General features: G+C 38.6%; 1 protein-coding gene across 1 annotated transcript; it reads left to right on the plus strand.

Annotated features, from left to right (window-relative positions):
- The first annotated feature begins 30,240 nt into the window (after window positions 1–30,240).
- Window positions 30,241–118,907, plus strand: MDFIC (MyoD family inhibitor domain containing). The gene is made up of 4 exons (XM_021699310.2): window positions 30,241–30,483; window positions 48,642–48,764; window positions 83,749–84,024; window positions 116,162–118,907. The coding sequence occupies exons 1-4, from the start codon at window positions 30,399–30,401 to the stop codon at window positions 116,407–116,409; spliced, it is 732 nt and encodes a 243-aa protein (XP_021554985.1). The 5' UTR covers window positions 30,241–30,398; the 3' UTR covers window positions 116,410–118,907.
- Window positions 118,908–144,179: the final 25,272 nt, after the last annotated feature.

The following is a 144,179-nucleotide window of genomic DNA, read 5'->3' on the forward strand; positions in this document are numbered from 1 at the left end:
GAAGTTTAATAAATCATCAGAGGGGCACCTGGGTGGCTCAGCCGTTTAGCGTCTGCCTTCAGCTCAGGTCACGATCCCGGGGTCCTGGGATCGAGCCCCGCATCGGGCTCCTTGCTCAGCGGGGAGCCTGCTTCTCCCTCTCCCACTCCCCCTGCTTGTGTTCCCTCTCTCACTGTCTCTCGCTCTCTGTCAAAAAATAAATAAAAATCTATTAAAAAAAAAACTTAAAAAAAAAAATCACCAGAAAACCAGATTTTATCCTCAGTAGTAAAATGAAGTTATACTTGCAGAGATTACTGGTAAAGATGAAAAGTCAAAAGATTGTTTCTCTGTTTTCAATCTCTTGACTTCTTTTTTTTGATTACCTCAGCTTTACAGTAAGATATGTAACATCTCTGGTGATTATTATATTAACCATGGTGTTTGTCACAAGTGACAAAAACAAAAAACAAAAAACTCAAACTTGATTTTGCAAAAAGAGAATATATTGGCTCATGGAACTAGGAAGAAGAGGGATGTGTCAATTCTTAGTTTAAGCTGAATCCATAAACTAATAGACATCTTGTCATCTCCCCATCTCTCCTGTCAGCTTCTTTCTGTGTATCAGGCTTTTTCTCTCTTAGTAGAAAGGGATGCTCTCCATTTGGCAAAGAATATAGGTACTCACAGCTCGAGTCCTATACTTAAATTTGTGAATCATGGGGAAAGAGAATTTCTCCTTTCCAGTAACTATAAATCCCTGGAAAGGACTCTCTTTGGGCTCAGCTTTGGCACACCATGACTGCCCAGGCCATGGCTCATGTCCATCCCTGTGACCACAGGCAGTGTATAGTGATGGAAGTCCCAACAGAACCATGTGGAGTTGGGGAGGGGGGCTATTACTTCCCTAAGGATTTAGGGGAAAGAAGAAGAGGAGTGTCTAAGGAAACATTTCATTGTTCCTAGTGGCCCTTTGATATTGCTGATTTCCCCCCCTCCAACTACTATGTTGGCTTTTCATCCTCTATCTCTCATTTAGACATTGTCTAATAGTCTATTCTTTTAGAACTCTATATTCTGTCCCACAAATAACTCCTCTTAACACACATTTTCAACTAGTGTGTCTATGCAGAAGCATTGAGTTTATATCTTCATTTTTATTCTTTATTTTTCTTTATTTTTTATACCATTTCTTTTTCTTTTTTTATTTCAGACAGAAGAGTGTGAGTGAGCACGAGTGGGGGGGAGGGGCAGAGAAAGAAGGAGAAGCAGACTCCCTGCTGAGCAGGCAGCCCTACGTGGGACTCGATCCCAAGACCCCGGGATCATGACCTGAGCTGAAAGCAGATGCTTAACCAACTGAGCCACCCAGATGCCCCATGAGTTTATATCTTTATACACCAGTACCATCACTTTCAATTTGTCCTACAAGAGCATAGGTGTGAGTTACAGATTTATCCATCACCAAAAAGTTTAGCTGCTATAGAAGAAATAAAAACATGCAACATGCATGATACGGCTAATTTTTACAGATTTTTTAAATCTTAACAGAAAATTGTTACAAATCATATTTCACTCTTCCCCACCCCTGAGACTTAAATAAGGAATTGGCATTCTTACTATAAAGTTAGCTAAGAACTATAATTAATAGGTGAAAAAATAGTTCTATCAGAAACATTGAAGGTATAGACCTAACCCAGAAACAACTGGGGAAACCTTCAAATCTTTTGGGAAAAAAAAAAAAATTGCAATATATGTTATGAGGAAATTGTATGAACAGTATCATTCCAGCAGTCTACTGAATCCAGTGACTTGAATCCTTTGCACTGTCTACATTGGTCCCTTCTTCAGTTCCTTCATATAATAGAAGCAGACCGAATGTCCCTTGTAACTTATCACAGCAAAACAACTTTGAGAAGCCAGCCTAACTGTATTCTGCTACAAGGATCGCTTACCCCCATGTCTGCTCAACAATGGCCCACCATGGGGGGAGGAAAATTGCATTCACTTGACTCAAGGTGGTCAACTCTACATTGGTCTGTGTCACCCATTACGGGACAACTAGAGGCATAATGTGGCAGTGTCAAAAGCAAGGAAGCGGGGTGCCTGGGTGGCTCAGTCGTTAAGTATCTGCCTTCGGCTCAGGTCATGATCCCAGGGTCCTGGGATCGAGCCCCGCATCGGGCTCCCTGCTCAGTGGGAAGCCTGCTTCTCTCTCTTCCACTTATCCTGCTTGTGTTCTCTCTCTGGCTGTCTCTCTCTGTCAAATAAATAAATAAAATCTTAAAAAAAAAAAAAAAACAAGGAAGCAAAAGTTATGGGAACAGAGAGGAAGGAGAGATCATTTTATGAAAGGGCAGAGTAAACAGATAAATTAGGGAGAAAGGTAAGTTTAATTTTAAGTTTGAAAAACATCTATCCAGAAATTGAAAATTAGAATCTATGGTTAAGGACAGAGATTTCTGCTAGAGGTTGAAATATGGGAGCCATCCAGTTAACCAAATTCTACAAGTGCATGAGCAAATAACCTAATTTCTGAATATTCTGGTTTTCCTACCTTCAAAATAAGGAAAATAAACATAACCATTAAGGTTTTTTTGTGAGGATTATGAACTTATATAGGAAAATTTTTTGCCCAGTTTTATTAATCAGTCATTGTTACCAGTATGTAAATTGACATTACAATGTGCTTGGCTCTGTGGCATGCTGATGGGCCTAATGAAGCTGTCAAGAAAGAGTCTAATGGAAAGAACCATGATATTGGAGTCTCCTGATGACTGCATTACTCTGTCCTGACCCTCTTTTCACCTCTCAGGATGTTTCTTCTTCGTGATTCATTTTTTTACTTTATACCCTGAATCATTTTATTCAGGATGCTACTGAAGTATCCCATCACTGGTAATAGTTTTGCTGCATTACTAGTAGTAGTGTGTATAGCTTACACGTACAAAATGCTGACTAAGGAATCCTTGTCACCATCCTGTGAGGAGAAAACAGAACCAGATTCCGATCAAGTGACTGGCTCATGATGCAGAGGGTAAGTGACAGAGACAGAATTTGAAAGAAGGCATTTTGAATTAGGACCCTTTGGTTTTACCACCTCCCCAGCTGCCTCTGTAAGAGAAGGAGTTACACCCATGCCTTCTTGTTCAAATTCTGCCCATTTTATGATACTTCCAGTCTCAAATTTTTAGGAAAGCATTTCCTGAACACAGTGGCCACTGACGGTCTTCTCAGTGTTCAGACACAGCATCTTTCTCAGGACTCTGATTCAGAAAATTAAAAGTTCTAGGTGAGATACTGTGGTGGGGGATAATAGTAGGGTAGTCAGAGTTTGGGAAGTGGAGGGAAGGAAAAGCATCTGTTAGGCAAGAGGTACGAGCCTGGGTACCACTCAGGAGAGAGAATGGAATGCCAGAGGAATGGTGAGGACCCTTCTGGGGTACAGAAAAGCAAGATACAGGTAAACATGGAGAGCGAGGTCAGAGACTTGAATGATAGATTGGGGATTTTGAACTTTATCTTTTAAATGAAGTGGTTAAACAGAAAATTTTAGAAAAGAGACGAATAATTCAGGGTTTCAGGAGGATTAAATCCATGTTAGGTGTTTATGGTGGACTGGAATAGAGACAAACAGGACCAGGAAAAGTAGCCGAGAGCTGTTGCAGCAAGCTAAGTATGGAGTATGAGTTCTTACAAGGTGGTGGAAGTGGGGAGGATGAAAAGGAAGGCGTGTTGATTCACACAGCAGTTGGAAGGAGACACTAAGGAGCTTGAGGAGTCACAATTTAAAGTCAAGATGATTGGAAAATAGACTAAATCACATCCACTTAGGCTGGTCCAATCTATGTGCAGCTTGGAATTATTACATTTTTTTTAGGGGGAAATCAACCACTAATGGGCGCTGTGTTACTATGTTCCTTTGGACTTTACTTCTTACTCTGACATGTGGTTTTACTCTAGTAAGAATTGTTACTTTGTCATTTCTTGAAATGTCCCCATCCTTGTCCAGCATAGTTTTTCCAGCTGACTTACTATTAGAAGACCATGGAATTACTTTATTCTGAATTTTTCTAGCTCTCACTATTCCTTCCTGGTGGGGGGGTTGCAGGGTAAAGAGAATTATGAAGTTACATAAATATGTGATTTCATTTGTTTTCAACTGTTTAGCTGGTAAGGCATACACACACAGTGTTCAAGATTCCTTCTCTAACGTGGGAGAACATGGGGTCTACTTTGACTCGGGCCACCTCCCATGCCTCCATGCTTTGCGAATTAAATGTTACATGATAAACATACATAAAATTTACGTCCTATCCAAAATTTTGTCTTTTTAAATTTTCATTGTTTTTGATCAACACGTACTAACAGAGCACACTTGCCCAATGCTGAGATAAGTTCTAGGAAATTTTTTTTTAAAGAAAAAAATACAAGAAAACATGGTTCCTACTCTTAGGGAACTAACTCCTGTTAATATAACGTCAACTCAATCTCAATTTTTATTTGCCTAGTGAGTTTCTACTTTCAAAGATCATTTGTCTATATCTAGTTTTTCAGAATTTTATCATTTTCTATAAAGAGTAGAACCCTGTTTTTGTAAGAATTGAAATATTTGCCCCATCCTTCATTTGTACTTTTATCCTTTACTTCTTTGCCTTTCTATTTAAAAGAAAGATGAAATTGAATGATATCTTAAATATTAAGATGACAAGTAAAATGATGGAAATTCCGAAGAAGCAGTCCATAGTACCTAGCTAAAGTGGGGATGTCTAAGAATATTTGTTTTATGAGTCTACATTGCCTCCATACCTCAAAATTGTATAATGGCTTGAAAGAATAATTTAGGGTATCCACTTTGTCATCAATTAAGAAATACTCCATAACATTTGAGATTATACTAGTCTATGAATTTTACTGCTGAGAAGAAAAGAAGAGCTAACCGTTTCTGGTCAGGTAGTGTTACAGATGAGGTACCACTGATAAAGGTCCCAATGAAAAACTTGCTGGGTAAAGGTGAAACTTCGAATGACCCCCCAGCCCATGACTTTCGTCTAATCTGGGGATCTTTGTTTTACACTGTTTCTGGAAAATACCATATACTATTTTACTATTTGATTTCATATGCCACATATATCTTTATGAGCCCAACAATTCTAAGAATTGGATATATAAGGCTTTGTCTACATGACACTAGAGGAGGTTACCAAAGGGAAGGACACTTTAAGGTAACCATTTCATTCATTCATGAATATTCAGCATGTGGACACAGGCCAGGCACCTTGCAGGGTCTAGGAAATACCCTGAGCTGTAGGATAGACACAGCTGGTGACCTCTAAGAGCTGAGTGGCTCTTGTACTGTTTCTCAGACTGCTGCTTTAAACCCTCCAGCAAAGGGACGCCTGAGTGGCTCAGTTGGGTAAGCATCTGCCTTCGGCTCAGATCATGATCTCAGGGTCCTGGGATTCAGTCCCATTTCAGGCTCCTTGCTCAGTGGGGAGTCTGCTTCTCCCACTGCCCCTCCCCCTGTGCCCCTCCCCCATGCGCATGCGCCTGTGCTCTCTTGCGTGCATGCTCTCTGACAAACAAATGAAATCTTTAAAAAAATAAACTTCTGGGCACCTGGGTGGTTCAGTTGGTTAAGCGACTGCCTTCGGCTCAGGTCATGATCCTGGAGTCCCGGGATCGAGTCCCACATCGGGCTCCCTGCTCAGCGAGGAGCCTGCTTCTCCCTCTAACCCTCCCCCACCTCTCATGTACTCTCTCTCTCATTCTCGCTCTCTCAAATAAATAAATCTTTAAAAAATAAATAAATAAATAAACTTCTGACAACCTCTAACAAATAAATAAAATCTTAAAAAAATAAACTACACATGAAATATTACACCAAAAATGGAAGAAGTTTACATGAACCAATGAAAAATTTTAAAGCAAGCTACTCAATGATACATACTTTGCCCATTATGTTGGGGAAGATTTTTTTGAACAAAGAATTTTAAATCTAGTCCAGAAGGAATCAATGAACTTAAAGAAAACAGACTAAACTATTTAAGATAAAAGAAAAATGTCCCGGGACGCCTGGGTGCTCAGTCGTTAAGCGTCTGCCTTCGGCTCGGGTCATGATCCCAGGGTCCTGGAATCGAGTCCCGCATCGGGCTCCCTGCTCCTTGGGAGCCTGCTTCTCCCTCTGCCTCTCTCTCTCTCTCTGTCTCTCATGAATAAATAAATAAAATCTTTAAAAAAAAAAAAGAATGTCCCTTATGTATTCATAATTGATACTGTTTTCTTTAAAATACAAATATATTATAAACACCTTTGTGTCCCTATTTTTATTGAAGTATAATTGACATAGAACATATTAGTTTCAGATGTACAACATGATGATTCGATATTTGTATATATTGTAAGTCTATTTAATGTCTGTTACATAGTTATAAAATCTTTTTCTTGTGATGAGAGCTTTATAACATCTCTCTTAGCAACTTTCAAATATGCAATACAGTATTAACTACGATCAACATGCTGTATATTTCATCCCCCTTTTTATTTTATAATTGGAAGTTTGTACCTTTTGACCCTTTGGCCCATTTTGCCCACTCCCCACCCACCACCTCTAGCAACCACCAATCTGCTTTCTGTATCTATGAGTTTGATTTTTGTTTGGTTTTGATTTACAGATTCCATGTGTGAGGTCATATGGTATTTATCTTTTTCTGTCTGACTTCTTTCACTTAGCATAATGCTCTGAAGGTCCATCCATATTGTCACAAATGGCAGGATTTCCTCCCTTTATTTATGGTTGAAAAATATTCCATTGTACATATATATCATATTTTCTTTATACATTTATCTATTAATGGACACTTGCATTGTGTCTACATCTTGACTATTGTTATTTAAATGCTGCAGTGAATAGGAGGGTACAGATTTGTTTTTAAGTAGGTGGGGTTTTTTTCCTTTGGGTAAATACCAAAAGTGGAACCGCTGGATCATATGGTAGTTGTATTTTAAAAATTTTTGAGGAATTTTGAAACTTTTTTATAGTGGCTGAACCAGTTTACATTCCTGTCAGTAGTGCTCAGGGGTTTCCTTTACCCCACAAGCTCATCAACACTTGTTATTTGTTTTTTTGATAATCGCTATTCTAACAGGTATGAGGTGATACTGTGATTTTGAGTTTGCATTTCCTTGTAGAGTAGTGATGATCATCTTTTTATGCAGGCCTTACCTTGAAGTCTTTAATCCATTTTGTGTTAATGTTATGTATGGTATATAACAATAGTCCAGTTTTATTCTTCTGCATGTGATTGTCTGGTTTTTCCAACACCATTTATTAGAGTCTGTCTTTTCCCTGTTGTATATTCTTGGCTTCTTTGCCATAGGTTAATTGATCAAATGTGCCTGGGTTTATTTCTGAGTTCTCTATTCCTTTCCATGATCAATGTATCTGTTTTTATGCCAATACCATCCTGTTTTGATTACTATAACTTTGTAATATAACTTGAGATCACAGAGCATGACACTTCTAGCTTTGTTCTTAAAGTTTTCTCTGGCTATTTGAGGTCTTTCATGGTTCCATATAAATTTTAGGATTGGTTGTTCTTTTTCTATGAAATATGCTATTGGCTTTTTGAGATGAATTTTATTGAATGTGTAGATGGCTTTAGGTAATAGGGACATTTTAACAATATTTTTTCTTCCAATTTAAGAGCATGGAATATCTTTCTGTTTATTTGGATCCTCTTCATTTTCTTTCATCAATATGTTATAGTTATCACTGTATAGGTCTTTCATCTCCTTGGTGAAATCTATTCCTAGGTGTTTTTTTTTTTGATGCAATTATAAATGGTATTGTTACCTTAATTTTTCTTTCTGCTACTTCACTATTAGTGTATAGAAACACAACTGATTTTTTATATATGGATTTTGTATCCTGCAACTTTACTGAATTCATGTTTTGCTGGAGTCTTTAGAGTTTTCTATATATAAAATTATGTTATCTGCAAATAGTGACAGTTTTACTTCTTCCTTTCCAATTTGGATGCCCTTTATTTCTTTTTCTCATCTAATTGCTGTGGCTAGGACTTCTAATACTATGTTGAATAAAAGTGGAGAGAGTAGGCTTCCTTGTTTGTTCTTTTCCCTCTTTTCAATACTCATTCCCACAGATATTTTTGATACTTTTAATAATTTTAATAGTAATCTGGTCATGTTTAATAAAAAGCTACTTCCCTCTGAGTGGAAATTTTTGCATTTAAGAGAGTGCTTTCTTTCAAATGATGTGACAGTTTTATTTTATAGTTAATACGGTATTAAATTTACTTACAAAATGAAACATATGCTACTAGGCATTTTGTATTAATCACGTGAGTACCTATTACTGAACACAGTGACTACTGACTAAAGCAACATTATCTAGATTATGAAGTAACTTTGGTACACTGTACACAATTGGAGTCTCCTGGCTAGATGTCTTCAATTTCATGCTCATGTTAACACACTTCCTGAATGCAGAGGACTGTTTCTGTTGTTTTGTGCTATTGTGAAATTTGATTTCATTGTGTTAATGCAGCATAAAACACTCTACATTTCTAGAGAGCTCTTGGCATTTCTCAGCTACAAAAAGTCATTCAGTTTATGGCCTTGTAACACTACCCAAGGTATTGAAAATCACACAACTCACAGATCTTACTGCCTTTATTTATTTGGTGACCAGCTGACCTTCAAAGATTCATCAGGAAAGAACGGACATGTGGCGTTCACATTATGAGTTTAGGTCAGTTCTGTTTTTTTTTTTTCTTAAGATTTCATTTATTTATTTGAGAGAGACAGATAGTGACAGAGATAGCGAGAAAGAGCACAAACAGGGAGGAGAGGGAGAAGCAGGCTTCCCAACAAGCAGGGAGCCTGACAGGGGGCTCGATCCCAGGACTCTGGGATCATGACCTGAGCCGAAGGCAGATGCTTAACCAACTGAGCCACGCAGGTGCCCCAGTTCTGGTTTCTTGTAGTTGATGAAAAACTAGCCAGCTGTGATACTGTATGATTTGTTAAATGGCCATAGATGTAATTTAATTTACATTTTGCAGATTTGGGGGACTTGAGAATTTTATCCACACTTCTAAGTCTATTACAGAAACTTTAAAAATAACAACTAGGGGCGCCTGGGTGGTGCAGTCAAACATCCAACTCAGGGTTTCGGCTCAGGTTATGATCTCATGGGGGGTGAGATCCAGCCCCGTGTTGGGCTCTTCACTCAGCACGGAGTCTGCTTGAGAGTCCCTCTCCCTCTGCCCCTCCTCCTTCTCTCTCTGTCTCTCTCTCTCTGTCTCTCTGAATAAATAAATCTTTAAAAAAATAAATAACAGCTATGCGATGAGCACAATGAAAATATGTTCACTACAGCTAAAGTTGCTAATTCTTTTACCTATATTGACTGTATTCTGTTGAGGGTATCAGCAGGAAGGATCTAGTTTTTAAAAAATTACTTTTTTATTTGATCATGTAACCTCCTGAAAACCTGGGTTTTCTATTAATTTCTACTACAAAATTTAGAAGTAGCATTTCATGAATGTAGAAAAGTAATATGTTTAAGTAAATAGCTTTTGAATATTATAACTATATTTTTATAAAGATTTTGCTATGCATTCAATATGATGAACTCCTATTATGCAAATGTATTCTACTGTTAATATGCATTCACAGCATACCTGGATAATCGTTCCAAAGGAACTGTTATAAGATACACTCTGAATATATATGAAGAATAATAGACACATGTTATGGGTTCAATGTATAGTAAGGGTCCAAAAGGCAGAATACATGGTTTTATTAATACGTATTCACTGAAATACTTATGAAACAAAAAGAGACATATTATGGTATAAGTCTGAATACATATTAAATATATACCACAAATTTAGCAAGCCTTTATGAGGCCTTTGATACTACACAGTAATGTGATGAGTGGTATTTTGTTACAGAACATTAGCTGATCTATAAACATAGAGAATGATTTAGATTGGATAATATCACTTACACTTGAATAAAATGAACCACTTAGAAATTCGCATCTATGATCTATTGATCAAAGTATAGGTTTGGTGGGTCTGCTTCCCATAAGGGGGAATAAGCTTCTAATTGACTGGTCCTTATATTACAATGATCAATTTTGGAGAAAATACTACAAAAAACAAACAAAAAACCCTACCTGAAGACTATGGATAAAGATAATGGACAAAGGCTGAGGTATTTTGGAAGGAAGTTAATACTTGAATGAATGAAGGAAATGGGATGGTTTGATTTCCTGGTTTATGCAAGCTTTGGACTAAAGGCAAAAAGTTGAAGTTCCAATAGAAAAACCATGATTTTTCTGGTCTAAGGAATCAGATGACAGCTCAAGATGGCCATTGTCATACAAAAATGATAATTAAAGAGCTAGGGAAGAGGAAGCCCAGGTTCTGTGTATAAACTCTGCCCAAGTGTCTGAATTATGCTTAAGAACTGAAAAATTGAACTGAGATTTGAGATACCATAGTTGAGGCAGATTTTTCAATTTGAAAATCAAATCAAGTTAATTACCTTCCAAGACAAAACAAAACAAAAACCTAACACTCTTCAAAGGAATGTAAAGAAATCCAGAGTCTCTGCAATATAACACTCAATATTTAGGATATAATCTGCAATTACTTGACATACAAAGAACCAGGAAAATGTGACATATTTTCAAGAAAAAGAATCCATAGAGGTTGTAATCATTTTCATTGCTGCATAGCAAATTATCACAAATTTAGCAGGATAAAAAATATGTACACTTATTATTTCACAGGTCCCATGGGTCAGGAGTCCAAGCTCAGCTTAGTTGAATCCTGTGCTCAGAGTTACAGGTGTCTGCTGGGCTGAGCTCTCATCTAGAAGTTCTACTGGAAGAATCTGCTTCCCAGCTCATTCAGGCTGTTGGCAGAATTCATTTCTTTGTATGGCTGAGGATCCCAACTTTTTTGCTGATGGTTGATAGGAGGCCACCTTTAGATAACAGAGGCTCCTGATAGTTCCTGGAGGCAATCTGTAGTTACTTGAGTTGTGGGATTTTCCTTAATGGCTTTTTAATTAAGAATTGATCAAATTAAAAGGAGGAAGAATATTAGATCTGGGATTTGAATTCTATCAATAATCTCATGAGTGAGCTGGGAAGCAAATCCTTCCTAATGGAGCCGTGAGATGCCTGCATCCTTTTAAGAGACCTGGAGCCAGAGGAGCCAATTAAACTCTGCCCAATTTTCAAACTTACAGAAACTATTAAATAATAAATGTAACTGTTTTTGATCCACTAAATTTGGAGGTAGCTTGCAGCAATGGAGAAGTAATACACATAAATATATACCTACTGTTTACTAGAAATGGGAGGATAAAAGTAGAAAGGGACATAGATTTTTCAATTCTGAATATTCATGAGCAGAAGGGATAGACTTGGGAAATCTGAGAGCTAGTGGTCTTAAAAATCACCTGCTGAACCCACTTTGTTTTTTTACTCCCGTGCATAGTAAAGTTATGTAACTTGTCCAAAGACATAACATCATGGTTTAATTTGGAATTCACTACCAAAGTGTTTTTATTGCCTAGTGATTTTCTTGTGGCTCCTTCTACATATGTGTGTTTCTTAGCCATTTCTCACTAGCAAAGTCTCCTAACTGACCCTAGCAATGTTGAATGCCGATGAGGAAAAAGAATGAAGATGAACAGTGAATAAAGATAATAGCAAACAGATGCTGTTCATCTACTGTACTAAGCAATGATCAATGTTCTCCATTGCAGGTCAGGTGAATAAACAGTAAACAAAAACAATAAAAAGTGATGCTCAGTCAGATTTTAACAAAGTGGGGTGGACAGTTGAGAAATACACTCATGAATTAAGTTTACGTAGCCAGTCAGGATTACTTCCATGAGCTGATGCTGATAAAGTGCTAAGCACAGTACCTGCTCTAGGTAAAAGTTCCTTAAATATTAGATATCATTATTTTAGAAATAACTAGTTTGTCTATCTATTTTTATTAACATATACAACACACAGATATAAATTTATGTATAGGTGACAAAAAATTATACATCTTAGCAGTGTATGTGTACACGTTTTTTTTCCTTTCATCTCCTCTCAATAAGATGACTTTCTGTATCCTCCCCATGCCCAGAATAACCCATGTTACCAACCTAAAATTCATGCTTCTATATTTTTATGTATATACTATCATATTTAAATTTATATTATACCTACATCTACATTTGTATCTGCTTCATATCCCTATGCATATTATATCCATATTGGTATCTATGTCAATAACCAAATACACAAAAATACACGGTGAAAAATATTACACATCTTCACGTACATGAATGGTAACCCTGGAGTTGTTTAACAACAGAAGCTAGGTTATATGCTACATTTGCATGTAAGTGTATATTCATGTCTTTACTTGAGGGATTTTTTTTTTTCTTTTTTGGTTTGTGTTTTATATAATAGTATATCAAACATATTTGTTTGCATTTTGTTTTTGTAGTCCAACATTCTGGGAACTGTTTCAGCTGAGTTTAATTCTTTCTCTGTAACGATCTTATACTAGTCTGCGATATGTATCATGGCATAATATATTCAATGACTCTTTTAATGATGATATTCACATTATTTCCAGTTCTTTTCCCTGAGCACAGTGTTGTCATAAAGTAACATTGTACATGTATCCTTACCTACTGGAAATTATATTTCTATGGGATAGGTTCCTAGGAGTTGCCATGGTAGAGTGGTATAAGTAATTTTTCATTTTAATTAAAGTTGCAGATTACTTTTTAAAGCAATCTTTTCTCCTGTTACCACCAGCATTCTAATTTGTAGTGTTGCCTAAAACAATGGATATTGTTGTTTCCCGTCACCATATCCTATATACATACTCTAGTTATTCTGTCTTGGTATGAAGTTTCCTCTGTGGATATAGTTTCGCCTATGTATTATATATGTAACTGCTTAGTTTCCTGCTAAGATTTATATTACTTTATTTTTTATATTTAAATCCATCTGAAGTTGTTTGCCTTTGGTTTAAAATAAAATTATAACTTAATTTTCCAGAAAGATAAATTGTTACATCAGCATCATTTGTTAAATTTCATTAAACTAAAAAATAGTAACACTGTTTGTCACATATACAAGTTATTTCTGTATCTGTTCCACTAATATCTTGGTTTATTTCCTTCAATACCATCTTGATTTGATTACTCTATGTAGAAATTTCTGATAACTGGTAAGGCAAGTCCCCCGCTCTGTGTTCTTATTTATCATATATTAGGAGAGGCATATAGTTATTCTCATGTATTTTTCCATATTAATTCTAAGATTATTTTACCCCAAAATAAAGAAAAAACAACAAAAAAAATGCAACTGAAGTGAATTCTAACTGGAATAACATTAAATGTATAAATTACATTTAAGAGGAATGTCATTTTATAATATTAAAACTTCTCATCTAAGAACCACTCTTCTTGTTTGTTCAGATTTTAAGCCTGTTGGTAGGATTTTACACTTTTCTTCATATAAGTCAGGTCTTTCTTAAATTTATTTTAGTGGTTTCATGATTTTTATCACTATTGGGCAAGAAATAACAATCTCATTTCCACTTCTATGTTGTCATTGCCTAAGGAAAAGTTACTGGACTTGAAAAAATATACTTACTTCAGGAGCACCTGGGTGGCTCAAACCGTTAAATATGCAACTCTTGGTTTCAACTCAGGTCATGATCTGAGGGTTGTGACGTCCAGCCCTGTATGGGGCTCAGTGCCCGGTGCAGAGTCTGCTTGAGATCCTCTCCCTCTCCATCTGCCCCTCCCCCTGCTCATGTGTTCTCTAAAATAAATAAAATCTTTATTTTATATCTATCCATCCATTTTGATAGTTCCTATTTTTGCTGATCTCATAATTCTAGGTATACAATTCAACTTAAGGAAAAAGAAAATTTTACCACCACTCCCCATCATGTTTATACTGATTGTTTAATTTTCTTTTGTGTTAAATTTGCTAGACTCTGAGGACAATATTAAATAATAACAGTATTTAATACCTTTTATTAAACTGGGTTTAGTGTTAGCTATCTAGAGTAATATTTGCTCTTGATTTTATTAAAGAGACTATTGTATTTAATTTTCTCAATTCTTTCTACTTGATGTTTTTACAGGGAATGACTGAATTTTATCAATTTTTTGGCATTATTCTCTTTAAATTATTTGACACATTTTGTTAACAGATTTCTCAATACAGAGTCATCCTTGCATTATTGGAAGAAATATTGTTTTATCATGCATTATTCTTCTTTTGCAATATCGTAGATTCTATTTGGTATGCCTTCATTTTAAATTTTAATGTATTATAAGTAAGATTTACCTGTACTATTATTTGTTATTTACAAGGCTTGGGAGTTAATGTTATTTTAGCCTTACACAAGGGATAAAAAACTTCTATACCTTCTTCAGTTTATAATCATGTATTTGGCATTTAATTTGTCTATTCTTTGAAGGTTAAATGAAAGTCAGTGATGAACCTATGTAATTCTGGTGCTTTTTTCAATAGTAGCTCTTTAATCACTTCCCCAGTTTCTTCAGTGGTAACTGGTTTAATACATTTTTTCACTTGTGTTAATTTTGGTAGTTCATATTTTTCTACAAAAATCATCATTTCTTAACTTAAATGAATTGCATGCACGGAATTGTATATCCCAGTGTCTTTTAATTCTCATTTGGTGGGGGAGCTAACAATGGTCTTTTTAAATTTTTTTAAATTTAAGCTTTGTTGAGATATAATTGACATGTAAATTTTAAGATATTTGAAGTGTACACCATGGTGATTTGATATGTGTATATGTCTTTACTCCCCCATCTAGTTAATTAACACCTTTCACCTTGAGTGTGTGGGTATGTGTGTGTATTTGGTAGGAACATTTAAGTTTTACTCTTCTAGCAAATTTCAATTATACAGGACAGTATTACCTGTAGTTCTCATATTTTACATTGGATCCTCACACTTCATTTTTATACCTGGATGTTTGTATCCTTTCACCAACCTCTACCTATTGCCCCCACTCCCCAGCCCCTTGCAACCACTTTTCTATTGTTTCCGTGAGTTCAACTTTTTTTTTTTAATATTCCATTTATAAGTGATGCCATGCAGTATTTGTCTTTCTCTGGTTTATTTCACTTAACATAATGTCCTCAAGGTCCATCCAAGTTGTCACAAACGTCAGGATTTTCTTCTTTTTAATGACCAAATAATACTCCATTGTATGTGGTATGTACATATATGTGTGTATATCTATATCACCTTTTCTTCATTCATCCATTAATGGACAGAGGTTGCTTCCATGTTTTCGGTGATGGTTATATAGATATATATAATTGTCAAAACTCTTATTTTATGACATATTACATCTTACATCTCAATTTTTTAAAAAAAATCAGAATACCTGATGCTTTAGGGAGATAAAGGAATGCATGCACTTATCTATAAGTGTGATGGGAAAAATTCAGACACTAAGAGTAAGCACACATTTACCCTTTGGCTGAAGGATAACTCTGGTGTTTATTTGGATTGAGAAGCAAAGGAACAATGATCTTTTTTTCCTGGAACATCAGCCTAAGTGCTGGGCATTAAGGTAACTGCCAAGGCTTAAGCTCTCTATAATTCTGAATGGTCTTCTTTTGTGCTTTGTGGATTGAGAAAGAATAATTTAGCAAGTTTTTTTCTATCAGTTATCTATAGATGCATTACAAATGACCCCCAAACTTCATGGCTTAAAACAACACCCATTCATTAACTTATGGGTTCTGTGGGTAATGTATCTAGGAAGGCTTAGCTGGCTTCTCTGCTTTGGGGATCTGACAGGCTGAAATCAAGGTGTCTGCTAGGGATATGGTTTCACCTGAAGGCACCACGGGGGTGGGGGGGGTGGGGGAGGAACTTCTTGTAAGGTCCTCATGGTTTTTGGTAAGGTTCAATTTCCTGAGGGCTATTGGCTGAAGGCTACCCTCAGTTCCTTATCATACGGCAGTGAGAAAGAGTGAGTGCCAGCAAGAGACAGAGAAGGTGCTCCCCAGGATGGAATTCTCAAGATCTTGTAACTTCATTGTGGAAGATACATACCAACACTTTCATCTTATTCAGCTCATTGCAAGCAAGTCACTAGGTCAGCCCATGTACAAGGAAAGGGACCACACAGGAAGTGAGGATCATTGAAGTTGGTCAATTTAGAATGCTGCCTTCCCAGATCCTTAATAATGTGGTTAGCATAGGAAATACTGAGTGTATGTTTTCTGGCCTTCAGTGTGCATGAATTATTTTATTTAATAATATTGAAGAATTTACATGATGCTAAAGAGAAAATATAACAGTCCTTATATATATATCTTCATAGTATATAGTTATAAGTGCATAATATAAACATTGACAGGGGAATGAAGTCATTTTTCCATGTTATAGATGATTAAATTTGCATTAGAATTCATAAAGTTAAATACTAAAGGAAACATGACTTAAGTAACTATTTTAATTTAGTTTTCTTAGTCAACTGGATCATTTTCAGAAATACAAATTTGTGCATAGTACATTATAATAGTTTTTATAGTATAGTAGTTATAATTCATTGTATGAACAATTGATTACTTACTGGCTTGATATTTCAGTAACAGAACTCATCCTAAACAATGAAAATAATTATTTACCTTTAAAATTGGCTTCCTAAGAGAAAGGACCCAAATAGATAAAATCACGAATGATAGAGGAGAGATCACAACCAACACCACAGAAATACAATTATAAGAGAATGCTATGAAAACCTATGTGCCAACAAACTGGACAACCTGGAAGAAATGGACAAATTCCATAAAATTTACAAACTACCAAAACTGAAACAGGAAGAAGTAGAAAATTTGAATCACCAATAACCAGCAAAGAAATTGAATCTGTAATCAAGAATCTCTGGACAAACAAAAGCCCTGGGCTGGATGGCTTTCTAGGGGAATTCTACCGGATATTTAAAGAAGAGCTAATACCTATTGTCTCAAACTGTTCTGAAAAATAAAAATAGAAGGAAAACTTCCAAACTCATTCTATGAAGCCATCATTACCTTCATATCATAAAACAAAGGCCCCACTAAAAAGGAGAATTACAGGCCAATATCCCTGATGAACATGAATGCAAAAATTCCCAATAAAATACTAGCAAATTGAATTCAACAGTCTATTAAAAGAATTATTCACCACAGTTAAGTGGGATTTATTCTTGGGCTACAAGTTTGGTTCAATATTCACGAATCAATCAATGTGATAAACCACATTAATAAAGGATAAGAACCATATAATTCTGTCAATAGATGCAGAAAAAGCATTTGACAAAACACAGCATCCTTTCCTGATAAAAACCCTCCACAAAGTAGAGATAGATGGAACATGCCTCAACATTATAAAGGCCAAATATGAAAGAACTACAGTTAATATCATCCTCAATGGGGAAAAACTGAGAGCCTTTCCCCTCTGATCAGGAACAAGACAAGGATGTCCACTCTCACCATTACTATTTAACATAGTAGTGGAAGTCCTAGCCTCAGCAATTAGACAACAAAAATCAATGTATCTGAATTGGCAAGGGAGAAGTCAAACTATTTGCAGATGACACGATACTCTACACAGAAAACCTGAAAGACTCCACCAAAACATTGCTAGAACTCATACATGAATTCAGCAAAGTCACAGGATATAAAATCAGTGTGTAGAAATCTGTTGCATTTCTATACACCAATAACGAAGCAGCAGAAAAAGAAATCAAGGGATCAATCTCATTTGCACCAAAAACAATAAGATACCTAGGAATAAACATAACTAGAGAAGTAAAAGATCTATATCTGAAAACTATAGAACACTTATGAAAGAAATTGAAGAGGACACAAAAAAATGGAAAGCATTCCATGCTCATGGATTGGAAGAATAACATTGTTAAAATGTCTGTACTACTCAAAGCAATCTATACATTTAATGCAAGCCCCATCAAAATACCACCAGCATTTTTCACAGAGCTGGAACAAACAATCCTAAAATTTGTGTAGAACCACAAAAGACCCCAAAAGCCAAGCAGTTCTGAAAAAGAAAAAAATCATGATTCCGGATTTCAAGCTATATAATAAAGCTGTAATCGTCAAGACAGTATGGTACTGGCACAAAAACAGACACATAGATCACTGGAACAGAATAGAGAACCCAGAAATGGACCCAGAACTACACAGTCAACTAATCTTCGACAATACAGGAAAATATCCAATGGAAAAAAGACAGTCTCTTCAACAAATGGTGATGGGAAAACTGGATGGCTACATGCAGAACGAAACTGGACCACTTTCTTACACCATACACAAAAATAAATTCAAAATGGATGAAAGACCTAAATGTGAGACAGGAAACCCATCAAAATCCTAGAGGAGAATATAGGCGGAAACCTCTTTGACCTCAGCCATAGCAACTTCTTATTTGACACATCACTACAAGCAAGGGAAACAAAAGCAAAAATGAAGTATTGGGACTTCATCAAGATAAAAAGCTTCTGCACAGCAAAGGAAACAATCAGCAAAACTAAAAGGCAGCCTACGGAATGGGAGAAGATATTTGCAAATGACATATCTGCTGATAAAGAGTTAGTATCCAAAAATTTATAAAGAACTTAAACTCAACACCCAAAAAAACAAATAATTCATTTAAGAAATGGATAGAACACATGAATAGACACTTTTTCAAAAAAGATATCCAGATGGCTAACAGACACATGAAAAGATGCTCAACATCACTCATCAGGGAAATATAAACCAAAACCATGATGAGATACCATCACACATTTGACAGGATAGCTAAAATTAACAAAAGAAACAACAGGTGTTGGTGAGGATGTGGAGAAAGGGGAACCCTCTTGCATTGTTGGTGGGAATGCAAACTGGTGCAGGTACTCTGAAGAACAGTATGGAGGTTCCTCAAAATGTTAAAAATAGAGCTACCTTACAATCCAGCAATTGCCCTGCTAGGTATTTACCCAAAGGATACAAAAATACAGATTCGAAGGGGTACATGCACCCCGATGTTTATAGCAGCATTAACAACAATAGCCAAACTTTGGAGAGAAACCAAATGTCCATCGACTGTTGAAGAAGATGTGGTGTGTGTGTGTGTGTGTGTGTGTGTGTGTGTGTGTATGTGTGTATAATGGAGTATTAGTTATCATTTGCAACAACGTAGATGGAGCTAGAGTGTATTATGCTAAGTGAAATAAGTCAAAGAAAGACAAATACCATATGATCTCATTTATATGTGATATTTAAGAAAGAAAACAGATTAACATATAGGAAGAGGGAAAAGAAAAAAAAGGAGAGAGGGTAGTGAGCTGTAAGTGACTCTTAACGATAGAGAACCAACTGAGGGTTGTTGGAGGGAAGTGGGTGGGGTTTGGGCTAGATGGGTGATGGGTATTAAGGAGGGCACTTGTTATGATGAGCACTGCGCGTTGTATTTAAGTGATGAATCACTGAATTCTGCTCCAGAAACCAATATTGCACTGTATGTTAACTACCTAAAATTTAAATAAAAAAACCAGGACATTAAAAACATCATTCACTCTGAAAAAGATAGTTGGATTTCTAAAATATTGATATTTTAAAATTTATCAAGTACAGTACTGTTATTATTATACACTTAAAATAGCTAGGGAAACAACATGGTTTGAAAATACTTCTGATGTAAAAAGAAACTATCTTTTATTGAATATTTTGAAATTACCATTGGGCTTCTACTGAATACACTACATGCACATAGACAGGTAAAAATTTTTATTAATTATAGTTAGCATCATCCATAATCCTAGAAGAAAGATTCTTACAAGTAGAGGTTATTACTTTTTGGAGGAATTTTAACAAACAAAAAGAATGATGTTAAGCTTATTAGAAAATAAAAAAATGGTTTTCTTTCATTTCATCTCACTTAAAATGTACAATTTTTAATGTATCTGTTGCCCTGGGTCAAAGGCCACTAGGGAAATATTTCAAACTGCTGATTGTTTTACGACAGTTTTATCTTTCTCTTGGATTAAAGTTTCAAATTCTCAGAAGCCTTCTTTCCCCCTTGGCCCATTGTCTACTCTGATTGGCTTGAGAGGCTAGGGGACAGATGTGGCCCCTCAAGAGCCATTGAGTGTTGGAAAGCATGACTTTAGCAGAGCCAGAGAAAGGAGTGATTTGTGTTTGTTATGCTAAACTAAAAATTAGAATCATATTTTAAGAATCTTAAATAGCCTTGCTTTTAAAGTAGTTATGCTTACTTCGTGAGTTACATTCACTTTTAGAAATGATTTTTTAGAAAGAATGCTAAGAAAATTCTAGACCTTCTCCAAATCTGATTTATTAGAAAAAAAAAAATCTAGGTCTTCCGAAGAAGTTACTTCCTTCTGGTTTTGAAGGTATTCACATCCTATATGAAACGTGTAGTGTCTGTAATGCTGAATGATCACAGACAATGTCTGTCAGCTAGTATCTGAAAAGAGAGTGCCCTGGGTCTCAGTATAGACCAAATAGAATATTCCGAAGGTATTCTAGCAATTTTAAATGTCATGGTTTCATTTTGTAATGGTTTGTTTCAACTTTATCTTTCTTATCATTTTTGGAATTGATGGTTTTATGTGATTTAGAGATTTCCTTTTATTTTGAAATAACTTCATAATCTACCTTTATAAGCACCATTCCTTCTTTCTTGTTTAAAACATTACCTTGGGGCGCCTGGGTGGCTCAGTCGTTAAGCGTCTGCCTTCCGCTCTGGTCATGATCCCACGGTCCTCGGATCGAGCCCCACATCAGGCTCCCTGCTCGGCCGGAAGCCTGCTTCTCCCTCTCCCACTCCCCCTGCTTGTGTTCCTTCTCTCGCTGTCTCTCTCTATCAAATAAATAAATAAAATCTTCAAAAAAATAAAAAAAATAAAACATTACCTTTACTTGTTAGTGGACTTTTCCAAATACCCACTTCATTACAGAGAGACCCAGGAGAGATTCTCTGTTCTTTAGAGTTTAAAAAGCAAAGACTACGATAAAGAGAGAAATGACCCCAAGGAACTCTAACCAATGTCCTACTCTTGCAACATCATGGGGCAACACAATTCTCTGGGTGGTACTGGTGGTGCAGTTTATGGTATAAATACAAATAAGCCTTCCAAGCCATTTTTTTTTTCCCCCTACCGCTATCAGATAGATTTTTGCCAGCACCATCAAGCCAATAGCATTTTGGTCATACTTCAGATGGATTGATGTCTGATCACCTGGGAAAAGTTGAACATTCTCATTATTAGAGAGTTAAAAAACTTAGTCTAAAACTAACCTAAAACTATTAACTATACTGGAATTAAAATTTAAAAACTTAATAAAATTAAAAAAAAAACAGCTTAGAAATCCCTCCAATAGAATTCTGAGACAAATTAAAAGTTTCTGGAATGTATAAATGAAGTCCTGTTTTGGATTAGGCATACACGTCATAAGAAATAGAGAGAACAGGTGCAGGGTTTGGAGTTCTCTGAATGCTCTCCCTTTACCTTCCTCCCCCTATTCCTGTGGTTGAATCCTTCTCATCCAGGCTCTTCTCCAAACCCCTATCATTCTGGAAATTCTTCTCTCCACACAGGGTTTGGTGCCACCTTCTATGACCCATCACAGGACCCAGTTCCTACTTCTTAATATGATGTAATCCAGGATGATATCTTCATTTCAAGTACTTATTTATGTCTGCAAAGACCCTTTAACCAAATGATGTAACATTCACAGGTTCTGGGGATTCAGATGTAGACCTATCTTTTTAGAGGCCACCACTCTGCCGACAACAACAGTCTCTATGAGAGTGAGAAAAGAAAACATGCCTTTGTATAGGTTGGCCGTTGTAACCAAGGTATTCTGGTGTTGCTGACCTTTAACACAGATAAGTTAGGGAATCATATCTGTAGTGATTTTAGATACCCTTCCCCCAATATATATGCCACAGCATCTTCATTTCTTCTGTTTTTTTTTTTTTTAAGATTATTTATTTATTTATTTATTTATTTATTTATTTATTTATTTATCTGAGAGAGAGAGACATTGAGAGAACACAAGCAGGGAGGAGAGGTAAAAGCAGACTCCCCGCTGAGCAGGGACCCTGACATGGGCTTGATCCCAGGACCCTGGGATCATGACCTGAGCTGAAGGCAAACGCTTACCCGACTGAGCCACCCAGGTGTCCCTCCTCTGGTCTTTTTATTGCACGGCCTGATAATCTACCAAATACAAATTCAGGCGAGTCTATTACTGTTATTACTATTACTATTATTATTATTATTATTGGCAGTAGTAGTTGTCACTGTTTTGAACCTCTGAAAGAAGTGAGTTAATGGGTACCTTGGTACAGGGCACAATATCATCACTGGTCTGTGCAAGTCCCCTTTCTTGTACATACGCTTGTTTGCATCCGTATGCTCTCTTTGATTCCTATACACTCTTCCTTCCCTCCATAGATTACCATTGTAAGGTGCTTATGTAAGTCCTTTGCTTGTGTGTGTTCTTATACATTGTGTTGTTTTTTGTTCACATATTTTTTTTGTTAAGATTTTTTATTTATTGATTTGAGAGAGAGAGGGAGAGAGTACAAGCAGGGGGAGTGGCAGGCAGAGGGAGAAGCGGATTCCCTGCTGAGCAAGGAGCCTGATGTGGGACTCGATCCCAGGACCCTGGATCATAACCTGAGCCAAAGGCAGCCACTTAACCAACTGAGCCACCCAGGCGTCCCTTGTTCACATATTTTTAATCACTAATCGGTGCTGTGCTGAAATCACACTGTTTCTTACTCTTTTCACTAAATACAGTGTTTTAGAGATTTTTTTTTTTTTTGCTATCATGTGCATATAATCTTTTTTCTAATAGTTACACAATACCCCCTGCTCTGCATCTACCCCTTAACTTCCTGCTCTCCCAGAGATGGCTATGCAGGTTGATTCCAACTCCTGCCACCAAAACAATGTGGCAATAAATAATCTGTATCCCCTTATGGGCCTGGATACATTTTTGGGGTACTATGATCATAGGAACAGGACTGCTGCTCCTAGAATGAGGAAGACTATGAGTTATTTATATCTTTGTGTTTAATACATTAAATCTAATTCATTCCTTTAAACTTCGGGGCATTATTTGCTCAGAGACTAATGTTGGGAGCCTGGGGTAGCAGGAGAATAGTGTGGGACTCCAAGTACCTGGGGGAGCAGAGACTGCTTAAGAAGGAAAGAGGAAAACAATGGAAGATGGGAGGATAGTTAAGAAAATCTTGGTTCTTCCCCACAGTTGATTAGAGGTCTCTGGATTGAGTAGCTTTTAAATGTCTTCATCATGATCATCATGCAGTTGCAGGTTTAGCAGATCAGTGATCATGTTCAGGGGCCTCTTGTATTCATTACTTTTCCACAATGCCTGGTAGATCTGGGTTTGCTTTCTGTCTACCAAGAAAATGTCTCCTTATTGTCTATTGCATACGATATGCCCGTTTTCATTTCGGTCTTCACTCATGCTGTCCTTACCTGACATGTGCTACTGTGTGACTGAATGTCTCCCTCCTGTCCTTCAGAACACAAGCAGAAAAGTACAGTGACAGCAAGAAAATACCCAGAAGGCCAGAGCCCCAGGCCAGAGCAGTCAGCCAACTGAAAGGACAGTCACAGAGGGCTTGGCGGCGGGAGAGGGCAAGTCAAACTAATCCGGCAATGGGAGATCCTGTGCCCAGTTCTCGGGCCATGTATTTACAACAGCAGATCTCAGGAATTCCTAAATATTAGATCAGGTATGCCCTTTCTTCGCCATCACTTAGAAAGGATGAACTCATTGACGTGACTCAGCTGGATAACTGGAACAGGAAGCCTGGATGTCTAGAAACTTAGGCTCTGGGGCTAGCTCTGTAGTGAACCCACTCAACGACCTTTGCCAAGTCATTTAACTTCTGTGGGGCTTTCCCACTCCTGTGCCTTTGCATGCGTTACCCCTTCTATCTGGAATTCCCTGAGCTCCTTGACAGGCAAACTTTTACTCATCAGCGATACTCAGCTTGGTATCATCTTCTCTCTGAAACATCCCCTGACTGTCCCCACCTACGCCTGAGAGGTGAGGAGCTGCTTTCTTCTTGCTCCTGTCCTGTGGTTGTTGTGTATGTGAGTGTCCCTGTCCCTGTCCCACCCTCCTGCCTGCCCCTAATCCTAGCATTCTACACTAGGAGCTCCTATTGCCTCTGTTTTTGCATAGAGGAAGTATGCAGCGTATGGTTTGACGTACAGTAAATACTCAGTATATGTTTGTTGAGCTTAATGAACTTTGTCTTTATAACCCTTTGTGTGTTAAATGAAGGAGTTGGGCAAGATGGTAGTTTTCAAATGTTTAAAAAGTAGACGGACGGGTTTTCTCACTTAAAAAATTTTAAGGGAAGGATTGATACGTTATGGAGAAAAAGAGGAAAACGCTCTATTTGAAATAAGAATGGGATTCCAGAAACCTGTCCACTTGAATTCTCCTCTTCGAGAAAGCACTAGGAGGTGGAGAAATACAGTTAAAACAAATTGGCCTAGAATCACGGTTGCTCATTTCCCTTGCAGCTATAAAAATGTAATTCTGTGAAAGATATTCTTCCAAGCAGCAACAATTTTTTATGTGAACATTTTTTGGTGAAATTTTTCCTGAAATGTAAAAATACTGACCTGCTTCCCCAAGAAACAGAACGCAGTACTAATGTAACGGAATCTTCCTTAATGACTAGACCCTCGTTAGGAACGTTCACCGTTTCACTGGACTGAATTCACAAAGGCACTGTTATGACGTGTTTATTTTCCTGTATCTTCCCTATCTGTCATCTGCCATTTCTTCTGCTGTCATTTTTTCTGACCTAATAGCTCCCTTAGCTAATGTCTTTTTCTCAAAGCCCCTGCGCCCTAAATTTTTTGTGAGCTAAGACATAGAAAATCAAGTTTGCTTAGAGGTGTGTGTTCACAAAAAAAAAAAAAAAAGAATTTGAGAAAGTTGATGGCCATTGTGTTGGCATGATGTGAAGGTCATGAAGATTATTTTTGGTATTTAGAGTCTTAGGGTTATTTCCTAGTTTCTATGTCCCTGGGTTTTGGGTTTGCTAAAGTCACACTTCCACATAAATGAGGTAGGTATATATGTTTTCAAGAAAAACTAACCTTGATACAATCTGGGATTGACTGAATGGATGAACCTTAAATGATTTGAAGCATTTAAACCATTATTTTTTTTTTACAAAGCAAATGATAGAATATTTTTTAGTATGAACCCCTAATGTATACTTATAAATGATATACAAGTGCTTTTGTACTAATGTGTTATATACATTATAAAAACATACTCAAAGATAGAAATTACAAATAATAAAATAAAAACAAATACAAATGTTCATATTAAAAATTTTTCTCATTATTCTTTCACATTGCAGAGAATTCTCTTGTGCACCCCCTGGGAGGCATGCACAGTGAGACAGTGGGCTTCTAGAACTCTGGTTAAGATTACTATGTGAGGATAGTTACTTTGACTTGAGCTATGCTAATCAGCCTCTGCCCAAGTGAAAACTAACTTAGCTGCTTTTCAAGACCTCAAATCAAAATTTTTAGCTCCTGAGCCTTAAATGTGGCCTAGTATATAGTAGGTGCCCAATAAATGTTTGATGAATGTTGAATGAGGGGTGAAGATTAAGTAGTCCATAGGGATGCTTTATAAACTCATTTAATTAGTTCATTTTACCTGCTTAGCTCATGTCAGACTTCTTTGACAACATGTTCACATATTCTATCATCACTAGTGTGTATATCACTAGGCAGAAATGGCTGCAATACACATTGAGATTTCAGTGGTAGAGGGCTTTGAATCAGGGCTCGAGCATTCAATTGTAATGGAAGGCTGGCGCCAGGGACAGTTTCCACCCATCCAGATCATTATAGTATGAGGCGTGGCAAAACCTGGTTGAACGAAGACCATCATATGATACCCATGGGCATCTGGGAGGCTGGGTGGGTACTGGCGGTCGTAGTAACTAGATAATGGTTCTCAAGCCAGGGAGAAAACAGGAGTATGACCTTGGGAAGGCTGTGGAGAAAGGGAGAGGGGCCAGTGAGGACACACTTGTATTGAGTTTCAGGGCATAGCTGGGTCTTCGGCCTTCTTCCCTTACACTACATGTTCATCTTGGACGCTCATAACTTCTAGCCAGTGAAGTACCATCTATGGGCTTATGTTCCCAACACCTATCCAGCAACCTTCTGGATGCTTCCAATTAGCTGTCTCGGAGGTACTTCAGACACTACATGATCTACATGATTAATTCAGCTTTTCCCGAACCTGCTTCTCCTAAATGTTTCCATCTCCATGGGTAGTATTACCACCCTCCACCTAGGTGCAGAAAGCTGAAAGTCACCTTTCATTCCTCTGGCTCCCCACCTTTTGTCTCTATTTGGTTTCATTCCCACCATCAGCATCATCCCTTCCCTCCTTATTGGACTCCTGAGCTCTAGTCTCAGTGCCTCCAAGCTGTTTTACACATTATGCTGTTATAAAGGGAAATTTGGGCAATAAATTCTCCTTGTTCAAGGTTAGTACGATCCCTGTTTTTCTCCCCAGCTCCATCCCCGTCACCGTCCCCCCTTCCATTGGTTATCCTCTGACATTGAACGTCTTCAGTTCTTCAGAGATGCTTGGCTGCCCTCCACCCTCTGGGCTGCCACCCACATGGCTCCTTCTACCTGGAACAGTCTGTTTCTCCTCTTTGCACTTTCTCCTTCTGGTCTTAGCAGAGACATAATTTTTTCCAGGAACTTTCCCTCGGTTCCTAGACCAGACTGCATCTCCCAGCTAGGTTACGATCCTAGCATCCCAGAACTTCCCTTGCCATGCCCCTCAGCAGCTCTGTTGTTAAGTGGTTGTGTAACCATACTTCCTTCTAGACCGTGAACTCCACGGGCAGTGGTCCCATTTATCATCTTCATTGCTGTGTCCCCAGCACCTACCACAGTGCCTTCCACCTCCATACATATTTGTTGAATCGAAGAATGAGAGAATGAGGGCATGGAGTGCTGCTCATGAGGAACCAAGCTAAGCGATTAGTCAGAATGAACAAATACAGCAAGGGATGGAGTAAATGGGCAGCTTGGGGAACACCTAGGAGCCTGCACTTAATTTCTGGTCTGTCAGATGCTGCCTTTATACCTTCCAGAGGGAAGACCTGAGTTTGCCTAAACAAGTGAGATAGTCTGCCTTATAGTCAGATAGGTCTGAGTTCTAAATTCTAGCAATGCAATCCTGGGAAGTTAGTGGTGGAGCTGATGTAAAAATTCATTGAGAAAGTTTGTGTAAAGCACATTCATGGTTACCTGGTATGTTGATGTGGCCGTAGTGATCTCGTCATCATGCCATGCTCAGTGTAACCCCTCGAAATGCTTCTGCTGTCTAATAACAGTTAACACTTTTGAGCATCTATCCTCATATCTGACATGCTATAGGAGAATTATCTTTTTATATTTTTAATTTCTATTTTAATTATTTTATAATTATTTTTATAATTATCTTACTAGCCCTCCTGAGGCTCTGTGAAGAGTTTCTCTTATCATCCTTACCTTATGAGGCAACCAAGGCAGAGTTTGACTAAGTTGCCCAAAGTCACACAGCTGAACAAGATACAGCGTTTGACCATCATGGTGATTTTACAACTCAGCCTCACATTTATTCCTATTTTTATTTAAATTTTACTTCTTCCCCATAAAAAAGTAAGATGTTTAAAGTCAAGAAGTATTGATTGAATCACCTACTATGTGTGCAACATTAAGTACTCTGTGAAATTACCAAATACTTATCACCGACTATAACTTTCTAAAACAGTGGTATAACTTCTTGATATTCATGGACTTTACCATCTTTGTGAGGGGATCAAAAAAAAAAAAAGGAGTCAAGGAAATAGTAAGAAAGGGATAAAACAGAATCTTTCAGAGTGGTTACTTCCTATCCTGTTCCTTTGATTGCAGATAACACTGCAGTATGCAGTGATGCTTTGTAAATGTTCATACTTTAATGGTAATGCAGTGATATTCAGAGCTGATCTGCTCCCATCAAGTAGATTCCAGGGCGCCTGGGTGGCTCAGTTGGTTAAGCGACTACCTTTGGCTCAGGTCATGATCCTGGAGTCCCTGGATGGAGTCCCGCATTGGGCTCCCTGCTCGGCAGGGAGCCTGCTTCTCCCTCTGACCCTACCCCCTCTCATGTGCTCTCTCTCTCTCTCTCATTCTCTCTGGCTCAAATAAATAAATAAAATCTTTAAAAAAAAAAAAAAAGTAGATTCCAGAGTCCAGGCCCCTGTACAAGTTTTCAGGAAAGTTAAGGCACTTTTATGCATACCATATCTGAAACCTCTACACTAACAATAAACAGAAGGAAAAAAAATGTGTTAGTCATAGGTCATTAGGGAAAATGTCATTTGGTTTTTGGTGAGTATGGTCTGAATAACTGTCATCAGAAACTTGAAAGGCTGTGTTTTTCAGGTTTAACTGAAAGTAAGTTTGGTTGCACTCACTCTAAAGTTAAGAAACAGATCTTGTCACTCAATTCCAATTGGTTTTTTGAAGAAATGAGATTCCAGGGATATTAATTAATGATAAACCTAGAAAGATATATCCAGTGCACATTTTCTTTGATTTTGTAACATGGTTGTGATTCCTCTCTTGTTTTAGAGATTCAAAGAATGAGTTTGTTCTACCTTTTTTACAAATGAATTCTGCATTTCACTTACAATGAATGAAAAAAAAGAGCACAAGTTATTTGAATGTATTATTAAAGTACTTTCTATCTGCAAATTACTTTGTACTTGTTATTCTAGACTCATCAGATTAAGCTACAATCAGAACGTCTGAGAGTCCCTCGGCTTTTTACTTCCGACCACAAGTTTATCTCGCCACAGAAGCCATTCAGTGTGTATGTAGTAGGCCTGGCTTGGGGCCCTGGGCCTCGGCGTCCTCCTTAGCGTCAACCGCGTCAGCCTGGATGCCTCCAGTTGATCCAAGCAAGTGCAACTGGTTTTACAGATCTAGGATCCTGTTTGACCAGAATAAAGGCTTGAAAAAGAGCATAAAGGTAACTTAAGAGGCACAGAGTAAGAATTTAAACACTCTGCTAAGGGTCACGGTTTCAAAACCACACCTTTGCTATCCACCAGTAAAGTTCGAGAAAGACTTGTACTTTTTTTGGTTTTGCGTTGTCCACCCTAAAGGTTTCTCCTTCACTCACATAGTTCCCAGAGCTTCCAGTAGGTCTGGGACAGGATTGGGAAGAAAGGCTGGGAGAGAGGGGTTGGGGTGAGTCTGGGCAGGAAGATGCCCGGGCAGCCAGAGGACCAGCCAACTCCCTCCTTTCTCCCAGCCCCTAGAAGAACCCCTTGCTCAGAGCCAGCCCATTCGAGCTTGGCCTCCTGACCCAGACAGCTTGGGCGCAGAGGGAGCCCACGTTGCACCGCCCCCAGCCTTGGGCCACCTGCCAAGAGTTCGAGGCCGCCCGATCCGGATATGATGAAAAAGAGCAACAGAGGGAGAAGTGTTTCAGGAGTGAAGGGGCGGAGGGCGGGGTGGGGGGAAAGAGAGGCAGAGGGGGCACAGTCCCCCTCGGAGGGGAACGGGCCGGACTGAGCTGGTTGGAAAGAGGGGGCGGAGAGCGCGGAGTGAGAGGAGCGGCCCCTGGCGCAGTTGCCGCCGCTGCAGTGTCTGGGCTGAGCCCGAGGGAGGCGGGGAGGGACGCGCACGGGCGGCCGCCACTGCTGCCGGGCCACTGGGGCGAGATGCGGCTGCTGCCGGAGCTTCGCTAACTTTCCGGGCGGAAGAGGAGGAGGAGGAGGAGGAAGAAGGGGCTTTGAGAGAGTTTGGGGCGGGGGGGGGGGGGGGGCGGGGGGGGGGGGGGGCTGCCGGGTCAGGAGGAGGAGGGGTTTGGTCCCCTTCCCCAAGCTTCCAGATCTAGTCTCCCTTCCCTACCCCCCCTTCACTGCCTCCCGCCCACAGCCGCCTCTCCCCCCGCCCCCCACTGTCAACGTGCGGGGTAGCAGTTTTCCTCCTGGGTTTCAAATCAAAACTTCTCCGGGGTGGGGTTTGGGGGAGGGAAACGGAGGGGGAGGGAACGTCCTGCAGGGGTGGTGTGCTGGTCTCTAAAAACACTTTTTTTTTTGTCCGCCAGAAGCAGTTCGTTCTCCGCACACAACACCTAAGAGCCCTTCGTGGTCCTCCCGGGGGCGGAGAGCTAGGCGGCAGCGCGGCGCGGGCTCGGTGGAGCGGCCCATGTCCGGCGCGGGTGAAGCCCTCGCTCCCGGGCCCCAGCGCGGGGCCGAGGCGGGCGGCGGCCGGCTGGGCGCCCCAGCCCAGGGTGAGTGCCTGCTTGCAAGTTGCAAGCCGCTTTGTCATTGTTGCATTTTTAAAATTTGTTCACACATTTACTGATTGGGGGAGGGGGGTGGAGGTTGGTGCGGTGAGGACGGATTCTCACCTCGTTACTTGGGAACTTTTGCACACTTGGTGTTACTCAAACAAGTTCTCCAGGACTCCTGCCCTACCTAGATCAACAACCGGATAAGAGGGCGGGGTCCGCTGGTCCTTCCACTCCCCCTTCCTTTGGCTGCGGGGAAACTGGATGACAGGATTGCTTCTTTCTTAAGCATATGCATTTTGGGGCCTAAGACTCAAATGTGTGGGATCCCTCCCTCCCCTGCTTCACTTCAGTTCTCGAGTCTTCATCAGATCCCGGTCTTCTGAACAAGCATGCACTGTCCGTTCCTCTTTCTGATTCTTGTGGGCCACTCTGCGACTCAGTTGATGATCCAGGTTTCTGTGACAAATTGCTTTGGAATGGCTCACGCATATGTTTCAATAACTGTTTTGTTTTGAAATAAACATGCTTTAAAAGAAACACTTTCCAAGAATGAATTAGCTCCTTTGTGTTCTTCCAAAGTGTAAACACAGGGAACCTGTAAAGAAACTAATCTTGTTTGTGGGAAACATCCCTAACAAGCTTATAAACAAGACAGGCAGTATCTTTTTTCTCTTGAAGGTGACATACTTCAGGTTTTCAATGGCGACAGTGAACAAGGGCCTTACTCTCCAGATGCATTTTCCTCTAAGGGTGGCTCCGATTTAAAAAGTTCTGGGACTGATATAAGCTAAATAATTTTCTAGGTCTCAGAAACCTACTTCATACTCTTGATTTTAAGCATATCTGATAGCTTTTCTTTTTCTTTGACAATAATGTAGTGAGCTTCTTGGGGTTGTTCTTTTGTTTGTTTTGTTTTTGTTTTTGTTTTAAGGCAGCAGAAATGGAAAAGAAGAAGTTAATGTTGAATTCAGAAGAGGTGAAAGCAGAAAACATCCATGGCTAAATTAGAATGTTCTGGTATTCAGGGCTGTTAAATTGAATTATGTTTATCATTGCTTTTTGTTTCTAAACAGTGACTCATTTTTTTTTCTAAAGAGAAAATAGAGCAAATCAGAGAGCTTGAATGATCAACATATTTTCCCAGAAGCAGCCCACGTTCTGCACATGCTATTGCCAACATAGTCATTTTCCGGTTAGGCATGCCCTTCATAGTCTTATCGACTCATTGATGTTTATGTTCACACTTGAGCTGTTAATCACTATTGTTAAACAATGCTTATGTCAAAATCCACATCAAATATACTACAGAAACAATTGATTTAATATAGTGATACCTACAGTGTCTAACTTTAATGCATCTTTAGAGTCAGAACTTGCAGTGGTACTGAATATACATGTGCAGATGCAGTGCTGTAGAATACCACATGATCTGACACTAAGAAGTGGGCATCTAGAATGGTCTGAGCTGCAGTTGACTGCATATAACACGTTATCAGTGTGGAAACTCTTGGGTTATATTGTACCTGAAAATTGACTTACCATCAGCAACATAGTTACATACTGCTTTGTTATTAGTTGATCTTTGACTCACAACATCCTTTAAATAGGCATTAAGTGTAATATAAAGTTAATTTTTTAAAAAGAAAATCCTCAGAATCTTGTTATAATATCATGTCTCAAACAAGCAGATTTCATAAGGTGTATTGAAAGAAAAAAAAAAAATTGGAGCCATTGGGTAGAATAAAAGCTTCAAGATCCTGCCTTCCGTTTTTAAGTTGGTTTTATTGATAAAGACATTAGTGAAGAGAGCAGCTTTGCTCACAGAGCACCCTACTCTCAAGCTCTTGCTTGAGTTTTTATCCTCTTCCTTCTGTCCTTGGATTCTTTTACCATACTTTCAGAAGAATAGTTTAATCATTCTCTGGTAAGTTGTGGCTGCTTAGTTAATGGAAACTTAATTTAAAATTTTTATATATTAAAATCAGAAAAATGGAGTGTTTTATGAAAATTAGCAGAAAATACCTTTTCATGAGGGGAACGTATAAGGTCAAGTCTTCCTTTGTAAGCAAAGATACATAGATGACAAGATAAAACCTATATGTATATTATTGGATTATGGTGAGATATCCATACTGCTAACTAAGGACCTACAATGTTAAAGTTAAAAGACATTTTAGGGGGTCTCTAGTGAACTCACCATCAACTCTAGAATCCCTTTCTCCATTCTTTCAGATGGTTAGTTAGACCCCAAAGTGTAGCTCGTTCTACTCATCAGCATTCAGAGTTAGGAAGGTTTTTCGTATTAAAAGTATAGTTCTCTCTCTTCAAAATTTCTACTCTTTTCCTGTGATTCTGCAAGGAGAATTCTATTGCTTTGACAGCATTAAAAATATTTTCTGTGTATTTTGAAAATTGTTACAGAGTAAGGACATAAGCTCATATGCTCCAGGCTATAAGAGGGAACCAGGACCCAGGACAGGTGTCAGAAGATAGGGAGCAGCAGGGATTGCGGGCGGTGGGATGGTGCATGGGTCAGGAGGCAGTACGGCTCCACTCCAGCGCATTGTTGCCATTGGGGCTAGTATTTTCCAGTATTTCAAGAGACACTGGAAATACAGATTTTTTATGTATTGTCTCTCCCTTTTGAAAAGTTGGCAATTGATTAAATACAATTTTTGTCCAGGCCAACAAAGCAACTACACTTTCAGGCTGGAAATGGCCTCTAGGCAGCTGATCTGTTATCTCTGTTACAGAAAATAAAACGTAAACATGTATTTATAACTCTTTCCCTATTTATGCAGAGTACTTGCATAAATGTCTTAGTAGGTGAAGGATGATTTGATCCAAACTTAATTTTGTTTTAAGAGAGCATGGATCCTAATACATTGTATGTTAATTCACTGAATTTAAATTTAAAAAGAGTGGCTCTTGTGTCTGTGGTTCATCAAATTGTCATTTATTTTTCTTTTTTGGATGAGACATCTTAAAATTCATTGTGTTATCAACATGGAATATGTAGGTACTTACCTTTTGGTGCAGTAGTTACTAGAATCCATGCAGTGGAAAGAGCTTTTTAATTAAGTGCTTCATTCATACATTTGTGACTTGTAACTAGAAGGATTTTTAGAAATAAAATGGCTCACTTTTTAGAAAGGATGCCCAAAGAATTTAAGTGACTTGGCCAAGGTCTCATGCAGTCAGTAGAAATCAGGGTAGAACCACAAATTGCAGAATATATGTCATTGTGATAAATGTGGTTGAAGTAGAGAATCAATATAACTTTCCTACGGATGGATGAATTGGAGATAATAGGCTTTGGATACTGTGAATCACTTGAGCCTGTGCCAGTCGCTGCGTCACCCCCCCCGCCCCCCACACACCCCATTGCATTTGCCAAGACTTAGACTGTTGGACTGTGAGTGCTGGAATATATTTTAATGTGATAATGTGTGATTTAATGCACTCTTCTCTCTTGGGAGAGTCCTCTGAGACTATTAGGCAGACTTTTCATAGCAGGATGCAAAATGCCAGTGAAGTTAATTAAAAATAATTTAAAATAGAAGCTAGGGAGAAAATCTTCAAGTTGAAATTACATAAGAAGAGCTTTGACTTAGAAGCTTAGCTGAGTTGTCAGGAGTTTATAGTGGCTAATCAGATTTCCTTTATGGGAAGCCTGTTTATTTCATTTTATACAATGTATGCTTGTAATACCCATATTCTTCTTGTATCATATTGTTTTATCCTTCTGATTAAGGATGGCATTTCTCAAAGTGTGTCATCTTTGGATAGCTTCTATCTCTGGTTCCAGTCGGGGGTGATTCTGCTTCCAAGGGACATTTGGCAACATCTGGAGACATGTTTAGTAGATAGATGGGGAGTGGAGTGGGTCCTCCCAGGATCTAGTGGGTAGAAGCCAGGGATAATGCTAAATATCTTACAGTGCACAGGACAGAACAGCCCCTTACAACAAAGAATTATCTGGCCTTAGAATGTCAGTAGTGTTGAGATGCTATCCTGATCTCTCAAGGCAACTGGCATTTTGGGCCTCACTCTAGACTTAAAGAATCCATCTCTGGGTGGAAGGCTCAAGAATCTGCATATTTAACAGGCTCCAGGTGCTCTTTATCTCTGGTTGAGAATCATTGTTTTAGAGTCTTTTATCTGTAGAAAGACAAGTTATCATAGATTTCTAAGAAGTCTCTTTTTTAGTAGAAAGGCTTCAGAAATCTTTAAAAAAGTCTCTCTTTTTTCAAGTTCCAAATTTTCAATCCTATCACTATATTACTGTTCTTCAGCATTTTTATTACATACCCCAATTAATAAAAATAATGGTGAGTATTCATCTTCAAAGAATTTTCTAAAATTCTGTGTACCATCATACAACCGTATTGTGAACATTAGAAAAATACATAAATAAGAGTTGTAAGCGGATAAAGCTAAGTGAAATAGATAATAAGGAAAAGAGTGCATAATTTGCACATTAGTTGTGTTTCTTTGTAAGTTGGAGTTTTAGAATCTCAATGATCCTTTCTCATAAAAACAGTGATCGATTGAACCTTGTTATGTGACAAGTACAGCGAGAAATAGATGGAATGAAATTAGGGCCTCACAGAATGCTAGGGAATCGCATACATTCACCCATAACTATAATGCAAGGTAGACTGATTGGTACTATAACAGATGTACAAAGAAAGTATGATGGCAGAACATGGGAGAGAGAAAGTATCTCTAGCTGGGGCATTTGGAAAAACGTCAAGGAAAACTTTTGATTTGAGCTGGATGAAGAAGCGTGATGGTAGGACTCAGCTCTGTGGAGATGGATGGTGGAAAACAGCTTGGAGGGGATTACTACAGAATGCTAAGTACTTCACTAAGCCCACTGTATGGGTTGTATGAAGAAACAAAGAGTGAGATAAGGTTGAGAAGATAAACTAAAGTGATTTTGAGGACGGCCCTAATTCTCGCCTGGGTGTTTGTATATCCTTTCTGGAGGCAGTGGTGAAACATTGAAAGTTCTTGAGAAGGGGAAAGACAGGACCAAATTGGTGTTTTTAGAAAAATAAATCTAGTGGCAGTGCAAAGGATGATGTTGGGCGGGGGGTGCAAGAGTGAAGGTAGTGATTATACAGGAGGCTATGCCAGTCATCTGACAAAAGAGGACATAGGGCAGCACCAGTAGGAATGGAATTGAGAAAATGAGTTTAAGAACAATAGCAAAAGTAGGATAGAGTTCTACCTAGCTGTGAGAGCCCCTTGAGGGCTTTGATTTTTACTTATCATCTGTGAATCTCCTAAAGCACAGTGTCCAAATTTTATTGAATTCAACTGATAGTTGGGCAACATATTTAATATGGGAGATGCTGGAAAGGTAAAAATTTAAGGTAGTCCACGGGTTCGCCTTTTTAGCTTCAGTGGTAACATAGGAGGAGCTGTTGAGTCCTCTTTTGATCATGTTGGTTCCTGGAACTTACCGCTTGCCATGATAGCCAGTAAATCACCGAAAAGTAGGACTTACCCCTGGGAGAGTGGTGAGTGGTAAGAGTTCACCACCAGGTAGCTGATGGATGGGTACAAGAGTCAGAGAGAGGACTGAGGAGCAGATTTGGAGGCATGGCCACACTTAGGGAGGAGAAGGAAAAGAATGCAGGAAGAGAGTCCATAAGGATTGGTCACTGAAGCATTAGAGGTTTAGTGGTTGTGGAAGATGAAAGAAGTGGTTTGGTAAGAGAGAAGCAAGGTGTATAGAGAGCTTCTGCTGGACGGGTAGATTTTGAGCATGCTTACCACATGCTAATGGAAAGAAATCTAGGGGATAGAGAGACTGAAGATGTAAGGGTATGGAGTACAGTGGTGGTGTGGGTGTGTAATTGCAAGAGTAAAATTCTGGGACCGAATGGGACAGAGACCAGTCTTAGGAAAGTAGAGAATGTTCCCTTTTCAGATGGGCATGGGAGAAAATGATGAGTGATAATTTAGAGAAAGTTTGATACGAAAAAGAGATCATGGGAGGCCTCGATCTTCTCAGCAAAGTAGATGGTAACATTTGCTGAGAGCAAGGCTGGGGGGCGGTTAGGATGAGTCGAGAAATTTGAGATGAGTGGAAAAGATTTCAAAGAATGAAGTATTCAAGAGGGATTCAATCTGGGGCAAACAAAAGGGCTGCTCAGTAACACTGAGGGCTTAACTAAGAATGAATGGCATGAATTTTTAGTGGACAAGGTCAGCATGGTTGATTGCCTTTCTCAGCAAGGAGCAGGAGGGAGCTTGAGAATAGAAGCTGATAGAATGAATTTTTGGAATTAGCATAGGGTTGGAGGGTGGCAGGGTAGAAGCAGTGGGGGACAAGGGAGGAGGATTACACATGTGTGGGAAGAATATGTTTGTTCTAACTAAGCTTGTGTTCTAGGGTATATGGGGAGCCGGAGAGACCAGAAGTGCAGTTGGCAGGAGAAGGTTTCTGGCCAGCAAGAACCGTGCCTGTTGGCCTTGCTTGGTCACTTAACATATAAGGATTTTTTATTAAAACAAACAAATGAAAACACACACACGCGTGCGTGTGTGTGGATATATATGTATGTATGTATATATGTTTATATGTATGTATGTATAAATTGAATGATCTTTATAGGGCTAGTGGGGAAATTGGAATTTTTGGGTGTGTAAGAGCCTTTCCTGTTTTTTGAACCTTATTTCCTGGATCTTGTTGAGGTGATTTCATGGAAAGTTCTAATAGCTGTGTGCAATTATTTTACTAGCATTATATATATATGTATTTTTAATATTTTTATTTATTTGACAGAGACAGCGAGAGAGGGAACGCAAGTAGGGGGAGTGGGAGAGGGAGAAGCAGGCTCCCCACTGAGCAGGGAGCCCAGTGCGGGGCTCGATCCCAGGACCCTGGAATCATGACCTGAGCTGAAGGCAGCTGCTTAACGATTGAGCCACCCAGGCGCCCCTACTGGCATTATATTTTTTATAATAATAAAAGACTTGGGGAAAATAAGGAAGCATAAATCGACACAATCTAAAGCCATTTGCAAATGGAAAATTAGAATGATACAATAAATAACAATAGAGGAGAACAATTCAACCAAGTTGTCTTTCTGAGATAATGTAATTATTCTACTATATGTAAAGGCAAGGGATGTGATTTTTATGTCTCTGTTTCTAAAGGTCTTTATCATCAGTTTTTATTAAAGGAAGACAGATTCTGCCCTGGCTAGATTCTAGATATTTGGATAGTTGAATGTTGGTGAGTCACTGGAGCAGATGAAGGACGCTTCAGTCCTTCCTGCTGACTTAACCTTACATGTGTTTGTGCACCAGTGTTTTGGATGCTTCTCTCTTTTCTTTATCTTTGTGTCTCTGTCCCTTTTTCCCTTCCTGAAGTTACTTAAACTTTTCGTTTCTTCTTTTCACATCAGCACACATATTCTGAAGAAGGAAAGCTTTTAACTTTGTTTTTGAAATCGAGTTGTATTTTAAAGATTCTAATTTAATCAGTTAGGGTTCACTAAGTAGGAGCTATGAACAGAGTTATTTTAACATTAATTTCGTTTGTGGTTTCTACTTGCAGTCCACTTCTGTTTTCAGATTCACACCCACATGATCTGAAGTACGATGATTCATAGCATGTGCTTTTATGCCTGAATTTTTTAGTAGTTTCAGGAGTCCAGTCTGAAGTTAATTGTCACGCCAGCACATAGATTTCATTATTGACACGTTTGAAGAGAAACCTTGTTAACAAATATTTTTGTGTGTGCCTGCTACGTACAAAGTCCTGTGAAGATTAAAAATGTGTCATGCATGCATCTTTTGCCCACAAGGAATTTATAAAGTAGGTGAGAGAGAGAGGATGAGATATAAATGTGCCAAATTAAATTTTAATTCCTTGCATAAGTATCAATTGAAGAGTCCAGTAAGAACCATGTGACAGATCAGTTGATGGCCAGTTGCCAGCTGATGGGTGCAGTTCTCAAGCACACAAATTCAGAGGTTGAATGAGAAACTCAGAATGGCAAGAAGTCAGTTTTGTCTGGGTTGGATTGTTAGTGACCCCATCTGAAGAACACACAGTTTGTAGGTCTTTTTGGTTTGCCTTATGCAGAGTTGAGCACTAAAAATAAAGCAATTTGTGGTTGAGTAGGTGACAGGCCCTCGGCAGGCAGCTGGCCGAGTACAAAGGAACCGGCTTCCCCTCCAAGATACAGTCCTCCTACTCTTTTCCATGATGGATCAGCCCTTGGTCTTTGGGGCTCTATGAATGTGGACCTACTCTGTTCTTAGTTTTTCCATCACTTAAGTAACATGCATTTTCTGAGGGGTATTACTCTTTATTTCTCACCGAAATGCAAGATGAAATTATGGAGCGTGGGAAAGGTGTAGGAGCTTACATTAAGATGTATACAACGTGAAAATAACTATTCCAACTTTTCATCAATATGCAAAATGAATTTAATTTTTCTTGAGCTAAGGAGTAACATACCCAGTCTTTGTGTTGAAAGTATTTCTGGTTGGAGGAGATAAAGATTGATGGCACTGGTAGTGGGCACTGGAAGAGTCTACATCTGAGAGAAATTGGGACGTTGTAACTAGCTGGGTCTCATAATGATTATGTTGGGGCAGGGAAAAGAGAATTGAAAGATGATTCTGTGAATACCACTGACCAAGATACAGACTACAGTTGGAGAAACAGGGACAGAAGAGAAGCGGTGATGAATTTTAAGAAATGCCGAGTTGGAGTCGCTAAAGATCTATTGATGTAGAGTTGAAACTTAAAATTTGTAGGTCAGGGCATGGGAACAGGCCTAGAATAATGGATCTAAAAGTTCTTCTCTTGGAGGTGGTCATTTTAATGAGGTGGTCAAGTTAATGAGATGACGAAGATTGTGGAGCCAGAATGAGTTGGTTGTCTTAAAGGAGAATCCAAAAAAGGCAGTGTCTCAAAGAAAAGCCAGGTTAGTGAATTCTATGAGAGGCTTCTAGTTTGGGCCTTTAGGAGAATTACCAGAGAGGATACATCCCCTGACCTATAATCTGTGTCTATCATTCTGAAGTCCAAAAAATAAATTCCAATACAGTTCTGATTCTCTTATTTGTGGTTTCACTGCTAAATGAAATGCTCTTCTCCATCCTCTCGCACTTACTTATATCCCCACCTGATAGAACTGAGAGGTAACAGAGAAGATTTTCTTGTGTGTGTGTGTGTTCTAATAAAACTTTATTTATAAAGACAGGGAGTAAGCAGGGTTTGTCCCATGAGCCATAGTTTTTAATCCCTATTTAGATAAGTGCTAGATAGCAGAAATGTTCTATAGCTTGCTCAGAAAAGTTTTAGAATTGTGGTCTTACAACAGTGATCATGAAAAGAGACTAAAGATGGGTGTGTGACTTCATTTGGAAAAAAGGGGAAGATGTCAGAGTCCTCAATTCCTTTTTTGTAATAGGCTTAGTCGATTGCTAAGTAAGAGAACTGCTGTAGTTACGGCCTCTCTGGATTCTCGCAGTCAGACAAAACTCTTTCATAATAGCTTTCTAGACAAGATGAAGAAGACTATCCTGTCCATAAGGGTGGATGTAAAAAAAAAAAAAAAAAAGGCCCTGAAAAGACACTGAAGGAATTGAGGGTGTTTAGCACAGAGAAGGTAAAGACACAAGAGCATGAGATATTAGTTCTAAGACAGGACTGTTACATGGAAGGAAGATTAGACTTGACTTCGATTGCAAAGAGCAAAATATGATGAATCATTGAAAAATACAGGGAAGTAGATTTTAGCCACTTGTGAGGAAAATCTTTGAATTGTCAAAGCAGTCCCAAACCTGGGGTAAGCGGTGTGCTGAGGCTGTGTCCCCGTCCTGGGAGTATTCATGCCTACGCTCCTCAGCTTGTTCTTGGGAATATTGGATGGTGAAGGTATTCATCTGAATTCAGGTTATCAGGTTGGCCCGAGACCTCTAAAAGGCCAGCTAACTCCAAACTCCGTGAGCCTGTGAGTGTTTGGTGTTAGCCTGAGTATACTTGGTTGAAAGAACACAATTGAACATCTATTTGAAGAGGCGGGAGTTTACTATGCCTCAGGGTAAGTCATCCTGAAACTCTGTCTTTAGGACAAGGAACTGTAGGTTTAGATGTCGAAGGGAAGAGATAAAGGTGGCTGAAGCAATGTGTCCTGGTCGCGCGTATCAGCTTGCTGTCACCTCACCTCTCCCTGCTCCTTCTGCCATTTATTTTATTTTATTTATTTATTTATTTATTTTTTTAAAAGATTATTTATTTATTTATTTGACAGAGAGACACAGCGAGAGAGGGAACACAAGCAGGGGGAGTGGGAGAGGAAGAAGCAGGCTTCCCGCAGAGCAGGGGAGCCTGATGCGGGGCTCAATCCCAGGACCCGGGGATCATGACCTGAGCCGAAGGCAGATGCCTTACGACTGAGCCACCCAGGCGCCCCTCTGCCATTTATTTTAGAGCCCTGATTTATTGAGATATTACCGGAACTGTAGCTGCATTTTGTACCTGTGCATTTGCATAGTCGTAGTCAATTGTATATCGATCTGATTTCGGAGTTGTTTTCCACTGTGCTGTGTATAACCCGCTCTGCCTACCCCCAGCCTGTGAACTAGTTGAGTCTGTCATTTGTATCACTCTTGAATGTAAATGCACCATAAGCTTCTGAATGCATAAAAAGCCCTTTGAAGGAATGCATTTTAGATTTTGCTCAGAAGTCTTACTTTTCAAAATATCGGTAACAGTGAATCGATTCAATTGATTTAGGTGTTTATTTCTATAAACTTCATAATGATCTGTGCTTATATAATAACTTTATTGTCTTTACAGAATTATGAAATTTTGTGCACATGCTCATTTATCTGTTAAAAATGCTTTGGTTATCTTAATTTTTTTTGGGCAATGAGATTTTAATCCATTTGAGAGCATTAGGCAAAGCAGGTTGGTTTTGCTGTGCTTCTTGAAGGTCATTAGGCTTGAGGGGTTTGTTTGTTTGTGTTTGATGAGTGAAGAAGTAAAATTCCAGAGCCTCGGGTCGTCCTGAAAGCTGCTTTGTCTTTGGTTTTTAAAGGTTACATTTGGGAAGCATTTGTAGATTTCCACATTGTTCTGAGCCTCTGCGACAAACAGACCCAGATTTTTTACTTTTCTCAGAGATTCTTGTCTTGGATTACTTGAGATTTCATAAACCAGAACACACATAGATCATCTGAAATAATGCTGGTATTTTAATGGAAGAGTAAAAATTGTTTAAAGCAATTTTGTTTTCAGAAAAAGGAGGTCTGAATATAGATTGCATAGCAGTAAGAATATACATCTTACATAGATTGTAAATGATCTGTCATAGATTATTATCAAATATTAAGTTGAATTGGATGAGATCTAACATGCAGAAGCCCCCAAATGTAAGTATAAAGAAAGATACTTATATTCCTTTTCTATATGAATATATGTGTATTTTACCCTAAGTTTTATGAGGTTTTATAAACATTTCTGCCAAGCACCATCATTTATATTAGTCTTTCATGAAGTAAGCAAATGAAGTATGGATAAGAAGTAGAAAATGTATGTGATGGTTGGTTTGTGCATTTACACATACCTCTGCCTAGTTCAGCAGAATATTTCAGGTGGCTTTTAAGAGTGCCTTTTAAAGAAGATTAAAACATAATGAAAATATAGGTACCTAGGAGATCCAAACATGGGGGAAAATTGAAATGTACAGAGAGACTGTAGGGTCAGATTCACTCAGTTTTGTCTGTAAATTTGGGTCAAAAAGAAAGCATTTTTTAAAATATGTTCACCGTGCATCAGGAAAAAAAAAATATAGCTTCTCAGAGAAGGCAATAGTTTTCCTTATACTCCGTCTGGAAACAGATTTCTTGCATGGTTTTTCACATAGGGATTATTGAATAGATTACTGCCCTCAACAGCTCCCATATGATAACTTTTTAAAAGATGCTTAATGTCCTAACAGTTAGCGAACTACTGATAGCAAATGTAGATGAGCCCTTATCATATACCAGAAACTCTGCTTCCCAGGCATGATTCCGTTTCTTTCCCCATACACCTTATGAGATAGATAACTGTTTCTAGTCCTATTTTGACAAAACTAATTTGCCCAGGATCCATAGCATTAGTGGTGGACCCAGGGGCCCTGATTTGAGATCCTCTGCTCTTAACCACTTCTAGTGCAAAGTACAATTTAGAGATGGTATTTCTGTCCCAGGGAACCTAATGAGAGTCTTTTTGTTCATCAGGAAAGAATCAGATACATCTGGAGTTTTACATGACAATATTGTCTCCATTTCTTGGAAGACCGTGGCACATACAGAACTTTATGTTTAAAAGCTCATTAGTAACTTCGACAAACTAATCATCCTCCTCATGCAGCATGACTAGATTTTTACTATTATGTGCTAATAGCATTTAGCTATTGAGATAGTATATTTGCTTGATTACAGACTGATGGAAAGTATATCCCTCTTCAGTAGTTGGAACTGTTGTCTTTTAGAAAGGTTTACGTTTATTGTTTGTACCTACAATAGGCAGAACTGGGACTAGTTATAAATAACCTAATAGCAAATTTATATTCAAAATAAAGAATAACTTACTAACGAACCTAACTGACCAAGAATGGGCTGTGTTTCTTTGTGAGGTGTCATTCCTCGGAATTTTGAAGGGCTGAGTGTTGCAGTGGGTCTTTCTACACTGGCTGCAGTATGAAATTAGCTGAGCTCAAGACGCTTTCCAGCTCTGACTTTTATCCTGTTTTCAACTTAATATCTATCTCTGAGACTCATTCTGTATTCTCATCAGTAAAATGGAGCTAATGTGTTCTTTCTTAAAATATCGTTGATGATTCTGAAGATCAAATGAATATTATATATTAAAGTCCTTTGAAAATTGCTAATACTGTAATTGCAAAAATTAATTAATTTACTCTTTCAACAAAAGGAAGTGTTGTTTCATTTTTAAAAACTTGTTTAACAACCATATACCAGCTGAGTAGCTGTTGTGTGGCATGGAACATAATATAATGTTGTACATACATTATTATCTAATTTGCTTATTTTTAATGCTCTTAGATTTTTCTTCTGTTAATCACCGTTCAACTAGGTTATTCCCCAACTCTCTGAGATAAGTGAAATTCTCATTCTCAAAGTTTTAAATTTGAATAATGTCAACTAGGTAAAATATTATAGAATTTTTAATTAATTGGAAATTCTATTTACCTGGTTCTTTCTCCTTCTTCTTCAGTGGGAATGATTGAGATTAGAGAGAGATTGCTTCTGACCATCCATACCTTTCTTTAGAAAAATAACAAAAAATAAAGTGTATTGATCCTATAAGATAGTCATTTCTGCGTAGGACATATTGTATGTAAATTGATCGCTTAGAATTATTATTTTCCTCTGATTCTTTTGCTTAATTCATGCTTGTTATTTTCTTTGAGAATTAACTCAAATCCAGTGCCTTACAAAGGCTTTTCTTTGATTTCTTCCACTCCATTCTGAATGCCCTTCAATGTGTATATGAAGTTTTGGCTCTATTGGTTAGCCCTTTTGCAGCGTCAGATTAACAGAATTTTAGAGTCAAAAGCCTCTGCAACCATCCAGCTCAATGCCCTCACTTCTGGTTGAAGAAAATGAGCCCCAGCCACACGGCTGGTTAGTTTCTGAGTCAGAATTACAACCTAGTGCAGTTTTTATTACCTTCAGTTTTGTGGTTTCTTGTTTTGTGTGTATGTTGGGTCTCCACAGCTAGAAGATTTTTTTTTGTCAGGGACTAAGGTTTTTGGTTGTTGTTGGGGCTCCCCGCACCACCCCAGCCAAAGATTCTTCTGTACTTCTGTATTCAGAGTAACTAGAATTCTTGGGAAAACAGCCTTTTGGAAGTGGCTGCCAGGCGTAGGCAGTTATTCTCTGGTCTAGTGCTATCTTTTTAAAGTGTCTTCAGTTTTTATTTTAGTTTCTAAAACATGCTTCTATAGTCATCTATTAGTAGAATTGATAAGTGTTATCTATAACTCGGGTTTTGTATTCTCATAGTTCTGGCACGGAGACAGAACTAAATCCCTCTATATGAGTGATGAGGTCAAATTGCATTTTCTCATAACTTAGAATCCTGTGATGAGGTGATGCAAAGCAAGATGTGTATCTCCATGTTGGATAGGCTCTCCTCTAAGTTTTCTCTAAATTGTGTAGAACAGAAGAACTTGGAGCAGAATCCCTCATACCTGGCTATCTATGATGATGACAAAACTCCTCCCATACCCCCTGAATTGGGACCTCTGAGGTTGGGACCTGTGCATCTTGATGGTTAAAGAGCTCTGCAGTAGAGAACCACTGGCTTAGAAGAACGGCATTATTGAGCCGATGGAGGTCTCCTTTTAAGAGAGAAATTGTTAAGTTAGGGAGGAGTGCTGCTTGCATGTGTGTACAGAATTCTTGTAGGAAGGTACAGACTGATCTCATGCATCGTGAAGTTACTTGATTATCTATGGGCTATCTCTTTGGGGACCACATACTAGTTGAATAGCAACTACAAACCTTTGTAAACCCAGCAAGGAAGTGATGAAACCAGGACTGTGGCCCTGCTTCTGCAGTTCAGAAGTAACACCATAAACCCATATTGATCCTAGAAATCTGCTATTAGAAACTGCCTATTGGTCATCTTAATGAGTAGTGGCTCACCCAAGGTATTGAAAGTTGTAGTAAAGTCGGTTCTGTGGCTGGACATTGTGGTGCTCATCTTACAGTTGTCTACCAATCAACTCTTCCTCTGCCTCAGTGCATTTCTTCAGTGGAAGATGTAATTGTGCACCGTTTATGGGGCTGCCATATAGGTATTCCATTAAATATTACAGATATGTTAATAAAATAATATAGATATGTTAGAAAGTTGTACAACACTCAAGTGGTCACAGAAGTTTAGTTTATAGACATGGAGAATTGACAAAAATCAACTTAATTTTTATACTTTGAACTTTTTCTCAGCTTTGCTTTGGGCTGGGTGCTGTGGGTCATAGCAAAAAGCTGAGACCAACTTTTGGGCCAAGACATTTACTTTTCAAAGAAGGCAAAGTTGGAGAGACTGATGATTGTGATTTGAGAGTAATTACATTTTATTGATTATTTCTTGAATATATGGGACAGAGAATGGTAGTTTTTGTTTTTTAACTTGAGGAAGACTAACTCTAGAATTTCACAGATAAGGAAATTTAAAAAAAAAAGTGAAACTGTTCCTTAATAAAATTTAAAGCAGAAGGAACTTTATGTTCCCCTTACTAGTGGGTCACTACTAGATGCGTGTGCATACGAACCACATGACATTTTCATTTATTCAGTGCAGAGTCTAGAGGGCCTATGTTGAGCACTTGAATATTAGACATGATTCAAATGTGAGTCAAGTGTGTCTAGAGGCTTTATTCATACCTATTTTCTTTTAGTCAGCAATGCTTCATAATGCCCTGGTTTCATGAATTAATTTTAATGGAATTAAGCTTGAACAGCTCAAAATTATATAATTAATTTCATTCAGCTTCAATTAAAGTTACTAATTGAATCAAGCCTACTAGCATGACACCTGGCGGCAGTTGGCTACATAACAGTAGCTGCAAGTACGTGGGACTCTGCTGCTGAGCTAGTTTATGTATACGAGGGAGTTTTTATAAAAAGCTCTTTTGTTGATAATCTCAGAAAGGCCCTGAGTTGACTGTAACAGTGGAAAGATTTCTGGAGTTGTTTAAAAAAGTAAAGATTTTAATTGAAACTAACACCTCTCAGGAAGATTACGTTTTCTCTCGGATAATGCTGAGTAAATGTTACATAAATCTTCTAGAACATATTGGTTTAGCATGCTTCTGATTTATATTTTACTGCTATCTGAATATGGTTTTGCTTTCTGAAAATACTTAGCATTGAAGACCCTGCTTTTTTTCAGAGACTTTAGCCTCTGGATTTAGTTTCCTAAGAGGGTGTCCATCTATTTTCATGTGTTGAAATGTGTTTCATGGCAGAACTTTTCAATTGTTGTGAAATCCCCATGGTACATGAGAAACTTTTGCATGTGCAGAAATTTTTTCCTTCCACTGGAAATGTTAACACAGTTGACTAACAACTTCTGTTTGAGTCTCTTTCCTTTCCTTGCTTCCATGGCTTGACATCATCCAGCTTCTCGTCCTTCTCTGACTCCTTTCTAATTGTACAGACCCCTCTTGGTACTCTTATTTTAATGTATTAACTCTTTTGATGGGCCCGTTCATTTAAATGGCTTTAGCAGTCAAGTTTAGGAAGATCACTGTTTCCAGCTATAACTTGATTTATGATTTGCAAATTCAGATGTGCAACACTAAACTCATCCACTAAACTGTAAAGTCCATGAAAGCCTGAGCCACATCTCACAATTCATTGCATCCTTATTGCCTAGCACAAAGCCTAAACATCTACTATGTACAAATATATATTTTTTAAACTAATAAATTATTCTGGTCTCCAGGTTTTCTCAGTCAAATCCTTGACCGAGAGGGCTCTATCATCTCCAGTCCCATCTTCCCTGATTATCTGTGCAGAGCTCTAGTTAGATTTTCACATCTACCCCCTTTCCCATCTTGTCATTCAGTTGATTAAACTCTGATTAAACTGGACTCTTCTAAGTCTCTCTTTTGGTTTCCCTTACTCTCTTCTCCCTCTTAGGTACATCCATACTCCAGTGATTTTCAATGATGTTAAGTGCAATAATATTACCTAAGTGCCCCACACCCAAATTGAAATAGAATCTTTGGTGGTGGGGCCCAGGAATCTGTTTTTTTTTTTTTTTTTTTTAAAGCCCCTCAAGTGAGTTAAAACACTGTCAGGTTTGAGACACTGCTGTGTACGAATGTATTAATCTTCCTAATGCTTGGCTCCGATAAGGCATTTCATAAAGCTTCAGTGGCTACTTTGACTCACTTGTCTTGCCTTTAAATTCGGTCCAGATTTCTCACCTTCTCATTCAGATATCCATGCTGTGTCCCTAATCAAACCTTTACAGTCTTATCTCCTAATGTCCCCCTTGAAGTATTTCACACTCCAGAGTGTTGGAACCTTTGCTTGCGGAGTTTGCCCACGCCGTTCTTCTACCAGGCATTGCCTTTCTCCCATATCTGCTTTGAGAATTCCTGCGAATGTTTTAAAGACCATCCAACATGCACCTTTCTCTCTAGTGCTTTTCTTGAGTTCTGAATTGGGATGAGTTTCTTTTTCTTCCTTCAAACCTCTTCAGTGCTCTGGACCTCTGATGACATGGATTTTACCTTGTGTTACAGTTAGCTTTTTGTTTGAGTTACTATGTTCCCGGTAAGATGTTACTTTTCCTTACTGCCTTTCCCCCTGAGGACCCATAAACCCATGTATAAATCTCCCATCCTCAGTAGCCTCCCTTTCTGAAAATGTGTAACACAGTCGTTGCCTCTTTCCCGAGCTTCCACAGAGAGAACTCTGCACTTGCTTTCTACGCCTTCTCACTTCTCAGTTGCTCCTTATTCAACTGTCTGACTTTTAGCCCAGCCGTTCAGTGGGGTCTCTTCTCCTTTGGAGCTTCCCTTCCACGCCCGCCCCCTACATGTACAGACTCACTTTCATCTTGTATGTGACCTTTGCACATGACTCTGTCATGGCAGACCACTTGGTGTGTTACGATGACTTACTTAATAATCTTAACAGGTTATTTTTGTTGTACGCATGTCTGTTTCTTCGATGCTGGTCACGTAGTAGGTGCTCAGTAAATCTGTTACTGCTTCAATAACCTATGCAACAGTCAATAGAGATACTGCTCCCATTTTCTTTTTCTTTTTTTTTTTTTTTAAGATTTTATTTTTACTTATTTGTCAGAGAGAGAGACAGAACACAAGCAGGGGGAGAGGCAGGCAGAGGGAGAAGCAGGCTCCCCGCCAAGCAAGGAGCCCGATGTGGGGCTCGATCCCAGGACCCTGGGATCATGACCCGAGCCGAAGGCAGCGGCCTAACCGACTGAGCCACCCAGGCGCCCCTGCTCTCATTTTCTTAAGTTATGGCAGACTTGGAGGCATTTGGGAAAAAAAAAAAAAACCTTAAAAAAGAATAGAAAAATATGTAACATTTAATAATAATATATCTTTTGTTTTATTTAGAAAAATGTGATAAAGAAAATACTGAGAGAAATATAACTCAAGATACCGATAGCTGCTTCACACATGGAGAGATGCAAGACCAGTCCATTTGGGGAAACTGTTCAGATGACGAACTCATCCGAAGTGAGTATTTTTAGAGAAAATTGGAGTGATTTGGGTATATGGCTATGATAATATGCTTTCAGTTAATTGTTCCATATAATTCTCCCAGAAATCTATAAATCAACAGAGTTTATCTGAAAGTATATTCATGAATATTTTAAAATGTAGAGCTAGGATATAAGTAATACTGTCTGTCCATTTTCATCCTTTTTTTTTTTTTAAAGAAGAATTGACCTGTAAATTTTGGACTTTATTCTCATAGAGATATAGTTAAACTTAATTCCTTCTTTTTTTTTTTTTTTAAGATTTTATTTATTCATTTGCGAGAAAGAGACAGAGCACAAATAGGGGCAGTAGGAGAGGGAGAAGCAGACTCCCCGCTGAGCAGGGAGCCCAACGTGGGGCTCGATCCCAGGACCTGTAGATTATGACCTGAGCCGAAGGCAGACAATTATCCATCTGAGCCACCCAGGTGCCCCTAAACTTAATTCCTTCTTGAGCATTGATGAAGTAGAAGTCAGACAATTCTGAGTGGACTGTGAAACTAAAAAGATAAAGACAGAGCAAAAGGACAATAAACAGTACTTTGAAGGTTGATACTGTTCTGGTCCCTGTTCTTGTAGTCAAATGATTCCAAACTGTTGTTTTTTATTTTTTCATTTTTTTGTTTTTTTACAGTTAACACTTTTAGCACTACTTGGTTTCTTTTTATTCTCTTCCTCTCCCTGAAAGTGCTCTGTAGAATATATACAAAAGCTTTGGTATGTTTTCATTTAACTGTGGGAATGCCTGGCAACAGCAGTGTCACTGGAGTGCTATTGAAAATGCTGATTGGGTGGCTCAGTCGGTAAGCATCTGCCTTTGGCTCAGGTGATGGTCCCAGGGTCCTGGGATTGAGCCCCGCATCGGGCTCCCTGCTCTGCAGGAAGCCTGCTTCTCCCTCTCCCACTCCGCCTGCTTGTGTTCCCTCTCTCTGTGTGTCTCTCTCTGTCAAATAAATAAAAAAAAAATCTTCAAAAAAAAAGCTCATTCTGCATCAGGTTCTGTAGACCTGGAGCTTCCCCCTGGTAGGTTCAAAGAATGAATTATTCTCTCTAGTAAGCATGTAAGTATAAAGATTATTACTATACTGTTTGGTGAAGCTCCATCTTAGTTACAGAATTCATCCCATTAAAGGGAAAGGATTTAAAATGAAATTTTCTCCCTATTGTTAAACTGGTTAAGTGGGCAGTGATTAAAAAAAAAAAAATACTGTAAATTGCATGAAATAGTTTCTTTTGAGATAAGGATGGTTCAGCCTGTACCATGGGACACGGGAGCATCTGGGAGCCACTGTCTAGTTTTACTAACACGCACTGAACGAACACAGAGATGGAGCATTATGACCCCCTGTGGGAAGGCTGCTGGGAAAACGGATAGTCGAATGGATATCCAGAAGAGAAAGGCCAAAGACAGCAATGCCATGCCTGCCCAAAATGTAGCTGGCAAGAATTTCCGAATATTTGCGGGTGACCTCGGACTCTGAGTTCTGATTACAGATTTCAGAAACTGTATTTTTGTCTTCTTCCGGGTCACACTTTTCTAGGCAAAGGCGACTTTGTTGGGTCTCCAGAAAAATCTGATATCTGGATTTGCCAGAACGGAACGATTTAGGTCATCTTTAGACTCCACTCAAGTCTGGCTAGCACTTCAAGGTCTGACACTCTGATAGCTTCTGCTGTTCCAACTCCCTGACACTGGCCTCCCCAGAGCTCTCTGGATTTTCTTCTTTGGCCTTCCCCGTAGAGTAGGTGGTCGTCTCTGCATAATTCACCGCCTGTCTTTCTTAACCCCACTGTTAGGGAGGTGTGTTTTCCTCTCGGCATCCAGCATATTTTGGGGGGTCCAGTAAAATCTTTTGTAATAACAATAGGCCCTGGAAAGAAGGCCCTGGCTCAGAGTTGTGTGGGGGAGGAGGGGAACATCTGTGGTGAGTCAGGCCCGGGCTGGCTCCCATTCCAGGAGTCCTGTGTGGTTCCCCGAGCACTGGGGAAGGGGCGGGCAGCTGGCTCTCATGGAATTGATTTTAGTGTTCCCACTGTAGTGTGAGGTTGGCTGGATGAAGGGATCATCAGAAAAATGAGGCCGGCCGGGGTGTGGGAACATTTTCAAATGCACAGCCCACTCTTTTTCCGAGCTTCCATGGGACGGCTCAGCTGCATAAGCAAGAAGTGGAGGAGAATGAGTCTGCTTTAATAGGACTTCTCTTTATCTATTCTGGAGCGTGGTTAGAAGGCTGGCAGCTAACATCTACGTTGTCCCGGACGCCTGCTGCTTTCTTTGTTGGACATTTAAGGCGTAATTTATAGGGGACTGTTAGCTGTCAGAGTGATGAGGCTGTTTTTACTTTTCTGAGAATAACTGAGCTCTGGAAAGTCAAGGGAGTGGTTGCTTTGGAAATTGTATTCTAATTAAAGGGTGTATTCTCAGGCCTCATAAACGAGATCCAAGCTGAGAATAATTTCCAAATTATTCTGTGAACTTTAACCCTGACCTCAGTGGACCACCCACTTGTGGCTCACACTTGGTTCATGCTCCACACCGAAGTTCGAGCTTTGTGTGCCTTCCCTTGTCCTTCTAGAAAACATTGCAGGTGGCAGACCTCAGGTACAGTGCTCTCAGGACCTGGATTTCAAATTGGTTGCCCTTGAGTTGCTAACTTATTACAGAGAATCCTTTCTGGAAGTTATAAATAAAAGAGAAGAAATCCATATGGAATCAAACATTTCGAATAAATAGGCCACACACAATCTGGTCAGGGAATGTGCATTGTGATTCTCTTTCTTATGAAATTTAAATTAAAAAGACAATTCCAACTACTCAACTTGGTTTAAAAAAAAATCAGATCAGTAAAGAATTAAAAATGTAATGGAGGTTTTTGAGGAAATTTTATGATTGGAAGGTTTTATTTTTTCATCTTATGAATTTTCTTTTTACAGTTTAAAAGGGGTTCATATTCTGAGGAAATGCTTTGGTATATAATTTCTGGAATGAGGCTTAAATTTTAGAGTTTATAAGAGTATCTTTTTATGGGAACACCAGTTAAGGCTTTGGCTTTTCCCCTCAGATGAGCCTATATGATTCAGTATATAATTTGGAGTGCTGCCTTGTTTTTATAATCACTATTCCTCTGAATTGGTCAAATAAATGTGGCAGGGAAGTGACACCCTCAATTAATATTAATTTTTCTATTTAACCCATAATATGCATAAACTGATAACAGGCAATAGGCACCATTTCATGTTTAATTAGACTAGAAAAGAAACAGAAGTAACATTTTGATCTTAGTCTTTGGGGGGATTTCTAAGGTAGGAAAGAGTGTGTGTGTGTGTGTGTGTGTTCCTATGTTTATACTCAGATATGTGTAGTATTTTCCTTTAATTTAGGTCAAACTCTATTCTAATTATTTCCTATATAGAGAGAGCTTACATTTTTCTTTGTTCTTCTTTCCAAAGTGCCTCAGGTCTCTCTCGCAGATTTTTCTAGGTCTTTTTGAAAATTCTTATTACTTAACTTTATTCTTGGACATTGCTTTTACATAAACGTCTCCTAATTCTAAATGTCATTACTTAACTCCAGAAATTTTCCTTAGCTCCCCTTCTGAAATAAATTTCCCATTAAATTAAACTATTTTGTTCAGCTAATTCTCTCCTTTGTGATTTTGTAGAATTCCCATGATCTGAAGCAAAGTTAGAATGCTCCACTTAAATGGTAATCCTCATTGTATTTAACCCATTTATTCATTCTGAAGAGTTTTTAGCTCTCATACTAGTAAGCACTTAAATGGTAGTAGACTGCAAGCCTCTTCTCTAATTCACACTTGTCTCCTCTTTATGGAGCTAATGCTTCCTGGCTTCCTGCTGTTTCACTTGCTCTGCTGCTGGAAACCTTCCTCTTGGCATCCTTGGAGTTTCCTCTCAACATCACCAGGCTTGGTTCTAAGGAGCTCTATTCCTTCTCTTCCAAGACTTTACCAACTTACCTCTGATCACTCCTTAGTGAATATGACTTTATCACTTGAGGGAATGCCTCCTTTCTGTCAAATACTGAAAAAAGGCAGAGACTCAGGCATACTGTTTATATACTGAGAACATTTCTTATTTGATGATAAGGAAAAAGCATGAGAGGTTTGGATTTAAATTTCTAAAGCAGTTCTCATGTTTGAGTCCACATTATAGTTAATATTATTACTATTATTCTTTTGGAATTCACTTTATATAAAAGAGGACATAAACAAGCCCCGGAAATAAGTATCTCCCAGTAAGACTGGGCGGGGGGAATGTAGCTTTCGTGTTATGTTTCTTAGGTGATCTGGAATTCTCTCTCAGTAGTGCATGCTGATTCACTCTGGGATCCCATATTGGGAGTAAGTCTTTGTGACTTCATCTTGCTTAGTATCTTTTCATCCATTTGTCTGTCGGAAAAATTCTCTTTTTTAAAAAATTCGCTGACCAAATGGTTATGTGGCTACAGTTGAGATGCTTTGATTATTGCTGTAGAGAAGAATCGTTAACCATCCCGTTATTCCAAAATCCAACTCATGATTTGGTTTCAGGGTTGGATGGATAGTCATAAGCTATTTTTTGATGGTTACCTGTATTTATCTCATTGGCCAATGACCATGATTAGGCTGCATTCTAGAATGGAACTCAAGTTTACTGACACACTTCTTCCTTAGGATGCATTATTCCAAGCTCATCTAGGTTTTGGTCAAGATACTACAGAGAACCATTGCCCATTGTTTTTGCTTTGAGCAACTTAAGCTCAGGGTCCTGGAAGCTGACTCTCAGGTTCGGATCCTGGATACATCATTATTGCTGGTGTTGGGCAAGTTACTTAAACTCTGTGATCAAATGTCTCATTTTAAAATAGAGGCGCTAAGGGGCACCTAGGTGGCTCAGATGGTTAAGCATCTGCCTTCAGCTCAGGTCACGATCCCAGGGTCCTGGGATCAAGCCCCACATCGGGTTCCCTGCTGAGTGGGGAGCCTGCTTCTCCCACTACCCCTGCCTGCCACCTCTCCTGTCAAATAAATAAAATCTTTAATAAAATAAAATAAAATAAGATGGAGGTGCTAATTCTTTATACCTTACTGGGTTATTTTAAGGATTATACAAGAAAATGTATGTTGTATGCTTAATTAGCACAGAGCTATATATGTAAACATTGAATGAATTTATTGGTTTTCATTATTATTATCATCCTTGGGCACAGGTATCAGTTACAAAGCTTTGTTTTTTTGTTTTGAGTTTTGCTTTTTCTTTTGATTTGTGATTCCAGTGGGTTATGTGTCCAGACATGCTGGGTACGTAGACCATGTCTTCCTGAGATCGTTGATATTTATGTCACAACAGTAGCCAGCACATTGGATGCTACATGGTTTATGCTTAATGAATGCGTAAGAAGCACATAGAATTAATGAGATTCTTTACCCATCTTGCTTGTATTATTTCAGACTTTAAGGTCTCATGAACATTCTAAATCAATACATTCTTCCTTTTATTCCTTCTAACCCCCTTCTTACTCCCAAGCCATACGTGATTCATTCAAGTCAAGTTCCAAATATTTATAGATGACTCTAAGGATATTAAAGCAGTCAAGTCATAGGTTTGACGGCTGTTGACTGGTAAGTTCTTCAGAAGAGTTCTCAGTGAACTATGGCAGTGTTCTGAATAACATTCATTGTCTGTAGAGGTGGGTAGAAATGGCACTTTAGGTAGGACCTTTTTTGGTTTCCTATTTCTTATTTTTCTTGCTGAGCTAATAAGAAAAGAGTCTGAGACACTTTAGTTTCTTTCCTTCCTTCCTCCATCCCTCCTTCCCTTGCTTACTTCCAGCCTTCCCACACTCCTTCCTTCTCCCCCTCCTCTCTTCTTCCTTCTCCTATCTTTCTCTGCCTTTCTAAATTAGTTTTTAAAGGCTTTGTGTTCTATAAAGTGCTATGTATGTTGTTGCTGTTGTTGTTCTTACTATTCCTATGAATATTCTAATTTATTACTTCACCCTTCACCCTTATCCTATACCATGACTCGTTTGATTTCCAGTCTATCTCCTGCTGCCCTTTTGTCAAAGATTTTCAATCTCTTTCTGATATCCTTAAAATCTTTTGGTCTTTACTGGGGGAGATGAGATGGTATTGAAGTATAAGTGGTGGATGGGGTTCAGTGAGGGAACCAGATTTATTCCTTTCCCATTTGGGAGCTTCTCTGAGCCTCGGGGAGGTGCTGAGGCCGGGGAACTACCCCAGAGATCACCCTGAAAATGCTAACCACTGAAGAAATAACATGTAAAGCTCAAGACCATAAATGCTAGATAATTCTAGTTCTCAAGCCTCCCAACTTCCTGGAGCTGAACACTGTGTGAATTTACACAGAAATTATTTTTTGTAGAGTATGTTATTCATGGGTAACTTTCAGGATTAGGAGTCAAAATATAACTTCTGAAGCTGAATAAGAAATCAATTACATTAAGATGGAGTGTTACAGTGTGCTGACCCTGTGTTCTGTTGGTGATACAGTGATGAACACTGCAAGTGTGGTCCCTGCGTTCAGAGTTTAGAGACTTGAAATAAGGTGTATTATGAGTGCTGTGCTGGGAAAGGGCAGGCTGCTGTATTTTCACATTTGAGAAACACAAAGTCTCATGTTGGGGAGAGGTCAAAGAAGGCTTTCCAGAAGAGTGATGTCTACGGTAATGCCTAAAGGAGCTAGCCAACTTAGGCAGAGCATGGAAGTGGATGGAGCCAAAGTGTTCCAAGCCAAAAGAACAGCATACTTAGAGGTCTAGAGGTAAGAGGTCAGCTTGAGGAGAGTTGCAGAAGTTTTGTTTAAGCTGAGATGGAAAATGTTCAATGAGAGGTACACAGAGGTGAGAGGCAAAGAATCTATTAACAGAGGCTTAAGGGAAGATGGAAGGTATTGAAGGGAATAGTGACTTGAATAGGCTTATGTTTTTATTTGCCTATATTTTATGAAGATTACTGGTGCAATAGTTGGAATATAAATAAGAATGGAAAACCAAAAATATTAGACCAACTGGGAGACTGTTGTATTAATCCAACTGAGAAAGATACGTCTTGGATGGGGTCATGGCAGGTGGGACCCAGCTTTCGGTGGCGTACAGTCAGTAAGACATATGGGGTGAGAGAAAAGCAGGTGCTGGGAATGAGGCCAGGAGTTTTAGTTTGGACAAATGATAGTTGTTTTGAAAGGACGGCATGGCAGAGGATTTAAGGACATTGTCCAAAGAGGGTTTGAAATGCTGGGCTGTGGCTGTCCAGTGGGTTGAGAGGGAAGTAAAAACAAGAAAGGTCTAACAAATAAGAAAAATAGCCAGAGAGGCTAACAATCCCTAAAGGTTTCTATTCCTGAAGAAACAGAACAGGTATCGATGGAGTAAGTGAATAGGAGAAGTGGGAAGAGAAGATGAATTATGAAAATGGGCAGTAAGAATTTAAAATTTTTTAAGTGGAACGGTCCCTGGTGAGGTGAGGTTGCAAGGATAGACGACTGAAATAGTTTCTCCCAAACCCAGAGTGCCAGATTTGGAAGAAATTTTGGAGGTTTCATAAAAATTGCCCTGTTCAGTAGGTGGGGAAACAAATCCAGAGGTTTGTTCCAATCAGCATGACCAATAAGAGGCAAAGCTGGGGCTTATCTCTGTTTGAGTCTCAATCATCTGAATTCCTCATCGAAACTTAATAGTTGAGGAGAAGCCAGCGAGTTGGTTATCTCTGGTTCTTTCTGCTTTGCCCTAAGATTAGTTACCTGTTGTGGAGGAATGGAAGAGTAGTTTGATATCCTCTAAGCTGAGGACTCTGAAATGAATGAAAAATAGCGCACATTGTTTGGAGCTGCTGGTTTGCCTCATTGAAAGATTTGGAAAGGTCTTCTCCATCTAGTCCAGTAACATACAAAATTGGGATTTTTAAAAAAGATATATGTGTAACTGTCTCTTATATAAATGTGTGTATGTATATATATGATTTGTATCAAATCATATGTGTGTGTATTTTTTTTTTTCCTTAACAGAAGTTGTCTCTTCACAATAGTTACTTTTAGGGAGCTATGTGAAATTGAGTGGGGTTGTACTGGTGAAGAGGACTTCCACTTAATATTCTGTATACCTTCCTCTGTATTTTTGATTCCCCCCGCCCTTGGGGTGAATTATTTTATTATATTAAAAGCAACAGTATTTTAAAAAGAAAATTCTCCCACATAGCTAACAATGCCAGGGTAAGGGCGCAGCCTCCCAAAGCTACATTAGAGCCCAGGCACCTGTAAGAAATGCTTCAAGTCACAGATAAGCCAGGAGATTCAGATTCCTTCAGGTTCTGCAGGAGACAGGACCAGCTGAACGAATTGGTAGGTGGAGTATGTGTGGAGTATAGTGCAAAATGAGAATTCCGGTCCCCTTAGTCAAAAAGTGTGAATTTCAAGATGGCAGCGATAGAGCATTGAACCCACTCAGCGTCCTTCTGCGAGTGGGGCTCTGTGCCATTGCACACACAGGTCCCATGGCTACGAAGCCGGGCCCGGCTGGAGGCATCGAGGGTGTGGGGATTTAGTTCTGGTAAGCAAAAAGGAATACTATATACCCATTTTAGAATTTGTTTTTTCAGTAAGGCTCTGAAATTCTAGAATGAGGAAGTTTTTTTGGGCTGGGCAGATCCTGCCTTTGTCACAAGTATGAGTAGCTTGTGCAGGTATGTGGGACAGTTGCTGTGTAACAGACTCTTGAAGGCAGTGGTTGCTGGCAGTGGTTGCCAGCTTTTATCCAGGCACAGAAGGACTGAGACCTGCTTCCGGCTTTAGCTTTATCCATGGCCCAGTAGACAATGAGAAGGGTTGGTGGAAATCCCTCTCCACTCCTTCCAGGAGCTCCATTTCCCCTCCATCTTAGCACAGCTGGGAGTCAGTACGGTGACTTGCCCTGTGTTTCTTCCTTCAGTGAGTCTTTCAGGACTCGGTGGTAAATCCGTGCTCCACCGTTTTCCATCGGAAGCTGGATTCTTCCCAAGTCCTTGGGTTCCGCAGTAAGACACCCAAAAGTCAGGGAAATATCTTTTAAAACCCCCCAATGCTGGTATTAGAGGGTAAAATTGCATTAAGTGAGCTAGAGAAGAGAGTGGGTGGAGAAATTTGTTCTGCATTAGAACATAATCTAATTAAATACATTTTCCATGGTTCTTGAGAATTTAGACTGGGAAATTTAAGAAAAAAAAGATTCCCACCATTTCAAATTGTCATAAATAATTGATTCATGCCAGTGTGATCTTAAGATTTTATTTATTTTTAGAGAGCGAGCATAAGCAGGGGGAGGAGCGGGGGGGCGGGGAGGAAGGAGAGGAGGGGGAAAGAATCTAAAGTGGACTGCACTGAGGGCAGAGCTGACGTGGGGCTCGATCTCACAACCCTGGGGTCATGACCTTGGCCGAAACCAAGAGTTAGAGGCTTAACCGACTGAACCATCCATATGCCCCCATGCCAGTGTGATTTTTTTTTTTAATTTTTAAAAATTATTTATTTATTTGACAGAGAGAGACACACAGAGAGAGGGAATACAAGCAGGGGGAGTGGGAGAGGGGGAAGCAGGCTTCCTGTGGAGCAGGGAGCCCGATGCAGGGCTCGATCCCAGGACCCTGGGATCATGACCTGAGCCGAAGGCAGATGCTTAATGACTGAGCCACCCAGGCCCCCCATGCCAGTGTGATTTAATAAGACCATACATGTCATCTTTGTATGTTGCCCATCGTTCCTTGTCTTAATGAAAAAGATAATGCTGTATCATCAGCATAGAGGCCCATCTTCGCAGGGTATCTTCTCCATGTTTGTTCAGCATTGCAAAGGTGCTGTCATAATCACAAAGGTGAGTGAGATGTAGGCAGCAGCATTGAGAACACACATCCAAAGAATGGTGTGATCGTGTGCAATTGGCATTTTCCTGCTCTTCCTCATGAGTTACGTTCTTCTTACTGCACTTCTCCCATATCCAGTAAAATTTTTTAAAGAGATTTATTTATTTATTAGAGAGCATGCAAGCAGGGGTAGAGTCAGAGGGAGTGGGATAGAGAGAATCTCAAGCCGACTTGCCGCTGAGCACAGAGCCCTACCGGAAGGTGAGGGGAGAGGGAGCTCAATCTCACTTTTCTGAGATCATGACCTGAGACAAAATCAAGAGTTGTCCACTCAATCTACTGAGTTGTCCACTCAATCTACTGAGCCACCCAGGCGGCCCTCCAGTAAATTTTTAAAAGTCTTATCAGATAGCTCTGAATATGAATATTTACTACTGGAAATGTAAAATTAAACCCATGTTCTTACCTATTTAGGTTTTTAATATTTTTCATTTTAGCCAATTTCAGGCGGTTGATTTTTGGTCTGGCTTTTTTACATCGTTAAAAGAAACAGAGCACATGCTCTTCAGTATTTTCCAGGTAGATATGTATAATTTGCCTTTTTAATTTCTTCAAGATTATACTGCAGTGAAATACATGTGTATAATATTTAGAACATATTTTAAATATATATCAGAAGATCTTTTTTATAGGAGATTGAATAATACTAATGCTATAAAGTCCAAATTTGTTTGGACTGATTGACGTCAGGGTAAAAAAATCTCAGTTTATGTAGACATTAAATCTGAGCCTCACTGCCTATCCAGTGCCTGGAAGGTTGGTGTGAGGGGTGTTGGTGGTCGCCGACACTCCGAGTCACATAACAGAGTCTCCCATGAGTCACCGCGTGGAGCGGTGTTGAGTGTGATGGTGCTGGCTGCTCATACATCCTTCTCCACCTGCCGGCATGACCTCTTCCATCCCTAACTGGGGTCTGGTTTGTCCTCCAAGTCAAGGCTGCTTTTAATTTCCTTGAACTGTAGAGCTGCTTTTAATTTCTTTGAAATCACACCGGTGCTTGACTTCTTTAACTCAGAAGGAACTTCCATCTGTTTCACTGGAGCCACCTTACAAACCTAGACACACCTTGGACCTTGTTTCCGCCAAGGTCTCTTTTCGAAGACCTTGAAATCAGAAATTCACTTTCTCATTTCTGTCCGTTCTTTACCTTAATTATGCCTAATCTCTTAACTATGTTCTTTTCCCCCATAGAATCTCCTTAACTTTATGTTCCTTTTTGTTTTTGTTTTTTTCCAGATAGATCCAAATGATCTTTCATTATCTGCCTCAATTCCAATCCTCCAAAGTCCATTCTTTACCTTAATTATGCCTCATCTCTTAACTATGTTCTTTTCCCCCATAGAATCTCATCTCCTTAACTTCATGTTCCTTTTTGTTTTTGTTTTTTTCCTGGAAAGATCCAAATGATCTTTCATTATGTCCCTCAATTCTATGACCTGGTGTACTCTTGGCCATGACAAGGTTAACGGACAACAGGGTCAGTCTTCTCTGCTCAGATTCCAGCTGGGGACTCCTAGATAAAAGATGTTATATGCAGTAGGATTAGCTTTAGTTTGACTACATGTTCTTCGATCTCAATTGAGACCTCTCTGCTCCTCAGCTGTACTTTAATTTCTAATTGATTTTTGCTTTTGGTCCAGTCTTGCCTTTTGATTTTGTGACACTTTTCTAAAGACTCAGATTATATTCTAATATATCTGTCTCTGTCACTGAGACATTTTAGGTTATATTTTAGCACCAGCTCCTGGTATTCAAACCCAGTTCTGGTCTACCTGGCTGATCCTTAGTCTACCTTGATATATATATGTCCTAGAGTTTAAATGCAGCTGGAACCATCTCTTAATACTGATAGGTCCATTCACCCAGTGGCCTCCTCTCAGTCCTCTTTTCTTTCTGTAGTGTTTGTCAGGACAGGTTTCGTGCTGGAAATCCCTCCCCCTGCCTCCCAAGTTATACTGGTTTTCTTTCTGTCCTCCAGATGCCCCGAGTTCCTTTGTGTCTCTGAGCTTTTGCACCCTGGGTTGTCATCGTGTCCCTCCCCCCACCCCCCACCTCCTTGCACTCCAGACTTAATTGTCACTTCTGAAGAGAGCCTTCTCTGTCTCTTCCCTGTTTCTCCAAGCACCTGTCCTTTCAGTTGTCACAATTTGTAACTTGGCTCTGCTATGACATGGCTACGATCTGCTGGCTTTAGGTTGCACCCCCAGCACCTAGCAGTAGTGCAGGACCACAGTGGACTTTCCCGAAGCTATTTTGGATGCCTATGGGAATAAAAGAAATTCGGCTTTTTCCTCCATGCCTTCCTTTTACGTAGTTTTGGTGTAGCCAAAATAGATTCCTTGTTCTTCCCTGTACGCGTCCAGTCCTTTCCTTCTCCCATGCCTCACTCAGGTTACCCCACACCTCCAGCTGCATGAGCAAGGCCTGCTGTGATTTCTCCCTCGTCTAGGCTTACAGAGTGGGTTTTTCTTCATCTCTCCTAAAGGACTTGTTAATTTTGAAATTGTCCTGCCGTGTGGATGGCCCTCTTCCTTGTCACTGAACTGAAGGCTCCTTAAAGGCAGAATTGGCGGCTCCTTCGGCTTTGTAGCCCTCCCAGCATATAGCCCAGGGCCATGCACAGAGTTTGTTCCCACTACTGTCATGTTAATTGTTGAATAAATGAAAATCTGTACCTTTTGACTACATTTAGCTTCTCTGTAGGAGACTGACAGCTTTGAATTGGTTAAGCTATAGTAATTTGTCTTAAAATGTGGATTGACTATCTTTGCCTCTCTTAAGGAGCTAATTTTCTCAGTCTACAGTTCATGCATATCAAAGGAATGCTTTTTATTAGTAATATTAACAATGTTATTACTTAGAGCTTTTTACAGTTAATGAAATTTTTCATATTGATGATCTCACTTGGCCTATTGGCAACTTTATCAGGCAGGTGGAATAATAAGTATTATTGCCTCTCAATGAGACTGGGCTCAGAACAGTCAAGCAGTGTACCTAGGGCCACACAGCTCATCTCCTGATTATCTAGCCTTGATTCTCAGATGGGGGATGGAGTAGGGGAAGGGTTGGGACTTTGTGGTGTTCATGGTGCCCTAGAGATTACATTCAAGTCACAGGGGAGGTGATAGTTTTCCCAAATTATTGCCATTCTGTCACTATTAACGATGTGACTGTATCCTGCCTTTGTGTTGGATCATAAAAGAGTTAGGAAAATTTGAAAGTACTGTGTTCCTTTGGAATTTTATCTTTGTTGTGATAAATTCAAGACAATTGCTGGGCTTACTATATACTTGACATCTTAGAAAAAAGACTTCTTTAGTTTTTGAGAACTGTTTCCTCATTGCCTCCGTGAGAACTTACTTGTTCTCATTCCAAGAGATAGGCAGAGAGTCTTGACATCTGCTCTTCTTCTTTGCGGTGTGAGGATATTCATTTTCCTTCCGCACCAAGAAGAAATCACAGTAACTGAAGCTGGAGCTACAGGGGCAGGAATATGATGCTATAGTCCTATCCCCTTGTTCAAAGCAATGGTTCTCAACTCTTTACTTTAGCTTAAAAACATACTGATATCCAGGCCCCACTCCACACCAGTGAACCTAGAATCAGATGTAAGTAGGGCCTGGACAACTTTAATTTCTGAGAGCTTCACAGTTAATTTTGAGGTATGGCTCAGACTTAGAGCTGATAAGATTTTCAATTGAATATATTGCTCTAGAACAAAAAGAGCTTGTAAAGTAAATTGAACAGTTTTTTATTTGAATATTTAAAGATTTTTATTTTTTTTTGGATAGTGGTTTCTTACAGTTTTGATTGATTGATGACCCGTAGGGACTGATATAGCCTTGGTGGCCTGGTTGGGAGAACCCAGGTCCTGGCCCCTTGTTCTAGCCCATAGTCTTTCTGGGAAGTGGTTTTTTGGAGAGATGTTTACATTGTTCAGAAAATGTTTCGTGCTTTTCGTTTCACTATGCAGCACTTTAAGTTTTATGATATCGGAAGAGAACTATTATAATTTGCACTTGTGGCCTCGTGAAGTGGCATGATGGAGTTGAATAGCGTATTGAAAGGACTTTAAGATCGAAAACTTGATGCTGCCATAAGGGATTATTTGATTATCTTTAGAATCTTAATGTATTAACCCAAGATCAAGGTGTATGTTATGTAAGAGTCGGATTTCTTAAGGTTGAAAACCCTTTTGCCTGTTTTTCTGAGGAATTACAAATGCCTGCTTTCATCTTCTCTTGACACTCTGTCCCGAATGGGAATAAGCTATCTCTTTCAGTTAAAAATCTCTGCAATAAGCAGCGTTCCAATCAAGTGTTTGTAGATACAGTGGAAAGGAGATCTCCTTAACTACTATAGCTAAGAGTTTGTTCTCGGAGTAAAGCAAAGTCCCTTATAATAGAGATACAGTTTACCTAAGAGTCATGTTAATAAGTAAAAAAAAAGATCAGCTTTTTGAATAATATATGAATTCATATGATATCAGTGGTATCTGGGCATTTGGGACAATACATAATTAGTTTCAGTTCCTTTAGAGAGGGAGATGTGGATGTTAAAATAAATTGCTGATGAAGCACATACTTTGGAGAACAGTGTGTTTCAAAACTTTGTGCAATATCAGCTATTTCTTTCAATGGTATGGAAATATAGCATAAGACGGAGAAGATTTATTAGGGGCAGTTTTACACCATTCTTACTGTATAAAAGTTCATAGTTTGCTCATTTGGAACTAGTTACTAAAAGAAGAATAATAGCAAATATTTATAGGCCTGCTGGGAACACATTAGTTCCGTGCAACCTTGGCACCCATTGTTTGTCGCCGGTAAACCAGTCATAATCATTTGCTTGTATAAAAATAATCAGTATCACAATAGTTTAGCATTTAAAAGAGCTTGGTCATTTCGTTATTAAGAGTTACCCTTTTACAAAACTCTGAATAATGGGCCTACCCCAGAAAATTCAGCTCTCACAGAGTGAGAAGACTTGGAATTGTGGGATAAATACATTCTGAGGCAAGAAGGGAGGGAGGGAGTTTGGAAAAAATTGTTTTTTATTAAGTAAAAGTGAAGAAATGGACTCCATGGAAGGAGCTGTTTTGCTACAAGGAAAAATACTCCAAACAAAACTGTTCCTGGGCAGTCGTGTCTCCTCAGTCTCACCTTGAAGGAGTTCCTTCAAAGGTTTCAGTTTTACCATGGAAACTAATTAATGAGGCGTCAACATACACCGTATATACGGGATATGGGATACGTAGTATAAGGCCCTCTGCAAGCACGGTTTACCCTCTGCTCCTGACACACAAACAAAATACTATACCTTTTGCACAACTCTTTGAAGTTTGTACTCTGATTTCGGTACAGTTATTGTCATTGTCTTAAATATGTTCAGAAGTATTCTTCCTGAGAAATGGGGCCCATTACCTAGCCAAGGATTCATCCCCTTGCTCATCACCTTTCTCAGGTTTGCTTCTTTTGATAAACATCACATTCATGAGCAATTCCTTGTCTCCATTAAGCCTAAAGAAAATGAGGGGTTTGTTAGAACACTCACTAGGGAGAAGTCTTTAATTTGGTTTGTTTTTCTGATGACATCTACGGTGTTAAAGTAAAAATATTTAAATATAACAGTTCACCAAGTGCATACTTAATGTGCAAAAAGCACAAATGTGTGGGAGGGTTCATTTTCTGCATTTAATTTTTTCTTTTCTTTTTTTTTTTCTTACTAACAACAAACAAACAAAAGCCCAACCACTACTTCTTCGACCGAAAAAAAACCAAAATAGGACAACTAAGCTCACAGAGTCAGAATCTACAGCTCTGGCAGGCCGAGTAGGTGCGATTATAGCTTGGTCAGTAATAATGACAGATTTTAGTGTCCATTTTAGTGTATGAAACACTAAATTACAATGAATTGAAAAGATGGCTGGTTTATAGTCCTAGAATAGCATTTCTGGGAGGTAAGGATGACGTTAAATCATTTTGGGATGGTTTCGGTTGTTTCTCTTTTAATTGCAGGTACAGTGTTGTTTTCACTTCTTTGCATGTTAATACAAATGGGAAAATATTTGTGGGTGGTCTATTTGGGAGAGACACTCATTATGATGTCTGTCTCCACCTTTAACCGATCCCTATTTTTTTTGTTCTGTTGTTTGTTTTTGGCACACAATATTAGAACTCAGCCCCTTGGAAAATGTCATAAAGAAGTTTCATGATTCAGATAATTTTTTTTCTATAAGTCTGCATGCAGGCTGCTTCAGCTAGAGAGTTGCCAGTCAGTCAGGCCTGATGCAATCCACTCTAGCCCGCCTTGCAAACTCAGTGCTAGAATCTCTCATGCTGTTAATGATTATGTATGAAGACTTGGGAAGAACTGGAGGTGTCATCGACGACAGATAAAAACATAACATGGTGCTTTTTTCAAGTAGGGGAAGGTACACATGTGGCAAGCCAATTAGATTGACTTCCATATTCCAAATAGACAACGTATTTGAAGCAGAAGTGAAAATGAAATAATGGCCCAAAGCTTGACTTGTCAGCTAGCTCTGTGTTTGACAGGAGGGAGGCTCCTGGTCAGACGTTGTAAAGGGGCCAGTGTACAACACTGGTGCTTAGAGAGAGGCTGTGTGTAGGTAGAGAAGGTAGGATGTGGAGTCCTAGGATTCAGATTCTGATTCTGCCTAAAACTCATTAGCTTTGCGGTGTTGGGCCAAGTCACTTCATGTTTTGCATCTTCAGAATATAGATGGAGGGGAAGTACTGTCTTCCCTCAGTACCTCATGAAGTCAGTGAGGAGGCAACCGTGAAAACCTAAGTGGAAATACTTTGTTAACTCTTAAGTTTCTACGTGGAATTTGTTCTACATTATGATAAGAATCACTAGTACCTGGGTTAGAGGAAGAAGTGCTGGACCATTTTGAGTTCCGCTTTGGAAAGAATGGAGGCTCTTCCTTTATCCCATTTTCGGGCAGATCCAGAGATACTAAGCAAAGAACCAGGAAAGAAAGTAGAGTGTGAGTCTCTGGATTCTATCCTTGGTTATCCAGGAATTAGCAGGGGAGAGTCACGTACACACAGCATGGCCTCTTTTTATGATTCTAAAAAAAATACAACCTAAAACACATCGTCAGAGTTGCCTGCAAAAATGTAAGGACGTGAGCCACTGCACTGAAGACGCCTCTCTTTATTTTAAAATGCATTTTCAGTTTTAAATGTAGTGAAATATCTCAATCAAAACAAAAGATTATTTTTTTTAGAAAAAGGAGATACTGTTTTGCCCTCGATACCTGGTAATATCCCACTGTGTTAGTGTTTTCAGGATAAAACAATGCTTCTACCTAAGTACCAATCAGTAGCAATTCACTGGTTTGTGGGCTTAGGTGCTTAATCAATAGGATTCTGATTTTTCTTAGCATTAAATTAGCTGCTTTAAAAATGAGAGTTAAAAAAGAATATTGAAAACACCCCAGCCAAGCTCAGACTTAACAAGTGTTAACATTTTGCCACATTTTCTTGAGATTTTTTTTTGTGATAGTTTTTAAAAATCATGTTTGGTTTGGGGTGCCTGGGTGGCTCAGTTGGTCAAGCGACTGCCTTCGGCTCAGGTCATGATCCTGGAGTCCCGGGATCGAGTCCCGCATCGGGCTCCCTGCTTGGCAGGGAGTCTGCTTCTCCCTCCGACCCTCCCCCCTCTCGTGCTCTCTCTATCTCATTGTCTCTCTCAAATAAATAAAATCTTTAAAAAAATAAAATAAAAAAAATAAAAAAAATAAAAATCATGTTTGGTTCAACATGACAGATTGAACATATATATTCCATTCTCTTTGGAAATCTCACTGAAATTAATAGTAAATTAATGATAATTTTACAAAGACATAAATTTAAGGAAAGCAAGAACAGACAAGGAAATGGCAGATCAGAGATGTTAAACATTTTCTGAAAGACAGAAAGTTGATGGAGAAGTAAGAATTGGCTTCGTAGCACAGACTAGCCAAAACCTGAGTGTTAGCATGACCGGATACAGCACTACCCCTCAAAAGGTTCATGATCGGAGGCACGAAGGCTCTTGGAATCGGGGATGAAGTTGGGAGCGCAGAAGCGTGCCGGTTAGAAGTCTGCTTACAGATGACTAAGACCATTCGGTCTTTTCCACCCCTTGAGTCGAAGTAACCATATTATTCCCACTCTGACCTTCACAAGACTCAAGAGAGGGATGCTCTGGAGAATTTAAACCAGGGAGACTCCAGACCCTGAGTGCCTGGCACAACAGAGCACAGGAGTGAGGGACAGACTGACCATCAGCTGCTCGAATGATGAGTCGCAGATACAATCTCAGCCTCCTTTCCCCTTAAGATTGATGGTCATAAACCAGTTATCACCATATAGAGAAAATACTGATGTTCATACTCTCTTTTGGTCACTAGTTTTCGAAGTTGCACCAAAAAAATGGAAGAGATTTAATTTTACCCCCTGCTGGTTACGTTGCTGCTAGTAGCAGCCCCGAGCTCCTGACGCCTGGCTAAGCGAACCTTGTTAAGTTAGTAATTGTTGGCTGAAGGTGGACAGCGAAACACTCAATCCCAACTGTCACTCCCTCTGGTTAACCTTGCTCCCACTGAATGGTTCTGTTCCCATTGAATGGTGTCATACCTTCTACTCTCTCATACTTCTTTCTCTAAAAAAAGATGACATTTGAATAATTATATATATATATATATTTTAAGATTTTATTTATTTGCAAGAGAGACAATGAGAGACAGAGAGCATGAGAGGGAGGAGGGTCAGAGGGAGAAGCAGACTCCCTGCTGAGCGGGGAGCCCGATGCGGTACTCGATCCCGGGACTCCAGGATCATGACCTGAGCCGAAGGCAGTCGCTTAACCAACTGAGCCACCCAGGCGCCCTGAATAATTATATTAATAGATATTCTCTAGATGACTTAGATTTTGAATGTTAAGTCCTTAACAGTGTGGGTGCTTGCATTCATATTTCCCGGTTTGTTTTCTATATATCATATGCCATGTTTACATTGTTTTTCTACATGTTGAAAATGAATCATGGGCCTATATATTCTTATAATATTAAAGTTAGGGAACGTCCCTTAGAGATCAGTGTGTTCAATCTCTGTGTGTTTTTTGTTTTGTTTTGTTTCAGCTGGCAAATTGAAGCATGAAAAGGGGTAAACAATTCATCCAAAGTGACCCAAGTAGTTAGTGGCAGAAGCAGGGCTAAAATTGTTGAAAATGGGCTTTGATTATCAATGAGAATATATAGTTACCACTTGTAATCTGTAAACTATAATGTGGGATTTGAAAGGCTATATATTTTTTCTTTTTAAAAAAATTGTTTTTAAATTCCAGTTCATTTACGTACATGGTAATAATGGTTTCAGTTGTGCAATATAGTGATTCAGCGCTTCCATACATCACTTGGTGCTCATCACAAGGGCCCTTCTTCATCCCCATCACCTATTTCCCCCATCTCCCCCCACCCCCCCCCCCCTCTTATAACCCTCAGTTTTTTTTTAATTCTTTATAGTTTATTTCTTGGTTTGCCTTCCTCTCTCTTTTTTTTTCCTCTTTGCTCATTTGTTTTGTTTCTTAAACTCCACATATGAGTGAAATTATATGGTATTTGTCTTTGAAAGGCATTATTAATAGAAAATAATTGTTAGAAATTCATAGGAATTTTTAAGACCCCAGGTAGATAAACTTATTCCACTGACTGTCCAGTTGCCCATTTTGTTCTCTCCTAAGAGTTTGCCTTCATGATAAAAATTTGCTCTTGGTCAGCATTCTACCTATCTCTGGCTCCTGTATTAGAATTCGGATTCTCCAGTGCTGCACGCAAGCCAGGAGATAGGAGAATCACTGGAGGAGTTTGTTTTTTGAACTCACACAAGATATTACTAAAGAATGTGTGTTACTCAAATAAGCCCAATGGAGTTGGAAAAAGGTTGAGAGCTACTGCTAGAGAATTGTATTTTAAGTAAAGGAATCGGATTTGGGAAATTGGAATAAAATAGGAAGATAAGTATAAATCACAGTGATAGTCTCTTATCTAAAATCTGAGCAGATTCCTAAGAATAGTAGCAAGATTCTCTCACAACCATTCATTTTACTATTAAAGAACATCAAATAATTCCTGCTAGTCTCTCTAGCCCCAGAACAATTTCAATATAAATAGATTTGTACATTTCAGAGAAATGGATGTATGTGTTTCTTTCTTGGAAAGTAATTAAAGGATAAGATTTTTATAAATATTTCCTAATATTCCAAATTGTGGTTGTATTTTACATTTATATACAGTTGATGGCCCCTTTTTGTAACTTCCTAAGAAGTCTTTTATTGGGAGTATCTTGATTCACAGTAAAGTATGTAAGTCAGCTTCCGGTCAGTTTTACTGAGAGTGGTCTTATAAGTGAATAATTTATTATAGTAATGGCTTATAAGGTAAAGAAGCACAATATCTGCAAGAATATTGCCAGGAATTGTTGATGGAAGCACATTCTTTGATTTTTCTAATGTATTTGTTAATGTTTATCATTTGAATTAGGCAATAAGTATATGGTCCAAAGGACTGTGGGAGTATTATCTAGCCACACTGGCTTAACATCGGGTCAGCAAATGCTCCGGGCCCTGTTCTGCTTCAGAACTTCGCACATGTTGTTAGGCTGGCCTGGAACCCCATTACTCCTCTTGGCAAGGCGTCTTCCCCTTCAGGTCTTTGTTGAAATGCCATTTAAGTATTTGGTAAAAGAAAGCATAACACATAAAGAAAACATAATTTTATATATAATGGGCACTTCCACCCACTCTTGGTCTTCAAGAGTTAGGATCTGTTGCTGGTGGTTTTTACCAGCTCCAGTTATTATTTATGGGTTTTTATCTACTGTTGGAAGGCAGAACAACGTTCTTCTAAATGTTAATGAAATTAACATGAGGTCTATGGTGACAAGTGAATTAGACATTCTCATTTTTCCCATTTCATCTGAAATACAACTAATATCTGGCATTATAAATAACACAGTGTGTGTGGGCTAGTTGTTACAGGGCTATAGGGTTGGCTTCTGGGTTAAGTAGAAATCAAATTACATCAGGGAGGTATGGGAAAAGGCAATTATTGTGCTTACGTTTTCCTTATTTACTTTTCTAGGTAAGAAATATGTACTTATTAAGGTTTTACTTAAATAATTGAAATTAGGAACTGTAGAATGAACATTACTGTTTCTGTCATTCCTTCATTCGTTTTGCTAAGTGAGCACTGCTGCAGCAGGTTGTCAGAAGTGCTTGGCCCTTGAATGTAGCACTTAGTAAATGCTCATTAAGTGACTATATGAACAAATGAATGAATGGCAGGTTTCTTTCTACAGAGAAGCATACAAACAGTTTGGTAGAGAGGGCAGACCTTTCAACAAGTGTTGTTTTGTGGGGAGAGAAGAAGGGAGCTTTAGTTTTAGCAGGTGACCCGGTGTTCACCAACGAAACCTGAGGGACATCTCCTGCAGGAAAGGATTTTTTTTTTTTTTTTAAATATATTCTTAAAGAGACAGTAAGAAAGAGCACGTCTTTTTTTCAAGGGCTGTCATCATCTCTGAATGTGATGTCTGGAGGTGTTTCAGAGAGTCTTGTAACTATGAGGAGAATAGTCAGATGGGAAAGTTGACATGCCAAGGATGGCAGTGAAAATATAGAACCTAGGAAATTAATAATAGTAGAGCTACCCTATCTTTGGATTTCTTGTTATGCAAGATAATAAATATCTGTAAGCTTTGTGAGGGCAAGTGTTTGTACATTTTGTAATCTCTCTTATGCCTGGAACAGACCCTGGCACTATACTATATACATAACAAATATTTTATAATATATTTAAGTTAGTTTGTCACCAAAGGTACCTTGATGTATTTAGTGGGGTTTAACGGCAAAATCAGAGGAAGAAATGTTTTTATAAATGGACTCAATTGTGTTAATCTTTAAATGTGGTTAATGACTTGTTCCTCTGTATGGAAGCCATTTCTTGGGGCTTCTGTTTGGGGTAACATTTTATTCCCATAAATGTTAAAATCATCTTGATACACTGATGAAGACAAGAATCTAAAATTCACATTCTCCAAATCAGTCTCTAAAAATTTAAAGTAGCCCTGTAAGGGGGTGGGAAGCGGGGGTCAGATTTCATCTTCAGAGAAGACAAGATGAGAAGGAGAAAATCATGTTATTTTTCCCTATTTGTTTACATATTAAACCTTTCCATCATGTTTAAGCTGTGATCTGTTGTTCACATGTAAGAAAGAATTTAAAATTCATATATACTTCCCACTACTTCCTGAGGGAGGAAGGTCTCCAGGATCTCCTGCAGGGGTTGGATATGATCACTGGGACCATCCCAGCCTTAGAGTCACTTCTGAGAACTTTGCTTGGAGTCCTAAATCTTTAAATTATGTCGGAGAGAGCATCATCTATAATGAGAACTGTTCTTAGAACTAAAACACAAAGGTTTCCTTGTCTCGGACCATATCTTAGAGGAATTTATTGAAGAGTGAAAAGCTATCCCAATAACAAATACTCACCAGTGAACTTTGAGGGTTATGACCTATATTAAAGCTCAGGGGAATAACAGTGGAATTTACTTTTTTTCTGATTTACCTTGTATAAGCTACCAGAAATAAATTTCTTTTTAAACGTTCAGTTAGCAGCACATCGTTTCCTCTACCTGATTCCCTCTCTTCAAATTGGAACTTCATTTGCATTTCCACTGCTCTAACCTCAAAGAGATACTACATTAGGTTGGATTTACTTTTATTAAAGGGTGGGGGGAACTTTTAGATTTATAATTTGGTACTGACTTTTTAATGCTGTTTTCAAGAAGGTCACTTAACTAGTATTTTTGATACATTTCCCTACACATTGTATGATATCTGTAACTGAATCTTTAATTCCCTTGTTATAGCCGAGAGAATTTCTTGAATCCTTGCTGTAGCTCCACCATCCTCATATTATGCTTTTACAGCAATTCCCTAGACTCATGAAGGTGAAGGATGAAGTTTATAATGGTATTGAATGCCAAACTGTTGCTTGATTTATTCAGGAAGGTTGTTATATACTGGGATCAAGTGACAGCTTAAAAGCTGGTATAATTCATCATCATCAGTTAATTTTCACTGGGTGTCCACTAGGTGCTGAACATTGTACAAGGTTCTTTGTCAGCAGGTATGTGCCTGATAAGGTTGATGGAACTCTAAGAAGATGGAATTTTGTCTTTAAGGTACTCGCTATACAATCAAAGGCAAGTCAGTAAATGCCCGGTGTTAAGCTCTGTGTACAAAACATATGCAACTAAAAGTACTTTATTTTTTGAAGGGTTCTTGTTAGTAAATTGAGGTCCGGCTCTCATGAATAGCCATAGTGACACCAGAAGAAAGTGGGTGACATTGGATGGATCAAGGTTAGGTGTCTGCTATGGTCCAGTTCTTGCTTGACCCCCACACATTTACTTGTGTGTACACACAGATACTTTTTGTTTCTGTGCATATGATTTCACAATATTCTTTTTTTTTTTTTTTTAAAGATTTTATTTATTTATTTGACAGAGAGAGACACAGCGAGAGAGGGAACACAAGCAGGGGGAGTGGGAGAGGGAGAAGCAGGCTCCCCGCAGAGCAGGGAGCCTGATGCGGGACTCGATCCCAGGACCCTGGGATCATGACCTGAGCTGAAGGCAGTCGCTTAACCAACTGAGCCACCCAGGCGCCCGATTTCACAATATTCTTAATGAGATCCAATTATCCTTTGAACAAACATGTGCACCCTGCCTCTCCCTAATGAGAGACAAATCAAAGTCACATTTAGATGATGCATCTAGAGCTGGTGTCATGTCATTGTTCTACAGACCTCTGAGTGATGTTCATTCCTCCTTTGAGATGGTTCAGAAGTGTGACCTCAGTCAAATTTGAAGTTAGCTCCTCATGATCTTGCAACTTATGTTTTAAAACATCTCTGGCTGTATGATGGTGAAGGGAGCATAGGATAGCTGCAGTGTCAACTCTCAAGTATGGTACTGGTCTGGGGAATATCCATATACCCCTGGTGAGGCGTAGTACGGAAGCATCTGTTGAGTTTCTCCCTTGACCTTGGCCTGGGCAGTGGATGTGCTCACGCCAGGATTCTCTGCTAAGATTTCTCTTGTTGGGTGTCCTTCATGGCCGTAACTGAGAAGGGCTTCAGGGAGGATTCCCTCATAGGGGCCTTAGCAGTTCTCTTCTTGTTGTTAACAAGGACTTAGATTCAGGGATTGCCTTAGGGTGGAACTGTCATAAGCCTTTATTTGCTAGGCTAGAGATTTTACTAGCAATTTAATTTCTTTAACATCTTTGTTCGTTGCTTATCAGTACCCTTTCTTGGGAGGTAGTGGGGGAAGACTTCATGTTCGGGTAACTGGCATCAAAAGTTGTGTTGCATAATGATCTTTGACTCTGGGCCCTTGACTTGCCACTTCTGTTTTGGAGCTCTGGACTCCCTCTGTCTCCACGTAGTAGCTTGCTGTCCCTAGCATTACTTCTGTGGGTGGTGAGGCTTGGCCCCAGCGGCTGCTCCTTCCCCAGACTGTATCCCTTGTGAACGAGTTCTGGGAACTACTTACTGATGGGCAGTGAGTGTGGGAGGTCCCTGACAGAGTCTGCAGTTTCAGGCTTCCCAGTTCTCGCTCTCCTCCCTCTTCCATCGTTTAGCACTTCATGTTTACCTAATCAGCACACTGAATTTTGACTGAACACGTAATCTGGCTGCTGAAATTCAGTTGCCATATCTGACAGTCTGAACTTCAGTGGTCTCAGCTCTCTGGCTGCTGGGGCCGCAGCTTAGGGCTGTATGCCTGTGAATTGCACAGAGGCAAGTGGAGGCCGAAACCCTGCCCTTGCTCTAATCACCGAGGCGTGTCTCAGGCAAGGAAGGCTTGTGAAACTGGTCTGTGCAGAGGGGAACACGTTTTTGGGTTTACACACTAGCAAGTTTATTTGTGTGTTGCTAGCTTTGTCTCTGTTGCTTGCAGAGAAGAACAGCTCTCTCTCTCTCTTTTTTTTTCCCCCCCAGTTGGCTTTTACCATGGCCAGTTAGAATGGGTTTGTTGTTTTCTTATAGCAGCTACGGAAAGCCATAAGAAGTCCAATATACCAATATATGAGTAGTTTTCTGCAGCGTACCCCAAAGCTCCAGCCTCAGTACGCACGTACTCCATGTTCCAAGAACTGATGGCACCTTATTTTAACCCCTTTGCCACCAGTTCATAGTGACTACTGATTTTGTACGGTAGAATGTATTGATCCTCATCCTCCCCGTTCTCGGCTTTACTTAGGTGATTGCACATTTTAACAGCCTACTCTTTTTTTATTTTTTATGTTCAGTTAGCCACTGTGTAGTACATCATTAGTTTCTGATATAGTGTTCAATGATTCATTAGTTGCCAATAACACCCAGTATTCATCACAACACGTGCCCTCCTTAATACCCATCACCCTGTTACACCATCCCCCACCCCCATCCCCTCTGAAACCCTCAGTTTGGTTCCCGGGGTCCATAGTCTCTCATGGTTCATCTCTCTCTCTGATTTCCCCCCCTTCCGTTTTCCCTCCCTTCCCCTATGGTCCCCCATGCTATTGCTTATGTTCCACATATGAGTGAAACCATATGATATTTGTCTTTCTCTGCTTGACTTACTTCACTTAGCATAATCCCCTCCACTTCCATCCATGTCGATGCAGATGGTGGGTATTCATCCTTTCTGATGGCTGAGTAATATTCCATTGTATATATGAACTGCATCTTCTTTATCCATTCATCCGTTGAAGGGCGTCTCGGCTCCTTCCACAGTTTGTCTATTGTGGACATGGTAACAGCCTACTCTCGATGCAGTTTTATATTTGATCAGAGTTCTTGGTTTCAAGATTTTTTTTTTTTTAACTTGTATCCTTGCTTGACTGGAGGGCCCTTATCCCATGGGGGGAGAGCTAAAGGCACCCCAAGGCAGGGATCGGTCTAGGGCCTATGTCAGAAAGCAGTTCTGCATCTATCCAAGTGTGTCGGTGTGTATCTTAGTTAAAACCTAAGGGTGCTGCGTGCTTTTAGTTGTTGCTATCTGATACTTGCTATTGTTCTGAGAATCCTGAGGAAACCTATTTGTTAAAATTTAACAGAGTAATAGTAGGATTTTTCAGGCTTCTGCTTGCCCGCCCACTAATTGGTTTTTTAAAAACCAAAAAAATGCCTTTTATAACTTAAAAAAAAAAAAGAAAAAGAAAACAGGTAAAATTTCAGTATGTAAAATAGATTTTTGGAAGATTGTGACTTTGTGCTATGTTTTTATTCATATGTTTTCTGTCATCCGAAAATACTGCTTAGCTTATTTATTTTCTATAAAATATAAGTGCATATGCATTTATTTAGATATGTATTATACAGTTATAAATAATCATAAGCAGAGGTCACTTTATCAGTTGAATCAAGTGATGGAAATACCTATTGAGTCCGAGAACAAGGGGATACCATAGCAAACGGAGATCCTATCTTCATGATGGGATTATATCAGAAGACAATATGATCTTTTAATATATAAATAAAGCTTGTAGATAATAATCCATAAGGAAGCCTGCTAACTTAAACTGAAAAATATTCTGTTCTCAAATGTAGGAGTGGTGGGCTCCTATTATCCATATAAGTTAACTAGAAACTGTGATGTGCATGAGCGGGCATAAAGTCAGGCTGAATTTGTCATTCATTTGGGAATAGAAACAAGCATTCAAGAAAAGCTACACTTGGAGGGAATATAATACAAATTTTTTGTTGTTCATTGGTTTACTGCTTGGGGCCTTTTAGAAAAATGTGCAAATCTTATTTTCCTTCATAATCCTTGTATTTTAGTATATTTACTATATTTTTCAATCAAGTTGTTATTTTTCTGAAAAATGAAAGATGATGTTTGTGATTTTTTTTTGCAACCTGTTTATTTCTAAAAAGGTTTTGCGTTGATTTATACGGAGGAACAGAAACCCCTAGTAACAGAATAAAAAATAAAAGCCAAATAGTAATCAGAAAGAAATGACAGGAAAATTTTGCAGGGAAGAGAAAGGAAAGAGAAAAACAGTGGTATGAAACTGGGAAGTGTTAAACTTGTCCATACCCATGAGGATCTGTCACTGTTTCTCATTTTACCAGTGAAGGTCCTAATGCCCAGGGGGATGAAGTAACTTTCTAAAGCTCACAGAACCGGGAAATACTTACTCTAGAATTCAAACCCTAGTGGATCTCGCTCAAAGCTGATGCCCTTCCCTCCATCTGCTGATCTGGTGTCTTTTGGAGGAAAACGTTAGCAATTGTGCACAAATTGCTCCCGATATAAAGGTGACCAACTTGTCCTGATTCACCTGGGACTGTCCTCGTTTTAAAACTAAAAGTTCTGCATCCCAGCACCTCCCTTAGTCCTGATCAGACGAGATGGTTGGTCACTCTACTAGATTTCCCACTAGCTGTGGTGACGATACAAATTGTCTTCGAACAGCAGAGTAATACTGGGGTCCTTTTCCTACAGAGCTGCATGATGCACGATTATCCCTCAGTAATAATCAGCTTCTGCATTGTAAAGCTTATCTGCTGTCTTCTAAGATTAACCACAGGCTGTGGATTTGGCAGTGGCCTTTCTACTGCTACCAATGTATTGTTGCTTTCTTTCTAGTGAAGTGTGCTATCTTTTGGGTCATGAGTGCTAGGGGCAGTTCACGTATAAGTATCTATAATGTGCATCGTTGTTCATAGGACTTGATAGAAGCTATCAGTGTTTTATAACAGTGAGTCCCAGTGTTACTCTGTGGGCTAAATAAAAGTTTATTTCTTATGGAAGAGTATAGGATGAGCATTCCAGGTCAGTGAGAGGCTCTCCTCCTCCCTGCTGCCCCTGCAGATTCCTTCTATTTGGTTTCTGCAGCATGCCTAAGATACTTCCCTCTGCTGTGGTCAAAGCTGGGTTGCTGGCAAGTGCGAGAAAGAAAGTATAGAGGACACACCCCAGGCTGAGGCCTAGGCCTGGAAGTGGCAGAAATAATTTCTGCTCTCATTCTTTCAGAGTGAACATGGGTACATGGCTGAACTTGAACCACCAGGAACACTGGGGAAACGGTTAGCCAAGAGCCAGGACAATGGGGAGCATGGATTTGGGGGAGAAGCTAGCAATCCTCCCTCTTTCAGGCTCTGCTGAAATATGTCTAAATACTTTCTTAATGTTCTTTACCAGATGAAGAAAATGATTGATTCTCCAAACAACTTCTCAAGTTTTTTTTTTTTTTAAAGATTTTATTTATTTATTTGAGACAGAGAGAATGAGAGAGACATAGAGCACATGAGAGGGGGGAGGGTCAGAGGCAGAAGCAGGCTCCCTGCCGAGCAGGGAGCCCGATGCGGGACTCGATCCCGGGACTCCAGGATCATGACCTGAGCCCAAGGCAGTCGCTTAACCGACTGAGCCACCCAGGTGCCCAACAACTTCTCAAGTTTTATCCTTTTGTTTAGGAAGAAGTATTTGTAACCCCTGCCACTGATTATGGATGAATTACTGTTAAAAAATTTCATCATAAGACAGTCTCCTCCATCCTGTGCATTCCAAGTCATGTAGGTAGACAGAATTTGATTGGGATTCTTAAAGTGATCAATGTTACCAAAAGGTCACAGTTTCAAAATAGATTTCACCATGTTAATATATACATTAAATAAAATGAAGATGTAATAGGTGATGAAAGAGTTCAGAGGCTCAAGAGAGAAATAAAAATTTTCGGATATGCCCTTGGAAGGGAACTGAGGAAACAGGTAGGAAACGCCAGGGGCTCCCAGACTGTGGAAGTGTTAGGGTACAGGGTCTCTCTAGGGTACACTCAGGAAGGCTTGCATCAAGCTGAGGAACAGAGTTGGCCATTAGCACATTTATTTTACTTGATTTTAGCCTAAATTTACATTAGAACAGATAAATACAGTTTTATCACAGTAGTGCATCTTGAAGTGATTTTTAAAGCTCTTGTATCTAGATGCATGTTATACATATTTATAATAAAACCCTGCGCTTTTCATATATATAATCTCTACCTATAGGTGCAAGTTCTAAGTATAATAAAACACTATTTTATTTATATATAATCTCTACCATTTGTGTGTGTGTGTGCATGTGTGCTCATGTGCGTGTTCGTCTCTGTCTCAGGGTGACCACAGGGTAGCATGGTACTGCGCACCCGGTAAAAGCTTTGTTAACTATCTCTGGGAAGAGTAAGTTCGGTTCATACCAAGTCATCCCCCGGCAGTATTCTATTTTGATAATTTTGTTACAATTTTAAATTCTAAGCATTTAAATTTTCTTTGTATATGTACCGCCACCATTTAGATTGGGTACATGGTAAGGAGAATTCTTTTGTAAATTTATTAAATTTTATTAAATTTGTGAAAGAGACCAGGGACTGGAGATGACTTGCACATGCTAACAGATTATAGGCTATAACAAAATGTCGCTTTATATTGCCACTCCAGCAGCTGCAGTTTCAAGTGTGGTTATTACTGGCTACAGTATCACCCAGTTTTTTTGTTTTTTGTTTTTTTTTAATTATCAAAAGAAGTTCATGCTATTGACTCATTACTTCCATATTTATTATTCTTACTGAAAATCACTAGATTTAATTCTCTTGGTTTCCTTCCTGATTGAAAACATTTGAACCCAGAAAGCACAGAATTTCTTAAGACATTTGTAACTATTCATCACGGATATGAAAATTACAATCATGCAGCATTGCGTGAGCAGTGATTTCCAAAAAAAAAAAAAAAAAATTCTTTACACATATGGTAAGCGGGTGACCAATGCTATCCAGTTTTGAAGATGCTGAATGTTCATATAACTGGTATTTGAAATTTTGATGTGTATTGCATTCGTTACTGAATATCAAGAATAAATTTTTTTTGCTTATAGAGAGTAAGTTTAAAATGGGGTCTTTTGTAGAAGCACCCATCCTGTTTAGAATGATATAACAGATGCTGAATGTTCACATATCAAACAAAATGCCAGCTTTCTGTAGAAAAAAGGTGTCAAAAAGTTTCTTTGTACCTTTAACGCATGTGATTATGTAGTACAAAATGCAGAGTTTGTAAAATTTCTTGAATATACAGGCAAAAAAATGAATAATTCAAAACAACTCATAAGTTCTCCATTCTATTGTCCCTTTATAACGCAGGCAGAAGATAGCGGTGCGCTCCCAATAGAGCTGAATTTGCACAAGTTACACCTCTGAAAATGCCAGATGGTCTATGGTCTACTTTTGAGAGCTGTCACATATGTAAAGATTTGAAAAAAGAAAGACAGCTGAATGAGAGCAGTGGATCATTAAAGGGAGAGTGAGGGTCCCTAGGCATCACTTGTGTTTTAAGAAGCATTGTGTCGTTCCCATATTAGTGTGCTTTTTTTTTTTTAAAGCCATACACAACTTTTATGCAGTAAGGAAAAGAAATCTGTTTAAAGCCAAGTAGTTGGGGTTTAATCAGTCAGATGTTTTTGTTCTTTATTTGAGAATAAAATCATGTTTCCGACTTGGTTTTACTTATAATTTTCCCATAAGATTCAAGTCACACCCATGAAAAATTATCAGTGACGTTAAAATAAATGTTAAGATAGCTAATCCATCTAGGGTTTATCTAGTATTAATTTGACTTACATACTGCGTGTATCTGACCAAACCATAAAACTAAGAAATTGTGTTAATGCTAAAAATCTGGCGTAAAGAGATAATACTCGGTTGTTACCTGACCATAATACAAACTATAGGAAAAATAATTAGGTGACAGTGAAACAAAAATGAATGTACTATCATTTTTCTGCCAACAGAAATAGATATCATTTTGAAGATTGAAATGTAGATAAATCATTAAGGATATGTTTGACTACCACTCCAGCCATACCCGGTAATTTGCAAATAGTCAATTTTGATAGTAGAAAAAGGTCAAATCTGTCAGTGTGAGAATTTGGTGGCAAGACGTAGTTGTCTTTTACCACCTTTATTTTTATTTGAGAATGTTTATGACATGGTAATTTTAAATTTAATATGGATTATGGACTATGACAGGACATTTTTGATTGACGAGAAGCTCCTTAGCATTGGTCAGTTGGACATTTCAATTTAACCAAGCTCTCAGATTGCTTGAAATATTCTTTTCAGAGAAAAAGTGGCCCAAAACATTCCATTTATTTGGCGAGATTACTGGTAAGTGCTCTGAAAAGAACACCAAATTAGGTTTAACTGTCTTCTTTGGCATCCCTTTAAATACATATGCATAACTATCTATGTTCAATAGCAGCCATTAGGATGTCATTCTAGTTGATACAAGAAGCTATGGGAGCAGCAGATTAATCTCTAGATCAAATGATTGCACACCCATAATAGATCTCCTCTTGCAGATGTCTTGTCCATTTTTGTTACAAGAAGGTCATATATAGCTGCTAAACAGAGAAGTAACCTTTTTTTTTTTTCCCATCAAGAGTTAAGGACAAAACCAAAATATTTTTGATATATTTTCACACCATTACTTTGTCGTATTCCCCAATATTTAATTTTTAGATAATCATTCTCCTTTATCACTGAAGACCCGAAAAACTGTACGAGGAGTTCATAGGTTAGTTTAATAAATCAGATATTAATGGTAACAGATTTGGTAGGAAAACATGCTTTTGTTAAGAAATGAATTCTTTTTTCTTGAAATATGCACAATCATGAGTAGAATGTTTTGATATGTTAAGATGTTTTTCTTCAAGAGACATAAGATATGTGAACAAGAATGGAAGTAAACAATGTGTGCTAAAGACCTACTAAAATGCAAACTGTCTTCTTTGTCAAAAATATATACCGTTTTGGCTAATCCCCAGATCACAGATAATCAGGCCCTTTTTAGACATTGTCAATACCATGTATAATTGTTAAGCTTTGCATGCAATCCTTTTTCTAAATTGAGTTCTTAGTATCCAGATTTAATTTACATTTTGTAACTGTTCATAATCATAAATGGAAAAGAAGACTAATTAAAACAGCAGTTTTTGATTTTGAAATTCCAGGAAATTATAAAATAGTAAAATTTTGGCAATGAGTGGTTTTTGTTTTTTCTGTTGTTTTTGCTGAAGTGCTATGATAGCTTTGCTTAGGGGCTACTCAATCAATGGAAATATTGATTTTAATAATCTCATTACTTAACCAGTGTAAACAAATAACAGCTGGGGGAAAGAGGAGTCAGGGCTCTTCAGCTGCAAAAACTAGAATCCATTTTGGCTAATTTAAATGGAAAAAAAATTTATTAATGCTGTAGTTTTGGAATAGTGGTGAGGTTTGGTGGGGTGGGGTGCAGAGCCAATGGCCCAGAAAGAATTCTTGAGACGTCTTCGGTGCAAAAAGGTGGTTTTATTAACGCACGGGGACAGGACCCATGGGCAGAAAAGAGCTGCTGTACCAGGGTTGTGAGGGGTGGCTGATTACATACTTGGGAGTTGGGGGTAAGGGAAAAGGGAAGTTTTCAAAAGAACTTCATATGCTGAAGAGGACGTAAGATACTGGAGGCCTTGCCATTGTCAAGGCTTTTTTTCCCTCTAGTAAGGCATTAATAGTAAGACAGTTGGGAGCTTCCCGGAGGAATGTGACACATATCCCAGAGTTGGGGTGGGGTGGGGGAGGGATGTGCAGGGTGTCAGCTTGTGCTTTGTCCTCAGCTAGCCTTCTGCTCCCTCATTAGCACACGGACCCTCCCAGGAGTTACACAGCCGAGATCATGCCCATCCATTCAGTGGGGCTTCTCTGTTGAAAACCCCACTGCTGCGCCATCAGCCCATGGTCTGCTAGGGAGTGGATATCAGACACTGCGTCCCACTGCCAAGACCAGTAAACGTCTTCTGTACTGTTTGTGCTGAGAGTTACCTCCCTGGTGTGGCTGTGGTCTTGCTTTGGCCACTGCTGTATGTAAGTCATCCTTGTGCTTGGTAGGACTTAGGTCACAAACCTGCCCCTTAGCTGCAGAGGAGTCAAGGAATGGGATAGAGGAATTGACCAAAACTCTGTGCGGGTGTTCAGAAATGCCAGACAGCACAAATGATGAGTAGTCGTCCTGCTTTTTTTTTATGATTTGTTCTCCAAAGAATCTAATTTGTCCCTCCTTAGTATCATGGTATTAAGTCTCATATTTTTTTTTAAAGATTTTATTTATTTATTTGAGAGAGAGCACACGTGCAAGAGAGCAGGAGCAGGGGGAGGGACAGAAGGAGAAGCAGACTCCCCAATGAGCAGGGAGCCCCAGGGGACTGATCTCAGGACTCTGGGATCATGACCTGAGCTGAAACCAAGAGACAGATGCTTAACCGACTGCGCCACCAGGTGCCCCTCTTATATTTGTTTTCAATCTGAAATGTTTTGCTTTTCACATATAGGCATTTAATGCATCTGTAATTTAGCTCTATAAGGTATATATGCACTTAGATGTGCAAACACATACATATTTGGAGCTCTCTCTATCTTTCCCCTGGTTATTTGTGCCTGGACCCACAACACATGGCTTTAGTTCCTGGAGTTTCTTGATAGGACTATATATTTAGTAAGTCAAGTGCTGCAACCCTTTTTTACTTCCTTAAAATTGCTTTAGTGATTCTTGTTTGCTTTTCCTTATAAATTTTTGGATCAGTTTCTCAAGTTCTGTGTAAAAGCCTGTCGGAAATTTTATGGGAATTACACTAAGTAAATAAATTGGGGAGGATTAATATTCACTCTACATTTAGTAGGGTTTCTTTTATGTCCTTCAGTACTGTTCTGTGATTTTTTTGCCATAAAATCTCTGCCCATTTTTTTCCTAGCTTAATTCTTAGATACTTATGGGAGGTTTTGGGGGCTTTTTTTCCTTTATTTTTCTTTATTTTTTTGATCTTGTAAAGAGTTTATTTTTTCTTGTATATTTGCTGTTTGGTTACTGTTGGCATAGACGAAGTTTGTTGATTTTAATATGGTTGATCTTGTATATATCTTGTTAAATTCTTAGTGTTTCAGGGTTTGTAGTCTCATAAATTTCCCCTAGAACATTCCAATTAGGTATGCATCTCAAAAAAATTTTTTTTTCAGACCTATTATTTGTTTTTCATGTTATATTCCTTTTGCCAGTACCTCCAGTGTCATGTCAAATAAGAGGGGTGAAGTTGGGCCACTTTTTCTTGGTCCTGACCTAAATGGGAGCATTTCTAAAGTGCTGACATTTAATTTCGGCAGATGTGTTTTATCAGATTAAGGAAGCTCTCTTCGATTCTCAACCAACTTATTCCCAATAAATGGCTTATTTTTATATCAAATTAAAAAATAAATATGGAAAAAGTTTTCTCCAGGACTTAAAAGGAAATTGAAGGGGTGCCTGACTGGCTCAGTCGGAAAAACATGTGACTCTTGATCTCAGGGTCATGAGTTGGAGCCCCACATTAGGTGTAGAGATTACTTAAATAGATAAAACTGTTTAAAAAAATTAAAATGAAATTGAAAACAACTATATTTTGTATTTCTTTCTATATTGTCCAGTTTTGATACTTGGATTCATTGTTTTTTTTCCTTTTATCTCAAAAGATAATTAAACATTTTATCCTGTTATCTGGGGATGTTGAGATAATACCATGTTTCTAGCACCCAAAAGAGGGACTTGGTACATAGAAAAACAAACACTTGCTGTTGAATGAGTATGGAATAACTTTTTCAGATTTCCAATTTAAATTTTCTTAAAAAACAAAGCAGTCTTTCCCACTGTTTTCATATGCCTTGTATAAGGTCACTTTTGATGACCCTGTCCCACTTCCCTTTTTTACTAATTATGTTTTCTCTGTGTCCGTGTTTATTAATATTTTCCTTTTTTTTTTTCTCTCCATTTTGTAGAACCATGGGTAAAGCCCAGGGGGGGAAAAAAAAAGTCTGTTCCTGAATATATTTTGATGATTTTCAAATATTTCTTTTTTTAACTGGATCAACTTTTCCTGTTGTTTAGCTCAACCCCAGCGCTTGCCTCAGCTTCCAACGTGCTCACAGGAACCAAGTGAGGAAGAAACCAGCAAGATAAAGAACGGCCACACAAGTCTGAGCAATGGAAATGGAATTCACCACGGGGCCAAACATGTATCTGCAGATAATCGAAGACTTTCAGCACCTGTTTCTCACAAAATGCATAGAAAAATTCAGTCCAGCTTGTCTGTAAACAGCGATATCAGTAAGAAGAGTAAAGTAAATGCTGTCTTTTCGCAAAAGACAGGCTCTTCACCTGAAGGTAAGTTGGAGATATATGCTTATTTTATTTGACCAGATGTAAAATCATAGTCACCAATAACTACTTGATCAAGCAAACATGAATGAAGAATCTTGCTTATCTTTGAGACAAACAGGAGTTTTGGTAAAATACAACCTCTCCAAAGGGAAACACAGGCTAGGAAAGGAAGTGCTGGCAGCTGACATCCTGCTTTAGATTATTGCTTTCTAGAGTGAGGAGTCATTACTTTAAATAGAACCGATATACTTACTGTTTTTAATACCATGTTTAAAAATATGGATGCAACATGCTGGTGGTGGATGCATGTATTTTCTCTATCCCTGGTTCATTATGTTATTCTGTGGTTCAGAGAGAAGATTGCCTGCTTGTATGTTTGTCTTGCAAATGAGTTCTTAAATATGCAACACTAAAATGAGAAAAAGATTTGGCGATTGTCATATTCTTGCCAGAGAGTGGGCCAGGTGATCTCTGTTGCTTCACTGGCTCGCATCTTCCAGCCAGCTGTGCTGCCACTCCCACCCCTCATCCCCACCTCCCCCTCGCCTCCCCGCCCCCCGCTCACTGTGCTCTGGCCTTTAGCTTCTCCCATGGAGGTACAGGGGTATTCTCTGACCTCTCAGGAGCTAGTTACTATGTCTTCAGTTCGGCTTCATCCTGCCCTTGGCCAGGTCAAAGTCAGGTTAAATACTATGAACCTGAGAAAGGTTTTCTTTATTATAACACAAACTCATCTAATGACAACGGGTTTATAACCCACAGACTCCTTTTATAAAAATAGCTTGCCATATTATATATATTTTTTATTTTTTATTCTATTTTACTTTTTTTTAAAGATTTTATTTATTTGACAGAGAAACACAGTGAGAGAGGGAACACAAGCATGGGGAGTAGGAGAGGGAGAAGCAGGCTTCCCACGGAGCAGGGAGCCCGATGCGGGGCTCGATCCCAGGACCCTGGGATCAGGACCTGAGCCGAAAGCAGATGCTTAACGACTGTGCCACCCAGGCGCTCCTATATATTTTTTTAAAAAAGAATAGTCTCCCTATCATGTGTAAGGTCCCAGATGTCTGCCAGCCCATCCATGTTCCTCTGTTCTTCCTCTTTGCTCTCTTTTAGCAGTTCTTGGGATCCAAAAACTCAAATCTATTTTCTAAATATAGGTGTAGATAGATCTTTCCACCTGCTAGTTCAGGTATATCTGATTTTTTTTCTTGTTCCCCTTACCTTTCAATTTTAATTACCATAAAATCTTAAATAAGGCAAATTCTGTCAATGCTTCTGTGAAGTTGGCCATGCTTATTCATAGAGATAAATTGAGTTGTAAATAGGAAATTGTATCGAGAGTTACCAGTAATGAGTGGGAGAAAGGATATTGTATTTTGGCTACAGGTGTCTCAAACTCAACTGAGGTAAAGTGTTAGGTTGATCAAATGATATGATAATAAATGGTCTGCATAGTTCTAGGTCAGTGACACTACTTTCCAAACTAATTAGATTGAAAGGGACATGATTGACACTTTAAAATGAGTTTGACATGTAAGCTGTATGGTCATCTCTGAAGCAGAGGTAGGCTGTTAACTAAACTGGCTCTCCAAGGAGTTGGGAAGGCAATGCAATTTTCTTTAGAGTATCTTTGCTTCTAGGTGATTGGGTGAAATAATTGAAATCTACTTGTTTTATACATTTGAATTTACTTATTACAGCCTTAACCTCTTATTTGCCATTTAATATTTACTTATTTTAAAGAATGGTCTCTCAATCCAACTGGAAAGGTGCATATCAGCCCAACTTGAAATATCTTATGGAATTTTTAGAAAAATTTTCATTATTTTCTTATTTTTAATACCATGTCTGAAATTATTTCTGGTGGAAGAATGCAGCTTCCTTTTTTTTTGCCTAAAAAATCTTAAAAAGATTTTTATTTATTTATTGGAGGGAGGGAGAGAGTGTGAGTGGGGGGAGGGGGGAGAGGGTGTGTCTTAAGCAGGCTCCATGCCCAGCATGGAGCCTGACACGGGGCTCAATCCCAGGACCCCGAGACCATGACCTGAGCTGAAATCAAGAGTCAGCCGCTTAACCGACAGAGCCACCCAGGCGCCCCAGGAATGCAGCTTCCTAAGTAACCTACAAAGGAAGAGGAAAATCAGTAGTGTTGAAAGAGTTCTAGTCTCCCCCTCTGTCTCCGTCTCATTCAGTCCTGTGAGTGTGCGACGGGGATAAGGATTAAGGACAATCCTGCTCTTTATCACAAAATCTTTCCCAGATTGGGCTGGGGGTATGAGTCATATGAAACACAAACGAAGAGATCTAAATATATTGTAGAGTGCCCTATCCAGAACTTGGCTGTGAGGCTATAAAACTTAGCCGATTGTATGTTCCTGGTGTTGTGATTGCTCAAATCCACATGAAAATTTCCTTGTCCCAGTTCATATAGTCTCCAAATTAGGTATCCTCATGCTTTTTGATGCTATTTAAAGTTGAGCCCTGAGTTTCAGTTTTGAAGTTAGGTTTCTTCTCTGAATGGTGCTGTAGCTAAACAAAAAGGGACAGACGGGGCAGATAGCAAGTGGAAGAACCAACGTTGTGAGCGTGGCCAGCAAGCTCGCTGGGCGACCTGGGTTTCTCTGGGTCTGCTTTCTCTATAAAACTGTTTGGAGGAGAAATCTTCCAAGTTAGCTTGTGTTCCCGGATTCTGTGATACTGTCCTCACAGCAAAACCGCTCCGTTGCACGGCATGTTTCTTGCTCGACAGAATATGGGATTCCAGGCTGAGCAGAACTGTAATACTTGCTGAGTGGGACAGGGCAAGGGCAGGGATGAATTTGATGCACAGGGATGGCGTCTGGATTTCAGGAGGTCTGTAGGTCACAACAGTAGGTCTTGGACAGCCTTGATTTAGGACATGAATAAAAATGGATAAAAATTCTTCAAAAAATAAGGAGGAGCTTAATAGTTTTCTCGGTTTTGTTTTTTTTGTTTTTCATTTTCTTCAGTCTTTATTGTCTACGTCTGTTCCTCTCACAGTAAAATGAGCAAATGAATAGCAAAGTCATATTCACCCTAAACCTCAAATCAGCTAACCACAGTTTGACAGTGTGTGTTTTTTCTGGACAACCGGCGCTTGTGGTTGTTTTTGTGTTGCACATAAATAAGAATGTCAAGTAGAGGGGCATTTTTCTGGCTCAGATGATGGAATTAAATATTTAACTATTTCATTTTGCTTAAGAGAAGTAGGGGCCTCTTTGCTGACCAAGTTTGGAAAAACCCTAAGATGGGGGCCCCGTGCTTACACAGAGCTAAAGACTGACCCCACCCCTTAATTGAGTCCGTGTGTTGGCAAGATCTTTTAAGCTCTAACTGTGGTTTGGGTACGGCCTGAATGCTCTTTTTTAAGCTATGTTGATTCGTGAGTTAGTTCATTCTGTGTTCCTGCTGCACTCACATGATCTCATTGTAAACGAGGAAACTGAGGCACAGACAGGTCAGGTGAACCCGCTGACATCAGTTGGTATGTGGTAGAAATGAGATTCAACCCCAGACATTCTGGCTCCACAGTCTATGCTCGTAAGCCCTGATATTTTGCCTTACTAGAGTTCCCTAAGGTAAAGGTAATCACTGGTCATTCCAACACTGCATCCTAGTGTTGACTGGGTTACCTGTGAAGGTTAGGCAGGGATCTTCGTATACATTTGCCTTCTAGAAGCCTTTTCTACTAAAACTTTCAAAAGAATTTGCACACTTTTGCCCTATTCTTGTTTTCCTTTCCTACCAGACTGTAAATTCCTGAAGAGGCTGGACTCAGATGAGTCCGTTTTGTTTAATTTAGTGTGGTGCCCAGAACAGTCGCTTCATAGTTTCCTGCCAGTTAATAAGTGATGGTGTTTTATTTCACACACCTTTATCCTACTCTTCCTTCAAACTAGCACTGGAAAATAAAATCTGTACTCATATTCATTAAAAAATGTTATTTTAAAAATTTCCTTTTATGCAATACCCATGTTGGAAAATATTGTACCTTTTATTTAAAGGTTATTAAATAGGTAGATTTCGACTTGTTTTGTATAATTAAATATTTTCATACATACTTTAATTTTCTGATTGCATCACCCAGGTGGAGAGTTTTAAGCCTAAATGTTTAAGATTCTTGACCTTTGAAATAATTATAGTATAATTTAGTATCATATAATATTCAAATTGCCAAGGGTTTTCATTAGACGCGAAACACTTTTCTTATCGTAGGAACTGTAAATCCTAACATTTCAGGTGTGCCAGTTACAGCTCTATATTTGTGTAAAAATTTTCAGCAAAGATGTTTTTAAAACAGACTTTGTACCTTGGGTTAATGTGCCATCCTTTGTACATCTCCAGCTCCAGAAGCTCATTGAGCATAAATGTTGAATCAGACAGTCTAGAGCCTTGTGGATAGCGCAGTACCTAGAATCTTTTTTTTTTTTTAAGATTTTATTTATTAGAGAGCACAAGCAAGGGGAAGGTTACAGAGGGAGAAGCAGACTCCCAACTGAGCAGGGAGCCCAATGCGGGGCTGGATCCCAGGACCCCAGGATCATGACCTGAGCTGAAGGCAGACGCTTAACTAACTGAGCCACCCAGGCGCCCTGGATCCGTCTCATTTTTAATCACACAGATGCTGTGTGGCCTAGTGATTAGAGCACAGACGCTGGAACCAGTCTGCTTGGGTTCAAATGTTGACTTCACCACTGTCCTGTGATGCGTCCTTGGGTAGGCTTTATGCCTCAGTGTCTTAAATGTGAAACGGGGATGTTATTCGTACCTACTTAATAGGATTGTTGTAAAGAGGAGTTGCTATGGAATTCCTTGGAGTTAGAACAGCAGTCTGGCCCAGATGAAGTATTTGATAATGATGACAACGACAATAGTGATACTTAACCCCTGCGAGTTCCCTAAGAATGTTAACTTCCTCGAGAAAGCAGTACCTGGATGGAGACTCAGTAGCTAGTGAGGGTAGGGGGACACATTCAAGGCTGAAGGGGTGTTATGAATTACTGTGTTTTGTTCAGAGAACCCTCAGTATTTCACTGTTGTCAAAGCTGAATTAGGAGCACTAAGACTGGAAATGTGACAAAGGGCAAATCCACAGCACCCCTCGGATGTTCTGTTCCTCTGAACCTTTAAGAAGGACACCATTTTATATCCAGTGTGCATTTCTTAAAAAAAAAAAAAAAAAAAATTCTTTTCCTAATGCAGAAATTCCATGCTTGCAATTTTTTAAAACCAGATGCCTTCTTACCTGTTCAGTATGGCTACCCAGTAAGCACCCACCCACAGACTGCCTTTACTTTCCTTTTGTATGTTAGAAATAACTGTCGCCGTATGTGACATGATGAATTACTTTAGACTTGTGGAGCTGGGATGCTACCAAGCTCTAGGAAACCTTTGGATGGACCTAAGCCCAGTCTTCAAATTTTACTGGTTCTCTCTGCTTCCCTTTCTTCTATTTTGTTGGCTTCCTACCTTTTTAGACTCTGCCTCCTCCCCTTTTCCGGTGTATTTCTCCTTGTATTATTCGTAATGTAGTAGTTTTTCACTGTATACAGGAGAGGGACAGGGCATGGCAGTGTCAGTAGGAGCAGAGGCGTGCCTGGGAGAGTCTGGGTGGGGGCACACAGCCTTCAGAGGGGATTTAGCATAACCGAGCATGACAGTGTGAAAAGCTCAGGAGGTGGTCAGACAGGTCCTGCCCCCCCCCCCCTTCCTTGACTTCCCCTACCCTCCTCACCATCTGCAAGCCTTGATTTCACTCGGTGTGTTTGAAAGTATGCCTTTACTACAGTGATTTCTAGTTCAATTAGTTGGGAAAATGAATAGAAATCAAGTGGCACAGCTAAATGCCCTTGCTGCTTCTCTCCCCTCAGCCTGGAATGTTCTCATAATTTTCTTTGCCTTTTTGACCTGTGCACATTTTTTTCAGAACTCAACTTGGGCATCATCTACTGATGCCCAGTTTTGAGCTAACTGGCCCTCTTCCGTGTCCCCGTAGCACCTTCCACGTACACAGTGATACTGAAGTTTATCTGTCTTCCTGCACTAAAACCTAATCTTACCGAAGGCAAAGCCTTTGTCTTACTCTTCTCATTTCCAGCAAAGCCCGGAGTCTGGCTTGTAATAAATATTCAGTCAATGCTGAAGCAAGTAAGGAGTATAAACCTGAGAACACAGGTACTTGTTCTTTAACATTCCACAGACATTGTGGTTGAAACCTCAGACTGGCCGAAATCCTCAAGGGAGAGAATGTGGAGCCATAGGAGTGCAAAGATCTGAGGTCAGAGAGAGGCGAAAAGAAACTCCACTGAGGCAGGACTGGAACTCAGAACTTTTGCCTCTCACCTCCATCGTTTCCTCCTCATTCCTTGAGGTTTTCAGTCAACACCATGTTCCCAACTCCTAAAACCAGAAAAAAAAAAGGTAAAATTCAAATTGAATTGTTCATTCTCAATTACATATTATAAAATCTTACATTCATTTTCCCCCATAAAAACGTCAGTTTTGCCTGTAATTATAGAAATACAAGTATTCTAGTGGACGAATAATAGGATTTTATGATATGACCATAGTGTCATAATCTGAGCTTCCAGAAACAAACTTTCTGTGGCTTTGGCAAGCTATGTCGCCGCATTCCTCAAAATAGTTAATTTGCTTGGATGATGTTTTGTTTGGTGCTGTTTTCTCAGGCACAGTGCCTTCCATTCCAATGTCAAAATGATCGTGTGGGAGAAAGGTTTAGGATTCTGCTTTCCGAGGCAGTATTTGCCAGTCCAGTGGAAAACAGGCTTTTAGTAATTTTTACTGCTCAACTAACAAACTAAATGGAACAACAGTAACACAGGGAGATGGGTGTGTGAGGAAAGAAAGCCTGACCAAAGTTGACGGTGTCAAAGTATAAATCATTCCGCACATATAAATCATTTTTACTCACTTGAGATATTTAGTCAGCTGTTTTTTAAAATTATCTATCCAAAGTATTTATAAATGGTAAGTGTGTCTTTAGGACCAAATGCAAATATTTAAACACACTTCCTTTAGAGTTTAGGAAAATAGGTTAACTCTATACTTTATGTGCTGGAGTAAATTATTCTCATACCCATCAGTCTGATGAGGAGCACAGAAAAGATTTTATAAGGTCCTGAAATACATACAGTTTAACATTTGAAACACCTCAGATGGTTTCTTTAAAAGAGCTGAAGGCTTTGCAGGCCAAGTGAAAGAAGAGAGAAGCCATCAGCTAGGTAATGGATTTCACCTCCTTTACCTTGGGCTTTTGTAGACAAGTGGCTTAGACCACTGCTCGAACAATTTAAATTAACTTAGCATTCACTCAGGAGGTGGGTGGGGAGGAAATAAAACAATGGAGATACAGATAGATTGGCCAGGAAGCTCTGGGGTGTGGGGTGGCAGAGTGAAGAGACTATTTAGAAACCCAGCTTCAAAATAATAGGCTAAATGGAAAAACTGAATAAATCTCACAACCCTATTAATACACCATCGTTTTAATTTTTGCATTCGTAGTGAAAAGTTTCGGTGGTGTTTTAATATGTGAGACAGCACTAAGTAGCTACAGCAGCCAGGCTGCTCTAGGATGAAACTTTATTTTCAGCCCCGTGACTTGTGCTGAATGTGAGCAATGTTATGCTAAATCCCCTCTGAAGGCTGTGTGCCCCCACCCAGAACCTGAGATTTTCTTCAGGGTTTCAGGATTAAGTGCTGGGTCCCAGCCCAGGGTTAAAAGTGAATAGAACTGAACTGCAGTCAGACATCCATCCTGATTGGGACTGTCATTAATTTTCTAGTTCAATTAGTTGGGAAAATGAACAGAAATTAGGAAATCATGAATAGCTCAGTGTAGTTTGAGGAGGATCAGGAGTTGTTTTAGACCTTGTCGCTTTCAAATGATGATATACAATCCAAGAGCATTTGGAAATACAGACTTGGAGCTTGGGAGGAGTTAGAACCAGGTATGCTAATTTATATTCTCGTAGAGAGAATATTTGAAACTGTGAATTTGGATGAGTTTTCTCAAGAGATTTAAGAGAAACAATCAGATGGCTGAAAACTAAGTGACTCAGGGATCACTGGAGGCCCGCCAGCTTGGTGGGTTGGGAATGGGAGTTCAGCTTGCGTGCTTAGGAGACAATCCCATGGAAAGTTCAGACTTTTCTCCACAGGTGATGTCCAATAGAGTAAGTCAGAGTGAGGCCAAGACCCTGATAAGATAACCTACGGGAGAGGTCAGAGGCAAAAAGAGGAGGACGATTATCTTGCTGAGGGAAAAAAAAAAAATTGGAAAGGGTAGTGTCATGGAAAGAATGTTTTAGGAAAAGGACTGCACCGGATAATTGACGGGTTCAGCAGGATGAATACTGAAATAATTCTGTTGGATTTCATTGTGGATATCATTTGGTGACCTAATTTAGAGCCATTTTCACAGAGAAGCCTGAATGATGTGGGTTGTGGAATGTTGAGGAAACTCACTGATAACAATAGTTCTAGAAAGGCTAAAGTCCAGGGTGGAAGTGTGGCTCCAGGGAGGTTGTGTTGTTAGGTGTTCTTTCGTTTTAAGATGGGAAAGCTTTGAATGTGTTACATTTCAATGGAAAGGATCTAGGAGAGAGGAAAAGTTTGAATATATAAAAAGGTAATTAACTTCTTGACAAGCCGGCATATAGGTTCTTCAGAGTTCAGCTCTTGAGTTCAATGATACTGAATTGTGTGGTTGTATATCCATCACCAAAGAAGAGAATTGAGCCACCAGAGAAGCATTTACTGAATTGTTAACCTAGATGACTCTACTCTGTTGTGTGGTTGATTAATCTTAGAAGCCTTCTGAGTAACTTCTGTGGAATGACTGCATAAGAGGAAATTAACTTCAAGTGATTAAAAGCCTATCTCAAGCCCACACTCCTACCTCATTCCACGAACACTAACTGGCATTTGAATGGAAGGCATTGACAGGGTGGGCAGTTAGGATTCTGGATTCCACATTTCTGACTGTTGTATTTTGGACCACAGGTTGATGGACGTTTAGAGCTTCTTATACTTTAGAATTGAATTTAAATCATAGCTTATATATGTATGTTTATATATGTGTGTGTGTGTGTATAGTATAAGAAAGGAAATAACATCAACAAGTAAAAAAACCAGTTAAAGAGTTAGTTACAAGAGAAGTACAGGAACAATGAGTAAGGAAACTACTATATAATCCAGAAAAATAGAAGACAGGTTAATATTAAAATATATTTAAAGTAAATTTATCTTTTAATATGGCCTACTCTTGACTGAATTAGTGTTGCAAGCAAAAGCTTGAAAAGGTTAAGACCTAACCTATAATAAATTGGAATATTGATTATGATGGTCTCTTACACAGTGATTCATTTTTGGTTCATGGGCTTGAGAATCTGACAAAAGATGTGATTCTTTTCCTCAAGTTTTTAATAAAGATGGTAATGGAATCCTGTTACCTCTTGTGTTTTTCCTAGAAGTAAAGACATTGGGCACCTTCAGACCTCTTACTCTAAGATCAAATGTCTCTAAGACGTTTGAATAGTGAGGGGGGATGCTGAAGAGCTAGTGTAAGGATTTTGAACAGATGAAGGACATGATCTAACTTACCATTCTTAAACATGACCTGCTTCTGGGGCTGAGAGTCCACTACAGGCACATGAGGGCCGAAGATGGAAGCCTGCTGTGTGCCTCTTGTAAGAAGTCAGATGGAAGATGGCTGGGTTGGATCAGGGTAGCAGTGGTGGAGGTGGGGAGATGTTACACCAGAATGTATTTTGAAGGCAGGGTAAGATTTACTGAATGATGAGATTTCAGTGTGAGAGACAAAATTTAAGGATGATTCCCAAGTTTTTTGGTCGAAACAGTCTAAAGTAATGAGTTGTCATTAATGGAGATGAGAAGGCTATAGGAAGAACAGGGTTTTGTTGGTGGAGGAAGGTAAGGATTTTGGTCATGGACGTGGATTGAGATACCCTTTATTTAAGTGGTGATGTGAAAGGAGGAGTCTGGAATTCAGAGGAATGGTCTGCAGCCTGAGATATATTTTATGAGTCATCAAGGTATAGAATGTTCGGTGGAGGGCACTCCCTAGGGCTGGGGTTCTCCATCCTGGCCCTGAGTATTTGGAGTAAGAGCTTCTGGGCCAAAGGAGTAGGAAGTAGATTACTACTCTCTGGACTTTGTCCCCAGAGATTCTAATTCATTTGGAATGTGGTAGGGGTGGCTAAGTTATCAGTCTCCTTTAGAAGCTCCCCACAGGATTTCAGTATGCATGCAGAGTTAAGAACCACTGCTCCGGATGCAGGAGCCCTGGACTACTCCAACATAGAGAGGTCAGAAAAGGAAGAGGAACCATTAAAAAAAAAAAAAAGGATGAGTAACTGGTGATGGAGAAGGCACCATGAAAGAGGGACAGCTTGGAAGCCAAGTGAACAAAGTGTTTCAAGAGTCAAATACAACTGAGAAATCCAAAAGGATGAGTGAGAGGTAACCCTTGACATTTTCCTGTGAAGGTCATTGGTGACCTTCATACTTTTAGTGTTGTGATGGGGACAAAAGTCTGATCGAAGTTGGTTCAAAAGAGAAGAATTAAAGATGGCAAGTCTAGGCTACTCTGGTTCAAGGAATTTTGCTGAAGGGGAATGTTTTTAGAAATGGGAGATACTGTGTTACTGGTAATGAGTTACTTAAGGTGAGAGCAGGATGTCCTGGAGTAGGAGAGAGAGGAGGAGATGTTACAAAATGCCTTAAGTTGTAGTTATTGATATCTGTATCTATATTATATCCTTCACCAGTTTTAGAGTGTTAAAGCAGCCATGCTTTAAAGGTGATCTTAGAAAGTGCCTCCTACATATAAGCACTATAATACATACAGCAGGCCCTATACATTTATTTAGCCGGATATCCCTCAGATGGCCAGTAGGATTTGGCATGGACTTATAGTTTTGGAAACCTTCCATTTTAAGAAAATATTTTATCATTTGGAATGATGTTAATTATGATAAAAGTTTCCATTCGTCTTAGAGGGACTACAAAAAATTATTTCATAGTTACAATAATAGCACTAGACACTGCGTAATACTACAATTCTCAAAGGAGGAAGTTTTTGGGAAAAGATACAGAATGTGCAGGATGTTTTGAATCTTCTGACAAAAACTGGCTGATGACTCATGAGTCTCTTGCAGTTTGTGAAGTATACAGAGGGAAAATAGTACCAAAGTATTGCTCATTGGATATAATTTTTGTCTTCACATATCGGAGGTGACCAGTTACAGCAAAACTTTATCTCAGATGCTCACGATAAATTTAGCCTAAAATTTAGCTACAGTATTTACGTTGTAAAAAAAAAAAAAAAAAATCAGTTCAGTTTCTGAGGTTTGAAGAATAAATTTAAATAAAGCTAATGAACTGAAGATAATACTGATGTGTAATCCATACCTTAATTTATGTCCAAATATCATGTGGTCTGCCCACTGATGATCTGGAAAAAAGAGAAAAGTCAAAATGTTAAGTTTAACTGGGTTATATTCATGTTCCTTTGACTTCAACTAAAACCGTTTTTGATGATACTCTACTGTGTGTTTTTTGTCTTGGTGCTTTCATAAATTTCCTGGCGTTTTTTTGCCCCATATTTTACTATGTTCTTTCAGTTCTTTCCTTTGTTTGCCCCTACCATCATCTCTTTATACTCAAAAGATCTATTGTTTCACTGGCTAAATACACACTAAAATGTTTCAGAATAGAGAATTGTAATTTTGGGGGGAAATTAATTTGGAACAGGAACAAAAGGGTGTCCTTCATCTCTAGGAATAGGTCTGTTTTGTCCCTAGGGAAGCTTCTATCTTTGCAGATCTGGCCTGCAAGCCAAGTTTTGGCTCATTTTGGTTGTTGCTCCAAAGTATACCTTCCATATCTCTGTCCATCTGCCTGTCTTTCTCATCCCCCCCCCACCCCAATCTGTCTCTCCCCTTATTTTTCTCTTTTTCTTACTTTCTCTCCCTCCTGACTCAGAAATTTTGCATGATTTCATTGAACAATTTATTGCAATTTAGAGGAACCCAAGTGACAGTGATTCATGACATTTTCAATAGTGATGATTTAATGTTATTTTCCAATAAGTATTCTTAGCTTGTATGTTTGTGAGTATGGGTACATGGAGATTTTCAGGACTATTTCTTTTAAGCTAAGACCCAAGATTTTTTAAACAATGAATTAAACTCTCGTGATATTTGAGTTGATGTCTTTCAGAATACATAGTTGCTTCACTCTTGGAGTTAGGTAGGGTCATTTGAGAATGTAATTTTAAAAAATCAAGTGAAGTAACAGAAATGTATACAGTTTCTCTTGGAAATGTTTTCACTAATTTTAATACCAATATATAGTGTTGAATTAGTACAGTTTTTGAGGACCTTTTATAATTTGTATAACTCTCAGTATAGTATAAAAGGGATAGAGGGGGAGCTGATGGTATGAATTTGCCTTATTTCTGAAAAATTCTCGCCAAGTAAAATTTTTTCTTATATAGAAGGTTTAAGTTGACTACACTAGGAACCTTTTTGAAAGATTCACTTAGGATCCTCCAGTTGAGGGGTTCTTAGCTTTGGGAATGGTCCGTGACTTTGAGAGAAAAAACAACAACTTCATTTCCTTACCTTCTATACGTGGTATCTATTATTTCCATTTATAATTGAAGGAAATGCTAAACTTCAGTAGCATGAGTAGTACCTCTGACTTTGTCACTGATATTTTCATCTCCTATTACCATTGTTGCAGAAATCCTGAAATGTTGTTTATGCTAATCACTACTGTAAAATTATGGTAGTTATCAGATCACCACAGAATCTTATTATTGATGTATGAGAAAAAGCACATACTTATAATATTTTTATTCTACCTCAACTTTTAATAACTTTTCAACATAATTGGTTTCCTTTGAAATCATTTTTACTTTACACATTCAAAAATATTTTGTCTGTGACGCAAAAAAACCAATACCTGCTCTACCCTGCTTTGCTACATCCTCAGCATTCTTTGTAGTGTAATTTCCTTTGTAACCTTACATTTCTGGGTGTAGTTTTCATAATGCAGAGAACACTTTTTTTTAATAGCTTTTTTTTTTTTGCTCATATGAAATTGAAATAAGCTTTATAAAAGACATATCCAAATTTCCACCTTAAGAAACTGTTAGATAGTAAATTCCCAAGTAACCATTCTCACGTTTACCTTTTCATGCATACTTTTGTAAAATTACTTCTTTTTAACCACAGTATAGTCAGCAATATCAGGATACAGAAGCATGGAGAAAATTATTTCTGTGGTTTTGCGTGCCATAGTTTGGGTAATCTTAATTTAACTCTCCATAAAAATACAGGAGAAAACAGAAGAAATATATCAAAAGTCAACAACGTGGTGAAAATTTTGTTCCCGGGGTCTTAGGCAACTCTTCCTAAGGGATTAGTGTGGCTTCAGGCCCTCTTCCCAGCACAGGACCCTGGTAGTTTGTATTGACTTCCCTACTTCTTGTACACTCAACCCAAGCGAAAATGGAAGGTGGTGGAAGTTGGCTCAGGTAGGTAGAGGAGGCAATTAGAAGAATAAAATGGAATAATTAGAAAACAGTTTGCTCAGGGAAATTACTGATATTCCTTTCTCTGAAAGGGAAAATATTCATACAAATAAATAGTAGTTGTATCCTCGAAGATCGAGAAATCCAGGAATTGGGGGGGAAATGTGAAGATAATTGAAAGAAAAGAGCACAATGGATTAATATACTAGTTTTCCAAAGACGTATTAAACCTGCCTAAATTTCTACTCTGAGTTCTCTTGGGAAATCAGATGGGAAGAACTGGACCTCTTGGGGAATAATATCCCCATAACATAATTTAAAGTTGACACTAGAAGCTGGAGTTTATTTTTTTCCCTAATAATTATGCTCAGTGAGGGATGCAGAAATTGCATTTTGGAATGACAGAAGAGTAGTTATTTTAGAAAGAACTTTTCAACATCTGTGGGTAGATGGCTCCTGGAAAATGTGTTCTGTGGAGTGACAGGAGAAGATGAAGTAAAACCCAAAGTAATGTCTGTCTCAGGCCATACAAATGAATTTCATGAAGTCAACAGGTATTTAAGGATCTGCCCTGTGCCCAGGCCTGTGTAAGAGAGTCTACAGAGCAGTCCTATTTTTTAATCTAGTGCTTTTGATAAATTGGGTACTTACTTCTGACTGAAAGTATAATTTTTTAAAAATATGCACATACTGGCTCTTGAACACCAGTTGACCCCATTATATATATCTGGCCTCCCAAATATTGTCTTCTTTATTGATACTTGGATCCCTTGCTGAACCTCTTAACTTGCTTGAGACCCTGTCCTCCCGGCATACCTGCCTTTCAGAACCAAAATCTAGACTGTCTTTTTCAACTGCTCTCCGTACCAGGGAGCTGAGCACTACTGAGGAAACCTGGCCCTCCATAAAAATCACCATCATGATCCATGTGTGGTCTTGGGTCTCAACTGGATTTTCAGAATCCCTCAGCAAACCTTTGGTGTGCCCCTCATTCATTCAACAAATCATTAGCGAGCTTGCTCAGGGGCAGGCACCCTTTTGGGGACTGGGACATTGCAGTGAACTACACGGACCTGCTCTATTTTCCACAATGGCTGTTCTATTCGGTTGCCACTCTCTTTAAATGAAACTCTCGGAAGCTTTCCCTCACTCTCCAGGGGGAGAAGACGCTTTCTCTGCATAGATTTCTTAAAAGGATATCTGCATTTGCCGTCTCTACTTCCTCGTTTTTCAGTTACTCCTTCCCACTGCTATTCACTTTCATCCCTATCACATCACTGAAATTTCTCTGGCTAAGCACAGTCTTTGACACAATCTCCTTGAAATCTTTTTCTTTCTTGCTTCCATGTCACCTCCCTTTCCTGGAGTTTCTTCGTCCTTGGTAAGTCCTCAGTTTTTCTCAGTCCTTTTCTCAAATGATGTCATTCTCCCTGGACAACTTAATAATTTTATTCACTGTAAGAATTTCAGCTACCTGTGACTTCCTACCCTGGATCTATCTGTCTCTTAAGCTCTAGGCCAGTGTCTCCAGCCACCTCTTTGACATTTCCATTCGAGTATCTTCAGACTTACCATGTCTTATTTTTTTTTAAGTGGGTTCCTTTGAGTACTTTCCATGGCCAGCATGGAGCTCAGTGTGGGGCTTGAACTCACAACCCTACGATAAAGATCCGAGCTACCCAGGTGCCTCCCCAAAGTATTTTAAACCACACTATTTTTCTTCCCATGTTTCTTTCTTGGTAAATGGCTCCAGAAACTAGGGAGTCATACTTAACTATTCTCTTCCGATGATTGCCTCATCCGTTGTCTTACTAACTCCTGCTAATCCGAGGACCCCCATTATATTCCTTAAAGTCACCTTACCTGACACTCCTGACACCATATAATTATCACTGATGCTGTTCCTGCCTCCTCCTTTCCAAAATGGAAAATTGAAGGCTTTCTCCTTGGTTTTCCCTGCCCTAACAATGTTGAGCCACTTGGCATTTCTAAAACTATCTTGTTCTTGCCTGTGTGCCTTTGAATAACCTCCCCACTAGCTGGAGCCACCTTTACCTTCTGTTCACCTAACACATACCATGGGACCACCTGCTCCTGGGGCTTAGCCAACTTGGGGCCGACACATATTCAGCCTTAATTAACTTTCCATTGTCCTTTGAATATCAATGAAGCCAAGTAATGGCTCTGTTGAAGGCCAAGAAAAGACCATGAGCTAGACTTTCATAGAAACTTAGTGCCTGGAAAGAATTTGGAGATTATTTTCTCCTTCATTATGTGCATATAGACAGTGAGTGAAATGATGTGTTCAAGGTCATCTAGCCAATTAGTGACAGAGTCAAGACTTAGAAAATACATTTTTGTGCCCCCAAGAATGTCATTTCCTTGTTGCTAGAAGCCTCACCAAAACCAGACAGACAGACAACCACCACAGACACTTGTGGCATTTCTTCCAGTCGTTCTGGCATTTGCTGGCCTGAATGGCCACCCTCGGTAATGAGCTGTGACTCGGAAACCTCAGCTGGGGGGGGTGGGGGCAGCTGATGAAGTGCAGAGCAGAAAAAGGCAGCGCAGTAAGAGGGGTTTTATTTTTTATCTTCTTTTCTACCATTTATAATAACAAGGCTACAGAATTTTTATTGGATGAGAAAACCAGGTGTCAGTATTAGAGTACTTGCAAACAACATGTTCATGGATTTTCTTGGCTCCAAAATTGTTTGTACACTAAATTAAGGTGGAGGTATTTATACCTTATAATTTCAATGTCATGCTGTCCTGTTCATCTGAGGCTTAAAAAAAAAAAAAAACCCAAATGGTATTAATAGATAACATGGGTGGAGAGGGAGGGATGTGGAAAGAGTAATAATGCCATCATTGATTCACAAATTAATTCCATAAATAACAGGATTTACCTCCTGTGCACTACTTTGAAATGTGCTTTGGTGTCTCATTTCATTGGCTTGTGCCTCTTCATCTTGCCTGGAGTGTCTGTCAGACTGCTGTGCCTCTTTGGTTGGGGCTTGGCTCTTCTATCAGGACCAGGGAGCACGTCATTAGGCCTTCTCAAGGCAAGGCTATTCATGCCTGTGGGAGGCCCGTGCCCCCTGCTGGAGTCGCAGTTCTGCCTCCATAGGAGCTTGCAGCAACAGGAACTGAGAGACCCTTGGGATCGCAGAGGTGCAAGTGCTTGGAGAATGAGGGTGCCTGATCCCAGCCCTGTGAACACTGTCAGCTTCTCTTTTTGTGTGTGTTTGCTCCCATAAGATCTTGTGTCACAAGTAACCTGGCCCATCCTGTGTGTTCAGTTACAGGCTAATAACCGGTGACTAAGCATCTGATAGAGGGAGGGCTTGTTCAAGATGGCAGTGTCAGATTCTGAACTCACCTCCTCCCATGGACACCCCAAATGTACAGCTACATATGGAACCATTTCTTCTGAAAAGAACCTGAAAACTAGCTGTGGGAACCCTTCACATAGGGCAAAGAAAAAAACCCACATCCAAAGCAAGCAAGAGAGGCTGAGAAGCTGTCCTGCCATAAAGCTCACTATGGCGCAGTGATTTACAAGTAAGAGGGAACTCAAAACGTGGAACTTCTCCCTGAAGAGCAAAGGGTTTGAACCCCACATTCAGCACCCTAACCTTTAAGACTGCATCTGATAGGGATGCAAGCCCCCTTGGTTTACAAAGCTAGAAGTTTGGGGGCTCATCTAAGACCCAAAAAAGACTATGTTGAACTGAGGAAAGGCTATTAATGGGCTTGTGCTCTTGGACCCCCATGCTTCAGTATAGAGGCAGCTAATTGAGAGGTTAGACCTAAACCTTAAGATAAGCAAATACTTTTTAACATAAACATAAACAAGTGAGGGGCAGGCATCTAATTTAATACACATCTAGGGGTCGTCGAAGTACTCTGAGGACTGAAGCTGGCAGGTACCCCCTTAGGGAGGTTGCTTTCCCTCTGCATCCCTCCAACTAACCCACTCTAATCCTCTCCAGAAATCTCACAGTGGGGGCACTATCTTTGTCATCTAGAATGCCACTGTCTTTGGGAGAAGATGAGCTTATACCTGTGTCTGGTTGCCCAGGGACAGCATTTGATTGTCTAGCTCTGGTGGACAGCAGGGCCTGTGTTCCTGGGTCCCACAGACTAACAGAGGAGAGACTGTTCATGGCCAGCTGCCACTCCTAGGGCATTGGACAAATAGCAGACTGAAACATACCCCTAGTTTTCTGCAAGAGAAGCCTATTTGCTTAACATGAGCTTTGACTTTGGGCAGGCTTCAGGTGGGGCATATATCTAGGGACCTATTGATAGGCACTCCACGGGCCTATGGATGCTTTCTTTAAGCTCTCCTTCTGCCTTGTTCCAGATTACCAGTATCCTCCCAAAAGGAACCTGTATACCGATCTGCTGCCCTGATTTTTGTAAGTGCCACCCAGTGAACACCTCTAGATTGTCTAGCCTTGGAAGGCAGTGGGCTGCATACTTTAAAAACTGCTATTGTTGGGGGGGGAGGGGTCTGTCTTCTAAACAGTTTGAATCTAGGTGCTGACTGAGATCCTTCCTTTTGGAACATTGATAAGTTTTAGCACACTCTTCAACCACTGTGAGCCACTAAAAATAAAGTAGGCTGTTGGACAATCACAAAGGTTTGAGAGACAACCAAGAGCTAGGATAGGGTTGAACAATAAGATTTATCTGCTACACAAAGCCACTCTACTCCTTCACACTGGGCAAGGTGGCTGTTTTATCTAATGCATAAGAGCCAACATAGAGAGTCAAGAAAAATGAATAAAGAATATGTTTTAAAAGAAAGAACAAGACAAAACCCAAGAAAAAGTTTACCTGACAAAGAGTTCAAAATAATGGTTTTAAAGAAGTTCACCAAATTTGGGAGAAGAAAGAAATGTAAGAAATTACCAAATGGAAGTCACAGAGCTGAAGAATACAAAACCAAACTGAAAAATATGCTAGAAGGATTCAACAACAGACTGTTTGAAGCAGAAGAAAGGATCAGTGAACTCAAAAACAGGGCAGTGGAACTCACCTCATCAGAGCAGCAGAAAGAAAAAAAATATGGATAAGATAGCTTTAAGGAAGTTATGTGACATTGAGTGGACCAACATTCACATTGAAGGGATCACAGAAGGAGAAAAGAGAGAAAGGGACAAAAAAGTTATTTGAAGAAGTAATGGGTGAGAATTTTCCTAACCTGGTGAAGAAAACAGACATCCAGATACAGGAGGCTGAGAGATTTCCAAATATAATGAACCCAAAGAGACACACACCAAAACACATTATAATTAATATGTCAAAAGTTAAAGAGGAGAGAATCTTAAAAGCAGGAAGAGAAAAACAACATATGTACAGCAGGGAACCCCAATAGACTATCCTCAGATTTTTCAGCAGAACCTTTTTGGGACAGAAGGGAGTGGCACGATATATTTCAAGTGCTGAAAGAAAAAAAACCTCACAACCAAGAACACTCTCCAGCATAGCTTTCATTCTGGATTTCAGGAGAGAGAAAGCATTTTCAGACAGACAAAAGCTAAGCCTGCCTTACAGTAAATGTTAAAGGGACTTCATTCAACTGAGGTTAAAGGGTACTAATTAGTAACAGAAACACATATGAAAGTATAAATCTCAATGGTAAAAGTAAATATATAGTAAAACTCAGAATAATGTTGTAAACATGGCAGATTAAATCACTTATAAAGGTAGTATGTAGGTTAGAAAAGTAGTAAAAATAACTAAAGCTACAATAAGTAGTTAAGATAAAAAGATGTAAAATATGACATCAAAAAAGAGGGGGAAAGTAAACATATAGAGCTTTAGAATGCATGTACCTCTGAAACAAATAATACATTAGATGTTAAAAAAAAAAATAGTAGGAAGGGAAAAATGAAGGGGGGGAAATCGGAGTGGGAGACGAACCATGAGAGACTATGGACGCTGAGAAACAGAGGGTTCTAGAGAGGAGGGGGGTAGTGGGATGGGTTAGCCTGGTGATGGGTATTAAAGAGGGCATGTATTGAATGGAGTATTGTGTGTTATATGCAAACAATGAATCATGGAACACTACATCAAAAACTAATGATGTAATGTATGGTGATTAACATAACATAATAAAATAAAATTAAAAAAACAAGTTATAAACTTAAAATACACTGTTAGAAATGTCATTATATGTAAGCCTCTTACTAACCACAAAGCAAAAACCTATAACAGATACACCCACAAAATATGAAAAAGATTAATCTTATCATACCACTACAGAAAATCTTAAGTTACAAAGGAAGAAACAGAAGAGCTACAAAACAGCCAAAAAAACAATTTACAAATGGCAGTAAGTACATGCCGATCAATAATTACTTTAAATGTAAATACACTAAATTCTTCTATTAAAAGGGTTAAATGAAAACACAAGATTCATCTGTGTGCTCCCTATAATAGACCCACTTCAGATGTAAAGTCACACAGACTGAATGTGAAGGGATGGTAAAAGATCTTCCATGCAAATTGGAAACCAAAAGAAAGCTGGAGTAGGTGTATTTAGATCAGGCAAAATAGACTTTAAAACAAGGACTATAAAAAGAGACAAGATAATCACATACTGATAAAGGGGGCAATCCAACAAAAGGATATAACATTTTAAATATTTACCCACATAGGAACACCTAAATATGTAAAGCAAATATTTACAGACCCAAAAGAAGAAATAGCAATACACTAACAATAGAGACCCAAAAGAAGAAATAGCAATATACTAACAGTACTAACAGGACTTTAACACCCCACTTTTGTCAATAGGTCATCCAGACAGAAAAATCAATAAGGAAACATTGTCCTTAAGCAGCTCATTAGACCAGATGGACTTAATATACACAGAACATTACACCCAAAAGTAACAGAATACACATTCTTCACAAGTGTACATGGAATTTTCTCCAGGATAGAGCATGTTAGGCCACAAAATAAGACTAAATCAACTCAAGAAGGTTGAAATCATATTAAGCATTTCTTCCAACCACAGTTGTCTTTAATTAGAAATCAATTACAATAAAAATGGAAAATTTACAAATATGTGGAAATTAAACAACAGTCTATTGAACAACCAGTGGGTCAAAAGAGAAATCAAAAAATGCCCTGAGACAATGAAAGTACAAGTACAACATAAAAATAATGGATACAGCAAAAGCAGCTCTACCAGGGAAGTTCATAATGATAACTACCTACCTCAAGAAATAAGAAAAATCTAAAAACAACCTAACTTTATACCTCAAGGCATTAGGAAAACAAATGAAGACCAAAGTTGGTAGAAGGAAGAAGCAGCAAAGATCAAGTGTAAGTAAATGAAATAGAGGCTTAAAAGACAATAGAAATGATCAATGAAACCAAGAGTTGTTTCTTTGAAAAGATAAGCAAAATTGGTGAACCTTTAAATTCACACACAAAAAAGCAGACTCAAAATCATTAATGAAAGAGGAGACATTACAACTGATATCCCAGAAATACAAAAGATTTTAAGACACTACTATGAACAATTATATTCCAACCAATTTGACAACCTAGAAGAAATAAATTCCCAGAAACATAAACCTACCAAGAGTGAATCATAATAAAATAGAAAATATGGACAGACTGATTACTAGTAAGGAGATTGAATCAGTAATCAAAAATCTCCCAACAAACCAAAGTCAGGACCAGATGACTTCATTGGTGAATTTTACCAAACATTTATAGTAATATCCATCCTTCTCAAACTCTTCCAAAAACATAGAAGAGGAGGAAACACTTCCAAACTCATTTTATAAGACCAACATTACCCTGATACAAAAACAACACAAGGATGCTACAAGAAAGAAAATTAGAAGCCAGTTTCCCTGATGAACATACATGCAAATATCCTCAACAAAATATTAGCAAACAAAATTCAGCAGTTCATTTAAAAGACATACATTATGATCAAATAGGATTTATTCCAGGGATGCAAGGATGGTTCAATATCTGCAAATCAATGTATACACCATGTTAATAAAACGAAAGATAAAAATTATATGATCATCAATAGATGCAGAAAAACTATGATAAAATTCAACATAAATTTATGATTAAAAATCTCAACAATTGTGTATGGAGGGAATATATCTTAATATAACAAAAGCCATATTAGACCAGCCCACAGCTAACATCATACTCAAAGGTAAAAAGCTTGAAAGCTTTTCCTCTAAGATCAGGAGTAAGACAAGGATGCCCACTCTTACCATTGTTATTCAACATAGTATTAGACATTCTGACCCAAGCAATTAGGCAGGAAAAATAAATAGAAGACATACAAATTGGAAAGGAAGAAGTAAAACTATCACTATTTGCAGATAACATAATATGTATAGAAAACCCTATACACTCCTACAGAAAAACTGTTTAGACCTAATCAACCAATTCAGTGAAGTTGCAGGATCCAAAATCAGTAAGAAAAATCTGTGGCATTTCTATATACTAATAGAATATCAGAAAGAGAAATTAAGAAAACAATCCCATTTACATTTGCTTCAAAGAATAAAATACCCAGGAATAAATTTAACCCAGGAGGTAAAATACTTGTACCCTGAAAACTACCAGACATTCGTGCAAGAAACTGAAGACAAGACAAACATGTATGAAAATATTTCTGTGCTCATGCACTGGAAGAATATTGTTAAAATGTCCATACCTAAAACAATTGACAGGTTCAATGAAATCCCTATCAAAATGGCAAGGGCATTAATAGAAATAGAACAATCCTAAAGTTTATTTGGAATTACAAAAGACTCTGAATAGCCAAAGCAATCTTGAGAAACAACAACAAAGCTAGAGGCATCACACTGTTTGATTTTTATCTATATTACGAAGCTGTAGTAATCATAGCATGATGGTATTGGCATAAAAACAAACACATGGATCAATGGAACAGAATAGAGAGCCCAGAAGTAAACCCATGCATATATGGTCAATTAATTTTTGACAGCCAAGAAATATGCAATGAGTAAAAGTCTCTTCAGTAAATGATACTGGGAAAACTAGACAACCAAGTGCAAAAGAATGAAACTGAACCACTATTGTATACCATACACAAAAGTTAACTCATAATAGATTAAAGACTATAAGACCTGAAACCATAAAACTCAGAAGAAAATATAGGCAGTAAGCTACTCCTTGATTTCTACTCTGCTGGCAATCTTTTAGACTTGGTACCAAAAGCAAACCTAGAATAAACAAGTATGACTGCGTCAAACTAAAAGGCTTCTGCACAGCAAAGGAATCCATCAACAAAACAAAATCACAAGCTATCGAATGGGAGAGAATATTTGTAAAACATATCAAATGAGGGGTTAATATCCAAAATATAGAAAGAATTCATACAACTCAACAGCAAAAAAAACCAATCTGATTTAAAATGGGCAGAAGATTTCAATAGATGTTTTTCCAAAGATGATATGCAGATGGTCAGCATGTCCCATGAAAAGGTGCTTAACACCCCTAATCAACAGGGAAATGCAAATCAACATCACAATGAAATACCACCTCACATTTGTCAGATTGGCTAGTATCAACAAGACACGAAATAACAAGTGTTGAGGTTGTGGAGAAAAGAGACCCCTTGTGCACTGTTGGTTAGGAATGTAAATTGGTATAGCTACTATTAAAAACAGTATGGAAGTTGTTCAAAAATTAAAAATGGAACTATCAGGGTGCCTGGGTGGCTCAGTCAGTTAAGTGTCTGCCTTCAGCTCAGGTCATGATCCTGGCATCCTGGGATCAAGCCCTGCATCAGGCTCACTGTTCAGTGGGGAGCCTGCTTCTCCCTCTCCCTCTCTTTCTCTCTCATAAATAAATCTAAAAAATATTTAAAAAAAAATAAGGAACTGCTATATGACTCCGTAATTCTAGTGCTGAAAAGACTAGTTCTAAAAGGCATATCCACCCCCATATTCACTGGAGCATTACTTATAATAGCCAAGATATGGAAATAATGTTTCTTAATGGATGATTGGATAAAGATGTGATCAATACATATATTTAAAATATATAATTTTTTATACTATATATATATATATATATATAGTGTGTGTGTGTTCATTATCTGGCCATAAAAAAGAAGAGGGAAATCTTGCCTTTGCAACAACATGGATAGACCTTAAGGGCATTATGCTAAGTGTGTAAGTTAGAGAAAGACAAATACCCTAGGATCACACTTACATGTGGCATCCAAAAACAGAGTTTGTAGGTAAAAGAACAGATTAGATTTGTGGCGGCCTGAGGCAGTGGGTGGAGGTGGGTAAAATGGATGAAGGAGTCCAAAAGCAACAAACTTCCACTTATAAAATAAGTAAGTCATAGGGATGTAATGTATAGCATGGTGACTATAGTTAACATATTGACTATTTGAAAGTTGCCAAGAGAGTAGATCTTAGAAGTTCTCCTGAGAAAACTATGGTGACAGATAGTAACTAGACATATTGTGGTGATCATTTCACAGTGCAAACACATTGAATCATGTACACCTGCAACTAATGTTACATGTTAATTATACCTCTATAAATATCAATACATAACAAGCATCTGATAAGACAAGGGTCTTGTTATTTCACTGTCATCATCACCACCACCACCTTCTGCAGGGTCACCCCCACTGGGCACTATTTGGCTTAAAAAAAAAGAAAAAGCTGATTTCTGAATGTACCCTGCACAGTATTTAGACGAGCACAAATAAGAAGAGGAGAAACTGAAATGTGAATTGTGAAAGAGACACAGTTGTGAAAAATGGGGAAAACGTTAAGGTTTGGGGAGAGATTTCTTAGATCATTTTTGTACAGTTTTAAGAATGTAAATCCTAGTTTTAATGAAAAAATATATTTTTTCCTAGCCATACATGGCATTGTGACCAACTAAGCAGGCCGTTAAACATATTCTTTCTAGGAAAGTGCTTCTAAGATCTAAAGTGGATTTTGTTATCCAAAAGTTACATTCAACTTTATTAATTAAACCTTTCGGATTAGAGCTTTTCCAACTGGCCAATTGAATGAAGTCAACATTGACTAAGTTCAGGTAAATTATAGCATTTCTCTGTTTATGCCTTCCAGCTTCCGGAGAAAAATAAATGAACGTAATTTAAATGTGGAAAAAGATGATTATTTTAAGTCTTCTGCTGCAGCCAAGCATAAGATTTCCTAATTTTTCCTAGGCCGATTTCTGCGTGCTTCATTCTTCTGCAGATTCTGTCTCTTGCAGTTGCCTTTTTGGGTCTCCCTTTTCAAGTGTTTCAACTATGACCCGAGCCTTTTTAAACCTCCTTCGGTTAAAATGGAATGGCCCGATTTTGGTGGGGTGATCAGAGTGAATGAAATCTTGCTAGGTAAAGCGGTGTGACCTCCCTAGAATAAATCTTCCATTATCTTTGTTGCTATGACAGTAACCAGTACTTAGTAAGTACTTCCACGATAAGTCCCTTCTTGAGTACTTGTAGGCATTGCCCCTTTTAATCCTCATTGCAACCCTCTGAGGACAGTACTGTTATTACTAGCTATCCAATTTGGCATCTAGTTAAAGTAATGTAAATGTTAGTTGAGCCTTTTTTTTTTTTAAGCTTTTCTTTACTCTCTTCTCTGCTCACTAACTGTACATGTGAAATATTTTAAATAAATACCTCTACTAACTGAGTGTTTATGCCTCTTCGGATTTCTTTGTACAGCTCCTGGGGTTGGGGGAGCGGCGGGGAAAGGGGGTTCTGGTATATAAGCTCTGTTCCTAGACTTAGTAAGATGTGGCTCTTTAGAAAGGATTCCTTGACTCAGTGCTACAGTTAAGTCATGACTAACAATTACTGGATCAAATCTCTCAGAGTTTGGAATATTTAATGAATCAACCATGGAACAGGCAGCAGGATAAACGAGTAAGAAAAGCAAAAAAAAAAAAAAAAAAAATCTGCTATTCACTTAACTGTAATTTAAAATGCAAATGCACTTCTCATAGGTGCAGGATAGAATCCAGGATTTGGACAGGTGGGAGGAAAATCAAGGAGTCCCTTTGTGGGATGTGGGAGAACAATTTTTTTCCTCAAGGTTCTTTTGAATTTGCTGAGAGGAAAGATAATAGTAAATATAATTGCTCAGTTTTCCTAAGTGTGGTCTTCTTTGTAGTGCAGTGGAAAATATAGCTCTTCTCTCCTTTTACCTCCTGACCTAACTCACTTTCTTCCCCACTAGGAAAATGTTGACTGTGTTCTGGCTGAGATGCATGGCCTCACGGGGCCAGCAGTGTGCCAGAGAGTTCTGTGTAGGAGGGACACTTTGGGCCAATTTATGCAGGCAGCAGGTCATTCTAGGGCTGTAGGCCAGAATGCTGTGTGTCCTCTGGCTTGGAGACACAGGGCTACTTGGAGCTGAGCTACCGTGCTCTACTCGTAAATATTTCCTGCCCCTGCGAACACTTGAGGAGAACTCCCTGGAGATGTCTGTGTCTCATCCCTCACAGCTGGCTTTTCACAGAGGCCAGATACTTAGCTATCCTGGCTGTGATTCAGGATTACTAAAACCCACTTCTAGCCTGCTTTTTTATTTTGCATTGAGAAACAACGGTCGCAGTGAAGCCGCGTCTGGGAAGAAGAATGCCTCCACCCAATTAGGCATCCTCTGTACAATGAGCCCCTTTGTACCCCCACCGGGCAGATGTGAGCCTTAGCAGCCAAAGACATGGGAACACCTGTGGGTTCTCTGTAGCTTTGGTCGTAAAGTCAGGTTTGATCTCCATGCAATTTCCTAAATTACTAATTAAGCATAATTGACTGCTCATATTTTTATCTACAATTGCTTTTTGGCATACTGTTGGTCTGTTAAAAATGGTAACAAACCTCTTTTTCTCTGTATATAGTTTACTTGTTGGGGACCTGATTAGGAAAGTAGTTTCAAGCATATAAGTCATAGGAAACATTATTAGAGATTAGTCGAGATAAAACACATACAAATCTGCATGCACTCAAAAATGGTTTGTGGGTTATTCTCAGAATTTGTTGCTCTGCGCTTCCCAGTACTCTGCTGTTTGGGGTCTTTGTTCCAAGAAATTCAGAGCATCTGTCATACCACATCTTAAAAAAAAGAAAACTAAAGAAATGTAAGAGACTCCTTTAGAAGAGAGCTGAGTTTACTGTGCAGATAGATTTCTGATGGCTCTTAGTCAGGGGTCCATTCACTGTAACTGCTTCCCTCGTATTTTCTTAGCATTTTGGGTCACATATGATTGGGCTAATCAATTTGGGATCATTTCGTTATTAAACTAATGTGTTCTTTTTTTTTTTAATATTTTATTTATTTGAGAGAGAGAGTGAGAGCATGAGAGGGGAGAGGGTCAGAGGGAGAAGCAGGCTCCCCACTGAGCGGGGAGCCGGATGTGGGGCTCGATCCTGGGACCCCGGGATCATGACCTGAGCAGAAGGCAGACGCCTAACCCCTGAGCCACCCAGGTGCCCCCTAAACTAATGTGTTTTTATAAAAATGAGTCTCCAGTCTCATTTTAAACAGAACCAAGCCCCTTGGACTGGTCACAGATGTTTCCACCAGTCATCTAAGATGCTGGTTGTGTAGGTTTCAGGTGTTACCTTCATGGCATGGGACAGCTAGACGCTTTCCAGATAGACCAGCTGCATGGGCTTAACACCGATGACCTCTCATAGGACTCAAAAGATTTTGTTTGGGTTTGTTGTCTGCAGTCATTCATAACAGTTTTGGTTTCTTTTAATCAAACGTTGTGCTAAAGCTTTCTTTTTATGGCTTCTTGCAAGGTACTTGACTGCTGGTGTGTTCCTTTGTTTTCCTAAACTTACAGTAGCTGTCAGTCTTGTGCTGAGCTCCCCTCTCAATAGTACGCTGAATTGTGCAATTCTTGCTTGGCCCAGTCTGAGACAGGCATCCTTCCCAGAACCTAGTTGGCTTCTCAGAGGTTAAATACTTTTGGCAAAAACAGCAAATATGACTGAATAAAACCATAAAAATGAAAAACCTCCAGAACGGGGGGGGGGGGGAAGAATTATTTCTGACTGTGAACTACATCGATGCAGAGAACTCCTCTTCTTTAGTCTTCTTAGTTTGCTGATACTTCTAATCCTCTCTCTGCTTCACATAAAACCAACATCGTAATGCTGTTTAGGATTGTTGATCCCCCTGGAGGGGGTGGGGTGCCAGTGGTAGAAACTGTCAGCTCTTTGGTCTTACTTTAACCTTTTCATTACCTCAGGTCACAATTTGATCCAACTGCTCTTTCTAGAGCACAACTAAAAAGAAAAATAAGTTGATTTGAGAGAATTTAGGGATCTTCTTGTTGTTGTCATACCTAGGTAGTTCTTTACTTCTAAAGGACAGAGAATGACTGTATCTGCGGTCCATGTCTCTGTAGATGCACCTTGTTTATTATCACTGTAATCTCTAAACTGCATTTTGGTTTGTGGCTTTTTTTAGGTGTCCTTGAATAGACTGGTTTTTCAGAGTAGCCCAAAGTGGTTTTCTAGTCAATTAGCTAGAACCTGTGTTTTAAGAGGATGTCCTTTTTGTGTATGTTTAAGTTTTAGTATTTACATAAAGAACTTACTCTCTTGAGACGTGCGTCATTACCATGTTTGACTAGAATTCCTATGTCATCTGCTCACTGCTTTTGTTCATGTATGTATGGACCTTAACTTTTATGCTTTAAATTGACAGATTTGTTTCTTTTGAGACATCTCTCTTGGCTGCCTACTGTCTTCTATTTCCACAGTGTGACCGGCCGCTTATCAGTTCTCCAACTCATAAACTTTGCTCTTGTTGCGGGTTAACCTTTACTATCAACTCTTCATTAAAAGTGAAATTCAGAATCATCTTTAGAAAGGAAAGGAACATGAATCAAGGCTAAAAACAGATCAAGACAAATCAGAAAGTTTTGGATTTATAACTGATCTTCCCCCAAGGAAGATGAACCAAGTGCTCTGCCCCCGCGGTCAGCACAGCATGCTGGATTAGAGCCTGGCCCATCCCGGCGAAGTGCATGGCTTCTCACTCTGACTCTGCTGCTGGCCTCTAGGACTTGGGGCGAATTTTCAAAAATTTCTCTAAGTCTATATTGGTAAAACAGGGATCATACCAGTACTGCTTCTTGAAAATATTATTAGAATTAAGGGAATTCATATTTGAAAAGAGCCTTAAACAGAGTTTAGTACAAAGTAAGTATCGAAAATAGTTTTTAAAAAGTGGAATAGTGTGGGCGCCTGGCTGGCTCAGATGGTTAAGCATCTGCCTTTGGCTCAGGTCATGGTCCTGGGATCGAGTCCCACATCAGGCTCCCTGCTCAGTGGGGAGTCTACTTCTCCTTCTACCCCTACCCGCCCTGCTTGTGCACGTGCGCACTCTCTCTGTCTTTCAAAAATAAAATATTTAAAAAAAAATAGCGATGAAAACGTCTTCTCTCCTAAGGTAACATATTCCTTAATTCTGAAAACAGCCAATAAATAATTTTCCTTCATTAACACTAGGCTTCCCATTCTATGAAAAACAACCACTCATACCTATTCTAGAAATCACATTTTGGAAAAAAAAAAATCACATCGTGTTATAGAAGATAGGCTAGAAAGGAGTGTTCGATCTATTGACAGCTAAGAACTTGTCTTTTTCATTTTGTTTACTAAAAATAGTTTAATGGACTTAAATTAATCTGTGAATCTTGTTGGCTAAAAGTAGGAGTTTGGACAGATCCTGCTCTGGATTTAGGGCTCCTCCTTTCTGTATGACAACTGTCGCTATCTAAAATCTGGAAGAGCTTTTTTTTTTTTTTTTTTAAGATTTTATTTATTTATTTGACAGAGACACAGCGAGAGAGGGAACACAAGCAGGGGGAGTGAGAGAGGGAGAAGCAGGCTTCCCGCCGAGCAGGGAGCCAGCCCGATGCAGGGCTCGATCCCAGGACCCTGGGATCATGACCTGAGCAGAAGGCAGACGCTTAACGACTGAGCCACCCAGGCGCCCCTGGAAGAGCTTTTAATTTCCAATGAATAGCTAGGTCCTCTTGAGTGGGGATGAGCTGTTTAGTTTGGAGCGTCACTCCCGTCCCTTTTTATCTTGAGGGCTGTTGATGTCTTAACAATCACATTCAGTCTCTCCCCTCCTGATTATTGGTTTCTTCTTCCTTTCTGTGTATAGGCATGGCTGGGGTCCCTTCTTCTGAATCAGACATTAAAACTTTGTATTTCATTCTGCTACCAAATCCTGTTAATGCCTCCTCAGCCATGTAATCAATCACGGGCCTCTAGCTAACTGCAAGATTTGATTTGGATTTCTTTTTATTACTTTAAACTCTCAAGGTCTAAAAATTAACTCATCTATCTCGTTATTTTAACCTAAGAAAAGCCACATATTGAGAGCAAACAGTCATTTTTGAGAAAGGACTGGTATCTTGAATATATGAAGAACTTTTACAAATCAGTAAGAAAACAAAACATAACTAGAAAAATGAGGGGGGAACATGAATGGCCTAAACACCTGTTTCAAAGAAGAAGAAACCCGAAAAGATATCTAGACTTACTAGTGAAGACATAAATGCAAAGTAAAACCACCATGAGATGCCCTTTCACACTCAACTAACTGGCATTTATGGAAGTAGGACAGTCTCCAAGATTGGTGAGGTTGTGGGTATTGAGCATTCTCAAACTTGGTTGGGGGCTGAGGGGAGTAAAATTTGGAGCAATGGCTTTGGAAACAAGTTTGCATATCCTGTGAGCCAACAGTTCTGCTAGTGACCTGGCACGTGAGCTCTAGGATACTTGCACAAAACTGTTCCAAACACTACTATTTGGAATGGCAAAAATACTGGAAATGACAAATATATTCATAAATAGTATGGATTAATTATGGTATATTTAATCAACTGGGATACTCTACACCTGGAAAATAAGTGAACTTAGCAACACGAATCATTGAGGGTAAATTAACAGCATTGAGCAAAAAAAATGCTACTCACAGGAATTCCTCAGGTACCCTTTTTCTTTCTGATAGGTTATTGAGGGATGTTTCCACATTCACTATTGTGAAAAGTAAGGGAAAGATTCAGTCAAAATTCAAGACATTGATTATATTTTGGGAGAGGAAACTTTGCTTAGGAAGGGACCAAAGGAGCCTTCAAAGATGTAAGCTTCTCCTTCTAAGGCTGGGTGGGATGGCCATTCTTTCCCCCCTTGAAACTGATAGATCCAATACAGATAGTTCTGAGTATGATGTGTTCTATGATTAATATATAAAGAATCTTATGTTCAAGAAGATTCTTAGGGCTTTAGGAGTACTCCATTAAATGTTCTTCAACATCAAGTGAGTTTTTCTAGATTCCCCTTTCAGCCTTGAAATAGAAGCATTCCCTAGTGAAGTAGAAAGCTGGGCGCCTGGGTGGCTCAGTTGGTTAAGCGACTGCCTTCGGCTCAGGTCATGATCCTGGAGTCCTGGGATCGAGTCCCGCATCGGGCTCCCTGCTCGGCAGGGAGTCTGCTTCTCCCTCTGACCCTCCCCCCTCTCATGTGCTCTCTCTCTCATTCTCTCTGTCAAATAAATAAATAAAATCTTAAAAAAAAAAAAGAAAGTTAAGGTCACATGTGTCAGAACTAGTTGATACTCGTCTGTCTCTGAAGGCATATTGAACAGAACTGCCTATCTGGCAGGTAACTCTATTTTCTTCATATGATAATAAATCTAGCTCTTTGTAACAGGATCTTTATAACAATTACCTTACAAACCATGATGACAGTATAACCCTGGAGAAGTTCGGTAATATACTGAATGTATCATACTGAATATTTCTTCCTTCCAGTTTGGAGCAGGTGGGTGGAGCCGTCAGGTGTCTATTTCTAAAGGACTTCAGTGTCACAGAAGTGTTGAGCCTGTGCGATGGAGAGCAGTAGGATATAGGGAAGATGGGTAAGAGGCACAGTAGAACCTAGGATGAAGACCGCTGCACAGCATGTGCGAATAACCTAAAATCTCAGCCACGTGCACATACCTGTACACACACAACCATCACCTATTCGGTCGGTTGGTTGGCTGGTTGTTTCCTGAATGCAATACCCGCTTCTAAAGATTGCTCTTCTAAAATGTAAGTTTCTTTGTGAGCTCCCAGCCCACAGGAAGACTTCTTTTTTTTTTTTTTAATATTTTATATATTTATTTGTCAGAGAGAGAGCACGAGCATGGGCACAAGCACAAGCAGGGGGAGTGGCAGACAGAGGGAGAAGTTGGCTCCCTGCTGAGCAAGGAGCCCGATGTGGGACTCGATCCCAGGACCCTGGGATCCTGACCTGAGCCAAAGGCAGACGCTTAACCAACTGAGCCAGCCAGGTGTCCCCCACAGGAAGACTTCTAAGACCGCATGGCATGGGGTTCTGGATTAGTTTGATCAATTCTTATCATTCAGTCCATTGAGGATTTCTCTATTTGTGTTCATTTTTTTTTTCCCCCCCCTCACTACGGGGTCTCTTCCCAACTGAAAATGCAGATTGCTGTGTCCACTGTATCCTGGCATGCTTGTTCTGTGAATTCCTCACCCTCTGCAATATCGTGCTGGGCCAGGCCCCCTGTGGCAGCTGCACCTCCGAAACCTGTTGCTGCTGCTGTGGAGACGAAATGGGGGAGGACTGTAACTGCCCCTGTGACACGGATTGTGGCATCGTGGATGCCTGTTGTGAATCATCGGACTGTTTGGAAATCTGTATGGAATGCTGTGGAATTTGTTTTCCTTCGTAGGTATTTATCTTCTGTTTGTGTTAAAACTGGAGTGTTGTAAAATTTTTCTTTGGCGGGGGGCAGAAAAGCACATGGTAAGATTCTCATGAAGCAACCCTTTATTTGCACTGTTAACTCATTATTTCAAGAAATCTCTGCAAGCCTGTTTCTCTCTAACCGAATCTACGTGGTTTAATATGTGAAATTTTAACTACTTTTAAACTTAATAAGTTACAATGACTGAGGGACATTTTGAACCCTCCCCCCCCCCAAAAAAAAAAAAAAAAACCTAAATGTCTCCTCCTTTTTATGCATGTTTCTGTTTCTTTTAACCATTCTTAGGAGCCTCTTGCTCCAAATGTATTATTTCTCTGTGGGTATTTAAAACAGACAATTTAGTTTTGATGTCTATCTGTTCATGGTTCAAAGTAAGCATCCCTTCTTTTAAAGTGAACTTTGGGAAACAAACCCACACCATAGCTGGGGACCCAGGGTTCAGTTCTGTGCTGGATTCTCCCTTTCTCCCCTTGTTCATCAGACATTGAGCACCTACTGTGTGTAATGGCCTGCTCAGATGCAGAGACGAATGCCACTGAACTCCCATCCAGAGGAGTATACAGTTTAGCAGAGGAAAGAGACCTGTCAAGTACAAACCCCATTCCTCAAGGCATACTGAAGTGAGGATTATGACGGGGACAGAGGGAGAGGGAGAGAGAGAGAGAGACTAAAAAGGCTCTAGGAATACACAGAAAAGAATAGCTCTTGCCTACTGGAATATGCACAAAGCTTCAAGGAGAAGGTAGCATTTCAGGAGGCTTTTAGGATGAGTGATCCATCTATGGCTTAGATGAATTAGATTTAGTGAGACCAAGCTTTAGGTGGGGAGCCTGAACTGTGTGTGCCCTTAAGCCATTAAAAGAAAAATGCCTTAAGTATGTATTTTCTTTAGTTGCAGGAATACAGTGGTTTTTTTTGGTTGAAAACTATAAAATTTAACTAAAAATATGCAGTTTTTTACACATCATTTCAATGTTATGATAAAATTTTTGATAAGAATATAATGCTTTATTAAAATAGCTCTATTTTATAAAGAATGTGGAATACTTTTGACAAAATGCGTTTAAATTAAGTGATTTTTTAACTATTAAAATCTCAGTATTCTGATTTTGATTTATTCAAAAATGTTTTGTTTTGGGGGTTTTTTTTGAGAGCTTTCAGTCTTTTGTAGGAGGCGGAGGCTGTTTGTTTTGCTTCGTAACTGATGTTTTATAAACGTGGCTCATCTTAAATGTAAATAAACCCTTTCTTCCAGTGCAGTGGGACATCCACTACTGTGACCAGATTTCAGTATTGCAATTTTATGTTAAATTAAACCAACACTGCAGGTTATCAAGATGCTGCAAGTGTAAAGAAATAGTCTCATAATCGACTTAACATATAGTTAGTAAGACATAGACACTTTGTGTGGCCCAGATGAAAGTGGGAGTAAATTTCCCTACTGTGTGCTCTCCTACTAAGTCTGCTCTTCCCAGAATTGTAGTTTGGTTTGATTTAATGTAATTCCTTGTAGAAATTCTGGAAGGATACTTTTGGATTAATAGTTATTTTTAGTTCTTCCAGATGAAATTCAAATTGGTAGTGAAAACAAATTCATATTTGTAGGAAGCCTTTGGCAAACCTAAGCCTTTTAAGAAAGGTTTTAAACCTAAAGCATAGGAATGTCACCTCTGGTTTTTCCTTTGAGATAAAACCTAGCTTCTACTTCCGTCATTACTTTTAAAGGACTTAAAGGAAAAAAAAAAGCAAACTCCTGAATCCCCTTTTCAGTGCTTTGTGCATGTACACACACACACCCTTTAAATTGTTGGGTTTAAATAGAATTATAGGAAACCACTGTCTTTCTCTTGTCTAAAGAGTGTCTTTGTTACATTAAATATAAGAACATCTTTGTACTATTTCATAGTAACCAGAATCTGAATATTTACCTATACCCAAAGTTAACTTATGCGTATCTATTAGGATAGAGGAATATCATCTGTGTATTGACATATAAAGCCTTTTAATGACCTGGAATTGTTAAAATGTGTCACTTTTTATCTTGCAAGATTTTTCAACCAAGTGGTTTGTCTAATATTTAAATATATTCTGCCACTATTTGCAATGAAAATATTAGCACTTTTAAAGTAATGTTTCTCCATAACAGAGAACATTAATTATAGAATTTTTTCATATTTATATTCACAGTACTTTTCCTCTGTTGTCTACTCTAGTCATTCCATAAAGTATCTCGTATAATTTTAAAAAATGAAAAAAACCAAAGTAGGAAAATGTGAAAATAGTTTCAGTATATATTAGAATTTCTGTATGTAAAATGTTTTGTTGAATTACATGGCCATGATGACTAAGTGCTACAGTTTACAGTTATAGATTTGGTCTCTTTTTAAATGTGGAAACTTTACCTTTAATATTTTTAAACTGGACCTGTATTATCCTGAATACATTATTTTGAAATAAAAAAATGTTCTCTATTGTGCTTTAGCTTATTTTCTACCTAACTGATACATTGGTATTTGAATGAATTTGACTGTCATTTAAAACTTGAGGCTTTTTTGTCTTGTTACTTCCCTCTCTAAAGATTTCCTAATTTCCCTGGGCGCCTGGGTGGCTCAGTCGTTAAGCGTCTGCCTTCGGCTCAGGTCATGATCCCAGGGTCCTGGGATCGAGTCCCACATCGGGCTCCCTGCTCGGCGGGAAGCCTGCTTCTCCCTCTCCCACTCCCCCTGCTTGTGTTCCTGCTCTCGCTATCTCTCTCTCTGTCAAATAAATAAATAAAATCTTAAAAAAAAAAAAAAAAAGATTTCCTAATTTCCTTACGTAAATCACATGACTCATGCCCCTAAATGAACTATGAAAGATTCAGATCCATTTATACTGCAAATCATAGTTAGTATAGGAGTTTAAAACATAGTCTTAACTAAAGGGTTTTTAGAAGTTGGGAGATGATAATTCCAAAGGAAGTAAATGGAAACAAAGGTAATTCTATTTTTAATACATATACTGAGATTAAACAGAAAAAAAATCTATGAACTCAGGTATTAGATTTAATGAATTTCATCCAAAAGTTCAATCATCAGAAGTATTTTCATCTCGGGTTTTTAGTGGTGCAATTTTTACACCAACAAACAATAACTTGACATAGTTCGTAGCCTTTTGCAAAGGAATAAAAGCATGTTGAGCAGGGAACCAAAAGATCTCATTATAGGATGAAGCCAAGCCATATTAAAGCTTGTGCACTAGTAATGTTTTATAGTTAGTATTTAACCCCTCCAAAATCACTTTAGTTAGAAGGCTTTTTATTTAGGAATATAATTTTATTTTTATATTCTTATAGTCTATCAACTATATCCTTTTTCCTCACCTAAAGTAGTCAGGATTTCTCTGAACAGTTCAAGGAGTAACCAAGGCAACCTTATGTAATAATTTTCCATTCTTTACCCATACAACCTCTATCAGTGCCCTAGATTCTAATGTTATAAATGTCAAAGTCACTGCCTAACATAAATAAGACTGGAGTCTTGAGTCTGTGGCTTGCCTTCTGGAATTCCAGTTTAAATGCTAGATTTACCCAACCACCTAATGAATAAGTTTATTTATTAATGAGATTATTTTTCAAATTATTCAAGACCTTTATGCCCTTTCCAATTACTTGTGATTTGTAGGCCTGCAGGTTTATTACATCTAATCTGACAGGCAAGATAAAATTTCATCAAATACTACACTATCCATTTTTCTTTTCCTTTTACACTAATGTAGTAAAGCATACCATTTTTTTTTTTTATAGATTTTACTTATTTGACAGAGAGTGCGCACACCAGCAGGGGGGAGGGGCAGAGGGAGAGGGAAAAGCAGATACCCCACTGAGCAGGGAGCCCGATGTGGGGCTCGATCCCAGAACCCCAGGATCATGACCTGAGCCAAAGGCAGACGCTTAACAACTGAGCCACCCAGGTACCCCTAAATCATACCATTTTTGTTTTAAATAGTGGTTAAGATATTGATAGGGCTTACTCCACACTTACTGTTTACATTTTTTTGATCAAGCGTTTTTACAAGGGAGTCAGTCCCTTTAACCTTTCCTCTCCATGCCCCACTATTACCAATAAATTTCTAGTGTGCCCATTTTCTCAAGGTACCTCAACGGAGTCGGGACCCTCTTGCAGTTTCAACCTAGGTAAGAAGTTTGGCACCTCTCGTGAGAAACTGTTAGTGTTTACTTGCTTATTTAATATTAGAGATTTTGTGGAAGGGGGTATGGAGATGGGAGAACATTACGATGCAGCCCTAAAGTGGAGGGTGGTTTTTGCAAAAACGATCAGTGGTGACTAAATCCAAAATTCCCAACAATGACTGCTCCCTCGACCGTAAAAGGGCTGTGAATCAAAATACATTGTAAATGTTCAAATTTTAATGGAGTCAGTATAGCTCCTAAGCTGCCAAATGTCAACATGAGTAGTTTCCTGCCTTCATACTGAACTGTGGCCACTAGTTCTGGTTCCATTGTTTGTCTGTTATTTATGCCCTCGAGCCCTCACCTCGGTGCTTGCTAAAACAGAGTGCTGCACTCAGTTGTGAGGTGACCGGGAAGAAATCACGGTAGATAACCATCCTTTGACACATTACCGACATGGGGTATAGATAATATGTGTTAAAGACAAAGTGTAGCTTTGCAATTAAGTGCTCACTTCCAGGCAGGGCTTTGTGTGAGGTTCGGTGGAGAATGTAATTATTAGGAAAATAGTAAAAAGCAAATTCAAACAAATTCTAAGTTTAGCTTGAAAAATTGAAAAGGTTCTTAAGTTCTGTCTGATGCATAAAGGGGTAGAAGCAAAAGAATTACGTTCCAAAGCCAAGAAAGAGGGTGTATAAAAGCAGCTGATCCACTTGACATAGTTCATAGCCTTTTGCAAAGGAATAAAAGCCTGTTGAGCAGGGAACCAAAAGATCTCATTATAGGATGAAGCCAAGCCATATTAAAGCTTGTGCACTAGTAACTATGTCTAAAAACAGCCTGCTGTTTTATATTGAACCAATACATTTCTTAACTTGGTAGGTTGCAGTGTAAAGATGTACAGAGCCTGTCTGCTGGATGCTATGCCAATTACAGATGTGGCGGAGTGGTGTCAAACACCTACAAATAGTTAGGATCTTAAGCAATCTTAGAGTGAAACAAAAGAAGTTTTAAAATGTCATCTCAAAACCTAGAAAGCGCAGTTCATCATGTGTGTCTGACTCTTAGACAGTCTTGAGATCACCTTTATTATATAATTTAATGTGGACGTCATATGATCCCTCAATCAGAATGCACAATTCTTTCAAGGACATGAATAGTGCCTGAGAGATAAGGAGAATATCTTCTAAAAGTAACACCTTCAGATGACAAGGCATCTGTGATCAGCTCTGCAGGAAGGGCGTTTTATTGGTGTTGAGGCGAAGGAGGAGGGAAATACCCACGAATACATATTCTATTAGATTTTCTTAGATCATCAGAAAGAATAATTGGGCATATTTACACAATTACATTTTAGTAAACTGTGATGCCAGCTTAATGAGAATACATATCCTGGTAAAAGTACATTAAATGGCAATCCAAAAGCAATTTGGCTGCTGGGGACATTATTTTTTTTATCTAATTATTCACAAATTAATGAATAAAATTAAATTCCAATCACTGAAGAAAATGAAGCAATGGTGAGAATCAGAACTACAGATTAGTTAAAGCAAAAATATGCAATGCATAACAGAATTAAAGCATTTCTTTTACTCAAACTCGGGTGCTTAAAAAAGAACAAATCCATCATCTTGAAATTTGACTTGTAGCTTGACATTAAAAATAATATGAGTAGAATTTTCAGTGGGGTAAGCACAAAACTAGTTCAAGTTCTGTCACTCTCAATTACTGTACTCAGGTGGTGTGCCCATTAAAATTCCCACTTGTGGGTTCCGCTCACTATGCAAATGGGGTCATTACCTGGAGAATTTAATTGGTTATGACACTGGGAGTAGGACTTTCCTTTCAAAATAAACCCACTTACACACATTTTCACTAGAAATATGATTGTTATATATACTTTGGATTGTTTTGCTCTATCAATATTTACTAAAATTAGACTCCCTTTGCTTACGTATTCCTTATGAGTAATTCACAGTGGATCCAAATTACTTTGTGGATATGGTTTTGTCTGTGACACTACTTAGAATGACTCTTTTGTAGATCATATTGCTTCTCACAATATCAAATGAGTCTCTGTATTGGTCACCCCACCCCTCATGTGGGTGGGTCCATTTCCAGTAAAGGTTTTTATCTTTCCATAGTACACATCTTCTCTTTCATCAGCGTTCTAAATACTTGATTTGAGGGGATTCTTCCCTTTTTCTCCTTTTTCTGTCACTTTAAAGAAATGTACAGTTAAAGCCTTAACCTGCCCTCTTGGATGTATAAAACACATACTGTTTATGTAATACAGAACGTATAATAATACATATGGCCGAGGAACCGAATCTGTACCACTTGCAAGGCCCTTACGTTCACCGAGGAGTCTGGGCGGAGGACAGAAGTTATTTCTCAGAAATGGTTCCAGAGACACACTTCCACCAAGAGCCACTAGACGACTGAATTTATTTATTTGTATTTAAGATTTTTATTTGTAAGTAATCTCCACACCCAACGTGGGGCTCGAACTCACCACCCCGAGATCAAGAGTTGCACGCTCCACCGACTGAGCCAGCCAGGCGCCCCTAGACCACTGAATTTAAAGAGAACAAACAGCAAGTAGGTGTGAAAAGTGCAGCTCTTCACACACCTATCATCTGTTCTCATTGTGGCGATTTCAACTGGAGAAAACCTGAGTTTATAGCTACCTAGTAAGGATATTAATAATGGCCAGAATTTACAACAAATCCTGAAATGACAGCATAGTTTCGTGGATGTAATATTAAACTGGGCATCCAGGAATTTAGTTGCCAGGGTGAACTTGAAGTAGGAACAGGATTGTTGTAAGTATTAATGATAGAATCTCAGGGAACCACTAACAGTTCCCTGAAAGAGCAGGGCCAGGCTGTCCAAATTTTTATCACCGCACCAAGTTGTAAAAGCCAAGATTTTATCACTGGCTTATCTGGACCTAAAGAGAAGATTTTTTTTCCTTTAATGTAAAAAAGAATATTCTAAAATGAGAAAAAATAATTCCAAAGATGATAGAAGCAGAAATAGTACACATTCATAACTGGACCATTGGGCAGGATTTTTAACATCTGTAACTATGGGAAATTTCCCACAGAATATCAAATATGGATCCAAGTCTCTGACATTAATTTTTCTATGATATTTCTAATTGTGCCCAGAGGATAAGGAGTTGGCGCATCCAATAAATATAATCATTTGCATGCACGGAGCTCCCTTTGAAGTTAATAGGACCTATGGAAAGGAGAGTTATGCACCACGAAAATGGAGTTCAATGTGAACCTAGCTCTTTCTTGTTAACATGCAGCGATATTGCCAACACATTTGGATTTTCTTACTGCTTATCTTTTCTTTGTATGTGCTGTTTAAGTTGGAGTTGAGTGAAGTGCTCCATGTGTGGAGGAAGGATAGTCAAGAGAAAGGATGTGATGATTGCAAGCATATACTCAGGGACCAGCTTTATAAGATGGTATCCAAAAGTGATGTTGTCTGAATCCGATCTTGTTATCCTGTGTTTCGCAGATTTGTCAAACTAATGTAAACTCTGGTGGTTTCTTCGATATTTGTCTCTTTAGCATGGACAGTCAAATCTAGTATTGTAAGAACTACACTAGATACTCCAGAAATTAACTTAGCAATTTCAGGTTCAGTGATTACCCATCTTCATGCTAACATCTGACACTGTAACAAGCTGGCGGTGGAAGAGGGAAAGGAACAGGGTATTATTACCATGAGTGATCCAATATTTATGATTGAGTTTATAGAGCTCTAGGATCCCTAAAGATGATGAGGTTTAACTTTGTTCCACACAACCTGAAATGACTCAACATCATTATCAACGTAAGCAGACCCACAATTAGCCAGGAAATCAGTCCCTCCAGAAAGGTCTTATTTAGAGACTCCATATGAATGTAAACAAAAATAATAAAACACTTAATTTGACATCTGTATGCCTTCAGAGTCAGATACTCTTAAGCTAAAGTAGATCCAACCTCAGGCTTAGTTTTCCAGTTCAACCCTAGGTTGGTAAATGACAACATTTTAATTGGTACCTCAAATATTCAGCAAATTAGTTAAGGAGCATTTACTGGTCACCTGTGTGTCCCAGACCCTGTGCTGTGAGTAGTGACTGCAAGGTGTCCATTAATGAGTTCTCAGATAATGTACATTAAATTGATAGAATTCAAGAGTTAAGAGACAGGTAGAATTGCTGCGAGAGTAGAGAAGTAGGAGTGACTAAGGCTCCCTGGAAGAGCCAGGAAGGTTTCCCAGAGGAGGGATTATTCAAACCAGGATTAGAGAAAGAGTAAATAGTTATCTGTTCATTCTCAAGTTGCAATAATATTAAAAGGATAGAGTACAGGTGAGGGCAAGAAGAACTGCGTCCAACAAGGTAGTACCACAAATGCTTTGCTGAAGCTTTCTGAACTCTGACTTGTAGGCAACATGAAACTTTCTGAGGATTGTAATCAAAGAAGCGGCATCAAATTTATATTTTGATGTAATTTTATCGGGGCAGCGGTATGAATGATAGATTAGAGGGGACTGAAGATGACCTGAGGCAGTTAAAAGACTGTGTATGCATTTACACAAAAGATGGTTGAGGGCCTGAACTAAGGCACTGACTGTAGGAACAGATGGGGGTGGGGGAGGGACTGAATTAAATACATTTCTGGAAGAGAACTGAAAGCCTTAGGAGAATGGACATGTTACATGTGCCCAGTGCTTGCATACAAAACCAACTGCATGAATGTTGTACAAAAGTCAAGTTCACAGAAGTTTTAAAGTCCATTAAAGACCACGAATGTCATGTTTTCACTCAGTGAGATAATGGGCCTGAAAGTGCTTATCAACAGTGTCACCAATATTAGGAAACTTATTCAGAATTCCATTTAGGTTCTACATGGTGGGAATGGTAGTATACATGGTGTTCTGGTGGGGAGCCAGTGAGAAAAATACCATATGTAGCCAGGGGTTGCAGGGAGGAAATATGAGGAAAACAGGCATTAAGGAGACATGGACAAAGGATCTATGGAGTTCCAGGCAGGTAAGAGGTGTTCATTTATATACTTGTTAAATTAATACATGAATGAATAAGTGAATACATATGTGTGTGTGTGTATGTGTGTGTGTGTGTATATATATATATATATATATATATATATATTTCCAGTGTGTTGTGGAAATACATGTCTGTGCGTGTTGTTATTCATGCCATAGATATATATATGAGAACCATATATATATGAGAACCATATATATATGAGAACCATATATATATATATATGGCATGAATAACAACACACACAATCAGACATGTATTTCCACAACACACTGGATGATGATTATAAGCACAACTGAAAGGGCAATTTCCACTTGACTATACACACAATGGTTTGATCATTTTTAGCTAAACTGATCTAACTACCCAGTTACTGATTCCTAACTGTTGCTTAAATGAGTCATTCTTTAATTGCCCTAATGAGTAAGTCTACTTCCCATCATAAGTCTTAGGTAATGCGTGACCCAAATCTCTTTGGTGGGCCTCCAGCAGCTCTAAAATTAGTGGGTAAATCTTCCAAAGTTATATTCTTGCCAGCCTTTGTCTTTTTGCACAATCTGATTCAAATTTTCAATTGGGCAGGTTCCAAGTTTTGTGTTAGTCTGGGAGGGTGTTTACTGGCCCCCAGAGGTTGCCTAATTTGTCTTAAGTTCTGTGCATCACACATTATGTTTCCTTAGTTCTAAAAAAAAAAAAGAAAGAAGACCCAAACCTACTTTAACTATTTTATTCTTCATAAAAAAACAAAAATAGTGAAAGGATCATAGAATTAGACTATTTTCTTAAAAAATAATTACATTAAAATGTAAATATTTAAATTCACATTGCAAATACTAATTAAATTTCAAGGAGGTCTTTAAAATATAGGTGCTTACTAATAATAGGGAGAAGGGAGCCACGAGGGCAAAAGGAAGCCACTTGGGTTCAAGCTGGTTCTTGAAGGGAAGGCCAACGCAACTGCCCAGACGGTAGTGGGATTTGCGTCTGGCAACTAGATCCTAAAACATGAACCAAGGGCTTCTATCTGTTCATCAGAATATTTTTATAATTGTTGAAAGTATGGAGGACAAGGTAATGGGAATCCAAACCATAGTATAAACACTGATATTTGCCAGATTCTTAAAATGTTGCCTATTCCTGGGGCGCCTGGGTGGCTCAGTCATTAAGCGTCTGCCTTCGGCTCAGGTCATGATCCCAGGGTCCTGGGATCGAGCCCCACATCGGGCTCTCTGCTCAGCGGGGAGCCTGCTTCTCCCTCTCCCACTCCCCCTGCTTGTGTTCCCTCTCTCGCTGTGTTTCTCTCTGTCAAATAAATAAATAAAATCTTTAAAAAAAAAAAATGTTGCCTATTCCAATTCCTTGGGTGTTTTTGTTTTCAGAGATCATGTCATAGAATAGAAGGAGTTATGTGCTAATGCTTTTCATGGATCATTAAAGTCAGAGTTGTCATTCATTTTGATTACATTTTCCTTTAAACAAAACTTTAGGTTCTTTGACCTAAAATATGATAAATTATACTGCAGTGAGTGTATGTGTGATACATATAATTAAGCAGCGGCTATCCCAAAACATCTATTTTTAAACTATTTTGGTACATACTGTTGGTATTGTAATCATTATTTTTTATTTTTTTAAAGATTTTATTTATTTATTCGACAGAGACACAGCGAGAGAGGGAACACTAGCAGGGGGAGTGGGAGAGGGAGAAGCAGGCTTCCGCTGAGCAGGGAGCCTGACGCAGGGCTCGATCCCAGGACCCCGGGGTCATGACCTGAACCAAAGGCAGATGCTTAACAACTGAGCCACCCAGGTGCCCCAATCATTTCTTCTTTAAAGAAGAACATCTGCCTGGGACAACCGACTATTTCCATGGGGAGAAAAGTTAATATTTAAGAAGAGTAAACACTTTACTTGTATGCTTTCTTAAATTTCAACAAGTATATGATTTTGTATCCTATCAAAGCATCGAAATGCCTGCACATCTTTGTGATGAAAAAGTTCTATTCTTTCTATGTGCACTAAAATATTCCCATTATTTGGAAGTTGGCAGATTGTCTTCAAAAAGTTCTTCTGAATGAAAAAACATGGTGGGATAATACATTGCATAATTACATTCCAAGTTTGCATGAATAAAGTATTCCACTTGTAAGTTTTACAACCAGAAGTAGCACTGTGGTTGTCATATATCACAGTACACACAATTTGATTGTTACAGAGTAGACATCTGCCAGAAACATTTCAGTTTAGCATGATGAATTTACCTTAGCCCTGTCAAGAATCGCATTACAATGCCAAAGTATTGCTTTGAATGTATGTTGAAAAACAGAAATAAATTTATTGAGGTAGGGTTTCCAATCCCCTCAGAATCCTGTCATTACTGGTACCGTGGCTAGGCCCCTTGAGCCCAGGTTACTCCATGAGGGATTTGCCAAGAGTGAATGTCACTCACTTAATCAGAACAGCTCAAGAAAAGGTATTGATGACAGTGAGTGATACAAGGAGTTTATCAGAGTTGTATCAGTGAGTGATACAAGGAGTTAATCACAGCAAGGATTCCAGCACACTCCATTTATTAAAAAAGTATAAGGATATTTAAAACATAATCCCTTTCTAAGCCATTTAAACATACTCATATGGGAAGTTGTTTATCTGTGGCCACTTCTCTGCTTAATGGTAAACTTCTCTGCAAGATTGAAGAAAACTCTAACAGAAATCATATTTGGCTCAAAATACTTAATCTTAGCCATCGTTCATTTAAATAGTAGAATCTGCACTTTTCTTGTGTGTGAGGTACAAGATAGGCAGACAGCAGCAGATGCCAACAATTGGCAGATTATTCCAAAACCATTCAAGAACTATTGACAAGTTCACGTCCAGTGTCTTTGGGAGCCAAGGTAGACCATAATCTCCTCTGCTGCCTGCTTCACAAATACCAGGTGGAATTTTACTCTAATTTCTTGGAAGGCTTGAGAATTCTGCCAAGAATTTGCTGCGCACTCTGGAAAGATTTTATGGTTTAGACATGACCACATGATGGGCTTCTTATGTCCTTAGCAACTTTTAAAGTTTAAGATGCAGAATAAAGACTCCTGCTTTAATAATACCAAAGGGCCGCATCCACATAGGCAAGATTGTGTGCAAGGTTCACAGTTTAACTACCATAAAATTTAGCTGCTACTTTCATCTGAGAAATGTGGTAGATAAAAGCAGTTTCAATATTGCTCCATTGCATTAATGTCGATGTAGTACAGATATATGAAATTTTTTCCTCTCAAAACCAGGCTCTAAGAAAGTAGTTAAAGTATTATGTTTGCATGATACTGATTAGACATGTAGTCTGAGAAATATATGAAATGTTATATTTTTAAAGGACTTGGCTTATGAGAAGTCATGCTTGAGGGAGTGTGGAATCAATTCGCAGGGATAGTTTATGGTCTAGGAACTCTTACCAACTAATGGGAGAAACTGGTGTGTGAGTGTGTGTGGGGTGTGTGTGTGTATACAAACCCCCCATATATATATCTGACAGAAATATTAATAACATATTTAAATTCATAAAGGGAGAATAAAAATCATACAGCCTCTAAGTTTATAGTTGCAATGTGTCAATAGTATTTACTTAGTCCAGAAAGTGTGTTTATATCATTTTCCACTTTTCCTTTTCTATCTTCTGATTGCTTTCAATTCAGCTAGAAATACAAATTTCTATCACATTCAGGTAAGCCAAGTATTAAAAAAATAAGATCTAAGTATAAAAAGATCCCAGAAAAGAATGCATTTCTAGTGTGTGTGTATCCTTGTTTGAAGTAATGACTTAAATATCCTGGAAGAATGTCCAGAACAACTGATTTGAAGAAGGGTTAATGATATTTCTCTAGTAAAATCTGACTATAATATAGACATGAAAAGAGAGGAGAAATGTCTAAGAGGAGAAACCCATGGCAAAATAGCCCAGATAAACACAAGACATGATAGAGAATAGATATATACAATTATAATCTCCTAAGAAAGTATGAAGACTATTGGCAATGTATCAAAAAAAAAAAAAAAAGGATTCATAAGACTACCAAATTGTGGCACAACAGAATATTCTAATTCTATGTCTACAGGACAGTGAAAAAGAACACTGCATTCATAGGGAAAATTTCCTTTTATTAGAACTATGGGAAATCCTTTTTCGTAGGAATTCAGAAACTTCAGACATCCTAACAGGACTGGTATCTTTCCAGCATATCTTCTATATTAAAATCAAAAATAGTTTTCTCATCTTTTCTACTTGCCTGCCATAGCTTAGCAAGGGGAATTAACACTATAAATCAAATCTATCTCCTCTGAAGTTACTTATGTGATGAAGCATGTCCAGTTTTTTATTTTTGAGAGTTTCAGAGTGTTTGGCAGGCAGACACCACTGCTCCTGGGGCACCCTCTCCGGCTTTTAGATCAGGTAAAACAGGAAACACTTGGAAATCGATGCCCCACGTTCTTTCTGAGATAGAAGCCTGGAGCATGGGGCGCCTGGGTGGCTCAGATGGTTAAGCGTCTGCCTTCGGCTCAGGTCATGGTCTCAGGGTCCTGGGATCGAGTCCCGCATCGGGTTCCCTGCTCAGTGCAGAGCCTGCTTCTCCCTCTCCCTCTGCCACTCCCTCTGCTTCTGCTCTTCTGTCTATCTCTCTGTCAAATAAATAAATAAAATCTTTAAAAAAAAAAAAAAAAGAAGCCTGGAGCATGGAGATTTTCAAAAGGCAAATTTCAGTTTGTAAAATATTTTCCAAATAGAAATTATCATTTAAATTGCTTCACATTACTTTGTACATTATGGTGCCTTTATGTACGCAATAACTTAAAGAATAATTTGTAATATTAAATTAATCCGGAGAGTACAGCCGTGGGTATAAATAACAGTACTTAGGAAACTGAGCACTAATAACCTGTGGGATTTTTTTTTTTTTTGTAAACTAGAGTAATATCCCTGAACCTGAGCATCTTTCTCTATCGTTGGTAGGTCTCTTCTCTCTGCATTCTATCTGCACACCTTTTTCTTCTCATGACTCTGGCCTTCCTCTTACATTCCAACTCTGTTTTCATTCATCACTCTTCACCTTCTTCTCCTCGATTGCCTGTTGATAGACATCCCCTCTTAAGTCCATCATCTTTCCTTCCCTGTGCATTTCCTTAACGTCTCATTCTCTCTTGATGTTCTCAGTACTATTCAGTTAAATTTAGTGCACGTAAGTGGCCACTTTTTCTGGGCACTGGGAAGACAAGATAAATCAGAGTTAGCTCCTGCATTTTCAGAGCACACAGCAGAAAGAGGGAAATAAAGATGGGAACAAAGTGTGAAAATGCATGGTCAGAAGACAGAAATGTGAACATGGTATGGGATTGCACAAGACTGAGGCTTGACAGGAGCAAGAATTCTGTTGAAGTATTCTTTTGAGCCAGTTCTTGAAAGGTGATTTCAAGTTTCCCAAGCCACCAAAGAGAGAAGGGCAGTCAAGCAGAAGGAGCAGCATCCACAAAGAGCTGAAGCTGTGAAGAGCATGGGGTGGCCTAACAACAGAGCCTGTTCAACATGGCTCAACAATGACTTCAACAGGAGGGACAGGGCGGCAGATGAGACCAAAAATAGAAGTTGTGGTCAAGGGGAGTTCTTATTGCCAGGCCACATAATTCAGATTTTATTCTATGTGCTGTCACTTAAAGCAAGAATATAGTTTCAGATTTGTGTTTGAGAGAGGTCATTTGGGCAAAGAGAATGGAAGACACTGGAAAGGACAGAGACAGAAGGGATAAAGTGAAACCAGCTACCAAGCTGTTGTTACAGAGAGATCCATGATTGTCCCTCCCTAAGGCTACCAAGTCAGGAACACTGAAGTTACGAAACATCTACATTTTATACCCAAAAGACTTCTAGAATTTATGGAACATTCTCTAAGGAGTCATGCCTTATAAATCCATCGATTGTGAGTTTATTTACTATAGTCATCCTTTAGTCAGGGACTCCCTACTGGAAGAATTCTGTGGAGAAGGTCTCTTTCATCTACCAAATATTATTAGTTTACATATATATATGTATGTATATATATATGTAATATATATATATATACATACATATATATGAGTCCAATTGGCAAGGAGATAAGATCAGTTCACTTTTCCGTATTTCCTTTCTCCCAGTGGTGCTCCCAACCCCCAGGGAGACTGAACGGATCATGAGCCAACCACTTGAATACTTCTCTCCTCAGTATCCTATTCCCTGTCCCACCCACCTCTAACTCAGGTACCTAGCATCCTTCTCTTCCAATAGAGAAGTAATCATTTTTTATTAGTTGGTATGTATCCTTCCAGAATTTTCTTTAAATATTTACATACTTATCTGTGTATGTTGGGCTCAAATATGTGTGTGGTATGTGTGTATATTCAGAATACATTATTGCTTTTGATTTTTTTTTCCCTTAGCATGCCTTGGTGATCTTTCCATCTCATATCATAGAGATTTCAACTTTCTAACAATTTCAACAGCTGTGAAGCGTCTGAGATTTTACTCTATTTGCAAGTTGAAAGTTAGCCTGCCACAGCTTCATGGATGCTGGCAGATGACATGAGACTCTCGGGTTAGTGACAAAGAAGTTTTATACTAACAGAAATAGCAGTATCAGGGGTATTAGCATTTATACCAAATCCCTAAGCTCCAGTAACCACAGGGTAACATAAAGAAGGACAAGCAATGGCTGCATATGCAGTTGAGTGACCCAAGCTTAGAGAACCCAAATCGTTACTAACTGGCAGTCAGCAGACCAGCTTTACTTTGGCTCTAGAGGAAGATACTATATTTATTATACTGGAGAGTAAACATGGCCTTTGCCCCAGAGCTCCATCTTCCAAGGCTATTCAGTAGACAAACATTATTGCAAGATATGCAGAAATGTAAGAGGTGCCATGGAGGACTGTCTGTCTCCCAGCAAACAAGGGTATACAATTTCATAGTATAAATGCCATTCAACCATTCTCCTGTTAATGATCATTAATGGTTAAGGTAGAACAAGTTCTGCTTTCTCAGTTATGTTCTCATTTACTGAATGAACCAAACTTTTAAAGTCATTGACAAACTGTTCATTTTTTTTTTATTTTATCTGATGTGAACTCATTTTCTGAAGTTTGATTTTGTTGGTTATCTTCTATAATGATAGCTTTTCTCATATGTTTTGAATGCTTATTCTGTCCTTTCCTCTTGAATGCATTTTTAATTTTGTTCCTCTCTCAATTCCAGGTTTCCCTTTCTACTGTCTAGAACTTTTTGAGTTGTTCCATCTGGCCTCACCTTGTCAGAACCAGGTCTTAAGTTGATGACTAGTGACTCTGGACTGAGGACATTTCAGATTGATTCATTGAGCCAGTATCTGGGTTGGGTTCAGGCTTGGCTTCAAATCTGAGTCTCCTCCCTCCTGGCTCTCAAGGTATATTCCATCATTTAAACCACACTATCCTTAGGGATGCAAAGCAACTATTTTCATTCTCCTTTCAAAGGACAAGGGGGATATGGGGCAAGGAGTCGGAAAAAATATTCCAGACCTTTGTTTTAAGAACTGAGGCTGATGAATAGTCATTACATCACAGTAAATGAACTTCCTGCTACCTTGACCGGGTCGGGGTCCAGAACCCAACAAGCTCACAGCTGCGGCTTCACTTACTACTTTGTGCACCTGTTGCAGAAGTCTATTCAACAGAGGCATTTAGCCTGTTTTGGGCTAATATATGTATACACACACACACACACACACACGCACATGCACGATTTCATTATATTTCGCCTCTTTTGCTAAAAAAATATATTTTGTTTTCCACATTGCTATGTATTTCAAGCAAAGGAGGACTTCAAAGGATGAACTTAAAATGCCACCTTGACTGGACGCAAATATCACATAAGCTGATTTGTACAACTCAAACAGCAAAAAAACAATCTGACTAAAAAATGGGCAGAGAATCTGAACAGACATTTTCCCAAAGAAGATCTACAGATGGCCAACAGGTCCACGAAAAGACACTCAATTTCACTATTCATCAGAGAAATGCAAGTTAAAACCACGAGAGATCACTGCACACCAGTCAGAATGGCTAGTATGAAAAAGACAAAAAATAACAAGTGTTAGCAAGAATGTGGAGAAAAGGGAGCCTTTGTGTGCTGATGGTGGAAATGTAAATTGGTACAGCCATTATGGAAAGCAGTATGGAGGTTTCTCAAAAAATTAATAATAGAACTATCATAAGATCCAGCAATTCCACTTCTGAGTATTTATCCGAAAGAAATGAAAACACTAACTCAAAAAGATATCTATACCTCCATGTTCATTGCATTACTTACAATAGCTAAGACATGGAAACAACCTAAGTGTTCATTGACTGAAGAATGCATAAAGAAAATGTGGGACACACACACAGGAATATTAATTAGCCATAAAAAAAACCACAACAAGGAAATTCTATCATTTGTAACAACACAGATGGACCTTGAGGGCATTATGCTAAGTGAAATAAGCCAGAGAGAGAAAGACAAATACCATATGATCTCACTTATATGTGGAATTAAAAAACACCAAATCTCAACCCCCACCCCCCAAAAAAACCGGAACTCACAGATACAGAGAATAGACTGGTGGTGGCCTGTGGCAAGGGACTGGGGGTAGGCAAGACAGGTGAAGGTGGTCAAAAGGTACAAAGTTGTAGTTAAAAAGAAAAAAGCTGATTTATACAGAATTATGGAAATGAGTATGTTGTTAGTCTTTCACAAGGTTATACATTGATACCTAATGTTTAGGATTAGTTGGGCTGAATTTAAATCAATGAAGTCCTATTAGGAGAGCAACTTATTGATATTATTTCCAACCTCAGAACTTTCTTCCATGCCCCAATAATTTGATTACCTTCTAAGCCATATTTACTTACCATATATAAAAAATGCTACTGTCAGGCCTACCAAGTCACAATTATCCAGAATCTAGACCCAACTCTTTAGGAGGTGGGACAATGGAGGCAGGAGGGATGGGGAGCCAGTATGCTAAATTTTTGAAGAGTATCAGTTCTATAAATATTAAAAATTGAACCACAGTCTTTTTCTTCAGCTCGATTGTAACCATCCATGGATCCCAAATAGAAACAATAAAAAAAAAAATAACATTTGAATAAAGCTCAGAATCCAGGGAAAGCTTCGTATCATTCAGAAGTCTGAAAAATGTCTAAAGAAAATGATTTGTCTTTTAAGAAATACAATAACTCAAAATACAGTAACACAGCCTTTAATTTTCTATTGTTATTTATAAATGGTGTAAAGCCTATTTTTTTAAAAAAAAGCGTTTCAAAATTTGAATAAATTGGTAGGTACAATTAGTGAAGGACAATGCAATCAGACCCTAAAGGACTTTTTCTCTAATATTGTGTACTTTTTACTTAGATTGTCACTTACCTAGTGCCAATGTGAATTAAAATAAGGAATATATATATTTAAAAACAGTAGACCTACATATTCATATGGGGAAAAATTAGATAAACATAAAAAAATGTATCCTTTAACTACGACTTTCTTAGAAAAAGACCTAGAATCCATTCCTAGCCTGTTTTTTTTTTTTTGTTGTTGTTGTTCTATAGATACATATAAATAATGACCTTTGAGAAGATTTATTGAAAAGTTTTTTTTTCCCCACCTGATTCTAGAAAGAAATACCGGAATTATAAGATACAGAACTTATATTTACATGAATGACTGTGTCCCTTGAAATGTACTTCCATACTGATATAGAGCATATTTTTTTCTGAATCTCTCTAGAACCTTGTAGTATATGGAAGTTTAAAACCAAACTTTTGGAATTCTTTGACCACTAAAATTTCCAGAAACAGTTTTGAGAACATAAGATTTTTAACTATTTTGTTTTGCTGAGAAGAGACATTTTAAAAAACTCTGCTAGTTAATATCATCAAAAGATTTTAACACACAAAATTAATCAAAGACATAGTGTCAGAATAAGTTACTGGTTTTCCCAAGAAATAATGGTTGGCAGCTTTATAACAAAACAAATAGTTATTACTTACATTACTTGTTTTGAATTGAACCCATGAATACTTTATTGTTGACTTATTATTCAAAAAGTATTTATTGAGAGCTGACTATATACTAGGTTCTGTTCTAAATGCTAAAGGATAGCAGTGAACAAAACGAAGTCCCTATTTTCAAAAAGATTGCATTCCTGAGGGAAGAAATTAAAAAATGGACAAGTAAACATATCAGCTGGTGATGTTAAATCAGATGGAGAAAAATAAAGCAGAGTAAATGGGATAAGGAGTGCCAGAGTGGGACAGATGATTATTTTATACAAAACAGTCAAAGAAAACCTCTTTAAAAGGGTGAAATTTGTTCAGAGATCTGAAGCAAGTCCGGGAATAAATCATGCTGCTATCTGGCAGAGGAAGAAGCAAGTGCAAAGGCCCTGGGGCAGATGAATGCTTAATGTGTTAGAGAAACAGCACAGAGCCCTGCATGACTGAAGCAAAGTGAGGTGCAGTAAGACTACCTAGGAAAAGATATTAGAAAGTTCATGGGTGGCCAGATTATACAGGGATTGTTAAGCATTTAAGCTTTAACTTTGAGTGAGATGAGTAGCAAATGGAGAATTTTGAACAAAAGAGTAAAATGATCTGCCTCAAGTTTTTCTTTTTTTTTTTTTTTTAGAATAGTTTCAGGTTTACTGAGAAGTTGCAGAGACAGCAGTAAGAGTTCCCATTTGTGTATCACTCAGTTTCCCCCATTGTTAACACCTTACATGACATCTTTGTCAAAAGTAAATAACCAACATTGGTGCATTACTGTTAGGCACATTCCAGACTTACTTGGATTTCCTAGGTTTCTCCATCAATGTCCTTTATCTGTTCCATGACCCAGTCCATGCTTTGAGTTACTTTAGGTTGTCATGGCTTCACAGTCTCTTCTGGCCTATGATTCTTTCTCCATCTTCCTTTCTCTCTCATGATGTTGACAGTCTTGAGGAGTAGTGGCCCAGTTATCCTGCACAATGTCCCCTACTCTGGGTTTGTCTGATGTTGAGCTCACGATTAGACTGAAGTTTGGGGGTTTTGGCAAGAACACCACAGAGGTGAAGTGCCTATCCAGTCATGTCATATCAGTTCTTAGGATATCTTCATGACCTTTATAATATTAGCATTCATCACTTAATTATGGTAGTATTCACCACATTTCCCCCCTTAAAGTTACTCTTTTTGCCTTCCTAGACTCTGCTTTGGAAGAATGATTTAATGTTTTAAAAGGGTCATTTGATTATTATTTTGGGAATAGAGTAGATACAAGGAGACAGCTGGGAGGCTGATGCTGTAAACAAGGGGAGAGTGCCATGTTGCTTACAGTGTACTTTTCTGGAATGAACCCCCATAAATTTAAAAAAAGGTGCCATTTTCACTTGAGAATATCTTTCAGGAAGCAGTAATAATTATTAATACTGAATCTCAACCCTTAGGCGCAAGGCTTTTAAAATAAACTTTGACAAAATTGGACAAACACTTCTGCAGGCAGCAATGACGGTCTTGAGAAAAAACGTGCATGGTTGAGTCGTAAGCTGAACAAACCACTTCGTTTCCTGGTACACCTTTTTTTTTTTTTTCCACATGAAGGAATTACTAATAGACAAACTGGTTATTCAGACTTGGGTACCTGGCAGGCATTATCTTGAAAAAGGACAAAGGAGATCTCTCACTTCAAGGAATACTGCTGCCGCATAAGCGTTCAAGTGAAAATTAGAGTTTTTGAAAACTTGTACTCTTTTTTTTTTTAAAGACAAGATTTAAAAAAATCTTTTTTTAATTATGAAATCAGCCAAGATATCAATCAATGTGATTTTAAAAATATTTTAGAAGGAAAATGTCAACATTCAAAAGGTCTGTATAGCTCAAGGAACAAAGTTTTCCAAAGACCAAGGAATGATGTTAAAAAAACATGTATGGGTAAAAGACCATGCAAAGTGTTAGGTAGGCCAATGGATTTTGATGCAACAGTACAAAAAGTTTATTGACATGCCTCAGATTTGTGTGTGTGCATGATCAAAAAAGAATATCCATGATTATTTGAAAAGGTTATTATAATAATAATACTCCTTTTTCATCAACATATCCCTGTGAGCCTGAATTTTCTTCCTATATTTCAGCCAAAAAACCATGTTGCAACAGATTGAATACAAAAGTTGACATTAGACTCTGGGTCTTTTCTATTATGCCAGACATGAAGGAGATCAGCAAAAATGTAAATTAATGAAAAATTTTTCCTGATTATTTTTTCCTGAAAAATATTATTTTTCCCAAAAACATGCCATTTGTGCTAATATATGAAGAGTTTATTAATGCTATTTTTGAATGAATATACAGATTTTTTTTTAAATGCCTTGGTTTTCATTGCTAATACAGAAACTATTGACAGAGATAACCAATACAAATAAAAGTTTTTTGGAATTCACACTAGTTTTTAAGAGAGTAAAAGGATCCTGAAAATAAACATTTGAGAATGGTTTCTCAAAAAAAAAAAAAAAAAAAATTCCGTTCAGGTCATATATTTTATGTAAATCTTTAGTGACTCCCAGTTTAAAAGCAATGGAAGAAATCATTAAGAGGAAGAGCAACTAATGTGAATTTCCAAAAACTTAAATGACTACTACTCAGAAACACAAAAACACATGAAGCAAATGGCTAATTGGGCAAATTGTTACAACAAATATTTACAAGCAAAGTTTCACTATCTTTTATTTAAGAATATATTGCTTTTCTTTTTTTTTTTTTAGCCAATCCTCAATAGGATAATATATTCTGTCACTCCCTTCTTCCTTCCCTCCCTCCCTCCAGAAAATATACTAATACTTAACAGTGGTTGTCCCTAATTAGTGAGATTAGAATCCTTTTAATAATTTCTTTTTTTAATAATCTGTATTTCCAAACTCTCTACTTTTTATGCCAGGGGAAAAAAAGCCTAACAATGTTTAAAGGCCAGATATTTTAAAATCATTTTAAAACCAATGATGCAGGGCGCCTGGGTGGCTCAGTCGTTAAGCGTCTGCCTTCGACTCAGGTCATGATCCCAGGGTCCTGGGATTGAGCCCCGCATCGGGCTCCCTGCTCAGCTGGGAGTCTGCTTCTCCCTCTCCCTCTCCCCCTGCTTGTGTTCCCTCTTTCGCTGTGTCTCTCTCTGTCAAATAAATAAATAAAAATTTAAAAAAACAAAAACAAAAAACAAAAAACCAATGATGCATTTATATTGAAATTCTGTATTATGCAAAACCAAAAATCATTCATCCTGAATCTTTAAAATTATTTGAGTAAAACAGTTGTCATTGCTTAAATGTATTAGTACGTGGTTTGCTTATGGCCATTAATAATTATATTTTGATGCTTCCCTCAAGCACATAGCACTTTTTCAACAATTAAATATAGAACTGTCAAAAACAATTCTAATTGTAGGTGAATTTATAAATGTCTTTGATTATTAGCGGTTCTAATTTGAAAAAAAATAGATTTGATGAAAGAAAAATGAAAGATATTGGTTTAAATATGTTTGGGTAATAAATATTGATTTAAAGTTTTCTTATCTCACCAGTCCCTTATTATGAAGACAACTTAAGAATTGTTACTATCTGGGCATGATTTGAAGTTGTGGCCCAATACTTTGAATTGTAGAATAAAGTAAGCTTAGTTCATTGTGTTTTCATTCTATTCACTTTTATTTCACTACAAGATGATTAATAACAATGAACATTTTGAACTCATTTTTAAATTTTATCTTCTTATTGACATGTTAGCATTGCAACATTCCCATAATGTTTAACAATTTAAATTTGAAAAGTTAAAAATGAAAAAAATAAAATATCCTATTTTATGTCTTTCCTGCAATGAAGTCTGATTGTAACATCCTTGCTCTCAAACCGTCAAATCTGCCAGAACTTTGTGTAGTAGCTTTAGAAATGTTCGTTTGCATCCAGTTTTCATTTCTTTTATTTCTCCTATAAAAACAGCAGCTCACTGAATCCAACCAAACTTACCCAAGTTCACCCTCTCTCTAACCCCAGTGGTGTGTAGGTATTCTAAAAACTGTGCTTTCAGAGAATTAAAGTGAATGAGTTGGCACTCTTCACTGACATGCCTAAGTTCTCTGGCATTCTGAGAAATTCAAGGGTGAGTTTACTAACAGTACCCTCACTTCTCCATTTCCCTGACCGGCTCCAAAGCCTAAAAGGTTTTTGTACTTCTAGTGATTGTGCCCAAACTTGTGAGAGTTGTCTCTAGAAAGTTTTGGGTAACACTCAGTAGCCAACAGACTACTGTTAGGTGATTACATTTACTATAATTGCTTTTCCTTGTGACTTACCCACTAACTAGTGCTTTCATATTTTTGTTCTTACTAGGCAGCAGACATTCCATTTTTATTGTAGCTCTCTAGATGTAAACCAGGAGACATTCCTTTCCATTAGAACTTCTCTTAATGCTGAAAAATCTCACCTCAATCTTTCCCTTTTATTTCCCATTGTTCATCCATTTCTCTCTTGCTTTTTGGCTTCTTTCACTCGTTTGCACAGGATTCATCTCTTCATCTGTGAAGGCTGCCACCAAAAAGATCACTAGTAGGTCAGAAGTCCCAAGCTTCCTGTAGGTTGCTCTTCAGCTTTCTTAGCTAAGCCCATTGAGCAGATGTTCCTATTTGTGGTTGAGCTAGGGAGGCAACACTGTGGAAAAGAATTACTTAGGTAGTAGCTCAACCCTCGATGGTTATTCTCTCTCCTCAAAGTAAAAATCTTGAGGCCATGGAGGCGAAGTTGTTCTTTCTTATCTGACGGTCTGGTTTCATCCATTTGTCTACCCTTGTAGAGTTATTGAAGAGGCCTCATTTTCATGTTTATTTCTTCCAAATGGAATAAAACTTTCTGTAGGCCTTCATTCAACTTTGCTCCTCCATACATTTTTATTTTAATCAAAAGCTTTCTTGGAGTGAGTGAGGGCCACCTACGGAGCTAGTTTATGTCTTTAAAAGCTTTGTTTATCACCCAGAGTGATATAGCCTATCAAGGGGATTCATTTTGGTTCAAGGACACATTATTGTCTTGATTGGGCTCATACATCAAAGGCAAGAATTAAAGCGTTCTGATGAAAACTTCCCACCTGACACACAGGTGGCTAAAAGTATGTGCTAGCCTTTCTTGGGTCCTTTTGTCACCTTTCTTAGCTTTCTTGTTTTGAAACATGATAATAGTAGTATTTGAGTTTTCTGGGGATTTTTGTTCTATATTGCATGCTGTGAAAGGATTTTTCTAGGTTCTGCTTCTGGGCTCCCTCTGATCTTGTGATGTTAAACACACTGCTGTCTTCCCTCGGCATTACTCTCATCATTTTCTTCTCCACTTGTCCCACTTCTGTCCTGTGTATGTGGGAGGGGGCTGTACAGAAGATGTGAGAGGAAATTGAGTAGAATGGCAGAGTCGGGGGATGTCAGGGAATCACACTGCTGAAAAAAAGACCTCCACAACTTCTAAAAGAAAAAAGGATAGGCTGTACTGGTCTTTGCATTTTTTTTTTTTCAGCATAACCGCAAAAGTTAAACTTTTTTCCAATGAAGCCTTTAAAAAAGAAACACTGTCCCTTATCTTTGAATTTTGATATCATCTAGCTCCTAGAGCGAGGTCCCAAATTCGTGAAAATTCATGGTTTGTTTTCTAAACAGTAGAGAATGATTTATGCAACACAAATACCATATTTTCTTGTAGGACCAGTGTCATTCTGACCTTGAAGAACTGTGTGAATTGTAATGAAAATAAATACTTCAATAAAGCATGACATCATATCTTGATTCATTTTGCATTGTGTGTGTTTAAGGAAACACTAGAACTTCCTTCTGATAGGTTTAATACCTTGGGAGATATGTTGACTTTTGCTTTCTCTCTTGCCCCAGGGTCATGTTTGGAAATTCCACTCAGTATTAGAACCAGATTTAGTCAGTCAACAACAACAAAGAGAAAGAATGTTGGGTTTTTTTTTGGACTACATGTCACTTTTTAAATATTTTCCTTATGCCAGTCATTTTGGTGAGAAATATGTACGCAGATGAACACAAAAGGGAGCAAAATATTGACAAACATATTGGAGAAAAATTTAATATGGATCAAATTTCTTGCACATAAGATCTTTCTTGTATCACATTCTGCTATTCAGGGCTGCAGTTTAATCTTTCTTTGATATTATTTCCTGGAATGATTGGCTGGGATTATATAATTAAAACAATCTGCATGTGCTAGCATAAATTTGATTGTTCTAGACATTAGAACTAAATTTAATACTAAACATGATCAGCTTTGATGGTAAGAAAAAAAATTCAAGCTTTGGGAGGCTATCTACTTCATATTTAATAATCATCAGAAGTATTTATTTTTTTTAAAAGATTTTATTTTTATTTATTTGACAGAGAGAGACACAGCAAGAGAGGGAACACAAGCAGGGGGAGTGCAAGAGGGAAAAGCAGGCTACCCACTGAGCAGGGAGCCCCATGCAGGGCTCAATCCCAGGACCCCGGGATCATGACCTGAGCTGAAGGCAGACGCTTAACCGAATGAGCCACCCAGGTGCTCCATCAGAAGTATTTTATATTCACTAAAGAACTTAGCATAGTTTCTGGCACATGGTAGGAGACAGATATAGATATCAATATAATTCTGTTAAATATAATACAAGAAGAAATATGCCAGGCAAATTAAGTAGCTAACAACTCTTTTGAGAAATTTTTATTCTAAGAGAAACACTGTGTAAAAATGACCATGAAGTAAACAACTAAGATACCTGGAAAATAAAGGGCAAACAAACCATAAAATGACATTAACTGCTCTCGTAGCTCCATAGTGAAACATACATGCATTTATGAGTAATAACGGGTATGTTGCTAAAATATCAACTTTGTTTTTTTCATTCAGTAATGCAGTGTGATAGATTTGTTTTTAAAACTTCAGAGGGCAATTCGCTTATTAACATATTCCAATGCTAGTACTCTCTGTATAAAGGAAACCTTTTGATATAACACATTATTTTATTCTGTCCCTGTCTCTCCCTCTGTATCTCCAGGTCCTGCTGGCATATTATAATTGGCTCAAACAAGACCCTTCTTTAGTTTCATTCATTCGTTCATTCATCAATTCATCCACTCATTCATTGTCTTTTATCCATGTCCCCCACTCCCATCTGCCCCACTCATTCATCTTAATATATGCACAAATATATATACACATATGCATGTGGTGTGTGTGCATATATTCTGTTAAATGTGTCAAGTTTTCTTGCATATAGTTTTTAATTTTAGTAAATGATATTGCACATTGGATTATTTTTTTCTCTTTTTAGTCAGATCAAGATTTTGGGATCCATCCATGCTGCTTTATGCATATCTCACCCATTGCTCTGGCATATAGTTCCTGCTATCATACTAAATATTGGTGATATAGTAATGGGTAAATTACTTAAGCTAAGCTTTAATTTCTTCATCTGTGAAATGGGGATGATACGTCTACCTCATGAAATTGTGTAAAAAATTACATGAAAAATGTATGACAGTTATCTAGCACATAAATTCCCAGAGAATAAGAACACTCAATATATTTCAAGTAGCTCACATGGCTTGGCAAAATGGGTACAGAATGGTGGGAAAACATGGGGTAATACAGAAGATGAAAATGGAGAATTAAAAGGACCAGATCATGAACATTTTTTTCTACGATATGGAAGAAATTTGTACTTTTGTACTTTAAATTTTTGCCCAGAATTCCCTTAGCATCACCTGAGATTGAGAATTCATATTCACAGGACCTACCGACAGAGATTTGTCCTGTCCATGTGGCTTAAACAAATTTTTCTAATGCAATAGAATTGATAATAATACTATGTGCCATGTTGACTTCTGCCCTTGAAATTAGTGGTGGGGAAGGGACATCATTCCTAGATCTGAGTTTTAAAATCGTAAAACTGAGGAGCAGGAAAGTACTTAAAGCCCTTTGTTTAAATATGAGGTGAATAAACCTTTGAATTTGGAGATGGTGGAAATTGGGTCAGCCCTGTGTCAACCATCTGTCTGAGTCTCAGCTGAGGCTATTACTGTCCTCTGTTGGTTCTATCCATCTTTAAAGAAGAAAGAAAATGACCAACTCATCTTGCCCCTCACCTTCAGTCTCTGGGGAAAAAGGACTACAGTCCAGTAGGCCCTCGGCCCTTTTCTTCTTTAAACAAAAAATAAAACCTTGGCATCTACTTTCCTAACAAGCTATTCAGAGGATCATGCTTATTCAGACATGTTAAAATTTGAGGACTTGTTGACATTGGGGAGCCATCAACAGGTACATATATTTTAGAACTATGATGTCCAATTCTGTAGTCACCAGCCACATTCAGCTGTTTGAATTTAGCTTCATTAAGATTAAA

The sequence above is a fragment of the Neomonachus schauinslandi genome, chromosome 12 (genome assembly GCF_002201575.2).
Source record: "Neomonachus schauinslandi chromosome 12, ASM220157v2, whole genome shotgun sequence".
In the NCBI taxonomy this organism is placed as follows: domain Eukaryota; kingdom Metazoa; phylum Chordata; class Mammalia; order Carnivora; family Phocidae; genus Neomonachus; species Neomonachus schauinslandi.

What these genes read in the sequence shown, in the direction of transcription:
- MDFIC (XM_021699310.2), top strand. Translation starts at nt 30,399, where the DNA reads ATGTCCGGCGCGGGTGAAGCCCTCGCTCCCGGGCCCCAGCGCGGGGCC. An exon ending in AGATGACGAACTCATCCGAA is followed by an intron (nt 48,765 to 83,748) that starts GTGAGTATTTTT and finishes CCTGTTGTTTAG; the next exon opens with CTCAACCCCAGCGCTTGCCT. An exon ending in GACAGGCTCTTCACCTGAAG is followed by an intron (nt 84,025 to 116,161) that starts GTAAGTTGGAGA and finishes CTGAAAATGCAG; the next exon opens with ATTGCTGTGTCCACTGTATC.